The 121,776-nt window shown below is 31.8% G+C and overlaps 4 protein-coding genes across 30 annotated transcripts; 3 read left to right on the top strand and 1 right to left on the bottom strand.

The window, feature by feature from the left end:
• Positions 1-22,134: 22,134 nt before the first annotated feature.
• LOC134681418 (prostaglandin E2 receptor EP4 subtype-like) lies at positions 22,135-50,045 on the top strand. Of its 5 annotated transcripts, none has more exons than XM_063541058.1 (3): positions 22,135-22,251; positions 42,769-43,629; positions 49,414-50,045. In XM_063541058.1, the coding sequence occupies exons 2-3, from the start codon at positions 42,796-42,798 to the stop codon at positions 49,972-49,974; spliced, it is 1,395 nt and encodes a 464-aa protein (XP_063397128.1). In that variant the 5' UTR covers positions 22,135-22,251; positions 42,769-42,795; the 3' UTR covers positions 49,975-50,045. The 5 variants fall into 5 exon arrangements, with proteins under 5 accessions (XP_063397128.1, XP_063397136.1, XP_063397119.1 ...); XM_063541066.1 differs by lacking the exon at positions 22,135-22,251 and adding an exon at positions 26,021-26,374; XM_063541049.1 differs by lacking the exon at positions 22,135-22,251 and adding an exon at positions 27,884-28,068.
• An 8,320-nt stretch (positions 50,046-58,365) lies between these two features.
• LOC134686625 (keratin-associated protein 4-7-like) lies at positions 58,366-58,737 on the top strand. The gene has a single exon (XM_063546331.1). It carries the CDS (start codon positions 58,366-58,368, stop codon positions 58,735-58,737), a length of 372 nt encoding a protein of 123 aa, XP_063402401.1.
• Positions 58,738-65,019: 6,282 nt separating this feature from the next.
• Positions 65,020-90,092, bottom strand: LOC134681478 (serine/arginine-rich splicing factor 11-like). Of its 23 annotated transcripts, XM_063541117.1 has the most exons (21): positions 89,846-90,092; positions 88,723-88,865; positions 87,905-88,005; positions 85,018-85,173; positions 84,153-84,328; positions 83,604-83,737; positions 82,898-83,093; positions 82,557-82,619; positions 82,032-82,073; positions 81,400-81,435; positions 79,343-79,390; positions 77,312-77,476; positions 76,721-76,756; positions 76,042-76,080; positions 75,343-75,384; positions 73,624-73,749; positions 72,141-72,182; positions 70,555-70,596; positions 69,467-69,508; positions 66,867-66,935; positions 65,020-66,049 (listed from the first exon to the last, which is right to left on the bottom strand). In XM_063541117.1, exons 1-21 carry the CDS (start codon positions 89,983-89,985, stop codon positions 65,794-65,796), a joined length of 2,094 nt encoding a protein of 697 aa, XP_063397187.1. In that variant the 5' UTR covers positions 89,986-90,092; the 3' UTR covers positions 65,020-65,793. The 23 variants fall into 23 exon arrangements, with proteins under 23 accessions (XP_063397187.1, XP_063397195.1, XP_063397224.1 ...); XM_063541125.1 differs by lacking the exon at positions 76,721-76,756; XM_063541154.1 differs by lacking the exon at positions 75,343-75,384.
• Positions 90,093-90,302: 210 nt separating this feature from the next.
• On the top strand, positions 90,303-115,858 carry LOC134681627 (small glutamine-rich tetratricopeptide repeat-containing protein beta-like). The gene is made up of 12 exons (XM_063541282.1): positions 90,303-90,381; positions 104,720-104,829; positions 105,313-105,431; positions 105,987-106,068; positions 106,617-106,716; positions 108,067-108,171; positions 108,750-108,888; positions 109,982-110,062; positions 110,751-110,788; positions 111,506-111,625; positions 112,623-112,726; positions 114,455-115,858. Exons 2-12 carry the CDS (start codon positions 104,730-104,732, stop codon positions 114,487-114,489), a joined length of 1,023 nt encoding a protein of 340 aa, XP_063397352.1. The 5' UTR covers positions 90,303-90,381; positions 104,720-104,729; the 3' UTR covers positions 114,490-115,858.
• The last annotated feature ends 5,918 nt before the right edge of the window (positions 115,859-121,776 follow it).

Below are 121,776 nucleotides of genomic sequence, written 5' to 3' on the forward strand. Positions count from 1 at the left end.
GATATGAATTATCCTTGATATTGTTATATTTATAAATTAACTGTTTACAAAATTTAGAATTTTTTGAAATACTAAAGCTTTTCTACCTCAGGCATAGATTACATTAGCTGTATTTGGCAACACTTTTAGGAATTTTGGATCTCAATCAATGCTCTTCAACTTCGTACTTTATTTGGCTTTTCTCAACTTTTTTTTGGATTCGAGCTTCACTGATGAGTCTTTTGAAGACGAAACGCGCGTCTGGCGTATATATAAAATGCAGTCCTGGTATCTATGATGAGTTTATGGTTACGTACTTACGGTTAGATATTCAATTACTTTAAGGTGCACAAAACGATACATAAAGTGACGGTTAGATATTCTGTTCAACAAATACCCAAATTATCAGGATGCAATTAACGAAAAGTAAAATGAAAAGTAAAAGATATCATCAAGACAAAAGAAAAAAAATCAAACTGTATCCACAAAAAATTTATAAACGGGAAACTAAAGACTGAATAGCTCGAGTGTTCCTGATCCATTAATAGCACTTCCTGTATTCGATGAGTCATACACCCTGGCAGCAGGTACTTAGTGTATAATCAACGACGTAGTGTATGGAACATATATTGTTCATCTGTGACAAACATTGTTCTACCACCTTATGATATCGTTCGTAAAACAGTTTTTTGGAATATTTGTTCCATGACCAAGATATCTTATTAATCAACAAGCATGTAAACAGCCATTTTCTATAGAATAACTGCTACTTATGAGAGAAAGACTTTGAATAATTGTACACATGTATCAACTGCATGGAAGATTGTGTTTCTTGAACGAAAAGTTTAAAAATGAAAATAATGGTAGAGTCTTCCCGATATCGTTTTTGCGATCATTTTTTTTTAATCTATTATCATTCTCCGTGTACTTGTGAAGTAAAATTATGAAAATCCCTATATTTCATCAATCAATTTTCGATATCGGAAATCTATTCAATAATTAGCCAAAAATATCATCTATGAAAACCCATAGACACGAAAGAGACAGTTAAAATAGTTAATATCATTGTTTTCTGGTTCAGAGTATTTCTCATATAAAACTCCTTGTTCTTTATTTCTATGATTTAGTGTTAATTGTCATACCAAACAGTTTCTCACATAATCTGTACACTAAAGATCAAACATATCAGAAGCGCCGTTCACACAAAAAATAAAACCGAGTTTTTTTCAGGTTTATACATTCACTACAAAAGTCTTAAAGTCTGAAAAGACAAATTGTTGTCTTAATTTTCATGTTTTTTTACTCGACATTATCCAACAGTATGACTTTTGTCTTATATTTTTTTACCAAATTTCAAGATGAATCAAGATGGGAACAAATTCTTTGAACTTAACGACACATATTTTTACAAATTCAAATATGGCAATGAAGTATTAACAATACAAATGTGGGTATCTTGATATAAATAGTTTAATATGGGTTTTTAAATAATTACAAATATTATCCCTAAATCTTATAAATAATTACTAAATGATTGAAACCAATCATATATACTGTCGACATATTTAATTCTAAATTCATAATATTCAATGTTGATATGGTAAATAATTATTCTACCAAAATGTGTTTTTTATAAATAGCAAAGTATGATGGTATCCTTATTCTTGATTTAACAAAAGAAAATTTGTGTAATGCCATCTGTTGGAATATATATTAAGTATTACACGTGAACAGGATGTTTCTCATAAAATTAAGGTATTCCGCACCCAGGGTACACTCACATGTCAGATGGAAAATTACTGCTTTACCTGTAATCAGCCATACAACTTATCAGTTGACCGACCATGCCACTACAATTTAAAACGTTTGTTGAAAGATGAAAATGAAAATCATCATTCAATTAAAAAGAATTAAAATGGATTGTCTTTATCAAAATTATGAAGTAAATCATTTTCACTCACCAGAGACATATATGTCTCTATTTTCACATAAAACAATTAAATAATTACCCAAAGATTAAAATAAAATTATTATCTAGGAACAATAAAAAAAAATAATGTATTTTTAATGGGACCCATCAATGATTTCTATAGAAATCTTTGGTCTTTCGAAATGAATCTCAAACAGACATGCATAATATAGATCTGACAATTTTTTCTTTTCAGGAGGGAGTTATCACAAATATTAATTTTGATAAAAATAATGAAATTCAAGACTCAATTTTGAATAAAAAATGTTTTTGGTTGTGATAAGAAAGGAAAAGGGATTTTGAGTGGCGTGAATCAAGATGGGAACAAATTCTTTGAACTAAACGAACCCCACCCCACTGTTTAGCCAACCAAAAGCAAAAGATGAATTATGGGGTCCAAAAGAGATACATGGTCACATTTTAAAACTGCCACAAGTCACCTTTTTAAGCAAAGCAAAATTGACTGGAAGTTTTGCGAATGGCTGTCAAGATTGTGTCGAGATATATTTAGACAGCTTTAACACTGTTAAGACTGTAAAGAATATGTCAAGACATATTCAAACATTATTAACAATGTCAAGAATATGAAAAGACTGATTGAGACAAGTTTAAGAAAGTCAAGAATTGGTCGAGACTAATCAAGACTTATCAGATGATACAGAAAGTGTCGAGAAATTTTTAGACAATCTTCATATTGTCAAGACACTTGTCAAGAAAAATCAAGTACCTTTTTAGACAAAATCATACTATGTTAAGAATTTTTTTTAATTATTCAGACAAATAAAGAATTGAGATAATAGAATACAGAAAGGGCTTCAGTTTGTAAATAAATATGTAAGTTATTTAAGCTATTCGGGTGATGTCACTGCTGGTAGACGTTTTTTTTTCCCGATGGTATCACCAGAAATGGTCAGCACCTTTTCTGTTGTCATAATTGATATGCTCATTTTCTCTGGATTAACTGCCAATAAACTGTCGAAATATTCAAAACACTAAGTTTTTCTATCACAAGGAATAAATTGCCTTAGTTGTTTCTGCAAAAATTTCAAAGATTTTGGTATTAATGCTCTTCAACACCGTATTCAATTAGGTTTCTCAAACTCTTTGATTTGAGCACCACTGATGAGGTTGATGTAAACAAAACGTGCGTCTGGCATACCAAAACGTAGATGTCTGGTGTCTTTTATGAGATTTTATCCGATTTTTTAGAATTCCTGTGTTGACCAAGACAGCAACTTATTTACAAATACCAATTACTTTTACTACTGATTACTAAAGAAACAAAAATCTATTACTTTTGTATGCACAAATGGATATTTATTTTGAACAAGTATTTGCAGTCGTGACAACACAGCTATGATTTATTAATTGTAAATATGTTTCCAGGAGGTTAATACTAAAATCATTTAGTGGCAGACGTTTCATGATGACAATAACGAGTTACAGTGATTTAGTATATATTTCTTTGCACTCATTGCATCTATTGGTGATTAGAGGTAGAATAATTCATAAGAGGACTGTTATATTATACTATCGCCAGCGAAAAGCTACTATATTTTGAAACTGCACCAATATATATGCCTCAAGTGGCACTTTGATTGAACTCATATTTTCGTGCGACAGATATATGTCAGTAGTGCCACAATCAAAAATACACAGTGGTAGAAAATGTTAGAGTACATTTTATACGTGGTGTCTCCCTCGTTCAAAGTTGTAATTTTTATAAAATTGTTTGCTTTATTTTCGAATCTTTCTGGGTATCACGTTAACGTCTGTTTTAGGCTTTGAACATTCAAATATTTTTACAAAAGAGTGAGTGTCTGAACTATGGTGATTTTCTAGTTCATTTGAACTATTATTACCTGGCATATGTGGCATTAGACGATAATGTTAATTTTTTTGGGTCAATTTTGTTGATATAAATACCCATGTACTAATAGTTATGTATATATGTGCCTCTCTAAATGTTTGGCTCTGAGTATCAAGATAAATCAAGAAACGTAGATACACAAATTTAATTACATAGTAAAAAGTTTTCTATTATTTCACCATTGACAGAATACCATATATATTTTTATAAATTATGGATTTGTTTTTCTCAATCGATATATGACTTTTGAACAGCGGTATACTATTTTTGCCATATTTCACATCACAAAAAACGGAGTTTATAACATCTCTGACACATTCTTTGTATGTTTTATGTAACTTTTGAATATATTTCGCCAAGACATTATGAGTTTCTCATCGTCAAATGAGTTTGAATGTCCAATTGATACATTCTGCCTCTTGTTAATGTAGACGACACACGCATTTGTCGTCTGCTTAATAATAATTCAGTATATTTGATGTGTTTTCTTATAACAGCTTTTATTACAAAAGATCTAAATACGAGATTCATTTACGAAATCTATCAATGGATCCCCTTTGTTATTTTTTTTCCTTAAGCAATAACATTAAAATGTCATTCTCACAACCTTTGTGTGTTTCGCATCATACCTTATGTCAGAAGAAGAAAATTAAATGGTCATTTTTCTTTTAATTTCGAGCAAGTGTTTGAGATAACTATTTTACTTTTAAAGACAAAAGCGCTTCTGACTTATGTCGCTGACATCGCTTCAATTTGCACCAAGAGAGTATTTGTTTCAATTCAATCATATATTACTCTATATATAAAATGATGCATTTTAGGAAATACGTAAGGTACTTGAGTCGCATGCTAATGTGACTTTGTATGACAGTTGTTGTCTTATTCCGTTGTTTGATATAGTAGAGCACTTGGTTTTGTCAGTTTATATAGAACTGTCCTTTGTAAATTTATCTTGGAGGTATTTTTGTTATGGCATTTTTTCTCTTTTTCAAAATATTGTCTGGATCAATTCTGATTAAATACCGCCGAGGAGGTATTTTTGTTATGACATTTTTCTCTGATTGTGCTTATTTTTATAACTTGAATACATTCGTCTGATGACGTAAGCCCAGCAGAAACTGTTGACGTATAATACTTTCATCTTTTGGAAATCCGTACTGTTATACTGAAGATCTAGTGCATATCTTGCCCTTAATGAACTATTATATTGATTACATTCTATTACTTCGTATGCATTTCATTTTCCTTTTTGACATCAAATTAATAAAACAATACATTGCAAATAAATAAAACCGTTCAATCCCCAAGGGTGAATGAAGAAGCACAGGTGTGTAAGATAATTGTTATTAATAACATTAAAGATACCAATTTGTCTGCACCAGATGCACATTTCGACAATTTAAATCTCTTCACATACCCCACGTCCCCAAATTGGCATTGGAGAAATTAAATAAGTGTAAAAAAAATATGTATAAGAAAAAATAATGACTAATAATTTCTAGTCAATATGCACATCACACACATCTACACAGTATTGTCATGAAATTCTGTTGTGTGCATGGTTTGAGAGGAGTTGCGATGAAAAACTGTTGCTGTAGTACATTAAAGTAAATGAGTTCAAAGAGGCGTAACTCCTTGAAAAAGAAATTGAATCGCAATTTTTCGTCGATATGGACAACTACATAGTATGTCCTTATTATCTGAAAAGGTTTCGTGAAATTCTCTGTTGTGTGGTTTGAGAGGAGTTGCGATGACAAACTGTTGCAGTAGTACATTAAAGTAAATAAGTTCAAAGAGGCGTAACTCCTAGAAAAAGAAATTGAATCGCAATTTCCCGCCGATATGCACAACTACATAGTATGTCCTTATTATCTGAAAAGGTTTCGTGAAATTTTGTTGTGTGGTTTGAGAGGAGTTGCGATGACAAACTGTTGCAGTAGTACATTAAAGTAAATAAGTTCAAAGAGCGTAACTCCTAGAAAACAAAAAAATTAATCGCAATTTCCCGTCGATATGCACAACTACATAGTATGTCCTTATTATCTGAAAAGGTTTCGTGAAATTCTGTTGTGTGGTTTGAGAGGAGTTGTGATGGCAAACTGTTGCAGTGGTACATTAAAGTAAATAAGTTCAAAGGGGCGTAACTCCTAGAAAAAAAATTGAATCGCAATTTTCCGTCGATATGCACAATTACATAGTATGTCCTTATTATCTGAAAAGGTTTCGTAAACTTCTGTTGTGTGGTTTGAGAGGAGTTGCGATGACAAGAAACAGGACTGACGGACTGACGGACGGTCGGACGGGTCAAAAACATTATACCCTCCGCAACCCGTTGCGTGGGGTATAATTAATTAAACATTTTGTTTGTGTGCATAAAACTCTTGTATTTGTAGTTGGTTGGTAAAAAAATTTAAATATTAGAAATGAAAAGCATGTTTTACAGTCAATTTGATAGTAACGAGTATGACAATATAATGTTTTAATGGTCACAATGTGTAAGGCTTTCCCCTGACTTTCGGTATGAACGTTAGTAATAACAGCTAACAATTTGCAACACTAGTATACCGCTGTTCATAAATTGATTAACTGAAAACAAATCCAGGTCACAAAACCAGACATCCAAATATCCTTTGAAACTTAATAAAACAATCTTAAATAGATTCTCTGTGAATCTATGTCCCTTTCAGTTGAACATTCAATATCTTCAGCCATCGCCTTTCTTTAAATACCTCAAAATTGTTGTCTTTGAACGTTTCAAATCCTTTATCCAGAAACGTGCTCAACACAATTTAATACAATATTGTATGTGCTAATTTCACTTAAGGTGCACCAGAGGGCAGTGATGGTGATACAATCATAATTTAATTGTACAACCAATACGATACAAGAATGCAATATATAATACCGGTGTGATAATACCAATACAATAAAACATAATTTTAAATGTCTATATATCTGCCATACGGATATTTGCGGCAACGCGACCAAAAGGGATACCGCATTGGACGGCGCTAAATTTGGAGTTTAGTATGGCGTTCATTATCACTGAACTAAACGATTTTCTATCCAGATATGTTGGTAAGCCGTTCACCTATGGACATTTTTTTCTTATTTTTTTCTGTAGACTTAGTTTGGTATTTTTAATAAGACATTTTTTCCACTGATTATTCATGTATGTCTGATGACGTAAGCCGACTAGAAATTGTTGACACATCTTATTTACATCTTTTGGAAACCCGTACAGTTATACAGAAGATCTAAAGCATACATTACTCCTAATGAACTATTATATAAACTACACTCTATTACTTCTGTTAGATATCATTTTCATTTTCAACATCAAATTAAAGAAATAACACATTGCGAATAAGTAAAACAGTTTAATCCCCAAGAGTGAACGAGGAAGCACATGTGTGTGAAATAATTGTTATTAAAAACGTTAAAGATACCACTCTTAATGCACCAGATGCACATTTCGACAATTAAAATCTCTTCCGTGATCCTCCAACCTAAAATATATGATAATCCTAAAATTATATAAAAAAAATGAATAAAAACGAAAAAAAGAACAATACGCAGAGCCAAAGCCAGGTAAGGAACAAAGAAACCAGAGCTTTTGCATGAGGGAGATACATCCCTTGATTTAAAATTATTTCCAACATGTGTTAACAGCAAATAATAATGGAACACTATTATCATAATTTCATGCAATTACCACAGTACTGGCTAATGTGAAGTGATACCCCCGGGGACTATCAGTCCACCAGCACAGATGTTGACCACTGGCTAATGTGAAGTGATACCCCCGGGGACTATCAGTCCACCAGCACAGATGTTGACCACGTTGCAATAGTAACACTATCAATATAATTTGTTTGCAACAAATGCACATGTTGGTGAAAAGTTGTGTAAAGGACCAACAGAAATGAATAAAAAAACAATTGCGGATTTTGTTTAGGTCTGCATAAAACTCTACCATTTGTAGACGAATGATAAAGTTTTGAAAGCTCATAACCTACGTAAATGAGAAGACTGTAGTACAATCAATTAAATAGTAACGAATGTTTCATGTTAGATTATTAACATGCATCTACCAACAATAGACCGATAAAAAGATGTAAGAATATGTGGTATGAGTGCCAATGAAACAACTCTCGATCCAAGTATTTTGAGTTGATGTTGTTTCTACATCAGTTTAACTGATTTGAACTGTCTTTGGGTTGTTTTTGATGACTGTTTGATTATACAGCTCCTTATATATTTTTTTAAATATTGTCTTGATCAATTTTGATTAAAATACCGTCGCAAATTCAGTACGACACACCTTGATTTACTGCTAAGATGGAACATTAAATGTATATTTGTATATAGCAGTATGAATAAATTTACTTTACGATCACGAATACAATATAAAAAAAAAACAGAAACAAAGAGGACAACACATTGAGCACATGTATAAAAGAACAAATGTTATTGTAAGATTACATTATGACCTTGAGTTGTTACAAAATTACTTTTGTAGGAGTATTTTTAAATACTTCTCGTATAACTATGAAGTTCTGCAAAAAGTGTTTCATTAATATAGTATTTTTTTTTTAGAAATTATTGTACTATATCAGCATTATATTCTCACAATATTGGATTTGTTTAAAGTTGAATTCGACAGTTTCACATGTGTGATATATGTAAGATGATTGAACTTTCTTGTATCAGTCCAGTTCTTTTAAATTATTCCACTTCCAATAAATGCTTTTCTTATTTATTAAACTACTAAAGAAGTACTATAATTTTTTTGTACATTTGTAGAACAACACAATGGGACCTTCGCATTCGTAGTACAATTCTTCTAGTGCTATAAAATTAGATAATACAACAGTACCAACGCTTGGAAGTACTGTATTCCGACTTTAATGGTCAGCTTATTTTCTGTGCTATGATTAAGCTCATCATAAATAATAGGATTAAAACTGTGTACACGTCTAGTAAAGGCTCATCAGCGACGTCCAAAACAAAGATTCTAGTAATATAAACTTATATTACTAAAAAATGTACATTTGCAAAAGAATCAATTGAGATAGAAAACATTTAAAGTGGAATTTGTTGCAGATGCGCCTGTTTTTCTTGATCTGGTCTTGTTGGTGTTTTTTTTTGTCGAATGTTTTTATTGTCAATCTGATAACGACTTGTGCTTCTATCTACAAACAGTATTCAACGCATATCAACCATCGACGTTATGAAATTTTAACATCTGCATTGAAGAGTTGACTTGAAGTACCTGTGATAATGTGGTTACTAAACAAATCATATTATGTAATATCGAATTCAGTTAAATGATTAATTAGTTTTTGACATGGAATTGCAATTTTAACAGACAGGTTCCTTTACAACTGTTAATTAAATTGTGTTGCTACCTTTGTTCGTGGTTAAAGGAGAAAGCTAAGGTATGCCGCACCTGTTGTTCAAACCTTTTCATATTCTAATGGATAAAATATGTTTAAAACAAAATCTCATTCTTTATTTTACTGAAAAAATCTGATGAATTTATCAAAATTCAGAAATGTACCAGGAAAATTCATGTTAAAAACTCTTTCGATAATACAGCAGAAAAACAGAATCCTTCCTTGGTGTTTCACCAACATAAAGCATAAACTTGACTGTATAAAAATCTTATTTTTCATATCCCATTTAATTATGTATGTTTCAAAAGCAAGTACTGCACGAATGAGTAATACAAAAACTTATTTCATGTGTACAGGTCTAAATGCTTTTATCTATTTGACCTTTTCTAAGTTTCGGTTCTGATTGATGCTGATGAACAACAATCAAAAAATTAACAATTGGCGCAGCAATTTTTTTTTAATCGATTTATTCTGACACAAAGCGCTTCAGAATCGATTGTTTAAAAAAGACTTTACTTACTTTATTGTCCTATAAGAGTACGCATGTATTGCAGTAGCTTGTGAAAAATATAAATCTTAAACTCTAAAAACTGACCAAATCATACGCTACCAACAGAACAAGTGAACTCTTGACTTGATATAGGAAATAAATATATACTAGCAAAAGCAACCAATAATATCCTGTTCTCAGCTCCAAAGATTGTTTTATAAAGAAAACTGTTTCCACTTACAAAAATTTGATTTAGCAAAACCTTTAAATTTATCAGTGTTGCCGACACTTTTAAACTTTTAAATGCAGAATTATCTAAGTAATATTACTGAAAGTTTTTGCTGTTTTGACAGTAAAGTGAAATGTGTTTTTCGTAATCTGTGGTTTCAATGGTTATTATTTGGTATCATGATAACCGAGATATATATTGGTTCTTTTCTATGAGTTAGTTCTATAATCGCTTCGATATGTTGATTATTACCACAATTTTTTTTTTCAAAATGTTGTTCTTCATTAATTTAAATGCTTTAATGATGAGTTTACTTAAAAAGAAAGACTTGTTATTTTCGCTTAAAATCTTGTTTTCTTTCCATCTGCTCTGAATAGAATTTAATTTAAATATTCTTCGGGTTTTTTTTAATTGTGCTGAATTTGGGATAAATACGAATCATGGCTAAATTCATTGAAGTTCAGTTATTATATTTGTTAACTAATGGGTTAATGTTTACAGTTTTAATTGTATTGAATCTGCTAGAAATAGAATTGAGTGCATTTGCTCATATATTTCTGTTTAACACTGTATGAAATATCTGTATTATATGTAAACATTTACTCATAAAAAGATGCTAAAAATACCAAACGGAGTTTTAAACACATAATGCGAACACAAACGACAAAGAGATACCAAGAGATTACATGATACAATTACAGGGAATTTGCTTTAAATGTTGTATGCCATTTTTTTTAACATGCGAGACTATCTATGTGGGCAACTTAATTCTTGAACATGGCGCATTCGCTTCGGAAGTTCGTTTATTTAATATGATAGTGTCAAAAATTTAATTCTGAACCGTCACATTCATTACTTTACAAATATATATGTTATTTTTTGTAGTATATTGCTGGATAATCATAGAATATTTTTTTTATATATTTTATTTACATAACAGTCAATTGACAAAATTATTCTGGAAATCAAATTTGATTTCAATAAATACAGTAAGGCCATCGGCGTACAAACTATTTTGTCGATATCATAATTTTTCCGTTACCATTTTTTCGCTTCTTATATCAGGATTTCTATTACAAATACTTTCAACTATCAATTATGGTGGCTCCGGTGTTCTGAACCAAAGGATTTAAATGATAAATCATTTCTTCTAGTTTTATGAACACAATTTTGATTTAAATGTATCATAATTGAATATTTCTGTCGCATATGGTATCGAATAGCGATATGTTTTTGCCGCCATATTCATAACCTCATCAACCGAATGAAGTGGTCTCCATCATGCAAGTTGACTCTTCGATTCAAGTTGCATCCAAGAGAAAACTTGTTTAAATCATATACATTACTCTATATATCATACTGATGAATTTCACCGAGGATCCTTTTGTACCGAAATTATCACTATCGGAAATAAGTTAGGTACTTGAGTTTCATTCTTATGTGACTGTATATGCTAGTTGTTGTCCAATTCCGTTGTTTGATATGTGTTTGGTTTTGTCCGTTTATACAGAATTGCCCTAAATTAGAGGTATTATTGTTTTATCCTTTTTTCTCTAAGTATGCTTACTTTTATAACTTAAATACATACGCCTGATGACGTAAGCCAAGCAGAAACTGTTGACGTATCTGATTTGCATCTTTTGGAAATCCGTACTGTTATACTGAAAATCTATTGCATGTTGTGGACGTAATGAACTTTTATATGAATTTCACTATTACTACTTTGCGATTCCGTGTTCCTTTTTAACATCAAATTATGGAAATAACACATTGCAAATAAATTTTGAAAAGGGAAATCACTAAAGGTGGATGAGGAAGCACAGGTGTGTAAGATAATTGTTATTAATAACATTAACGATACCATTTTTTAGCACCAGATGCACATTTCAACAAGTAATTTCTCTTCAGTAATGCTCAAAATTAAAATATTGAAAATCCAAAATAATTTTCCAAAAATAGCAAATATACCAAAAAGGACAAAACGCATATCAAAAACCGGGAAAGGAATTACAGTTTTGCATAAGGAAGATATATATTCCTCAAACTGAAAAACTTTCCAAAATGTTGTAACAGAAAATTTAGATAACACAATATCCCCATTTTCATGCGAGTACTGCTGTAATAGCTACAGGAATAGTAATACCTTCGGAGACACCCACAATCTACCAGCGCAGGTATTGACCCAATGAAACTTTTAACATTAACGGTACCAATATTTCTGCACCAGATGCAAATTTTGACAAAAGTTATTTAAAGAACCATTAATAATGGATTAAATTAATGCAGATTTTGTTTGTTTGTGTATAAAACTGTAGTGTTTGTATTTCTTTAATAACTTTTGATAGTAACGAAAAAAAAATCAATCATTGGTTTAATGGTCACAATGTGTAAGGCTTTCCAAACTTTCGATTTCACGTTAGTGATAACGGCTAAATATTACTAGTATGCAACAATAGTATACCGCAGTTCATAAAGCCGAGGTGTAGTATTTAGCCTATCGGACTATTAACACAAAGGTTCCTGGTTCGATCCTCGTTCCGGGGACTGCATTTCTAGCTCTCCCTTGAAACAATTTGCGAGTATGGTCTTGAGAAACGATGATAGTCCGTCGACAGGGGACACGATAAATAGTTGAGCCGTGCTAAGAGCAAGCAATACGTCTTGTGCGTTAAAGACATTCTTGTTTATTATTTGTCTGTTTGTCTTTCTATTTTTAGCCATGGCGTTGTCAGTTTATTTTCTATCAATGAGTTTGGCTCTCCCTCTGATATCCTTAGTCCATCTTTTGTTTCACAATCCACTATAAATAAATATGTTTAAACTAAATCGATTATACGAAAGCAAATCCAGGTCACAAACCAGACATTAAAATATTTTTTGAAACTGAATCAAATGGTCGTTTTATAAATTTCCTGTTGTCAAAACTTAATTTTTTTTCTTCGAAAAACTAAAGATTTAATTATCCCAGGAATTGATTACCTTAGACGTATTTGACGCAACTTTTTCGAATTTTGGGTCCTCAATGCTCTTCAACTTTGTACTTGTTTGACTTTACAACAATTTTGATGTGAGCGTCACTGCTGAGTTTTCTGTCGAAGAAACGCACGTCTGGCGTATTAAATTATAATCCTAGTTCCTATGATAACTATTTACACCACTGGGTCGATGCCACTGCTGGTGGACGTTTCGTCCCCGAGGGTATCACCAGCCTAGTAGTCAGCACTTCGGTGTTGACATGAATGTCAATTATATGGTCATTTCAATAACTTTTCTGTTGTCAAAACTTTAATTTTTTTTTAAAACTAAGGAATTTTGTATCACAGAAATAGATTACCTAGGTCGTATTTGGTACAACTTTCTGGAATTTTGGTCCTCAATGCTCTTCAACCTTGTACTTGTTTGGCTTTACAGCTATTTGATCTGAGCGTCACTGATGAGTCTTATGTAGAAGAAACGCGCGTCTGGCGTATTAAATCATAATACTGGTACCTTTGATAACTATCTAAATGTCTACAGCCTATATTTTCAACCAGTAGTGGGTTCCGATACTGAACTTGAATTTGTTTATCAGTCAAGCTTATTGTAAAAGTCTGTGGTAGTCTGTTCATGACTGTTTGGGTTTTACAACTCCCGTGTATTAACTAACTGTCAAGAATATTGACTTGGTCATTTCTGACAAAAGTAATGACGCAAGTTCGGTAATTACACCTTGATTAACTACTAAGATAAAATAGTAAGGGTTTTTTGTAAATATCTGATTTATGAGTTTGTTTGCGACGACAATCCCACCGGCACAAAACAGACGCACATAGGGAAACACATAAAACAAATGAATTAAAATTCATCAATTCACTGCAAGATTGCATTGTTTCTTTAGTAGATACAAAGATTCTTTCTAGTATTACTTGCATAACTATGAAGTTCTCCAAAAGTTATCTCAATAATATAGTACATTTTCCCTACTTCGAGGTTAGGGTGTATTTAACAGTTTTACACCTAAAACGTGTAGTCAATTTAAGATAATTAACTGTTTTGTACCAGTCCAATGCTTTAGAATTATTGCGCTTTCAATAAAATAAATCATCTGATCAAACTATAGAAAAACTATAACTTTAGTGTACCTATGTAGTACTACACAATGAATCTTTCAAATTTATTGTACAATATTAATTTAGTGTACTACAACTATAAAACAGTGGTTTGGAATTACCTTATCAATACATAAATATTCAATTATTTAGGGAAATGTTTAGTTCTATATACTTATATATTAAAAATGTACATGTGAAAAAGTAGCCGTGCATAGATTTATAACTGATTTAATTAACTATGTATGCAGTGTTTTGTCTTGAGTTGTTATATGGACGGGTTGTTGTCTCTTTTCTCCATTTCCATTCTCAATTTTATTGGTCTTAATGTTACTACGAAATTTTGAACATCTGCATTGCGGCTTTGACTTGAAGTATGTGTGGTTATGTGGTTACTAATTGAATCAGATTTAAGAATTGAATGCTTCTTTTTGTAAATTTATTGGGGTGTAAAAGCGTGGACCGAAGTACATTTTGTAAGAAGCGCGGAAGCGCTTCATACTAAAAATGTGCGCACGGTCAACGCTTTTACACCCCTATAAAGTTACAAAAAGAAGCATTCAATACTTATAATTACATTTTTTAGCTATGATCATGAAAACACGAGTTTTATAAATTTTGTATATTATTCACCCGTGCACTTTATTGTGGGACCACGTGCTATCATGAAAGAAAAGTTTTATTGAGTGATGCAATTGCTTACGGAATAACAAGTGATGTGCCGTTAGCCAATCAAATTAAAGTATTATAATGAAACATACATCTAATGTAATTATTTAATAATAATGAAATTCAGTTTGAGGAAACAAATATGACATGCCAAATTAAAAAGACCGGATATAGTTGATATTCTTGTACACGTAATATTGCATAAGTGAGCTTTCATATGCTTTGTATGTTGCTCAGTTCTTTGAAACAAAACCTCAAAAGATTAATTCTGTTAGGCTGTCCAAGCTTTTAAATCTTTTTGACTAAGCAATCTGGATGAAAGTCAATTTAAAAATGCCAGCAATGTACGTAGGACTTGTGAAAAACATTTAAGTTAACTTTGATTGACTATAAATAGTTATCAAAAGTACCAGGATTATAATTTTATACGCCAGACGCGCGTTTCGTCTACTTAAGACTCATCAGTGACGCTCAGATCAAAATAGTTAAAAAGCCAAACAAATACAAAGTTGAAGAGCATTGATGACCCAAAATTCCAAAAAGTTGTGCCAAATACGGCTAAGGTAATCTACTCTTGGGGTAAGAAAATCCTTAGTTTTTCGAAAAAGTCAAAGTTTTATAAACAGAAAATCTATAATGTGACCATATAATTGATATTCATGTCAACACCGAAGTGCTGACTACTGGGCTGGTGATACCCTCGGGGACGAAACGTCCACCAGCAGTGGCATCGACCCAGTGGTGTAAATAGTTATCAAAAGTACCAGGATTATAATTTTATACGCCAGACGCGCGTTTCGTCTACTTAAGACTCATCAGTGACGCTCAGATCAAAATAGTTAAAAAGCCAAACAAATACAAAGTTGAAGAGCATTGATGACCCAAAATTCCAAAAAGTTGTGCCAAATACGGCTAAGGTAATCTACTCTTGGGGTAAGAAAATCCTTAGTTTTTCGAAAAAGTCAAAGTTTTATAAACAGAAAATCTATAATGTGACCATATAATTGATATTCATGTCAACACCGAAGTGCTGACTACTGGGCTGGTGATACCCTCGGGGACGAAACGTAAAACGATATAAAAAAAACCAGTAGAACTTAAACTTTTTCTTTTGTTTCATCCACAGGGTAGTTATGTAAAATTGTTTTAAAATCTTTCTGTTAACGACTACTTCAAACAGTTTTTTTATAGTCTGATAAAACCCAATTTATAAATCTCAAACTCGCTTCGATTTATTAGGCTTTCTCAACGTTACTTGATGACGTCCATTCTATAAAAGCATGATACATGTCAGTTTCATATGTTATAGGAAACAGATTTAAAAATATTTCGTTAGCCTATTAAGAGTGTACCGCTCTTTATAATTCTTACTATTTGATCTTTCTCAAATTTAGATTGTGATTGTTTCTGATGAATTTTGCGCAGCACAGCGTTTTCTGTAAAATTGTTCAATATACTTTGTCTTTCTTCAGAGTCAGTTAAGAGCACGCATCATTTATTATAGAAGTTTTTGACAAATATAAATCTTAAACACTTTAAATGATGAAAAGATAAAAACTGACAATAGCATACGCTAATAATAGCGTATGTGAATTCTTGTTATGGTAAAGGACATAAATATATATTAGCAAATATAAAAAAAAAACGTGTGTCCTGCTCTCAGCTCGAAAGACTGTGTAATAAGAAAAACTGATTTCACTTGATAAAGATTTGATTTAGAAAGACTTATAAATTGATCAGTATAACTGAGACTTAAAAAACAGAATTATCCTTAGTAATATTAATGAAAGATTTATCCGTAAGAAGTTTTTGCTTTTTTGACAGAATAGTGAAACGTGTTTTTCATAACCGTTGATTTCAACGGTTGTGCACATACTTTGGTATCATGATAACCGAGATACTAGTATATTGATTTATAATCATTTTGATATGCGGAATTTTTATCCATGAACAGATTTCAAAGTAATGTTCTTGATTAAATGAAATGCTTTTATAAAGATAAAACTTGTTATTTTCATTTAAATTTTTGTTTTATTTTCAATCTATTCTAAATAGAAGTTACTTAAAAAATATTCTTCGTTTTTTTGTAACTGGGATAAATATGAATCATAGTTGAATTCATTCGAGTTCAGTAACTTCGTATTATATTTTAAAGTAATGAGTTAATGTTTTTAGTTTTAAACTATTGGATTTGCTAGAAATAGGATTGAATTTATTTAGTCATATTTTCTGTTTAACAATTAATGGCATTTCTGTATTAAATGTAAATATTTATGTAGCAAAGAGGCTGAGATTACCGAAAGGATATTCGAACTCATAATAGAAAAAAATCTGACATCAGGAAACTAATAGAAAACAGGATAAATGTACAGGGAAATTGCCTTCAAAAGATCCATGCCATTTTATTAACATGTGAGACTTTCTATGTGAGTTTTGAGGGGGGGGGGACTAAATTCTTGAAATTGACGCTCTTGCTTCGGAAGTTATATCATTTAATATTATGGTGTCAAAAATGCTAATCTGAATCGTCACGTTCATTTACCATACAAATAAATGTTTTCATTATTTGTAGTATTTTGCTGGAAGATCATAGAATTTTTAAAATTTGTTTTAATTTTTTAAAACATAAATGCCAATTGACAAAAGTATTCTGGAGATAATATTTGATTTCAATTAATACAGTAAGGCCATCGGCATACCAACTATTTCGATAACATAATTTGTTCGTAAACATTTTTTTCTTCTTATTAAACCAGGATTTCTATGACAAATGCTTTCAACTAACAATAAAAGGTAGTTACTGAACCAAATGCTTTTAATGATAAGTCATTTCTTCGAGTTTTATGAACACAATTTTGATTGAAATGTAACCTAATGGAATATTTGTGTCGCATATAATATCGGATAGCAATCATGTTATACAACCATATTCATAACCATATTTAACAACTGAAATTGAGTCTCAATCAGTCATGTTGATTCTTCTGATTCTTTTATTGTTGTAATAACTATTGTTTAGGATGATCATTGTTTCATGAGCAAATACCTGGTTTATGGATCTAAATAAAATATTGTGTTATGAACACCATATAAAGTCCCCAAGAAGGCTTAGAATGCAGGATTTTGTACCATTTTTGTCAGCTTATGTTGGTCTAGTCGGACGCAGGTCACCTCTAACCAATTGCCATGGCTACGCCAAACAATATCAAATTGCATATGAAAAATATACATATCAAGAACTTATATAAATTACTGGCTTTACACAGCTGCCCATTTATATCTTGCTGGCGTACTAAATTATGAGCCTGGTACCTTAGATAACTAAATTCACCATTGGGTACTGCCACTGCTGGTATACGTTTCGTCCCCGAGGGTATCACCAACCCAGTAGTCAACACTAATATCAATTATGTGGTCATTTTTATACATTTCCTGTTTACAAAACTTTGATTTTTTTTATGCCAGGCATTTATAACCTTAGCCGTATTTGGCACAACTTTTTGGAATTTTGGATCCTCAATGCTCTTCAACTTTGAACTTGTTTGGTAATATGAATATTTTGATACCAGCGTCACTGCTGAGTCTTGTGAAGACGAAACGCGCGTGTGGCGTACTAAATTATAAGCCTGATACCTTTGATAACTAATTTCAAAACTGTTAAAGATGATTGTTATTGATGAAATTGCCGCCGCATATTCGGTACGTATCACTTTGATTAACTACAAGGTCAAGGACGCAAGTCAAAGTTTATTTGTTTTTACAGTAAGCCGATTTATGTGAAGATTACGTAGTGATGACGGATACAAAACAGAAGTAAAAAAATAAATCCAAAGTAAAAAACATCTGCCTTAAAGTACAAAATCCTTCTGCATGATAATGAATGTCTTTACTTGATTAGTTCGATTGATAATTTTCTATATATACCCATCACCAATGTAGCTTATCGGGTATACTTTATTTATAATATTCTATAAATTTATTCATGTCTGTTGCTTTTTTATTGCAACTTATTTTTAATTTGTTTGTTGTGTTTTGTCTGCTTGATTTCAAATATATGGACCCATAAATGGAACTACAAATATTAACACTTGACACTGAAATATGCTAAAAATTATAAAACTATATATATATATAAATATATACCAGCCATCGGATTTACACTGATATCTTGAGCAACCAATTGCCATGTTGGAGGGACGATCCGAGTATCCGTGCATACAATCAGGTAATATAACATTGAATTCACTCAAATTAGAACGTTCATATATTGCAAATGAAACAAACAGATGGTTTTAATTAATGAATGCATTTCTAACAGCTTTCGAATTTGTACTTTAAGTACATCTGGAATTCTGTTGTAACAAGTAGCTGTTTATGTCGAACTACTGAGAGAATGCTACGAATGCTTCCTTTCAATGTTTATTTGTTAAATAGTTTAAAGAGTTACTTCAAAGACAAAAAAAAGATGCAATCGGTGACATATAACTTTTTAGTATTTTGTTTACTAAAATGTGTCACAATCTGCTTATATAAAGAAATAATTATATAAAGTATAATAGAATCATCTTTTAAACTAATTTTCCTAATGCCATTTTTTGAATATCGAATATTTGTGGGTTTAACAATTGATTACCCATTTGTTTAGATTTTTTATGCTAAAAGGTAAAAAAAAAAAGGGGGGGACTAACAGACCAACATTTAACTTTTTGAATACAATTTAGCTAATCCAGTTATTTAAAGAATTATGAATTAACTTGAAAAAGATAACTAAAAGTTTTATACATTTTTAAGGGAGATATGTTTTTCTCCACATTTAAAATCTGAATATTTCCTTGCAGTCTATTACATTTGTAGTTTCGATATAAACACATAAAACATGGTAAAAAGTTATTTTAAATGTTATCGTTGGTCAATATTTACGTCTGACATATAAAATATTAAGCCAGGTATATATGATGAGTTTATTTACAGCCACTGGGTCGATACCACTGCAGCCATGTTATCGTAAAGTGGTTTTACTCAAACTAAAATTGAGAATGGAAATGGGGAATGTGTCAAAGAGACAACAACCCGACCAAAGAAAAAAACAAACAGCAGAAGGTCACCAACAGGTCTTCAATGTAGCGAGAAATTCCCGCAACCGGAGGCGTCCTTCAGTTGGGCCCTAAACAAATATATACTAGTTCAGTGATAATGAACGCCATACTAATTTCCAAATTGTACACAAGAAACCAAAATTAAAATAATACAAGACTAACAAAGGCCAGAGGCTTCTTACTTGGGACAGGCGCAAAAATGCGGCGGGGTTAAACATGTTTGTGAGATCTCAACCCTCCCCCTATACCTCTAGCCAATGTAGAAAAGAAAACGCATAACAATAAGTACATTAAAATTCAGTTCAAGAGAATTCTAAGTCTGATGTCAGAAGATGTAACCAAAGAAAATAAACAAAATGACAACAATACATAAATAACAACAGACTACTAGCAGTTTTAACTGACATGCCAGCTCCAGACTTCAATAAAACTGACTGAAAGATTATGGTTTCATCATATGAACATCAGGCACAATCCTTCCCGGTAGGGGTTAAGTATCATACCATCATAGCATATATGAGAAGAACATAAACCGTGTCATGCCAACAACTGTTTTTTTTAATAAATGTGTTTAGTTCCGATGAAAAGACCTTATAAGTGAATCAATATTAACGCCAAAATATGCAATCTTTAATGACCTGACTGCATGTAATAACAAAGACGTCTAAACTGTATGAATTTGTATTGATGACTGAAGTACAAGATAACGTCATAAGTATGCAACGTTGAATATACAATAATTCCGCGTTACGATAACGTTCTCTTCTGTGCGTGATTTCCAACATTTTCCGGCCCACGAAAAGTGAAAATTTAAAACTTGCAAAATAATTAAAGTCTCTCTGTTAAAGTAATAAAATGAAATTAACTTTAAATTCCATCATTAAAATTAAAACTTTTACCACAGTTCATAATATAATGTCACTTTGAATTAACGTTCAATTTTCGCTTCAAGTTCTCCCTGAAGTCCAAGTCCTGGTTTTTGTCCAAAAACAAGCTCTTTTATAATAGCTAGTTGCCAATTAATCCTGGGAGTTTCATCGTATATTTGAACAATGTCACCAACTTTGATATCCTGGTCACGGCACCAATATCGTAAAGTGGTTTTACTAAAACTGCATGCAATAACAAAGACGTCTAAAATGTATGAATTTGTATTGATGACTGAAGTACAAGATAACGTCACAAGTACACAACGTTGGATATACAATAATGCCGCGTTACGTTAACGTTCTCTTCTGTACGTGATTTCTAACACATGTAGTAAGCATATCTGTTTTGTTATGAAATGAATAATCAATGAAATTGTAAGAGTTTTAAATTACTTTTTACATAAACCAAACATACCTCTTTGTCTTGGTTACACAATTTAAGTCTGGTTTATATGATGACTTTACAGATGGATGATTCAAGGGAACCATAAGTCAAATATATGTAAAATTTGTTAGAAATTGGAAACTTGTAGGAAAACAAAATACTGAGACATCTATAAGAGGGCAAAGCCAAAGAAGTTATAAAACAAATACTAACATGTCGGAATTATGTTATCGTTGGAGACATTGTAGTTACTTTAAGGCATGGACATTTCCTCGTACTTAATTGATATTTGATTGTCTTTCATTTTCATTTGTTTTGTCTGTGTGTCATTTTGTGTTTTTTATCGCATATTTCGTGACTCTGCATTAATACATCTCGTCATTGTTTTATTGTTGTATGTTAATTTTTTTTTCTTTCTTGTCTTTCATTCTATAAATATGCCTTATCTATATGACTTTGTTGCGTTTCTTTGTAACATATTTGTTTGTTTTTATAGTGATTAAGATTACAACACTATATTGACTGATATTTCCCAATTGTATGACATTTTTACCTATAATGTCTATTTGTTTTTGTTCACACATCGTTGTCAATATAATGAAATTCAATATGTGACTTTCATACAATTCAGAGGTTTGGCTAGCTATAAAACCAGGTTAAATCCACCATTTTCTACATAAGAAAATACCTGTACCAAATTAGGAATATGACAGTTGTTATACATTTGTTTGATGTGTTTGAGGTTTTGTTTTTGCAAATTGATTAGAGACTTTCCGAATTGAATTTTCCACGAAGTTCGGTATGTTTGTGATTTTACTTTTTGAAATAGGGTCGTTACCCATGCATCCACCTTTTCAAGTCATATTACAGATTTCCATGTATATAACTAGAATACTCTACTCTATTTTCGACGATGTTTACTTAATTTTATTTAGTTCATTTCCTTGACTTGGTTAAAATTATAATTTTAAAAATGTTTGAACTTAACTTCAATGCATTTATCAAATAACAATAAGTTTCATCAGGAAAGACTATAATGGAGTACAGGAAAACGACTTTTGATAAAAATAAAAATAAATTTGAGGCATGAATAATCAATATCATCAAAATGGAGGAGATAGGCACATTAAACGCGTATTGGATTATAGGTAAGTAACATTATATAACAGGGTTGCCAAATGAAATTGTACCCCAAAAGATTTATTCCACTAAGCTTTTGTAATTGGCTTTGTCTTTTCAGATTTATCATTACAATTGACCGAAATTGTTTTCTAAGTCAATTTGAAGTTTGTATGAAGTAAATGTAGAGTAGCAAAATCATGTTCACTATCCAAACCTGGGGATTATCAAAGAACGTTGGAACAAATAGTTTGACTTGGGTACCATGCATTTGGACAAAACGTGCAAAAAGTTGGACAAGATTGTTTTAAATAAAAAATACATTCACAAAAAGCATAACAAACGCTAATTTAAATATTGGAATATGACAGTTGTTATAAATTCGTTTAATGTGTTTAAGCTTTTGATTTTGCCGTTTGATTAGTGACCTACCGTTTTGAATTTTCTTCCTCGATTTTGTTATTTTTATAAGTATTTGCAAATCAATTACCAGTTGTTGTTGGTAATTGAAATTTTACAGCCTTTTAACCTTTTGTACATTTGAAAGTGTTTCGGTACTAACATAATTTTTGACATATAAGTATTTGAAATTCCCTATCTATAAAAGAAGAAATAACTTAGAAAATAGGTACCTACGCTCTCAGACAAATTTTACAACCTTTTCGGTGATATTGCTTCCCACGACTTAGCATATTAACGCATCCAAAGCTGGATTTCAAATGTTTAGCGTTTAACGTTCCCGTTGAATGTTAACCAATAACATCACAGAAAGACATGATCAGACATTTGATACATCGTAACTATAAAAATATGATATACAATTGAGAAGTTTAGCTAGCTATAAAACCAGATTTAATACTCCTTTTCTAATTTTCACCTAAAAGTATACAGTTCGTTTGACCATCATAAGGAACAACTGTATTAAGTTTAAAGAAATTTTGACGAGTCGTTCTCAAGTTATACGGTGCGATATGTTTACGCCGTACAGACGGACAGACGGACGCCGGACATTTGTATACCATAATAAAAACTAGTTAACGATTGGCATTATGTATGTGCCTTTACAAAACAGAAACCTGTATTTCGATGATTGTCTTTGGTCTGTCATGTGTGTTCGTATATCATTTGGTTCAACCGTTCTTTTTCTCAATTGAGTTGTTTCATATCTTTCATGTCGGGGCCTTTTATAGCAGACTATACGACGTACGATTGCCTTTATTTTATTTTTATATCCACTTAATTAGTCTTTGGTAGATATATGGATGTCTCATTGGCGATCATACCACATCTTCTTATATCTATATAAACATAATACATGAATAGCATAGCATTATTAGGAAATAATAACTCATTGAAAAATGTTTATCGTTTAAGACAAATAACAAATAACGGCTGTGGCTAATGCGATATTTTGTCATACTATATAGATGCATCAACAATATTTCTAAAATAAAGGTCATTTTTAAAAGAATATCAATTGAATTTATTATCATAGGAGACATGTCCATCATGATGGTCCCTCAAACTTGAATAAATCAAGAATGAATCAATAACACAGATGTTATTTACATTTAAGTTGTTTACAACACAAACGATAAAAAGTAAAATCCTAGTAATAGCACTTATATGTTGTATGTTTAAAGCAATTCATCTATAATTTCGTCTTTACATAATCTAATTAAAACATAAATTTAAGTAAACCATACTCAGTCATAGAAATGTTGTACAGGAAACGCATTTAACCGGGTTTTTTGGCAGGCATTAATGGAGATATCCTTATTATTTCCTAAAATAATTTGTACAAATTGATCGAAGAAAAACGTTCATAATGGACATCATCGTGTTCAATAAAAGTAGGGAATGTCTTTTCTGACGTCTTTTTTACAGTTTGGTTTTTTAAGTTAGAAGGAGAAAATAAATTCTCATATATTTTTTTTATTTGCTTTAATGGTTTTGTTAATTAGGTAATATTCATGCTTGTGTTAAGTTATGCTTCATGTTAAACAAAACAAGAGAGGATAAGCAACATTACTTAGCAACTTTGCTCAAGTAGTACGTGATAAAAAAAGAAGAAAAAAAGAAAAAAAGTGGCATAATTTTGTTTACTAGCAAATGAGTTGTTTAATCGTTATTTGATGCTCAGATTGTTGTCTTTTTATTATTCAGTACATTTGTTTATTTGCCGGATTTCTTAAATGTTTCATTTGAACCGTTATCGGTAAATTTGATCGCAATTCAAATACTTGCAACATTTGTAGTATCTGATAACAGTAATACATACTATATATCAATTAAATATGACACTTTAAGAAAATGCAAATAGTGTCATTACAGTAAAAGTTTGTAAACAAGAGGTAATCAAGGACCACAAGAAAATTCACACACACATACAATAAATGTGTATTGCGGGACTTCCAAAAATGGTCTTTTTGATGTCATATTTATGTGAATTTGCAGTTGAAAACAACGCTTTATAAGTTTCGTGCGTTCGAAGCGCTAATCTGGATTGACATTGAATTTCATATTAGGAACCCTTTTGTCTTTTGGATCATTCAGCAAGCACTTCAAATATGCTTGGACAATATCACAACTGATCTGTTAAGTTATAATAAATATATACCATGCTCTCTGATCGCAAACACTCATTACAGTTTGGAGGGGAATGTTTTGCTGAGAAGGGTGTGTTATTACGTAGTAACGTTCGAATTGATCGGAACCATACCGAGCTCTGCGGAAAATTGAAAACGAAAAGTCCCTAATCAGATGGCAAGACGAAAAGCTGAAACATATAAAACGAATGGATAACAACTGCCATATACCTGGTTTAGAGCTAGTGTAACCTCCCACTTGTATGACAGTCGTGAAAAGCCATTGCAGCTCCTCTTCATCGTGATGGGGGAAATTTTGGCTGAGAAGGATTTATCAATACGTAGTCACGTCCAAACTGATAATAAACTGTTGAACATGTCATGCTCTTTTGACACACAAAGCCGTAGCAGTTTCACTTTAAGAGGGAAATATTTTAGGAAGAGTAGGGTGTATAAATACGTAGCGACGTTTGAACTGATTGAAGTGATCTGAACCATGTCATGATCTTTTTACGTTAAAACTGTTGCAGCTTCTCTGGATGAGAGAAGGATGTATAAAAACGTATCCACATCCGAACTGATTAGATGTATGAGTATACCATACTATAATGAAGCACAAAACCATTCACGATTTTCTTTGTGTCAGAGTGACGTCACTTCAAGGTGTAAAAATACACTATCACGTACGAAATGAATAAATGAGTTATTTCAACAAGTTGGTGAATGTGGTAGGATCTTTTAATGCACAAATCCATTTCAGCTTCTCTTGATTGGAGGTCAGTTTGACTATATGGGATAGTAGAAATTTGCGGTATCATCAAGATTCGGACGTGTAAAACTGTAAATATGCGAGGCGTAAAGCTTCTCTTGGTAAAATATATCAATTTGATTGTGTTGGGTGTATAATAACACAATCATGTCTTATTGTGGTTATTGGATCCAAGGTGCATACCGCTAATTGATAATTGAAACTGAAGCAATGTCATTTAAGTAGGAGGTTAGGCGCTGGAAACAAAACTGGTTGAATCACCACCTTTATTCGACTTGCTTATCTCTAGTCATGACTATGTCAGCCAATCGCCAATTCTTTTGGAGGGATTTTTCCAAAATTATCCAGAACAACATAGTCATGACAGTGGGAAACACCTTGAAATTTCACATTTATTATTTCCTATCCTTGTCACCCTTAGGCTGTATAACTCTGTCCACTGTATAAATTTTAACATGCATTTCATTATCATCATTTACCTGTGTTTAAAATACGAACAGGTTTATAAAATCAATTAACAAGGATGTTACTCTTTAATTTACTATTGTTTACACAAGTTAATAAGCTCATAAGATGTACAGTTAGTTGGAATTTTATCTTTGTGAAATGGATCAGAATTAACACTGAAGTTAACCATCTGTTGCGTCTGTTGATAACTAACACTTTTCTATGATAATGACGATGATGCCCTGTAAAGTGACAAATCTTTCTAACGGATCCAGGAGATATTATGGGTTGTGTCGATACGAGAACATGGCAATATGAAAACCGTTATGACTGTAGTCATGATTAAAAGTAAGTAATTTTGAACTACCTGTTCAGATTAAAGTGGGTCTGGTACATGAAACATATCTATTCAGAAAACTCTCAAATTTCGTTTGCGCTCATCATGACGTTTCCGTTTATCTTGTTTATAGTCCGTTACTTTAGTAGTATCAAGTCCGTTGGTAGTAACTATATTTTATGAGGAAATTTAAAAAGAAATGTTATAAATATAGAAAAGAAGGTGTGACAAACATCCACGATAGTCAATTCGACGAACATGCAAGCCACTGCAAGTTACCGTAAGGCCTTCAACAATGATCAAATTTAAAACTCAATCGTATAAAAAAATATGAAAGGTCCCGATGTAACAAAATGTGAACAATTTAAACGAGAAGGCCAACAGCATGTCAAAACCATTCAAGATTAAATCTTAATGGAAAGCAACGACAGCCACTGAATTAAGACTATTAGCTATGGACATACACATAAGAAATGTGGCGGGATTTAACGTGTTTGTGAATGTTGAAACCATTTTCTACCTTGTACAGTGGTGTACAATTCCTAGATTAGATCTAAGCACAAAAACAACTAACAAACAAAAGATAAGAGACACAAAGTACTGATCGAGCTAAGAGTACTCGCTGTAACTATAAGCTGGTTAAAAGCCAAATACAAATGTACAACTAATATATATAGACGATGTTCTCCCTCAAGACTAAAGCAGGTCTATAACATCCATTTCCTTATTAAATTGATGACGGACATGAAAGCAAGAAGATGCCAATCTTGAATGTTGATATACTTTCTACTTTAGAAAAAGTAGGACAAATAAATATGATTTTATGGAATGAAATTGCCCCTTTTGAATTTGTAAAAACTGGAATTTCTGTAATGCTTTAGATGTGTAGTTAGTTATGATTTTGCAGGACTTATAGTTGATTAATATAGTTAACCTTCATATACTTATTAATGCTATAAGTAGACTAGTATGAAGGATAGTTATCTTTTAAAATCTCTTTTTCGATAAAAATGCTCTTTACGAAAAAAACAATTTACTCAGTAAACGGACCAATCTCCCATGTGACCACATGTGTTTTACATACGAACCGGTTTATAAAATCGATTTACAAACTTCATATATCGTTTGACCGGTGTGATACGGGCAACATTTGCGATGCCAATCGTTGAAGACCTTTGGGATAGGTCACAGTGAACTTATAAATGACAGCATATATAAGTTTCTGAAAAAATCGAATAACTCCAGCACTTAAGCAACTGCTTACGTTGGGGGAAAGAAAACTGTTTGATCTACCCGATCATGATCAATAATGTGAAGCATACAAAGAAATGGAGTTCTATTTTATACTTGACTATATTCAACGTTGTTTTTGTTTTCAAATGAAAGATCAAATATTTGTAGTTTGGATTAACAAACACATTACCTAACTGACGTGGAATGGGGATTATAATTGAGATTTGATTATGTTAAATGTGAGAGATAAATAAACTGATTTGATAATTTAATACAAACAATCCCAATCCTACTGTCAATTTGTCAACTACACTTGTCAGGTCTTCATGTCAAGATGTATTCCTCGACGTGTGTTTTTAAGGAGTTTAACATCTAGAACAAGTTTTTAAAAACTTAGAGATATTACAATGCACCGGTCATGTTCTAACTGCACCCTGCAATAACATAACAACCATGCATACCATATTGGCAGGTAAGTTTTTGAATAGTTTTAATGTTGAAAAAATTCCTTTGTACTGCTTTACATGCATGTTGGTTATCTTGTTCGAATGATATTACAAGAGTCATTTCTGGGGCCCTTCATAGCTTGCTGTCCGGTGGGAACCAATGCTCCGTGTTGAAAACCGTACTTTTATCTATAATGGTTTACTCTTATAAATTGTGACTTCGATGAAGAGTTGTCTCATTGTCACTCATACCACATCGTCTTATATCTATGCAAAGAAGTTTCAATTCTATAGTCTTAATGTTTGGTTAACATGTGTTGTTGGTTTGCTGTCTCACTCTTACTTAACATTACGTCCCTTGAGTGTATTTGTAGTAATGAATTAGTGTATTCTAACACTTAAATTAACGAAATCCTCGGTGAATTTTGTTCAAGGAAGCTAGTATAATATCATGTAGAAGTCAAAGTGGCATGTTTTGGTTACAGGTCACTTCATTCTATTAACACAACGAAAGGTAAAACAAATGTGGGATATATACGTCACCGAGACAACAACGTCACTCAATTCTAAAGGAAATACAAAACAATCAAAAAAAGATGTAAAGTTGAACGTACGGTAAACAATGATAAGACAAATGTCTTAACAATATGATAAGCTGTGAATCACCATTCGTCTATAAAGGTCTCCAGAAATGTAACAGATATCTCAAATTGAGAAAAGAAATAAGGAGAGTTTCAAGGAGACAACAACCCGAAAAAAAGAGCAAAAGACAGCCCAAGGCTATAATGGGTACCATTGGTCTTCAACACAGCGAAAAAAATCCGCACCAGGATACAGGCTTTATCTGGTCCCTCAACAAAAATGTTCTAGTTGAGTGAAAACGGACTTCACACTAAAATCCGACACAAATAAAGGAACTATTAAAAAAAAACATACAAATCTAACAAAGGCCAGAGGCTCCCGACTTGGGACAGACGCAAACAAAACTCATCTAGACTATCAAAGATATTACAAACATGAACCGGAATATTTGTTCAAAATCACTATCCTTCCACTTCTGCATAAATCTCGTTATTACTGCTATAACCATTAAAACAGTAGACACTATACATATAACTATTATATAATACTTTTATGAGGTAAATGTGCGGTTTAAACTAATATTTACATGTGGTCAACGAAACAAGAGACATTCATTGTTTTAATCCTTATTCCGACAGTAAAAATCCATTAACATAAATGACAATTATCAACCAAAACCCAATTGTACCACAATAATAGTACTTTTAAAAGCACGTCATGTTTAGGGCGGCGAATATCATTTTTGTTAAGGTGAATATGCTGTTTTGTTTAACCAATATGAAATTAAACAATCTATTATTCATGTTTTGTCATGGCTTTGTCAATTTGACTTATATATTTGAATGTCTTTATGGTATTGTTCACCTCTCTTTATTTTGCTTTTCGGGATCTGTCACATGTGATATGATGCCTCAATAACAATTAAAGTATTCATTTATATACTGTTGTCTGGCACTATTACGTGTAGCCATTATTATTCAAAATTGTCTTATCTTTTTACAATTTAAATAAATCGACATGATAATGGCGGACCTCTGAGAGAACCCCAAAATTACCATGTACGTTATGATCAGTGTCGTTCGTTCAAGATTAGAACAGGAAAACAGGAGACCTTTTTCTGTACAAGTTCCCAAAAAAATGTGTTCAGTTTATACCTGTTATTTGTACAATAGTTTGTAGAAAAAACGTACATAAGCCTTTTATGATTTCGTGTTTGACCCATTTTCTAAATCTTATGGTTGGTTGACTTGTAACTGTTAAACGTTACTCTTAGTCGCGAGGAAGACGGAGTGTCCGGATAGGCTTCGACAGGAAAACTGAAAATCTTTGAGTCGAGCGCTTCAAAACTGTATATCATTCTTACTCGACTAAACTTAAAATCGATGCTTTGTAAGTAAAGTCTTGGAATTGTAAAAAAAAAAAAAAGGGCTGAGGATGATATATATCATATGCAACTATTACAGTCATAATCATGTTCGATAACTCTGCATGTGACTGGTTCAATTAGGATTTTAATACTGGTTACCTGATGAATTATTTAAAGAAAATTGAAAAATATATTTAGTTCACCTCGGTTTATATCCATTCGATGTCTTCTTTTATGAATATAAAATAATATTGCAAAGAATTTCATTGATAATCGGACAACATTAACCGGCATAGATATTGTCAAAACATGCATCTACATGGGTATTGTCAAAACTTACATCGTGATTAGGTGCCATGTTTGTTTTCTTTGATCACGTTGATGTTATGACTTAATTAATATCTTCTAATCTTGCTATGGCTATTCTTATAGTTACAACAACGTGTCATATTTAATTGCAATATAAACAGAGAAAATAAATTGAATTATGTGCATTAACAAAACAAGTGTCGAACATCCTCTATGTTTGAAAAATATTTGTTCGCCATTTTTCAAAATTTTATAAAAATAACAACAGCATGTTTAAGCTTGATTAAAAGGAACTAATGTTCGATTACGTGCTGCTTTAAGGTAAGACAATGAATGAAAACGCGAGCATCCAACAGTTATTTAATTTTCATAGTAAAAATCGTACAAATAATATTTTTACCATGTCGCCCCACGCTGTCAATCTGGTCGCCATCTTGAAAAATAATAGCAGATTTTCTGAAAATAGCTTATTTTCAAATCAATTTGGAAGGGACATAATAGAAAATTAAACTATTCTATATACGATATTTCAAATATTTATGAATATAATAATAAGCACAAAGACCCACAATTATTCCATCTGTTTTGTTTAAATCGCAATTTAAGGTTAAAGACGACAGAAAATCCAATATTTATCGTAGTTGTATGATTTAACAGTGTGAACTATCGAGGCAACAAGACAAATTTTCAAAAGCATTTGGAAGGGAGAAGATCAAAATTTAAACTATTCCAAAAGGAAAATTTATATTTCTAAATGTATGAGGAATTACTACAAAGACCCACACTTTTAGTATCATGAACTTAAAGTTATGTATTTCATCGATTCCAGAAAGCCCCTATGCATTTCTATACAATTTACTTGGGCTTGATACGGGTGATGTGTGACGTCACAAAAGTCACGTGATGACTGCTATAGTTGGATATGCCAATTCAATTGAAAAGTCTACGATGTTTTCGTGTTTCAGATTTAAATAATTGTTGTATTTTGTCACAGAAATAAACAATTTATTGTTGTAATGGGATTCTACTCGCAGGAGTATAATTTTAAGAATAGGCATTTCCCATACAGCTTCCAGTGGTATTGAAACATCGAAAAAATCAACATAACCTTAATTTTTCAATAGATGTGAAAGTTTTTTTCCCAACGAGCAGGGGCGATAAATGCTGTTTTCTGTTAAAACAAGATTGTATAGGATAGGCCCGGCGTTTTGCATTTGCGCCGATCTGCATTTCATTTGCGCCGATTTTTTCTTTCATTTGCGCCGATTTTTTTCTTCATTTGCGCCGATTTATTTACAGGTAAATAACAGGTAAATTGCAGGTGAAATGATATTTGAAGATGTGGTATGAGTGCCAATGAGACAACTCTCCATCCCAGTATTGTTATTTTTATCTATCATTCAAGACCTCTTCCGTTAGCCAATTGTACATATGTTATGAATTGTCAATCATAACATGTATATAACTGTTGTCTCCTGCTTAAAATCAAGAAGTAAAAAACCTAGGATAAAAGCACTTTGTTTATACTAACATGACGAATTGAAAATTATGTACAGCATTCAAATCCATAAAAACGAAATACATTCAAATCATAAAACTGTTCTTGCCGAGTAATTATAGGCAACACATCTAATAATATATTCCTTTCTTATGATTTCGTCTCTTCTATATTTGGCGTAATTGTCGATAACGAAGGCCAACTTTTCTTTGTCCGGCATACGCGTACTGGTCGGGGCATTTCTAGAGTTCGTATTTGCTCACAAGGAAGCTATTAAACCAAGAGTTCCAAATGGTGAAGTTGAAATCATCCCTTTGTTAATTGTATGGACGCCATCACGAATTGGTTGACCGTTATGGAATGTGTTCTTGTACGTTGTCTAAGAATGTATGACATTTGTTATCATAAGGAGCGTCAGACAATGTCAAACGTGAAGCAGTCATCGATTTCATTTAGGGAAAGGAATTAATGGTAACCCGAAACATTGGGATAGCCATTTACCAACTGCAATGTAACTTGATTTGTCTTTATACTCTGTTCTCAGCCAATGTAAAAGTAAGAACTTACCTGTAACTTACCTGTAAATCCAATTAGGAGAAAATATAAAATCGGCGCAAATGAAAAAATGAAATCGGCGCAAATGAAAGAATGAAAATTTTCAAAATCGGCGCAAATGTCATACGCCCTGTATAGGCCATCCTGTGTGAAAACAATCATATTTTATGATTCCGCTCCGGGCTACTCCATTGCATTTCACTGGATGACTCGTTTATATACACTAATGGGATAAGCTGCATGTGATTTATAACATGCACTTTTGTTATTAATAAAAATCTGCTGCTACCAAACCAGATGATTATTATTTACAAAAATGTCATGAATAGAAATACATTCTATAAACATTTATATCTTTTTCCCCCGTAGCTCCTGAAGAGGTTTTTAGCTCACCTGGCCCAAAGGGCCAAGTGAGCTTTTCTCATCACTTGGCGTCCGGCGTCCGTCGTCGTCCGTCGTCGTCCGTCGTCGTCCGTCGTCGTCCGTCGTCGTCGTCGTCGTCCGTCGTCGTTAACTTTTACAAAAATCTTCTCCTCTGAAACTACTGGGCCAAATCAAACCAAACTTGGCCACAATCATCATTGGGGTATCTAGTTTAAAAAATGTGTGGCGTGACCCAGTCAACCAACCAAGATGGCCGCCACGGCTAAAAATAGAACATAGGGGTAAAATGCAGTTTTTGGCTTATAACTCAAAAACCAAAGCATTTAGAGCAAATCTGACATGGGGTAAAAATGTTTATCAGGTCAAGATCTATCTGCCATGAAATTTTCAGATGAATCGGTCAATCGGTTGTTGGGTTGCTGCCCCTGAATTGGTAATTTTGAAGAAATTTTGCTGTTTTTGGTTATTATCTTGAATATTATTATAGTTAGAGATAAACTGTAACAGCAATAATGTTCAGCAAAGTAAGATCTACAAATAAGTCAACATGACCAAAATGGTCAGTTGACCCGTTTAGGAGTTATTGCCCTTTATAGTCAATTTTTAACCATTTTTCGTTAATTAAAGTAATCTTTTACAAAAATCTTCTCCTCTGAAACTACTTGGCCAAATTAATCCAAACTTGGCCACAATCACTTTTAGGGTATCTAGTTTAAAAAATGTGTGGCGTGACCTGGTCAACCAACCAAGATGGCCGCCACGGCTAAAAATAGAACAAAGGGGTAAAATGCAGTTTTTGGCTTATAACTCAAAAACCAAAGCATTTTGAGGAAATCTGACATGAATAAAAATGTTTATCAGGTCAAGATCTATCTGCCCTGAAATTTTCAGATGAATCGGTCAATCGGTTGTTGGGTTGCTGCCCCTGAATTGGTAATTTTGAGGAAATTTTGCTGTTTTTGGTTATTTATCTTGAATATTATTATAGATAGAGATAAACTGTAAACAGCAATAATGTTCAGCAAAGTAAGATCTACAAATAAGTCAACATGACCAAAATGGTCAGTTGACCCGTTTAGGAGTTATTGCCCTTTATAGTCAATTTTTAACCATTTTTCGTAAATTAAAGTTATCTTTTACAAAAATCTTCCCCTCTGAAACTACTTGGCCAAATTAATCCAAACTTGGCCACAATCATCTTTGGGGTATCTAGTTTAAAAAATGTGTGGCGTGACCTGGTCAACCAACCAAGATGGCCGCCACCGCTAAAAATAGAACATAGGGGTAAAATGCAGTTTTTGGCTTATAACTCAAAAACCAAAGCATTTTGAGGAAATCTGACATGGGATAAAAATGTTTATCAGGTCAAGAACTATCTGCCCTGAAATTTTCAGATGAATTGGTCAATTGGTTGTTGGGTTGCTGCCCCTGAATTGGTAATTTTGAGGAAATTTTGCTGTTTTTGGTTATTATCTTGAATATTATTATAGATAAAGATAAATTGTAAACAGCAATAATGTTCAGCAAAGTAAGATCTACAAATAAGTCAACATGACCAAAATGGTCAGTTGACCCCTTTAGGAGTTATTGCCCTTTATAGTCAATCTTTAACCATTTTTCATAAATCTAAGTAATCTTTTACAAAATCTCCACTGAAACTACTAGGCCACAATCATCTTTGGGGTATCTAGTTTGAAAAATGTGTCCGATGACCTGGCCATTCAACCAAGATGGCCGCCACGGCTAAAAATAGAACAAAGGGGTAAAATGCAGTTTTTTGCTTATAACTATGAAACCAAAGCATCTAGAGCAAATCTGACAAGAAGTTAAATTGTTAATCAAGTCAATATCTATCTGCCCTGAATTTTTCAGATGAATTGGACAACTGGTTGTTGGGTTGCTGCCCTCCAATTGGTAATTTTTAAAGAAATTTTGCCGTTTTTGGTTATCTTGAATACTATTATAGATAGCGATAAACTGTAAACAGCAATAATGTTCAGCAAAGTAAGATCTACAAATAAGTCAACATGACCTAAATGGTCAATTGACCCCTTAAGGAGTTATTGCCTTTTATAGTCAATTTTTAACAATTTTCATTAATTTGGTAAATTTATGTAAATTTTTACCAAATATAGTTCTCTGTTACTAATGGGCAAAGTTCATGATAGATATAATTGTAAGAAGCAAAATCGTTCAGTAAAGTAAGAACTTCAAACACATCACCATCACCAAAATATAATTTTGTCATGAATCCATTTGTGTCCTTTGTTTAATATGCACATAGACCAAGGTGAGCGACACAGGCTCTTTAGAGCCTCTAGTTTTATGTGGCTACATTGCGTTAATAGTTTTACTATAATTACAATAACACTTCAATCTAGACCCATCAAAAAACATATTAACGAGAAATCATCATTGTTCAGATATTTCATTATATCCCAGATGCATTGTACAGTTTATCAATATTCATTGCTAATAAATTCAATATAACAGATTTATAATGTTGAAACGCGGAGGAATTTTAAGTTTGAATTACTCCTTTTGTCTTTACTAGTCACGAAGCCTAAAAAGTTAAAATGTTTCTGGTAACAACGGTTCGGTTTTGTTTAAAAAGTCGGTTGATTTTAATAAAAAAAACTGTTAGTTATGTCATGAACGTATTTATTTTATGTCCATGGTTATATCATGGGACTGATATAGACACTTCCTTGGTTCTATTATAGCATATCTTTTCAATGTTATCATTAACTCTGTTGATTATACAGTAAACCGAACGTAAAATAAATGCGCTGGTACTTGCTTTATTTCTGTTATTTGTAATGAAAGCTTCCCAATATTAATCTCTTTCTTACGGAGAAAAAACATGCAACATATGCATCTGTGGTTCTGTGGTTGCATCGGCCTTGTTGAGAAAAGATTAGCTGTATCTGTAACTGTCAGTCTAAATTACACGATCTCTGTCAAAACTTTGCTTTTAAAGCTTGGGAAAAGTTAAGGATCAATAGTGGTTACATCACTTAATATTTTAGTGGTTCTATAATCAGCTATTCAATGCTAACTAATTTCTACAGTTTTTGTTTTAACCTTGATATGTATCTTTTTAATGGATTTAGGAGATTTTGAACATCGGTAATTGCAGTTGCTTCGAATTTGATTACTCCATGTGCGTGCGTTATTTGAGAGAAATACATAATTTAGAAAAAAATCCTTTTGGACTTGTTTTTCGTTGATATCTTTTCTCATGGAATGAAACATGCAAGCTTTTCATCTGGGGTTGCGTCGGCCTTGTTCAGAAAAAATAGCCAGATCTGTATCTGTCAGCCTAATTTACACAATTTCTGTCAAAAGTTTGTTTCTAATGCTTGAGGAAAGTTAAGGATCAGTAAAGGTTAAATCGCTTAATCTTTTAGTGGTTCTCTAATCTGCTGTTCGATGCTAAACTAATTTTCGCAGAAAAAATATGTTTTATCCTTGATATGTATCTTCTTAATGGATTTAGGAGATCTTGAACATCGGTATATTTCAGTTGCTTCGAATTTGATTACTGTTTGTTCGTTACATGAGAGAAATAAATAATGTAGAAAAATCTTATTGGACTTGTTTTCGTTGATGTGCTTACCTTGGAAATCGTTACTTCCTATAAATGATTACAGATAAAATCTGACAAACATTTATAATTTATAGAATAAGTGCAGAAAATTGAATCTATATGGATTCTACATCTGAATCTCGTGCAATAAGATAGCCCTCCACTTCAGACAGTTTCATTTAAGTATTTAAAACTCGCCTCGCGTTTCAACGTTAAAAATTTAACCGTCTCGAGTGGAGAAATATCGTATCACACTCAACACAGTGGTAGAATCTATATACAATTTTCTGCACTTATGGTCTTTAAATTATAAATATTTTTCTTTTTCAGTAATTTGTTATTGCTTCAAGCTTACACTTAAAATTTGACTTCCCAATGAGCCGTGGTTTAATAAAATGTTAACGTCGTCTCAACCAATACAGAGCTAGCATTTCAAAGTGAAGCATACAAATCTATGTTATTTTAAAACTCCTAACTCTTACATTTAAAGGTAGTACAAAATAAATGTTACAACGACAATCACCATTAACAATTGAAATTCTATCGATTTACGAGCTCTATAACCTCATTTATTCAAAGGTTTAGTACAAACAAACCATTAAACCAAATGCAGAGTACTAGGTTCCGAAACATTAAGTTACTTAAGAGATTATTAACTAGAGGCTCCAAGGAGCCTGTAATGCTCACCTGGGTTTGGTTGTTATAGTAAAATTATTGTGAATTGCCAAAACACAATGATGAATATTTTTTTATGTGGACCAAATTTTGTTTAATTGATCATTAAAAACCCAAACATGGGTAAAAGTAGTCACTGAAGGTTATAACTCATATATGGAGTCAAATAACAATTTGGACATGCTGACTTCTTTGAAGAGCTGTTCTTACCTAACATTTTTACTGTTCAAAGTTTCAGTCTTCTTATGGCAGTTTTCAAGATTATGTTTAAAAAATAATTGGATAAAATCGCAATGTAAGGATAATAATTCATATGGGAAGTAATTTAACGATTTCTGTCATTTTATTGAACATCTTATGTTAAAAAAAATCCTAATACTTTTTCTCCAAAAAACAAATTATGAGTAGAAGTCGTCAAAAAAAAAGGTGTAATAACTGAAATATTTTAGGACTCGACGTAAACGATTCATGTTTATTTCATAGTTTTTAAAATTATAGCTAAAAATACCAAAATGGTTAAAAATCGCCATTTAATTTCGAATACTATATTAGTCCTATGGTGAGTGAGTTTTCATTTTCATTTTTTTTTTATATATATTATAGATCTTTTCTAGCTGATCATTTTTGCTTAAAAAGTTTCTCTCTATGACTATTATAGTGTTCAATATAAAAGTTAAAAGAAAAAATTGGTGAAAGTCCTCAAATTAAATTTCAAGACATAGGACAATACTTGCATGTTACCCCTAATATTAGATTTGCAGCCATGGCGGCCATCTTTGGACGTTTAACAACTACGACGCACGGCGGACGGCGGACGACGGATGAGGGACGACACACTTCAAGTGTGAAAAAAAACATCACTTTAGCTTTTGAAAGATTCGTACATCAAAGCTGTGCTTACGGTTACTGACTGCGAGCTTAAACACTTATTCGGAATGTCAAAAGACATGATTAATGTCTGTTATCACGATATATTCAGACCGTATGTTGTCCAAGTTGATATCAGTTTGGCATGCAATCTAAAATTTACGGTCTTTGTGGCCTACAAAACATATAAAATATAAAAAGTGATAAAAGACAAATGTAAAAAAAATGAAATTACAAATAAAAGAATATTCCAATATTCCGAAGCAACCAGAATATTAATGTTAGACAGCTAAAAAAAAGTCATATGTATTTTTTTAACATTTGATGATGGTGATTATCCATGATAAATGACATCATGCATCGAAAGCTAGACGTTATCATAATAATCTGAGAGAAAACACTCTCTAATTAAACCATAGGGGAACTGCATAAACTAAATTTTGACTATATATACAAGTGCAGCCATTTTGGCACCAAGAATAAGAAAATTAGCCATTGAATATAGACAATGAACTATTGGATATGAAAAGTAATCTCTTGTCACATATCGATATCAGGAAGTAATTCGCCGCCCTTTTCAGTAGGATTTAAGTACAAGTGTTCTTGTGTTCGCTTGTACTTTTTAAGTGTTTAATTTAACTTGTGAGAAGATCAAATATATATATATTCATTTTCATTTCTATACGCGTTTCAGTGTTTCTTGGTCATAATTGGTGTACGTTTTTATTTTGTAATAGAAGCTAGCTGCATAGCTGTGTGCATTACTTTCTGTCTTCTTCAAATTACTGTACGCGTTAATACAATTAAATTTATTTAAATGATCATATGATGGATCTTATTTGATTCAATTATTATATAATACACATAAATTAAATAGTTTGAATGTATTTAATGATTATATAACGGATCTAATTTACTTCAATGAGATTTATTGCAACAGAAGACAAGTTATGTCAGAACAGAGATACTTTCGAATTGTGAACTGCCTTTAGTTTCTAACAGTGGTTTTATTAATTGCGACTGGTCATTCCATTACAGTGAGGGGATTATAAATTCATGCATTCCATCGTATACCAGCATTCTTGATTTTTTTTGGGCAAAATGATGAGTTTGGATGCGATTTGTAATCGAAGTCAAATCCCATCATAATTGATAGACAAATATAAGTTTAATTTAATCATCAATGTAAAAAGAAATAAATCATATGACCTATTACAAGTTTAAAAAGCGTAGTGATAGTTGTGTAGCTACTTTGATAACACGGAAATTTGTGGTTAATTTGTAATTTATGTATTAAGTACTGTAGTCGTTCAAACTAAGTGTGTAGAAGTTTCCATCAAAAGCTTTTTACAGATGTTTGTTCGAGGGGGAATATAAACAGAAAACTTTCGATGTTATGGAAAATCAATTTCAGTCAACATAACATCATATGGTAATCGCGTAGATCGTCAAATTTGATAGGCAAATAACATAACGATAAAAAGTTAATTTGTAACGGAGTTATTTTTGTTGGATTTACTCAAGCAAGGTACGTTGAAATACTTTTACTAAAACTATCAATAAACGCCTTTTTGTCAGAGTTTTAATAGTTACGCAAAAATGATGACCAAAGTGTGTTCTTGAAGGATACATGGAATATAGAAAATGTTTCTTATAGTTGAAAAATTGGAGCACACCGATAGGTAAAGTAAGATTTATTCAAATTTTACAATTTATTTGCGTCTTTGTTTATTTTTTAATCCATTAAAATGCTATGAACATTTATTTCAAATTGCTACAGTGTACACGCTCTGTTTAAGACGATACACGTTTTAAATCTTGTCGAATAGTTCTCGACAATTTAATCATAAGAGAGTGTAGCATTTTTTGTATTGCCATTAGAATGCATTGATAGTTTCTTAATGATAAAACAAACTATCTAGCCTAGGTAAACAACGATCATTCTTTATGACTTCACTGGATAATGGTTTCTGTCTGGGGAGCGGGGTGTCCTTTATTACAATCGGGTGAGGTGTTACTGTCAATGGCTGGCGCGATCCTTGGGTAACAAATTTAGCGACAGCTATTGAAAAAGAACAAACCTTATCTACTAAACGACTTATGTGGTATGTATCCCACAAAAACGAACGTCGTATTTTATTTTATTTTTACCTCGCATGCATATAAGAATCTGGGGTATCGAATATGTTGTGATAAAAAAACCTTTCCTAGTTCCTTACTTAACATAAGAACCCATAAGGACAAAAAATAAACAAGTAATTTCGGTTAACCGCACATTAATTTCCGTGGGTTCCAATTAATTTTTTTATGTTTGATTTAGGGGTTTCGCTAAAGTCTGCATATAAGTTCAGGGAAATTTATAATTCGTTTAATAGCCTTTAACCACGATATCCACGAAAATTAACAATCCACGAATAATAATATGAAGCCACAGTAGATATTTGTAAGTCCACTATGAAATTACCTACTAGTAATGTATATATGTGTGAGATAAAGTTCAAATTTATGATTAGAGTAGTTTCCATACTTGCCAGTTTATGATAAATGAGAAATTCAAACCCCCCGGAGAGAAATTAGATGAAAAAAATATTTATGTTGGGTTTGTATTTTTTAATCTTCAGAGATATTTCTTTAGTAGCGTATTAAACTTTCAGTAACTATGAGTACCCTTTAATCGGTTCTTTGTATGTTATTTGTTTTTGTGCTTACATTATCGGTCTACTGATCCAACTGATATTTAGATTTTGTATGTTGTTTTCTGCATCATTGTCTCGGATTAAGAGGAGGTTGAGCTCACACACAAACACGTTGAACTCCACAACATTTTTAACATGTGCCCGTCCCTATAATCCAATGTTTGCCGTAGATCGCTATTTGCTATAATTGATTTTCGATTTTTGTTTTTGTAAAACCCAGGCTTTTGGTTTTCTCTTTTGAAGTATTTTACATTTTGGTACCCGAGGCTTTGTAAAACTTATATACTTTACGGTATGTATTTTGCTCATAATGCAATATGTTTCTTTTTGGGAATAATCCGCCTTTCTTTGTTTTTATAATACTGAATTTTACATTCGTGCGACATATTATTAGTCAACAGATATTCGATATTTTTGTCATATTTTTTATGTGACAAGCTTTTCCTGTAATGCAAACGACGAACTCTACTGACAAGTTCTTAATCAGCGAGAACCAGTAAATAATTCACCGGATAAAATTTACAAATCATCTTTATAACGAGGAGTCTCAATTTCCACTATGAATGCATTAAGTAATGATTTTTCAATTATCAAAATTGTCAGATTATCATATGATAACCTTTAATAATGGATTTAAGTTCATTTAGGGCATTTATATTATTATTAAGCCTTTGATTCAACCAGTTATAGTTTAATAATGCATATGTACATTACAGTAGCAACTACTTCTGATTACACAGGCACTTGTCTCAGACCCCCTCCCCCTTTTGTACCTTAGTTTAAACAATATTTATTCAGATAATTCATCATGATACGATATTATACAAAGGAAATAATATTCAGGATTCAGAACAAGCAATTTGCTTTTACAAATCTGACTCCTTAACAATACCTTAACAAATATAACTATAAAGTTATATAATTGTATTAAGATATATAGGAAAAAAATGTCCGAGACAAGTGCCTGCGTTTGATTGCTTAAGATGTACGCTGTCAAAATTGAGATTATCAATGGACTGCTTAGGATGGACCAATAATCAAAAGACACTGAATTACTAATCAAGGTCGCGGTGACTTTTATAAAAAATATTTCAAATAATTTGGCCAGATGTCGCTGTTAGGGTCCATTTCTGATTATATTGTCCTTATCTGTAAATATATAGGAGTCTTTGTTGGTCTCTCGAGTGACCAGAGATTGCCTGGACAATGTCAGTAAATAAAATTTCCAATTTAATACAAACTCTCTTATTTCTCATGTCAAGTATTTGATTATTTTGATTAATGACAAATCGTGTTATAATAATGTTTGAATTGCCGTTAGGTTTGGAGAGGAATGGTGTACTACACATTGTTATTATACTTTTCTGTAACATTTCTGACGTCAATCATGGAAAAAATGTACAGTTTATTGTCCTTTTTAATTTGAAAAAAATGTGTTGGTGTGATAGTCAGATCGTTGTTATGTACAGAAATGGATTATGAGTTATAATTAGAAAGTTAAGCATTAGTGTCAGTACTTCCTACTTAATAATTTGAATATGCACATAAACGTAGATACTGTAAGCATTTTTATATGAAAACATATGTATACTTTCTGACATGTCTAAGCTTTAAAATAGCATGGAATCTCAATTTAAGATGAAACGGCATCCTCTTCGTCTAATGGAACATATTATTAAGTTAAACTTATAAATAATGTAGAACAAAGTGGTCGATTAAGCCAGAAAAAAGACCGAGAAAACGGATGAAGTTCAGCTAAGTGTAAAAGTTTGACTGAAAAATATATGACCTTCGAACGTATCGCACTGCCTTTAAAATTTATGCGTAATTTATAGCTGTATTTTTGTGTTTATTTATTATTTGCCTTTTATCTATACGTAGTATGATTCATTTCATGTATTCGTCTGAAAATTACAAAAAAATCAAATACATGACTTTCCATTTAACGTTTTCAACTTGAACAGTTGATCTGTATGCAAATAAATAGGCCTAACTTAAATTAAAATAATCGTTCGATCTGTATTTTCATTTCTATAATGCGACGAGAAAAGACATAGTGCTTGTTTTAATTATTTGTTTCTTCCTTCGTTTTTTAAAATCTAGTTGATTTTATTGATAAAGGTATTTAACTGTTAAAGTGACCTGTCAGTCATTTTTGTAAAAACTTAACATGAATCGAATTCATTTATACATTTTGAATTTTAGGTCCAGTCATCAAAGACGATTTGAAAGATGGCGCTTCTAAATTTGACAACAATTATTAACATGACAGATCGAACAGATTTAGGAACGTTATGTGCAAACTGTACCACAAATAAGAATCTGTCTATTCTTACACCTACTCTAATGATGACAACAGGAATTGTGGGAAATATTCTAGCACTTGTGGTCTTATACACGTCATCAAATGAAGCTAAGAAGACTGTGTTTTATACCCTTTTGGCGGGACTAGCATGTACGGATTTAATTGGCATATGCTTAACTAGTCCTATAGCAATTTTAGTGTATGCTAATAATTTAAAATGGGTAGGAGGCAAGCCTTTATGCTTCTACCATGCTTTTGTGATGATATTCTTTGGAGTTGTGACGCCTTTATTAGTTTGTACCATGTCCTTAGAGCGCGTGTTGGCTTTACGATTTACATATTTCTACAAAAGAACAGTGACAAAGAAGAAAGCTGCGTTCGTAGTTGGTGGACTGTGGTTGTTTGTTATATGTTTTTGTACATTGCCGTTATTAGGCTTTGGGAGTTACGAGAAACAATTTCCAGGATCTTGGTGTTTTCTGAATTACCATCGGGAGAGTACTAATGATATAGGATATGCTTATACATTCGCAATTTTTAATATTCTTGTGATTATAATAAACTTGTGTTGTAATATCGTTGTGGTGGTGACACTGCTTCAAATGAGACAAAAAAGACTAGTCCAAAATTCACCGTCCATTGACAGACGGCACGGAGCCAGACGATCTAAAACTTCCATTAAAAGAGAGATTGAACATAGCTTAGTGATCTTTTTGTGTGCTATAACTGCTGTGTTTACTGTTTGTTGGCTTCCTATTAATGTAAGTATAAGCGTAGGCGTAGACTGAAAAGGGGGCCACTTCTTAAAAGTGTGAAAGTAGCAAGCAAAATAAAAAAGCAACTTTTAACAACTTAATATTAATTAAATAATCATAATTTAATCATTTGCTTTAGAAAACAAATCAAATGGGGGGGGGGGGGGGGGGGGGTACCTCAAAACAAGTACTCCAGTGCGATAAGATCTCGATAATATTGATAGATTGGTTGTTAGTGTTAACGCTATTTTCAGCACACATAGCTATTTCATGGCACCCATCTCGTGGTAATTGGTGTAGAATGCTGGAATACGTAGACATTCGACAGGAAAACTATACGTCTAATAAGATCCGAGTCTACCTTGCATGAGCGGAGTTTTAGCTCTCAACTTTTGTTTTGACAGCATAGTCAAAGTCAAAGATTTTAAAGATATATTATCTAAAATCCGGATGGACAACTTGATTACACATTTTAAGTTGATTGAAAAGGACGTCTAATGATTTGAATTATGTTTTTTTAAAGAGACGTGAAATTGTGGCCTTCTGAATTCTGTGTTTCGAGAATTGCTCAGCCACTTTAAATTACATAATCTGTAAAAGAGAGATCTCCGTAGTGCTGTACTTGCCGACTATATGACCGCTAACAGAAAAAAACACTGTTCAAATATTTATTGCGAAGCTTGTAAAAAGCAAATTAAAGACCGAGCTTTTAATCATTCTTTGCATTGATCAAATTAAGTAGCCAAAGTCAATTCAAAATATTTGGGGACACAGGCTTATGTTGGGTAAATCATGCATTGCTGCAGAATATGTTGGGTAAATCATGCATTGCTGCAGCATATGTTGTCTTTTATAGATTTTTAGTACTTATTTGCGTTGTGTTTCCACATTTTATGGTGCTTGTTAATATCTTGGTTCCTGATACTTATTTCTTATTCAAATTAGTATTCTCTCGGTGAAAATTATCACTAAAGAAAACTCATCAGTACTGGAAAATATATTTGGATATCAACTTAGTCATTTTTATATAAAGTTTGCATTCTGTATGTAATTGACCATAGTCAGGAGCCTTTAGTTCAGTGGTTGTCGTTGTGTCATATCTTATATTTTGATTTTCGTAAATTGTATTGTTTACGAATTAGGCCGAAAGTTTTCTCAATTGAAATGTTTCACATTCTTCATATAAGGTTGCCTTTATTTGATTACATCATCAGTGGTACTTCATTGGAACTTGGGTGAATCATTGGCAATCATACCACATATCATTCTTTTTTATATATATTTGGTTCCCATTTAGAAGAGTAAATAATCATCCCTGTCTCTATAGTAACCCTCACTTTAAAATCCAGCTTGTACCAAGGTTCAATACTATTCGACTTCAACATTTGTTTTATGATAACCAATCTCCAATTCATACGCAACACGAGAATCAATTAATATTAATGAAATTAATCGAACAAGATGTCCAGAAATCCATTACATATTTTTGCTGAGCTGACGGTGCGAAACCATAAAATTTGATATTGTAGGAAACATTTTGTAAACGTCAATAAACATAATTAAATATCTATGTAATACTAGCCTTAGCAGTACACTGCTAAATAATAAACAGCGTACTAGTATTCAAATTCAAACAGAGATGTAGGCGATAAAAGAGATTTTATTCCGATAAGTAAAAAACAAAAATAAGATAAAGTTATTTTCAACTTGTTAAAACAGCCAGTGTTTGTTAAGGGTAATGTCATCGAATAAAAAGTTGTCGGGTTGGTCTAGTTAACCGTACACACATGTATTAAACTTAAGGACATTTTGAATAGCAAACATCACATTATTCGGGTCAAAGAGATGGAAAAATTATGTTTTATAAATGTAACAGTGAAAAAACGAATATCATATATTTGGGTTTAGCTTTGTTATAATGCATTAACTGTACTTTTTTCCTCGTCCGAGGTCAGGGACGGACCCGTATTATACCAACTCATGCAGCACCCGTGACATTGGGTTGTAAAAGACGAACGAACATCGGTTAACTCAAATAACTTCCACATTTTTTATTAAATTGATTGATTATTGAGTGCTTTACGTCCAGTGGCAATTATTTCACGCATTTCAAGGTCAAATTGACCCATTAGATAATACAATGAGTAGGTTCTGACATAGAAGGGACGAACATTTGGAGGGTCCGAGGTTAGAGACGACACGAATTATTCACAAACTACTGCGACATTCGTGGCATTGGGTGGTAGAGGCGCGAACACCAGTGGACCGGTGTGTTGAAACTTAACACAGCTGAATTCCCATATTTCTAATGTATTGATTGATTGTTGTTTACTAAATACGTTCAGTGGCAATTATTTCATACATTCTCAGATCAAATTATCAGATAATACAATAAGTTCAGGTTCTGACAGGTAAGACTGGGATGAGGGGCGACGAGAAATTTGGATCGACACTGAGAATTGGGTTTGTTGATTATGGGTTGAAATTGAGATTGAAGGTACTGCAAGTTCTAGTGTGACATTGAAGGTACTGCAAGTTCTAGTGTGACATTGAAGGTACTGCAAGTTCTAGTGTGACATTGAAGGTACTGTAAGTTCTAGTGTGACATTGAAGGTACTGTAAGTTCTAGTGTGACATTGAAGGTACTGCAAGTTCTAGTGTGACATTGAAGGTACTGCAAGTTCTAGTGTGACATTGAAGGTACTGCAAGTTCTAGTGTGACATTGAAGGTACTGCAAGTTCTTGTGTGACATTGAAGGTACTGCAAGTTCTAGTGTGACATTGAAGGTACTGCAAGTTCTAGTGTGACATTGAAGGTACTGCAAGTTCTAGTGTGACATTGAAGGTACTGCAAGTTCTTGTGTGACATTGAAGGCATTCAACCGACAGGTTGGATCATATTTAAATTTCTCATTTGATTGGACAAATGTTGCACTAAAACGTACATTTAATTTTTGCAACGACTAGACTGCTGGACATGAGAAGATTCCAGGGATGACCTTTTTTCTGTACCCCAGTCAACCGTTTTGGGTTCACATTTTCGAAAGTAAAAAAGGGTCGAAGGATGTTTGCGTTAGTTTGATGTAACACCAAATTAAATTCAAGCATATCTTCGCAACTATACTTTTTATGTCAGTGATGAGTTCATATTTTTCCGTGGTAGTTAAACGAAAGAAGTTTTTTTAGAAATATTTGTTAAGTGAAAAGGATTTACTGAAAATGTGCCATTAAAAAAAAAGTGTTATTTCCCCTTAAGGAATTAGTTTTATTGCATTCAAATCGGACCAACCATTGCAACTGAGATAGAACAAAATAGAAGAACGCCAAATAAAACTCATATGAGAAAATGCAATAGTATTGGCATTGTAGGTAATGCTAGTAAAACATTTAAAAGTTTATCAAACAAACAAAAAAAGTCGTTTGTGTCAAAAAATTATTAAAGAACATCTTAAATTACTTGGTCTACTATTATAGGGAGAAAAACGTCGTATAAATATCAGCATGCATGTTGAAAATTACTTTCAAGTGTTGTTTTGTTGGATCACCATCGGAGTGCAAGTCACTAAACGAATATTTTATCTACCGAATGATCATGTATATTTTTAAACAAAAACAAATGACTTTTCGGCATTTATCATGAAGTGTTTACAAAAAAACTAAATTGTGTTGGTTTTTTTTTGCTGCTATATCAATCATAAAATCAATACTTAACTTTAAGACATGAAGGACGCACTCATGTTCAGTTATTATAATGAATAGTTTTTTCTACCATGATCAGATTTAAATACAAATTCTAATCTAATTTGAATACATCTGTCGTACTTGACTTTCAGACTATGTCATATGGACTTAAGTTGGGTGGTATAAACAATAAAATCCAACTTGAATAACAACTATTTATTCAAACAGAATCTCGTGGCAACTAGCATGTATATAATAGTAAAAATCACATAAATAACTGATCATAGTTCCAATCTGATTTAAAAACAAATCCTATATCCACACTTTCTATATACAAACGGAGGTTGAACAGCAGGTCCGAGGAAACAGTTATCGTCCTTTGATTTTCGTTGTCTTTACCTTATCGTCCTTTGGTTTTGTCTACAAATAACGTCCCAAGTGAAAAAGACCCATTAGTTGCCTTCGGCTGTTGTTTGCTCTATGGTCGGGTGGTTGTCGCTTTGACATATTCACCATTTCCTTTCTCAATTTTATAATTTGGGCTTTTAATTTGGTACACTTTCCCAATTTATTTCTTGATATTTAGTGCATGAAATATTAAGAAAGGGGGTGAAATTGCATGTTTAAAACATTCTTCATGTAAATTAGTGATTTGGTCCAGTTCAAAAAGGGCAAATTTTATTACGTCTGAAGCTGTCAAACTTAATTTTAGACCCACTCAACACAGAATTGTCAATTTTTTGAGTTAAAGGTGGTACAAGTTTCTATAATTTTGATATTTTTGTCCTACTGGTAGTACAACACACTGTCAAAATCTTTTTGAGATAGAGCAGGCGCGATTTTTTATTAAAGTTGAATTTATTGTCTAAAAGAAATGCACTTCGAAATAACTGTGTTCTCGGGCCAGCAATAGGTGTGCAACTCCTACTTAATTGAAAAACCAGTTATTAAAAAAAATGTATGGTAAGATAATTATGATAGTTTTGTATAGTCGTATAGAGAGTAGAAAAATCATAACTGTCAAAGGAGAGAAACTGATTATAAGAGAAACGGGGTTTATCCAAAACTTCCAGATATTTTTAACACTGAAAAATATTTAAAACTAGGACTATTTACACGAATTCATTTGAAAATATCAACACTACATACACAACAATAATTGTAGTTGGACATTTACTGAAAGCCAATTCATCTGTGCAACGTTTTATGTATTACAATTAATGAATATGCAGGGTATACTGTGAATAAAATTAGTCAGCGAATAGCAATTGAAATCTGTGGTCTTTGCAACTGTCTATAGATATGGGAGAAAGCGAACAGCCTACATATGTAAAAATCTAAAATAAATTGGATTCCTTCGAAAATAAGGCTACAAGAACACTTTAATATCCTAGAATTTAGGTTCGTATACAACTGCTTTATTTTTTTTCCATTTTAAAACAAAATAAACATATAAAAATTTTCATTGGATGTATGCAAGTGATACATTCTTATCGCAAAAAAAGAAGTCTGCTATTCGACAATATTCCTCCGAGAAAGCAAAAAGATGAGAAACAGTAACTGTCAAAAAGAAATAAGAACATGTGGTATGAGTGCAAAAATGAGACGACTCTCCGTCCAACTCACAAGTGTAAAAAATAAACACTTTTAGGTTAAAGTACGAGCTTAACAGAACAGCTTGTAAAAAGGGCTACTATTCAAACAGGAAAACCGACGATATAATCTATACAAAAAACGAGAAACACTTATGAACCACACCAACTAACGGCAACCACTGAACAACTGGTTCCTGACTTGGGGCAGGTGCAAACAAATGCAATGGGTTAAACATTTTATCCGGCACCAACCTTCACCCTAACCTGAAGCAGTAGTGTTTCATTACAACAATAAAAGACATGCTAATGTTTGATTTGTAGTTCTGGTATAAAATTTGGAAAAACACTTTCATTAAATTATTAATGTATTTTCTTATAAAATTGTCAACACGTGGGATGTTTAATTTATCGTTTCCGTTTTTATTTTACTTTAAGCTTCCTGTATTCTTTTCCTGAATAAAAAAATATCGACCATTGTTTATTAATTGTTTATTTTTGTTATTTTTAATTTCAGATAAATGTTTTGGTAAACCAGATAGTCCCACGTAGAAATAACACCATTGACTTGTTTGGTGTTTTGATGGCAGGTATAAATCAGATTTTGGATCCTTGGTTATATATTCTGCTCCGACATTCAAGTTTAATGAAAATATTAAGACATATAAAAAGATTTTTGTGCAAAGAAAACATCACGGAACATATTCCACCGTACGTTATTAGTAAGAAAAATGACTGTAATACGTCACAATTTGACGGTTCTTTAGAAATTCGAGTCGTTTGTGATCTCCCAATCAATGACAATGTTAGTGAAAGCGATGACAGTATGACAAGTACGTCAAAATTAATTCAGGATAATCTTGAACCCCATCCACCGTTTTTGAGATCATTATCAGTGGGTAATGAAACTCCAGAAGAAACTCGAAATGATCAACATTCCAATGTTAAAGAAATAAGTGATCGTAATATGAATGGCATCTTTCAATCAGATATATGTCAAAATGGAAAGAATATTCAGTTGAGGAGGATGAAGCGCTTAAATAGTTCGCCAGCCGTCTTCTCTCAGACATTTTTATGAATCAGTCTTGTAGGCAGCACTTGACAATCTACTTCTCATATGAATCAATCAAAATAAATGTTATGTTTTCATTACAAGTCTTTTCATAAGCCATATATTATGTTTGAAATTTGATGGGTTTGATAAAAATTGTTATACATGTAGTAAACGGTCTGTTGGAACACCTACTGGTCATCTATATGAACGGTGTGGTGTTAATTTTTGCAATACATTTTCATGTTTTATATAGTTTTATTAAATGATATGAGCAAATAAGCCCTAATACGGATAAATCAGCATGTGCAATACTCAAAACGTCCCACTGTCGATATAAATCAAGATTTAATATTGCTCTTCGAACAGGGCCAATACGGAAAAAAACAGGGCCAATACAAAACAAAAGCGGGGAAAAAGCCGTATTAGCCCTAGGGCTCATACAGGACGTTCACTTCCGGTTTTCAATTTTCCTACGCCATTACTTAAGTTTGGAAGTTTCGTTATGCATAAAAACATTTGTATAATATTTTTAAAATCAAAGTCATAAAATAAACAGGTTAAATGATGTGCAATGTTTTGTAACGTCTTAAAAAGTTTAGAAACGGAAAAAACAGGGCCAATACAGAAAAAGCGGGGAAAAAGCTGTATTGGCCCATGGGCTAATACTTCACTTCCGGTTTTTATACGACCGCAAATTTTGAAAAAATTTTCGTCGTATATTGCTATCACGTTGGCGTCGTCGTCGTCGTCGTCGTCCGAATACTTTTAGTTTTCGCACTCTAACTTTAGTAAAAGTGAATAGAAATCTATGAAATTTTAACACAAGGTTTATGACCATAAAAGGAAGGTTGGTATTGATTTTGGGAGTTTTGGTCCCAACATTTTAGGAATTAGGGGCCAAAAAGGGCCCAAATAAGCATTTTCTTGGTTTTCGCACTATAACTTTAGTTTAAGTTAATAGAAATCTATGAAATTTTGACACAAGGTTGATGACCACAAAAGAAAGGTTGGGATTGATTTTGGGAGTTTTGGTTTCAACAGTTTAGGAATTAGGGGCCAAAAAAGGGCCCAAATAAGCATTATTCTGGGTTTTCGCACAATAACTTTAGTTTAAGTACATAGAAATCAATGACATTTAAACATAATGTTTATGACCACAAAAGGAAGATTGGTATTGATTTTGGGAGTTTAGGTCCCAACAGTTTAGGAATTAGGGGCCAAAAAGGGACCCAAATAAGCATTTTTCTTGGTTTTGGCACCATAACGTTAGTATAAGTAAATAGAAATCTATGAAATTTAAACACAAGGTTAATGACCATAAAAGGAAAGTTGGTATTGATTTTGGGAGTTTTGGTCCCAACAGTTTAGGAAAAAGGGGCCCAAAGGGTCCAAAATTAAACTTTGTTTGATTTCATCAAAATTGAATAATTGGGGTTCTTTGATATGCCGAATCTAACTGTGTATGTAGATTCTTAACTTTTGGTCCCGTTTTCAAATTGGTCTACATTAAGGTCCAAAGGGTCCAAAATTAAACTTAGTTTGATTTTAACAAAAATTGAATCCTTGGGGTTCTTTGATATGCTGAATCTAAAAATGAACTTAGATTTTTTATTATTGGCCCAGTTTTCAAGTTGGCCCAAATCGGGGTCCAAAATTAAACCTTTTTTGATTTCATCAAAAATTGAATAAATGGGGTTCTTTGATATGCCAAATCTAACTGTGTATGTAGATTCTTCATTTTTGGTCCCGTTTTCAAATTGGCCTACATTAAGGTCCAAAGAGTCCAAAATTAAACTAAGTTTGATTTTAACAAAAATAAAATTCTTGGGCCTCTTTGATATGCTGAATCTAAACATGTACTTAGATTTTTGATTATGGGCCCAGTTTTCAAGTTGGTCCAAATCAGGATCTAAAATTATTATATTAAGTATTGTGGAATAGCAAGTCTTTTCAATTGCACAGTATTGCGCAATGGCAAGAAATAACTAATTTCACAATATTGTGAAATAGCAAATTTTTTTTTAATTAGAGTTATCTTTCTTTGTCCAAAATAGTAAGCAAGAAATATCTTGTTGCAAGAATTTTTTTTAATTGGAGTTATCTTTCTTTGTCCAGAATCAACTTAAATCTTTGTTATATACAATATACAATGTATATTCACTTTTTACTACCAACTGATAAATTTAAATAATCTTTACCATTCAGTGATAACAAGCAGTTTTTTTACATCTTAATATTTTATGATGTATTTAAATGAGTAGTTATTGTTGCAAACTCCATTAGAATATTTTAATTGAGATTAGTTTTGGAATAAGGGAAAGGGGGATGTGATTAAAAAATTGGGTTCAATTTTTCTCATTTGAAATTTCATAAATAAATAGAAAATTTCTTCAAACATTTTTTTGAGAGGATTAATATTGAACAGCATAGTGAATTGCTCTAAGAGAAAACAAAAATTTTAAGTTCATTAGAACACATTCATTCTGTGTCAGAAACCTATGCTGTGTCAACTATTTAATCACAATCCAAATTTAGAGCTGAATCCAGCTTGAATGTTGTGTCCATACTTGCCCCAACCGTTCAGGGTTCAACCTCTGCGGTCGTATAAAGCTACGCCCTGCGAAGCATCTGGTTAATTCTCTTATAATCATTTAATAAAAGTGTTATGAACTGGCTGTTTCTGTATTGGCACTGGTATAGATTATCGGTCAGCTGTATTGGCCCTCGACCCTACGGGTCTCGAGGCCAATACAGGTCGAAAATATAAATAATTAAGTATTCTTCAATATTAGACAACAACCCATCGCAAAATAAACTCCTCTTTTACTTTTAAACATTGGTTAAATTCTTACATTATCTACAAAAATAATTAATTATAGTATAACTAATCGCCGTATTTGAATATAAAAAATAAGACAACGCGTGACCGAACGACGCATGGATAAAACGAGTGCGCAGCACGAGTTTAATCCATAGCGGCGTTCGGTCACAAGTTGTCTTATTTTTGATATTCAAATACGGCGATTAGTTATACTTTTTATTACATTGTCAAATTGTTTTTTTTTATGAAATTAATGTAGAAAATGTAAGGAACTATATGGTTTTCCTACGCATGTTTTGTTTCGCGTTATCGACGTCTTGACAACGCCTTTTGTTGTATGACGTCCCAAAATGTCTTCAATCATCTGTAAAAGTAATACGAAGCAAATTTAGAGCTGACGCGCGAATTTCGTATTTCTATTTTCAGTCATAGAAGTGTAAATGATCAGATTGGCATTTGCGTCATGCTTGGTATATACTTCATTGTAATACTTTGCAAAGCAAACACAATAAGTACAGAAAGGAAATTAGTATGCGAGGGACCGCCGTTAAATTACTTTTTTGTGTTATTAAAAAAATAGTCTGCACAAAACATCCAACTTGAACCATTCAGAAACAGACATCCTTCATATAAAATTTACATACAACCATCTGAAATTGTCGCCTACACAAATGATAATTAACAACTATAGGTCACCGTACGGCCTTCAACAATGAGCAAAGCCCATACCGCATAGTCAGCTTTAAAGGGCCCGATAAGACAATGTAAAACAATTCAAACTAGAAAACTAACGGCCTTATGTATGTAGAAAAATGAACGAAAAACAAATATGTTACACATAAACAAACGACAACCACTGAATTTGCAGGCTCCTGACTTGGGACAGGCACCTACATAAATAATGTGGCGGGGTTAAACATGTTAGCGGGATCCCAACCCTCCCCTAACCTGGGACAAAAACCATTTATACCAAAACATTGTCGAAAACACATTAAAATAATTGAAACCATCTGTCTGCTTGCGAAAACATCACGTACATTAAAGAACGACAGTGTTCATTGACGGAAACGTACTGCAACCGAACACTTGCACGAAAAGCCAACATCAACCAAACTGATATCGACAATTAACCTGCTGACATAAATGATTAATCCCAGGAATTTCCCAGTATCACTAATTTGCAAATATCCCTTTATGTTAGGTCGCCAAAGGACGTTTTTTTTATAAATCATTGGTGGAGCGAAACTATAATAAATGGAGCACATATTTCATGATGGCTGCGATACCGGGTCATTATCAAGTCAGTTGAGTTTATTGTGGTTGATTTACTGCAATACATCTCTACTTAAATAATGGGATCAAAGGATTTTCTGTATGTTATTTATGGCTTTTAATAAAAGTAGTATATTGGAAACGGATTAGGGTGGCTTAAAATGGAAATTTATCTTTCGATAAATGCAACTTCTGATGAAAAAAAATCTAGATAGCCATGTGAATTCCCAACAGTCGGGATAAAAACCAGGAAGGATCACTGTCACATTTCAAATCCTTCTCTATTAATATGATAAAATTACATGTGTTTCAAATAAACGTCTAAATTAATTTGATTCATGATTTTGATCAACTGTCAAATCATTACATCTAAAAAGTACAAGTAACTGGGTGGGGAACAAATATACACAATAAAATAGTGGGAGGAATTGAATTATAAATATTTTAAATGTTGTCATTTTATTTCTATTTATAATTTTATTTTATGTTTTTAATCGTTTAACTTAACATTTATAGTTTATTACATTTTTCAACCACAAAAAAAGTCATTACTTCGTCATCGTTGGTGTTACTTTGTGTCTTTTAACTAAACAAGAGAAGTTCTACACAAGGCATTACTATAACATGAGTATGATGATCATGCATACTCTTTTTAAGCCATTTAATTTCACAGGAATGTATAATATATTGTAAAGAGGTGCAAGAGATCTTTTTATGATCAGTTGTACTTAATAAAACTATGAATATATGGGCAGTACATCCTACCCAACCAGTGCAGGATATCGACATTTTTAACTTTATACTAAACATATATATTCACGTGAATACAAAAAATGGTAGGGTATATCTCAATGAGACAGCAACCCAACGACACTTAATGTTGGAAATCATCAACAGTCTTCATTCGTCAGGTCAAAACATAATTCTCGCAAGAAAAAAAACACATTATCAACCCCTCAAACGTTTCCTAATTTAGACAAGAGTATAAATGAAATGTGTGTTTGAGGTAAGGGAGCTACCTTCAAATGGTAGCTCCCTAAAGAAGCTTTCGATTGGACAATTTGAAGAAAAAAAATTGAAACCCTTAAAAAAATTGGACCCACTTCCAATCTTATTGAATCCCCCTTTGAGCAATTACCCCCACACTCAATCCGAGCCTTTCCTTTGTAGTATGAAACCTTGTAGTACAATTTCAGAGAGATTCATACTCTTAAACACAACTTATTGCCTGAAAACTAGAAAAATGCTTGTTTTTAGCCCTTTGTGGCCCCTTATTCCTGCATGAATTGGGCAATTACCCCCAAACTCAATCCCAGCCTTCCTTTTAAGATATGAAGCCTTGTTGAACAATGTCAGAGTGATCCATACACTTACACATAAGTTATTGGCCACACACTAACACAATGCTTGTGTTGACCCCTTTTGGTCCTTAATGTATAAACTGTTGGCAACATATTCCCAAAAATGAATACCAACCTTCTACTTGTGGAATTAAACATTGTGGTCTAATTTCAAAGCAATTGAAATACTTATACACAAGTTATCATCCTGAAAGTAGAAAAATGTTTGTTTTCGGCCCATGTTGGCCCCTAATTCTTAAACGGTTGAAACCATCATCCCCAAAACCAATCCCAACATTCCCTTTGTGGTATTGAACCATCTTATTAAATTTGATAGAAATCCGTTAACTAATAACAAAAGTTATTGTCCGGAAACCAAATGTGTCTTCGGAAGACGCAGACGACGACGACATCATACCATGTTATATACTATCCTAAAAAAAATTGCAGTCGAATAATAAAAATCAAAATAAAGTAATCATTATGATTTTTATCAATGATTGAAATATTTTGTTGAAAATAACCAATGCGAAATACATTTAGCGGAAACCAACGACATATTATCACATATACCAGATGAAATCACAAACCTGACAAATGTGAATTCATTTATTTTCGTGGATATTTGATTATAGATAATGTGTTGACCATCAAATTTGTGGTTCACATGAAACCACGAAATCAACGAAAGTTGGTATCCAACGAATAATGCTGAATTAAAAGATTATAAAAAAAAGACATTGCAAGAAGAAAGAATACAACCAAGTGCACTTGAATTCAACAATAAACAAATGTAAATCAAGAGATGACTGCGCAAAAAAATCCTTCATTTGCGCCAAAAATAAAACCTTTCATTTGCGCAAATTTATAGGTAATTGCAGGTAAAGACTTTTAATAAAAAGACATCTTTTGTTTGCATAATGAAACATCTTCCTCAGAAACCAGTCATCATTAGAAAAGACAAGTACTGTAAAAACTTGACAGTTCTGTTATAATTTTAAATCAACGTTAAAATCTGATGGATACCTTATTTCAGGGGTTATATATGTTTTCTTAGCATAGTCAGCATACTTTATGCATCTGCATTGTCCTTAAAATTGCTTGTTTCTGAATCCTTAATAGTATTTCAAATTGAATAATATCGATTAATGTTGATTTATCTAAATAAATATTGTTGAAACTAAGACGAAATCTACAAAAATCGATCTTCAATCCCGGCAATATTCGCAAAATCACATTAGGCATATCTTGTTCAAAGTATATATGAAATTATAGAGCGTGACTCTCTCTAGTCACAAAACTATAAAATAAAGTTTCAACTGTTTGTGTAGCAAATTTTACTTTTTCCTTGACGCAATTCATATACCGCCGTGGCACATAGTTTCCATTATATCCACAAATACATCTTGCGTATTATAAGAAAGACATTCGAGATTAGCTATACAGTAAAAATGATAATTCAACTTTGAACATCATCTATCAATAAATAATATGGATATCTAACTTTTCCGTTATATATTACCTACATTACCTGTAAGAGGGCGCAAATGAAGTTTTTATTTTTTTTTGGCGCAAATGAAATATTACCTTGTGGCCCAAATGAAAGATTGGATTTAAAAAAAAATGCGCAATACAATGCGCCCGACTGCAGCATCACAAATATGATGAACAAATGGGCCAACCAAAGATAATAGGAAACAACAGGGGCTGATATTATTCAACAGAGTTTCTGAGAGTCAGATATTTTGTTTTATATATATACATATACCACTTTTAAATCACTAGAACAATCCTTATTACATAAATTAAAATTGAAAATATTAATGTTCAGTTGATATTTCTACAGTTGAGCGATTACTACGATTACCAGTGAACTGATTTGACATACATTGTGCAATCTGTTAATTAGCGTATATTTGTTACGTTATATATTGACAATGACTTAAGGATTGTCACAGTTAGCACCCTTTATTTCATCTCATCAAATATTTTTTTGTGCATACAAAATATAAGGTTTTTTTTTAGCTAACTGGACATAAAAAGGATCAAGACTATTGAAACAGTGATATGCAAATGAAAACACAAAAAAATGGTTCTTCATACAGGTATATATTGCAAACAGTAAAATTTTAAAAGACCGTTGAAGTATGACAATTTCATTGCAATAAACAGCATATATTTTCTTTTATAGTGTTGTACTCTTACCTAATGAAGGTTATCTGAAGGGACGAGTACCATCCATTTCCATAAAATGGTAGACAGTGGAGTTGTCCCCGATGGACTGTAATATTCACAGCCCTGAAGGAGTAGAACTCCTGTATTGTCATAGCCATTTTTGAATATCTATCGTAATGATATTTTCATGCGGATGGGAATCATTCGTACACAGAGTAATCGCTGGGATAGGGATAGGATTTGGGGTCATATAAAGGAGTAAGGATTAAGTGTCGTGAAGGGTAGGAGAAATGACGGGTATATTTTATGGTAGGGGTGGTTAGGGTTATGTATGGTTTGGGGTAGGCATAGATAGGGGTAGGTATAGATAGGAATAGGTATAGATAGGAATAGGTATAGATAGGAATAGGTATAGATAGGAGTAGGTATAGATGGGAGTAGGCATAGATAGGTGTAGGTAAGCATATTTACGGGGATGTAAGCACAGTTACTGGTAGCAGTGTGTGTGTGTGAGAGAAGAGCGTGTGAGAAGTGTGTGTATGCGAGAGGAGAGTATGTGAGAGAAGAGCGTGTGAGGAGTGTGTGTGTGTGTGTGTGTGTGAGAGGAGAGTGTGTGAGAGGAGAGTGTGTGAGGAGAGTGTGTGAGAGGAGAGTGTGTGAGAGGAGAGTGTGTGAGAGAAGATTGTGTGAGGAGTGCGTGTATGAGAGGAGAGTGTGTGAGAGCAGATCCGTGTGAGAGAAGATTGTGTGAGGAGTGCGTGTGTGAGAGGAGAGTGTGTGAGAGAAGATCGTGTGAGGAGTGCGTGTATGAGAGGAGAGTGTGTGAGAGAAGATCGTGTGAGAGAAGATTGTGTGAGGAGTGCGTGTATGAGAGGAGAGTGTGTGAGAGGAGAGTGTGTGAGAGAAGATCCGTGTGAGAGAAGATTGTGTGAGGAGTGCGTGTGTGAGAGGAGAGTGTGTGAGAGAAGATTGTGTGAGGAGTGCGTGTATGAGAGGAGAGTGTGTGAGAGAAGATCGTGTGAGAGAAGATTGTGTGAGGAGTGTGTGTGTGTGCGAGAAGAGCGTGTGAGGAGTGTGTGTGTGAGAGAAGATTGTGTGAGACGTGTGTGTGTGTGTGTGTGTGTGTGCGAGAGGAGAGTGTGTGCGAGAAGAGCGTGGATAAGTGTGAGAGGAGTATGAGTGTGTGAGAGAGGTGACAGTTTGAGAGAGCAAGAATGTGAGAGGAGAGAGTGTGTGTGTGTGCGACAGGTTTTTTTTCTGTGGGTGAAGGGGCTTGTGCAGTTGTGTATGAGAGAGAGAGTTTTTTTTGTGGGAATGAAAGTCAGAGTATGAAGGGTTTGAGTGGAAAGAGAGCAGTTGCGGGAACGGAAAGACGGAGGATAGGAGAGAGGAGGATTAGAATTTTGTAAGAACTCTTTTTTTATGAAATAATTGATTCACACTTGTTCTTTAAAAAAAACCAATACAGCAATGGACCAGAAATTTAGTAGTAATAATTATGTAAGACCATTAAATGCTGCTGGTGCTGCTTCAAATTAGGCGAAATACATCGGTGTTCATAGTATTATTTCTTCAAGTTCTTCTATAACGATGGCATTATGCAGTACTTAAGGATGTTCTTCGTATTCAAAATCCGATGTATCTCAATTTCCAAATGGAAGTCTCATTTTGATTCTGACTTATTTACTGTAATCATTTCCTGTATATTTCAATCTGATTAGATGAAACTGTTGGAATTTCCATGCTATAACTTATATTTAAAATTAAAAGCATTTATGATTCCGAATTCCAATGAAATCCTTCCTTCTGTATTTAACTCAGATTTGATGAATCTGTTGGTATTTCAATGCTTTATCTTAATTAGGTTTTAAATTTGAAACCATCACCTTCCAATGTACAAAAATCGTTATTTAGTAATCTTTCCATGGAAACAATGCCATGTGAAGTTGGCGGATTCTGCTTTCTCCTACATATGAAATATGTGGTAAATTTAAGTAAACAGGAAAGTTAATGTGCATTCGAATAGTAGTCATTTTATAAATTTTGTTGTAACTTTCTGTACAATCAATACTTTAATAAATGTGTCAATTCCTTTATTTTTTGGGAGAATCTTTTTTTATCAAATAAAACTTATCACCGGGTTTGAACTTACATGCGCAAAATTGAGAATGGAAATGGTGAATGTGTCCGAGACAACAACACGACCAAGAGAAGAAAACAACACAAGGCCCCTACTCGGTCTTCCAAACAGTAAGAAAAGCCCGCGCCTGGAGACATACTTCAACAGGTCGCCAAACAAAAATGTGTACAAGTTCAATGAAAATTGACATCCCATCAAACTTTAAAACAAATGAATGATGGTTGCAACATGGGGAGCTGAATCTGCTTACCCTTCAGGAGCACCGCAGATGAACCAGGATGTTTGTTGGGGTACGTGTTGGCTAGTCTTTGTTTTTATCTATTGTGTTTTGGAAAAAAAATGTCTTTTGTTTGTTTTTCAGTTTTTGAAATGACATTTAAATTATTTTTTGTGAGTTTGAATATCACTTCACCTCTCTCTCATAACATAAACACAAAATTCTTACTGAGAAGTTGATCCCTCAAGTTAATGACACTTTTTGGATATTTTGTGTATCCCTATTTTTAAGGGTCTACACTATGTCAATACTAGACTGAAGATGCCATTTGTTCAAGATATGACTGTTTCCTTAACAGCTAATAATAAAATGCTTGACATGGCGCAGCTTGATATGACTGCAGAGGTTGAAGTCTGAACAATTGGGGCCAGTATGGACACAACATTCAGGGTTGATACATCCCTGAATTTGGATTGTGATTAAATATTTGACACAGCATATGTTTCTGACACAGAATGAATGTGGTATAATGGACTTAAAAAATTAATATTTACACTATTATGGTCCAATATCTAAAATCTAAATACATGGATTGATTCAGCATATCAAAGAATCTAATAATTCAATTTTTGATGAAATCAAACAAAGTTTAATTTTGGACCCTTTTGACCTCAATTTGAACCAATTTGATTACAGCACCAAAAAATCAAAAATCTAAATACATATACTGAGCCAAAAAAGTTTAGCAACAAAAATGCGAAATTTTATTTTATTACAAAATCATAACAACATATAAATTTAATAATACAAAAATGGAATCATGATATGTCAGAAGCAACATGAATCTTTATCACTCACATTCAGTAGGATTTTGTTTGTATGGAGCGTGGGAGGGTCAACATGCGTAAATGAGTATAGTGTTTCTCAAAATCAATTTCTCAGCCATGCCCTAAGTGCACCAATGAAGGATTGGCAGGCACAACAGCAGCTTCCCTTAGTTAATGCACAACTTTTTTCGCCGGAAAAAACTTGTCACGCGTTGACGTAAAGCGAAGGAAGCCCTCCTCCCTTGATGATAGTTTTTTTTGTCTATGAGATATCGACCTTTCCTGTGCAGTTGTAATTTGTCGATATCTGTTTGTTAGTCTCTAAACTGGTGCCTTGCGCACATTAAATTGAGCCATGATGTCAGCAACCCTCATTCCGGCATCAACCATTTCAATACCTTTCTGACTGTCATTTTCCGGGAGGCCTGGATTATGTCCCATGCAATTTTGTCAAAGATGTTTGTGTTTTTCTTACCAATGATGTGTTTCTGAACGTTAGTGAAAAAGAAATTTTTAATATCATTTCAAAAGTACAGGTACAGAAGGTAAAACATCAATTACACCTGTAGAGCTGAAATGGCGCGAAATCAATCTGCAGGAAAAAAGTATTACTGTTTTAAATTACAGGTAAAACTAAGGATTGTATCAATGATATTTAAATATTTTTTTCCAGAAACAAAAAAACAAAACATTAATGAAAAAAAAGTGTTGCTAAACTTTTTTGGCTCAGTATAGTTAGATTAAGGATATCAAATAACCCCATACATTCAATTTTGGTTGAAATCAAAGTTTAATTTTGGACCCAAATTTGGACCAACATGAAAATTGATCTGAATATGTTTAGCAAAGAACCCCAATAATTCAATTTTGTTCAAATCATATAAAATTTAATGAACCTTTTCGACCTTAATGTAGACTTAATTTAAAAACGGGACCAAAAAAATAAATAAATCTAAATATACCACAAGAATCGAAATATCAAAGAACCTCAATAATTCAATTTTTGATGAAATCAAACAAAGTTTAATTTTGAATCCTTTGGACCTCATGTGGAGCAATTTAAAAACGGGGACCAAATTCCAAAAACTTAATATACGGTTAGATTCAGCATATTAAAGAACCCAAGAATTCAAAAATAAAACCCCATTGAAACTGGTCAAGAAATAAGCAATTTATACAAGGTATTAGAAAAGTATTGTTTTTGGCCACTAATATTAAAAAGTTTGGGCCATAGCCCCCATATTCAATCCCAACTATTCTTTTTTTGGTATGGAACCAATTTGTTTAAATTTTTTAGAGATCCATTCACTTAAACTAAAGTTATTGTCCAGAAACTAAGTGTTTTCAGACGACGATGACATGATACCAATATACAAACATTTTTTTTACAAGCAAAACAATAATACTGCATTAAAGAAAGCTCACAGTTATTGAAAGCAAAGGTCAAAGGTTAATGACTTACAGATGCAATCCTATACCCTCTATCAGTGGCTGTATTTTTGAGTAAATTTTTGTAGACAGTAAATTAAATGTCAAGAGGACAAGATCTTGTACAAAGATAGTAATAAATTACTACAGAAACCAGCTTATTGTGTGGGGATTTTGGGCAAACAGCCTTGTAGGGAAGATTGGGCAACACATTTGTGTAATCATCTGATAGAGAATTCAAGCCAGTTCCTTGAAACTTCTCAGGACTCATGCACATATTTTGCAGTTGCACACCTGCTATTATGTCATTGTTTTCAGGAATTTATTTTTCTTAATTTTCTAGACATTGGAACTTTTTTCTTTTTCCAGCAAGATTTAGTCACAGATATTGCAACCTGGCCATTTGAGATCTCAAATTTGTTCATCAATAGATTTCCAAGCATAGTTGCTTTGAAATTTTTTTTCAGTCAACAGTTCCAACAACATAAAAGATGGCAGACAAACAAACAAAAAAGAACTACGAATAACCACCATAATCACTGTACATCATTGCTTCACTCAGATTAGAAATAACCAGATGCTCTGAGGGCATAGCTTTATACGACCGCAGAGGTTGAACCCGGAACGGTTGGGGCAAGTATGGACACAACATTCAAGCTGGATTCAGCTCTAAATTTGGATTGTGATTAAATAGTTGACACAGCATAGGTTTCTGACACAGAATGAATGTGTTCTAATGAACTTAAAATTTTTGTTTTCTCTTAGAGCAATTCACTATGCTGTTGAATATTAATCCTCTCAAAAAAATGTTTGAAGAAATTTTCTTTTTATTTATGAAATTTCAAATGAGAAAAATTGAACCCAATTTTTTAATCACATCCCCCTTTCCCTTATTCCAAAACTAATCTCAATTAAAATATTCTAATGGAGTTTGCAACAATAACTACTCATTTAAATACATCATAAAATATTAAGATGTAAAAAAACTGCTTGTAATCACTAAATGGTAAAGATTATTTAAATTTATCAGTTGGTAGTAAAAAGTGAATATACATTGTATATTGTATATAACAAAGATTTAAGTTGATTCTGGACAAAGAAAGATAACTCCAATTAAAAAAAAATCTTGCTATTGCACAATAATGTGCAACAAGATATTTCTTGCTTACTATTCTGGACAAAGAAAGATAACTCTAATTATTATTCTTTTGCTATTTCACAATATTGTGAAATTAGATATTTCTTGCCATTGCACAATACTGTGCAATTGAAAAGACTTGCTATTGCACAATACTGTGCAATTGAAAAGACTTGCTATTGCACAATACTTAATATAATAATTTTAGATCCTGATTTGGACCAACTTGAAAACTGGGCCCATGATCAAAAATCTAAGTACATGTTTAGATTCAGCATATCAAAGAGGCCCAAGAATTTAATTTTTGTTAAAATCAACCTTAGTTTAATTTTGGACCCTTTGAACCTTAATGCAGGCCAATTTGGGACCAAAAATGAAGAATCTACTTACACAGTTAGATTTGGCATATCAAAGAACCCCAATTATTCAATTTTGATGAAATCAAACAAAGTTTAATTTTGGACCCTTTGGGCCACTTTTTCCTAAACTGTTGGGACCAAAACTCCCAAAATCAATACCAACCTTCCTTTTATGGTCATAAACCTTGTGTTTAAATTTCATAGATTTCTATTTACTTATACTAACGTTATGGTGCGAAAACCAAGAAAAATGCTTATTTGGGTCCCTTTTTGGCCCCTAATTCCTAAACTGTTGGGACCTAAACTCTCAAAATCAATACCAATCTTCCTTTTGTGGTCATAAACATTGTGTTTAAATTTCATTGATTTCTATTTACTTAAACTAAAGTTATTGTGCGAAAACCAAGAATAACGCTTATTTGGGCCCTTTTTTGGCCCCTAATTCCTAAACTGTTGAAACCAAAACTCCCAAAATCAATCCCAACCTTTCTTTTGTGGTCATAAACCTTGTGTCAAAATTTCATAGATTTCTATCAACTTAAACTAAAGTTATAGAGCGAAAACCAAGAAAATGCTTATTTGGGCCCTTTTTGGACCCTTATTCCTAAAATGTTGGGACCAAAACTCCCAAAATCAATACCAACCTTCCTTTTATGGTCATAAACCTTGTGTTAAAATTTCATAGATTTCTATTCACTTTAACTAAAGTTAGAGTGCGAAAACTAAAAGTATTCGGACGCCGACGACGACGCCGCAGCCAACGTGATAGCAATATACGACGAAAATTTTTTCAAAATTTGTGGTCGTATAAAAACTAAACAAAGATCAATGAACCATGAAATTTGTATTAAACTATCTTTTAGAGGACAGTTCATATTTGAAGTAGAAAGTAATGGCTGAATCAACTAGTATCCCAAACCACAATTTCACATCTTTTTCTTACATAATTAATTAGAGGTAGTCCTAAGTAATGTCAAAACAATTTGTGTTCCCTGATTGATGTTAATGTTATTAATTTCAGGTTTTTACACTTGAATGATTATAAGATGTTCATTTCGCCTCATCTTTTATGATTTTCTTTGATTTTTTTTTTTCATTATCTAACTGAATTTCCATTCCTATTGGCATAGCCTCTTAAGGGCTGTTCATGTTTTACACACTCTGGTCAATTGATGAATATCAAATGAGGAACTCTGGATGTCTTGTTATTGTGTTGTTCAATTGCTGTCTCCTTGGCATACATATACCTCCTGTTTTATTTTTCTAAAATAGGAAGGATTCAAATCAAATTGTTTTTGCCCTTTTGACACCAAACTGGAGTAGACATCACATAGTAAAAATTTAAGACAGAATTAGTTTGTACTTGTTTATTTCTAGTGTTCACTTTACAACATATAAAATGTTGTCCACTGAAAAAGCTTAATGATCAGAATCGATTACATTAACTGCTTCAGCTTATGCCAATTGAAACATTTCCCAAAATTATCATATGATCCATGGTTTGAGAAAAGGGGGTGAAAATGTGTTGTTAAAACAAAAAGATTCATTACATATATGATTGTTTTTAAATAAAAGAAATGACCTATTACCCCTTCCTCGAATCCACTATTGTGCAAAACTCTTAAACATAGTTAAATATTACGTAATTAAGATGATTTTCCTCAAATGTTGAAATTAAACTGTGTGTTCCTTTTGTGCTCATTGTTTTTATTGAAAAATAGTAAAAATAAATTTTACTTTTTTATGAGCAATATATAATATAATGAGTTTTTTTACTCAGATTACTTATTAAATTTTTCATGAAATTACTCATACTTAATTCTTAAAACTACTGCAAAATTGTAAGACAAAACAAAATGGCAATATGCATAGCAAAGCTACAATTACCATATTAACATCACCTCCATTTGATTTTTTAACATAATCTAACCAGAAGTTTTAAGAAATACAGCATATGTAAAGAGTCATTCCTTCAAAATTACATTGAGCTGAACATCAAATATATAAAATATTGAAAATTATTACGCCCTAATAGGCACAATTTAAAACTTGACTCCTATCTTTCAGAATCAATGTGAAGCAAATGTGCAGCATGATAGAACAGATATGAATTAAAAATCAACTTGTCAATCACTCATGTCCATGTCAACTGATTGGAGATTAATATCATCAGGAGGGAGTGAAGTTTCCGCCTGCCGAGATGAATCATTTTCGCTGTTATCATCTTCTTGTAACTTTTCTTCTTCATCATAATTCCTTTTAACTTTTGTTTCTTTTGTTTTCTCTTCTCTTTCTCTGCTGGATCTGTCTCGATGTTTCTTCTTCTTTTCACGATCTCTGTCCCTACTTCTATCCCTTTTCTTGTCTCTCTCCCTTCTGCCCCTGTGAAATAATAAATAACAGAAATTGTAGAGGTAGGTGTATTTTACTTCTTTGGCAGACTTTAATTAAAAAAGAAATATTGCTGTCATAAATAAACAACTAATTCCCTTGCCCTCTTGATTGCTAATCAAACTAAAAAATAATAGAACAATTTATGATGTATGTACACTAAATCCATTGGATGTGTACTGATTATGTTTTTAGTCAGTGAAAGTAAAAACACAAAAATACTAAACTCCGAGGAAAATCAAAAATCAAAAGGCAAAATCAAAAGTCCAAACACATCAAACGAATGGATAACAACTGTCATATTCCTGACTTGGTACAGGCATTTTCTAATGTAGCAAAATGGTGGATTGAACCTGGTTTTATAGCTAGCTAAACCTCTCACTTTAATGACAGTCGCATCAAATTCCATTACATTGTCAACGATGAATGAACAAAACAAACATACTCAAAGAGTAAAAATGTCAAAAATAGGGGTACAGCAGTCAATAATATGATTTATCTATTAGATTTGAATTAGCCCTTAGTATCTGCAAGTAATCTTAGATTGGTAATTTGTCCACAGTCAGTGGTGGTCCCTGGTTGCTGTCTACCATATTTGTTATACTTTTGTTTCTTCATTCATATTGATTAAACCATGACAAGTTAATCTTAATACTATAGTTTTGTTTTTGGCATTTGTGTATTGAATGCTTTGCCTTTTGCAACTGTTTGACATTTTATTCTTTAGAATTAGTTGTGGAAAGTTCAGTATCTTTTTCAACCACAGATCTTCATTGCTTAAACATAACTTGCTAAGATCAAAACGTACTTGCTACGAGATCGTGACCTCTTCTTTGACCTACTCCTGCTTCTTCTGGATTTTTTGTAACTCCGTCTACTGAAAACACAGAAAAAAACAATTTGAATGAAAATGTCTGGGATTTTTACATCAATTTTTACTCGATCTTTATAGTATATCTATGAAAAGGCCAAAAACAATAAACTGCAATAGACTCTCACAATTTGTATATATTCAATTTCACTGTTTACGTTTCCGGCATATTCTAAATAAACATCATTTTTTTTTTTAACAAACTTGCCAGTTTTGAGAAATATAATTGTGCTGTTTGGTATCATAATACTTTGTTTTAATTCCAATTTGAGTAGAAAAAAATGCCTTAAGTCATGTTAGTTGAAATCTGAGGATCTATGGAACATGTCATGCACACTTGACTGGTTTTTTTTTTATACAATCAGCTCAAACACATATATTTTCAAAAATTTGCCAAAATTAATGAACATTAAATTGTGACCACCACATTGGAATTAAGACTGGCATCAAAATGACAAAAGTGAGAAATTGTTTTTTCAACATTCCATTATAGTGTGTACTTTTTTTATATGCAGATGCTCATTAAATGTATTTGTATCTGTTACTGTTCTAAATTAAATCCTATTCCTAGTTGATCGTGTTGGATTTGTAATCAACACTAAAAAAAACCACATAAGATAAATTGGTTTTCGAATTTATTGTTGGTATGCTACTTCAACCTCACTATTAAAATGAAAAAGGATTACAATAGCTTATATGGCTATTTGTGTCAGCTTCTTTAAAACTGATTTCAGTATCATTTTAACCAGTTAGTATGTTTATTTAAATAACTATCAAGACCTAAACACTGTACATGCGCAAATATTGTTTTTTGATAAACAAACTCATTATTTTTAAATTTGTGAGAAATGTAAGCTTGATTTAAATTGAAGAATATCCAAGTACACCTATGATCTGAAACAGATAGAAATGACACCAATGAGTGACACCACTATCTTAAATTACAGATTTTACAGCACACATCAATATTATCTTTAATCCACATTTACAATAAGTTTACAGTACAAAATTACCTTTAAACTTAACCCCCGAACCACAAATGTAATTAGGTTGCCATTTGTGGCATTTCTGAATCAATTTTTTTTAATGATAAATTAATCTTGATAATATAATACATGTACTTGATTTTCTGTGAACAGAACTTACCAACCCTTACCATAGTTTAGTAGTCTATGGATTCTAAAGTCCTATTAACTGCTGACATATTTGTCAGGCACAATTTTCTGCCTTTATATATTTATTGTTTACTAAATCTATCAACGTAAGATAACAGTTCACATTAGATTTATGAACTCCTGTCCTGTCAAAGATTTGTAATGACAATTTTTTTTTTTAACAAGAATGTGTCCACAGTACACAGATGCCAAACTCGCACTATCATTTTCTATGTTCAGTGGACCGTGCAATTGGGATCAACCTCTAATTTGGCATTAAATTGAGAAAGATCATATCATAGGGAACATTTGTACTAAGTTTCAAGTTGATTGGCCTTCAATTTCATCAAAAACTACCTCAATCAAAAACTTTAACCTGTAGCAGGACAGATGAACGAACAAACAGACGGATGCACGAACAGAGAAATAGACCAGAAAACATAATGCCCCTCTGCTATTATAGGTGGGGCATAAAAATTGGTCATAATACATAGCGTAACAATATTCATGTACATCTTGATATGGTAAACTACCAATGTATGAAATTTATCCAGGGTGGAAAAAATGTCTTTGAAATTTATAACCCTCTACATTTTTAGGATGGCACTTTAAGACCACTATTGACAGGATTATCTTTTTTTTTTTTATATATATCATTTATTCTGGTATCACCTAAGTTATCAAAATAGTATTGCGCAATTTCATCAAAATACATCAAAACCAATTTAGAAGATGTAGAAAGGTTTATGTATGGAGAAAATCATTTGAAGCTGTCACAGTTCTTTATTGAGCTCTAGTATCCCTCTTAGGACACATGGTCACTTTTATAAGTTGCTTAAGGTCACCAGGATTTGTTTAAGCAAATTTAATGGGGTTTGTGTTGTTTATTTTTTGGTTTTCTATGTTGTGTCATGTGTAATATTGTTTGTCTGTTTCATTTTTAGCCATGGCGTTGTCAGTTTGTTTTAGATTTATGAGTTTGACTGTCCCTTTGGAATCTTTCGTCCCTCTCTTAAAAGTAACCACAATCAACAAAATAAATAATAAAACATTTCAAAATTTCAATGAGAAGTCAGGTGCCAGATCCCCTCAGGTCAAAGTTCAGAGATTTACACTTGATGAAGCCACACCATTGATAACATCTTAACTCCTCAGGAACTTAAAACATGAAACTAAAGTATTTAGCTGAAAACTGGATCCTACTTTAAAAAAAATCCATTTTAGACGTCAAACATCTTTTCTTTTCAAATCAATAAGCAGAAGTCAAATCAATAAACAGAAGTCAAATCAATAAACAGAAGTGGTGGGGTAAAGCAAAAGAAGACTATCACCAACCAAATACTGCAAGCAGGGTAACAGAACTTAAAGTTCTAAGTAAGTTACCTTTCTGCTGACCTATCACTTTTGTGTTTGTCTTTTGGTACACTACAGTAAAAAATAGCAGTAGATAAAAACATGTAAAAAAATATGCTCATATGAGTATAGATATATTTATAAAAAGTGCATCACAAAAATTTGGTTTCATTATAAAGTTAAATAAAGGTTGGAAGCTTGGGATACAAAAAAGCTTACTCATTAGCAATGATAATCGGAGTTTTTTCCTATCAATTTTCAAATAAGACATATTTAATACAGTTCATTTTCAAAAGTAATAAACAAAGAAACATAAAAAATCAAAAAGAATAACAAAATTAAGTATTTTTTTCTATCAGTAATTCAAAATTAAGGCCTGTCTGTTGCTTTAAATAGATATGATTATTTTGGAATGAACCAATGTGTGATTTTATAAGAGGAAAACATTGACTTTCAAAATATTTTCCAACAATAAAATAAAAAGAAAATAAAGTGATCTTGCACTGAAAATACTCCGAAGTTATCCTTAAAGTATGACAACAACACGGAATTTCTGACAATGGTTATGACACAAGTTTGCACAATGAAAAACAAATAACAGATTTGCTAAAATCAAACTGAAGACCAAATGATTTTATTCACATCCAAAATAAACTGGATTTAGGTGATCAGTTCCCCATGCATGGGAAATCTCCCAAATGCATGGGAAAACAAGAATGTGTTCCAATTACACAGATGCCCCCATCCACATTATCATTTTCTATGTTCAATGGACCGTGAAAATGGGATAAAATCTAATTTGGCATTAAATTCAGAAAGATCATATCATAGAGAACATGTTTAATGAGTTTCAGGTTGATTGGACTTTAACTTCACCAAAAACTCTAACCTGAAGTGGGACAGATGGACAAACAGACGGACGAACTGATGCAGACCAGAAAAGATAATGCCCATAAATGGGGCATAAAAAAATGAAATCTGAAACAAATGTATCTGGTGCTGAAACATGGTTAAAACTCTAAACCTATCCTTGATGTTGGATAAAACTGAAGAAAGCTACTATCACCAATGAAAAACAATAAGCAGGGTAACAGAACTTATAGTTCTAAGTAAGTTACCTTTCTGCTGACCTATCACTTTTGTGTTTGTCTTTTGGTACACTACAGTAAAAAATAGTAGTACTTAGACACAAGGTTACAGTTTAAAATAATATAGGTATACATTTGTATGACATGTTAAGTTTAATTGAGCCAAATTAGGTAGAAAAAAAACTAACAAAATTTGTTTATTTAAAAAAAGTAAAATTCTGTAAACAGATAAAATGATAAATGTATAATTTTTATTATCATTTTGTAAATTTGGTCTATTTTAATTTGGCTCAGGTTATGAAAACTGCAATAAATCAAAACAAACATGGTTATTAATTCACCTTTTCAGAATCTAAAGGACTATGTGTAATCTCATTGTTTGAATACTAACATGAAAATAAGCTATGTCATTGGTTGAATTTTCATTGTGTAGAATGTTTTAAACCAATCACAACGTTTTGGTGTACACTTTTGAAAATATTACCCAGGATGAATTAGATTATGAAACAGCAAACTATGAATGACCAAATCAATATTTTTTTTATTTGAAATTAGGGCCTTCCTGTTAAATGTCCAAGAGGATTTTTTAATGGAAAAAGATAAGAATCAGAAGGTTTTACCAAACCCATATCAGTTCTAATGTGATCTGGCAAAACAAATTATTCTCTCTTACATTTTGTGGGAGTAAAACAAGATAATCACATTGTAGCAAAATTTATGAAATTAAAGGCTCATAACTCTTGAATGATAAATAGAAGATCTGCCAAAAACAAACGCAAGATGAAAAGATCTTTCCAAACAGAAATCAAACTAGAATAAGGTAGTCAGTTCCATATAGCAAATCTCAAAATTTTGTGTTTGTGCTAAGTCAGGCTATCGTGACCATGTGTTGCTCATAATGTTTGTCTCTTTGTGAACATCATTTGTTTTGGAAGAATTTTGATGGTGGTGATTTGTGTGGATGTGATCTACCCAATGTGTTTGGTAGTTCCTTCTGTGGATCCATTTATTTTCTATATTTGTGGGTATATGATTTCATGATTTTGCCAATCTGTATATAAAGCCTTTAGAAAATGTGTAATTCATTGAAGATTTGAATTGGTGGTTTTTTACCTGTACCCATGAATACCACAAATATTGGTATCCAACGAATTATAACGAATAACTCCACAGTATTATCCTTTAATAAAATGATTAAGAGATCAAAATCAATCTCTACCACTTACTACACAAAAGGAAAACACTGATAGACAAAGGTCATAACTCCTCTGCAATATTTGTCCAATTTGCCAAAACCAGAATCAAGATTGTATTTGTTTCTAGTATTGAACATGTATAAAGTCTTATGAGGGGACATTTTCTCATTGTTGAAGGATGTACAATGGCCTATACCAGCTCATTTCCATTTCAATTAACTCTGGTGAATAGTTGTCTCATTTGCAACTACACCACATCTTCTATTTTTTGTATATAACTCTAAACGGATCCCTGATGAAATCAAACATCTTTGAACTCTTACAAACCAATAAACTGATATGGAACAAAACTGCAGAAAGTTATAACCAATTATAAAACTATAAGCAGGGTAACAGAACTTAAAGTTCTAAGTAAGTTACCTTTCTGCTGACCTATCACTTTTGTGTTTGTCTTTTGGTCCACTACAGTAAAATAAAATGGCAGAACATAAAAAAGTGAAATAAAATATGTTCATATGAGCTTAACCTGATAAAAATTATAATTAAAAATTCATGTTTGGGTTTTTTTTCTCTCACAAGAAAGTAAAAATTTGTTGGAATAAAGTTAAAACTTACTTACAAACACCACTTATATCAGTAAATTAAGGTGGTACAAGGAGATAACTCTGTAAAATCAGCAGAACGTTTTAATGACATTGTGTTCATAAGGGAATATTAAGCTTCTCAGTGATCAAAATAAGTGTTTGTCAAACTACTATATAACCAGTGTAATTTTTCTGATTTTTTGAAATTTTTATATTTTTGTCAAAGGGTCAAAGTAAATACTTCGTCAAAATTTTAAGAAAATTAAACAAGCCAAATTAATTTTAGTTAAAGTGTTAGGTACCACCTTAAGGTATCATTTTAAAATTTTGATGTACTTCTATTAGATATAGCTCATGTTTTGTTTTTTTAAAACTACAATAAATCAAAACAAACTTTGAAAGTTAAAGTAAACAAAGGATAACAAAATGAATCAGTTTCCTTTTGGCTTAAAATTTTCTGTTATTTAAACATACATGTGGTGATTTTTAATAAAGCAAAGTTTGAAAATTTAAAGAGAAAAATTTTGAGTTTAAAAGGTATTTCCAACTCTATAATAGAACTGGATGATCTACTTATCAGATAATCTTCTAACACAGTTATCCTCAGACACCAACATCATTACAAAAGAATTTTTGAAAATAAAATGGATTAGCTAGTTTTAAGATAAATGATGAAACTATCACCAAAGATGCATCACATGTAAGTTTTATTATGTTAGTTTTCAAAGTCACAAAAAAATCATGTTAAACTTGGAGATATTCTTTTAAAATTAATGTGGAAGGGTATGAAAGGATGTATTTATTTAGTCTTGAATCTTTTCTGTATGCAATTACTAAAAATATGTTGAATATGTTCAGATTTAAGAAGTCCTTTCCCAATCTCCCACATAAATCTTAATGAATAGTACATATATTGGGCGTAAGTTCACTATGGTTATTGTGTGTGGGTTTTTTTTTTTTTTTTAAATGAGACAAAAGATGAAACCCTTTCAAAGCAATACTCAACCTATATTTCTTTTGTCCATAGTGAACTTACGATACATATGAATACTGTGGATTCATTTATTTTGTATGTATTATTTTTTCATGGCTTGTTGAAAAATTGTATTTAAAAAAAAAATCTTTTTTTATGCTTTTAAAAAAATTATGCATATAAACTTATAAAAAATTTGATTTTTGTTAAACACTTTAAGCTGTGATAAATTATTACTGAATTAATCCCCCAAAATAAGTATCTAAATGCTGGTGGTCAATAAATGAATCTACAGTATATAATGGTCGACATTTTTAGGACACATTCTATAAATAGATATACTAACTCTCTGCTCCTACTTCTGGATCTCCTGCTGGAAGATCTTTTCGGAGATCGGCTTCTTGACTTTCTTCTCTTTGGAGGACTGGAGCGTTTCCTTGGAGGGGTTTTGCTCCGACTTCTGCTTACAGACCTGAAATACAAATCTCAATTTTATCACAGAAATAAAAATCAAATACAAGTATCTCCCTCTAAGCATCAGTTAAACAATAATTATTTCACACCAAGTATCAGTTATACACTAATTATTTCAATCAAAGTGGTCAGTATGATTTTTTAATACCAATATATGACAGATACTAAATAGTCCCAATAAAAGAGCTGAAGTTCAATTTAAGGAAGCTTGCTGATCATGTTTTGGAATTTTGTTCAGATTTTTCTGGTTTTATCCATTTGAGTGCCTAAGCAAAATTTGCCCGGTGACCCCCCATTTTTCTTTTCATAATTCTCTTACATGTATAATGATAAGCTGTCTGTTAAAGTCTTATAAATTTGTAATTACTTTTTAATAGTTTTTGAGGACTTAAACTTGTCAATAATAAAGCTATGAAAAATCAAGAGAAATCATTTCCCGCCAAAATTTCAAGGGCTAATATCTCGAAAACAAGCACGGTGACCTAAATATATTTTTGCTCTTTAGATTCCTTTACTAATCCCCTATCAATATATGCTAGTGTTTCGAAAAAGTTAATCACTTTGAAACTGAGAAGCCAGCTCTCTTTAGTAATTTGATAAGTTTCATATAGGTTGTCTTCTAGTGGATTTCTTAAATAGTAAGATATCTTGAACTTCAGGTAGTTCAAATAGTTGAATGTATTTCTTTTTGTTTCAGATAAGTAAGATATAATAAATGTTTTAGGTGAATTTGAAACTGATGCTCAATATTGATTGACGATATAAAAACAACTATATTTTCTCATGGTAACCATTTTGTAGATCCAAAGGAATTTTGTAGTATAATTTCTAGAGTTAATAATTATTTTTTAAATTGTACTCCAAATCAAGTTATTTTTTTCTCACAAAGTATCGGGTATGCTTGTAATAAAAAAAAGAAATGTTTGAGGTAACTACTGCCATTAGAAAAGAGTTCATTATTTGATGATTAATCTACAGCACCAAGTTATTTATAATAATTAATTTATATTTAACAATATATATTCAAGGTTATTCCTTATAAGAACCCCTATGTTTGATTTTTTTTTTTGTTCTTTAATAAACCTTAGTGCTAATCCCGGCAGAATCGGCCGCTTGAACTTTAGAAGCTTACAACAATCACTTTTCTAATGTGGCGTCAGATATTTTGTTTAATGACGTCAAAATTTTACGGGAACCTGTATGATATCCAGTAATGGCTGACAAATAGCGATAAGGTGTATTGACAACACATCTCTTGTGAATGTGTTATTTTCTGGATGTATTTGAATTAAGTAATGTTTTATTCACAGGATATTTCTTAGTTTGTCATCTTAAATCAGTCCAATGATAGAAATGATATATGGATTTTAAATAAAAAAATTTACCAGAATAATTTAAGAAATAAAGTTCTCATTATCTTCATAACGCAATATACATGTTTTACAAATATCTGTATACTAAAATTTTCATTGGAAATGAAATTTTATCATTCTTTTACATATACATTTTGTTTTTTTAGCATATTGTCATAAGGAAAAACGGTAGTTATAAGGGAGATAAACAGAGATAAGTGTGTGTTGATCATTGTTACCTTTTTCTGGGTGCAGTGGTTTCTACAGGTTCTTTGGACTGACTATATAACAAATAGAACAAAGAAAAAAACATTGGTAGTAACTTAAGGGAATATTTCAGAGCATGCTTCATATTGTTTGGAGATTTGCTAACAATTCTGTAGCACACAAGGCCACCCATGGTTTTTGGTGGGTTTCCTGTTGCTCAGTCTTTAGTTTTCTATGTTGTGTTTTGTGAACTGCTGTTTGCTTTTTCATTGTTTTTCCTTTTTTTTTTTGCCATGGCCTAGTCAGTTTCTTTTGCCTCTCTCTTTTTTTTTTTGCCATGGCCTATAGCTAGTTAGTTTGTTTTGACTTTCTTAGTCTGGGTATTCCTTTGGTTTTTTTTTACTCTCTTTTTTTATAATTTTTTTTTTTTAAATATATTCGAGTTAGTATAATCTTGAAATCCCTTTTTTGTTCAGAATTAAGCTTGACAAGAGCTAGAAATCTCAAGTGATGCGACAAGAATAAACCTGATCAGTCAATCACTTGTATAGAGTTCTTACACATGAATTATCATTTCAATAATTTTCCAGTGACTGTTGCACCTATGACATAAGATCATAAAAAATATATGTGAAAAATTGTTAGTGTATAAAGGTGATGAAACATATGATAGAAAAAAAGTATAAAAAAATGATACAGAAAGCAGACGACACAAGGATATATACTATTACCTTTCATATTCCTGTTTTATCATGGCAGGAGGACCATCACTAGTAAAACAAAAAACTTATTGTAAAACAATTATACATCAGGTTTAAAAATAAAAAAGTGATTTCTATCCATTTTGTACATAAAATATCTACGGGAGAGGAAAAAATCATGAGAAAAAATTAAAAAGGTATATTACTTCTGAAAATTTAATAAAATAAAATATTTCTATTATTTATCAATTCAAACATGAAGACATATAGATCATTTATACTTAGATTGGTTGAATGAATGGTGTTTGCTTTACACTGTCTCAGCACAAAAAGGCTAAATCACAAGTTTTTTATGGAATTTTAAAAATAAATTGCACGTGAATATGGATAAAAAGAACGGAATTTAATTAAAATGGAAGAAAATGTTATCAAAATTTCAGCTAAAGATACAGAGGAAAAAGTTAAAAAGAAAAATAATTTATGAAAAATTTAAACCATTAAAATTATAATTATAATAATCAAAACCAAAATCCCAGACCTTAATAAAATATGAGTTACAAGCAAGTATATGAAGATCATATGATTCTAATTCCAATGAACAACACATTTATCTAAAAGATCGTTAGACTATCTGGATGATTAATGATAATGAATATGATAAAATAAAGAAAAACCTCTCCCATCAAAAAGCTGTATCAATACGTTTTACCTTGAAATAGATGCCGGTTCTGGTTGGTTAACTTCTCTATAGAAACAATAGAAATGGACCAGAAATAGAACCACAGCAAACGTGTGTATAGACAAGCAGTGAGTGTTAGCAATTAAACATGTGTTGTAAAATTTGAGTATATTGGTATTAGAGACTGTTCATGACTTAATTAACAATTTTTTATAGCCAGTTATTAATATTTTATTAGACGGTGACGCCAATTTTTTTTAATGCAATATATATAATTATTTATAATCCAAAATTGAGTTTTAAGTTTAAAAAGCTATAAACACAAATCCCATATACTGTAGATTCATATATATATTCATCAGTACCAAATTCTGTAAGTTTCGTTCAACATGTACAAATTTTCAACAGCCTTCTATGCAGTGTTTTGTAAAACAACAAAATCATACATCCACGAAAATATGATTCCACAATCTGTGAAAATTGGTACATACGAAAATAAATGAATCTACATTATCTACATAAATTATTAGCTATAAAATCATAGTGAAACACTACACACATACACTCTCACTGTCAAAATATCAACAACAACCAGAACTTATGTGTGTACAAATGTTATACCTGCTTGGAGATCCTCCCTCTTTTTCTAATGGTGATGTTTCCCTTTCTAACTTAGGAGGTGATAAAGACTTATGATGAGATTTGCTTCTAGAACGTTTCTTTTCTGGAGTCTTAGATCTTTTTTTAGGAGGTGGAGATTTGCTTTTCCTTTTAGCAGTAGGACTCCTGTAATCAAAATTTGTGACACTTATTTACAGTGGCGTAGCTAGGTCATTTTCAAGTGTACGCCGGAACCTCGGTCAGGGCCTTAAGGCCCTATTGGATCCAGGCCAATGTAGATGAGCGGGTGCTAAGCCTCCCGAAGTTTTAAAGTTATCGAGAATGACATACTATTCCTGTCATTGAAAACTCATATCAATAACAAAAATTAACATTCTTTAGATTCAAAATGGTTACTTTTTTTATGTTTAATCTATTCATTGTTTATTTAGAATCGTAAATGAACATGCAATAATTTTCTGAGTTGTTCAGGTGCAATATTAAGGTGTGTAATAGAACCCTGGTTCTCGCCTGAAATTTCTCCCCGCGAAAAGTTTATTCATTTATCAGTCCATTACAGGATTTAAACAAAAGAAATATTTTCATTTAATTTCTGCACAAGTTTCATGACAATATATGGAGGTTTATAAATTTATCAAGTAAATTAACTCGACATCATAGATACCAGGATGGAAATTTATTCTTGCTCTATACGCGTTTTCCTCCAAAAAAGTTTCATTAACTTTGACCCCGGTTTTACAAATAATTTGTTTGTACTGAATTTTAAACCTCAGAAGGTATATACTTCAAGAAATTCCTTTTAAAATTCCATGAAATACGGGAAAATTCATCATATATAATTTCGTCATGATGCGCTGGATATACTCTTTTGACCATAAACTGTTTTTGTTCAGATATCGTAAAATCATACGATGGTTTGACAAAGTTATTGATACATTTAAACTTCAACCACATACTGAACCTACATCTTCACAGTTATAATTTAAAAAAAAATTGCAAACCACATTTCGAATCTAAGTACATAAGGAATTGCTTTAAAAAAGGAAAGCGAGCATAGAAATCACGGTAGACTTAGACTTTGACAGAAAATGAACAGATATATAAATATGACATTTCTTTTGTCATTTTTATTCCAAATTACAAACAATTGAAGACAGACTTAGAAGGTTGATGTACTGTTAACCAATTCTTTTAATAATATCTAGATGAAAATATTTTATTTTACCAAGTTCAAGTGTACGCCCGGGTGTTTTAGCGTAAACATAGCTACGCGCATGATTTATTTAATTTTTTATTTCATTTATAAAGTGAAAATGTGGAAATATGAGGTAAGATGATAAGGTCATTAAACACTAACAAGTTCTAACATGAATGAACAATAAAAAGAAAATTTTTGTCTATATTCCAAATGCTGTCATTTTCTTTACTAAAATAATTGTTCACAACTAAAACTAATACTACCAGTTTCTAACATTCATTTAACTTAATAATTTTTTTATTTCTTAGTTACTATAACAAATACCAAACTTTCTCAATATATTATATCTTTACTCCACAAATTGATTTACACTGCAGTCCTTGACACATCAAATTTACTGACTACCTTTTCAAAGTTTGTCAATTGCTGACAGTAATTGCAAAAGTTTCAGAAGACCAATGATGCCAATAACAGTTGTGAACAGTAAGTATGGGACAGAAAATGACTGTAACCAATAGAGACAAGATTTTGTGTGGTACATGAATGTTTTATTGCATATTGTATATGTACAGCATCAAGGTATGGGAAAGTATACCTCTTCAACAGATTAGAGTATTGCAGCAAATGTATAAGGTAAACAACATCTCACAACAGTCAAAACCCTCACATCTGCATCCATTTATGAATATAACAAACTCTATCTTCCTTCATACAGAATATTCAAACTTCATAAAAGGGTTGAATATGCCACTTCTTGCAGGACATCTTGAAGATTAAGCGAAATCATGAATCATAATATCAGTAACATAAATCTGCAACATCTGCTTTCTTACCTTGACCTTGATCGTCTACTGTAAGCTCTTGGTGTCCTTGACCTCCTCCTGAAAAAAGATGATATAATTTTTATCAATTGCATTTTTGTTTACAATATCTCTCTTTAATAAAACTAAAACTAAAACTGAATTTACAGATAACGAATACTGCACATGCACATGCTAGCGGCATGTCAAAAATGGTGCAGTTTCGTTCAATAAGGTTATTACATTAAAACACAACCAATACCAAAATAATTTCTAAGTTTTATATTTACAATGAATATTTACAATTTGAAGACCCCATCAAATATCTACTGCAGAAGTTGTTGAAATTACCACTACACGCAATACAAACAGTACATTTTGAGATTATAGAATCCAACTAAGCTTACATAATTTTTTGGAACATTTACAGATGAAAATTCTTTCAAATTAAATATGTAGATGACTGACATTACCCAATCAATTTCTTCAATTTTCGTGTAAGATGAAACTTGTGTAAATCAAACAATTTTATACGACAAACAGTGACTATTTTTTTTTAGCAGTAAAAGCTATGCAAACTGAACATCTTTTTATAAATGATATTTCATCTCAAATGGGTTAAAGTAGTACATTTATAATTATAAAAAAAAAAGTTATTTCACTGCTAGAATCTCATATCAGATTTAATGACACTTTTTACATATAGTATACAAAGGTTAATAGGAAAAACTTAACAAGGTATAATTTGGAACCATAAGAAAAGGCACAAATATAATAGGGGAAATATTTTACCTGAAATCATGTAATTGGAAGGATAAAAATATGACATTTCACCATTAAAGACAGCTAGTTGCAAGTTTTCTAATTAGAAAATTCAATGCTTGCCAGGCACTTTAAATATTTGATAAACTATTGAGTACTCATACTTCTCATAATACAGCCATAGAATTTAATACAATTTGTTTCTCTAAATGTTTGCATATGTTAGTTAATTTGTCAGACATTGCCATTCCTGCCTGGAGTTCAATAAAAATGTTTTTTTTTTGTATGATGTCATTTTTTTATGTCATCATGCTAAAGAAACTCATGATAATGAAAAATATGATGTCATAACTGAATTTCAACTCAAAAGAATCAGAAACAGATACACCGCTTAATAAAAAGTATTTCATGCAAAGATTTCTTTTTAATTCAAAGAAAATTGATTAATTGATTAGTAATTGTTTAGCACTGTCTATAGTTCTATCAATAAATAAATATAAGTACAATAAATATGAAATATGCATCATTTATAGAAAATAATGAGACAACAAATTTGTGAGGAGTAAATCTTTTCAGCATAATACATTTATAATAATGAAATAACAGATATTCTCAATACAACTGATTGTACTAAACATCAAAAATACATTCAAAGCACAACTAATAAAAATATCTTGCTTTGTAAACCTGCATACTGCAATATATATATAAAGATTTGCTTTTAAATATTTCTCTGTAGAGAATCTAAGATTTCTTCTCATGTGGTTCTTTTCTGTTACAAATTTGTTGCACAAAGAGATGATTGTGAGATGATTAAAGTGATAAAAAATGTTTATTCGACAGGCTTCAGCATCATGAAATGATATTGCAACATTTTCATTGGCTTATTTGTTAGGTCATTTATGACTTTCAAAAGTTCTGATGATGATGTACATTTTCTCTATTGAAACATAGATATGTCTTGTCTTCAACAATATAAAAAAACTTTTACCTTTTTTCACCTAGTAATCTTCTTTTTGTTAAATTTTATCACATTCTTTTTTTTTACAGGATATATGAATTCATGCTAATATGCACAAAGTACTAGTTCAGTGATTTGTGCAATTTTAGATTTTACACAAGTTGAATGTTCACCATTAGAGAAATATATAAGATGACATGTAAGAATTTGACATCACTTGATATCAACTAACGTTATTTGAATACTTTTGGAAATTGAATGAAGTGATATTAAAAATTCTCACTAGTTATGAAACCTGTGAACAATTCATTCCTTATAATAAATCTTTTCTGAAAATATGTGTCTACTTAAGTAAATCATTTATTACCTGACTGGGAAGATGATTTGGCCCCTCAGCGGCCCCCTTCAATAGGAAACAAACCAAGTATTAGATTATTGGATACTATGTATGCTAGTGTCTGGTTCTAACAGAATATTTAAGAAAATAATGAATGCTAATTCTACATAATTATTTTTTTTTAATCTGTCACTGCAAACCTTATAAGAAAATACAAATTTTCCTTCACAGATTACTTATTCAAATGGAATAGGGAGCTTTATGTAGAAATGATAAGTGGTGGAAATCACAATTTCTTAAACTGAACTAAATTTTCTTAAAAGTAAACAATTTCAATTAAGCTTATTCTAGTGACATGAAGAACATTTTTTTGTGGAAGGGGAAGCAGGAGATGAAGTTAACTTGGAAAAAATCTTTTAATAAAATATATCATTCAGAAATTCAATAGATTTTCCTGTTTTCAATTTCCCCTTAAATATAAATCTAAAATGGGGATTTAAAATCAAAGTAACTTTATTGGTAAATCTATTAGAACCAGGAATATTTATAGAAATTACAAAACACAAGATTAGTTTTCTGTAGTCAGTTTTATTCTGATCATCAAAATTTTTTTTTTTTTTAAATTTCAAGGAAAAGTCAAAAGAAGGGGGAAATATGTTTACCTTGTAGGGAAATGGTTTGATCCCTGCGTTGGTCTCTCTTCCCTACACAGCAACAGAAAGGATAAATCATTGCACAATAGCATCTATATCCTAGCTCATAATGTGTTTTAAAAACATACTTTTACATATAAATATTATTATTAAATCTTATAAACTAAGCATACAATAATTCAAAAATACATCTGTAGAATTATGCATGAAGAACTTAGATTTTCATCTCTGTTTTTTTAGCAATGTTTTTTTTAAACACCAACTTTTCTGTAATTGATCATGTCTTACCATTTTACCATGGATATAAAATACATTTGATTATGAGATACTTTAACCCTTTTATATTATATCAACATTAGAAATATTTTTTTCAATAATTGAACTTTAGCACAATTTTATTTATTTGTATGTAACTGCACTTCAATGACATAAGATTTCAAAGAATGATTTATATTTGCAGTTCAAAATAGTAAGGCATGGTCTGTATTATAAATATACACATATAACTATATTTAATCTTGAAATAATACAAACTTTGGTGCTCTGCCCTTTGATTTTGATCTTGATCTGTGCTTTGACCTTGACCTCTTTCTTGATCTAAATATCCAAATGGAGACATTTTTAATAATAATATGTTGATTTGCATCATTTAGGTATATATAGATAATTTTAGCTACCTACCTTATTTTTCCTGCCAAGGAGGCTGGATACAATTAACTAATTTTTTTTCACTGTGCGACAGCATCATAAAACTTGACAAGGACAGAAAAAAAAATTCTTGACCATAAATGAAAAGAGTGTTTAGAAATTATGAATGAAATATAACTTGATAAAAATATTACTGTCTTTGATTATACAAATAGTGTCCAGCATACCTAGACCTTTTCCTACGTGAACGAGACCCTGAACGTTTTCTGGACCTTGACCTTTTTCTTGATCTGGATCTTTTTCTAGACCTTGATCGTCTGGATGATCTTCTTCTAGATCTTGAGCGTTTTCTTGACCTTGATCTGGAGCCCCTTCTTGACCTAGATCTTCGTCTAGATCTAGATCTGCTACGCGATCTGTCATCTGTAATATAAAATTTTCAGCCAATACAATACTTTTGCCATTAATTCAGAGAATGTCCATGACATTATCTGATCTCACAACATATTAAATTATTGAATTTGCGTCATTGATGCTTTAAACCATCGCATAATTATCAAGGCTTCTGACTGAATATGAAAGTTTCAAATGTTTTATGAATTGGTGATTTAAAAAAGCTTAAATCAACAAGATTGTATCTATGCTTAATGAAAAGTAAGACAATCTCAAGCACACTTAATTCTATTTAGTCTCTAATATGGAGAAGGATTTCCCTAACCTTCCAGGCCACCTGTTATCAGAGTGAGGTTCGTGCTGCTCTGTCTTTAGTTTTTTTGTGTACTTTATCTTTTGGTTGTTTTTCAATTTTTGCCATGACATTGTCAGTTTGTTTGACTTAAAATTTAGTATCTTTTTGGTATCTTTCGTCTTTTTAAGTCAGTCATCTTTTTTTTGGTTTTTAATTTTCAATATTTTTCATTCCGTTATACTTACATGGATCATCTACAGCAGCTGATATGAGGGACTGGGCTTCTTTGACTTTCTTCATTGCTTCTTCTATGTCCCTCTGTTGAGCCTCTTGAGACTTTGTTAAGGGCTTGATGATACATGTATTAGAATGTGTTACACTGAAAAATAAAAGTAAATATAAAATTAATAAGGTGTATATTACAATTTCTTACAGTATTTTATTTTACTGATATTAAATAAACTTACATGCATAAAATTTAGAAATTTTAATTTTGCAAATGATGAACAATTGACAATGATTGGCAGTGTGATTTATTGAGTATTAACTGGAAAATAGAAAAAGAGTTAAGATGAACAGCAATGATACTTCCTAGTACATAAACAAGGTAGGTGTGTCTCACCGTATAAGAGAAGGGTAAGCAGTAATGATACCTCAAAGTTAGAAAGAAGTAGATGAATTGAAATGGTATCTTTTAATATCTCAGAAGATAGTGGACTGCTATTACATCATGGTGTAAAAGAAAACAATTAGCTGCACTGATACCTCTGACATGGTATGAAAAAAGTACTCACGTGATAGGTTTATTCTGGAACATAACACTATTGTAAGTTAGAGCAGTGGCCACAGATCTCTGGTCAGTAAATTCTACATAACCAGATACTACAGAAGTGCTTGGATCTCCAGCCATCCTCACATACTTCACTTCTCCTACTTGGGAAAAGAATTGCAACAGTTGATCTGTAGATGTCTGAAATATAAAATCATATCTTTACCTATATATTACTGTACTACTTTTCTTGATTTCTTGTTTTCAATACAATTTTATTCTGTATTCCATTTTCTAACTTTTTTTAATCCCCATATGAAATCATGCTGATTTTATAATGATAATATAACTTAATTGTTTCTAAAAAGCTACAGATTCTTTTCAATTTAAACCTTCAACTCAAAATTGGCCCCACAACAGAAAATTTGATTTATAGGTAAAAACTATTTTATAGCAGTACATTTGCATTTGGAACTCACTGATTAAAGCAAGAAAATCAAAATTCTCACTTTTTGTACACTTACAGAGAATAAAAACAGGGTCTTATATTTTTTGTAATTGCTAATAATTAGTCTTCACAATGCTGTCTTTAAGAACCAAATGTAATGGTTTGGCAAAGGTTGGCACCTGTTTAAACCCCCTGCATTTGTTGGCACCTGTCCTAAGTCAGGAACCTGTTGTTCAGTGGTTATTTTTTGTTGATGTGTTTCATAATGGTTTCTTGTTTCTTATTATATTATTTACAAATAAGACAGTTGTTTTTCCTGTTTGAATCGTTTTACTCCAAGTCATTTTTGGGATCTCCATAGCTTGCTGTTCTGTGTGAGCCAAGGGTCTGTGTTGAAAGCCATAGAGGTTGAAACATAAATCAATTCTGACTATCAACTTACTGTAGGATCCATATTAGAAACATAAACTGTTCTTCTTATTTCCTCTATCTTTGACCCATCTGTTGTCCCAGGTAGAGCTGGATATTGTGGCAGACCTAAGGCTGTTAGACGTGGGTCATGTGTTGTTATTACTTGTGCTGAACCAACACCACTCATCTAAAAAGATATAAATAAGGGTAACTAGAGGCTCTAAAGAGCCTGTGTCACTCACCTTGGCATATGTGAATTAAACAAAGGAAGCAGACAGTTCATGACAAAATTGTGTTTAGGTGATTGTGATGTGTTTGTACATCTTCTTTTACTGAACATTCTTGCTGCTTACAATTATCTCTATCTATAATGAACTAGTCAGTGTAGTTTCAGTGGAAAATGTCAGTAAAAGTTTACAAATTTTATGAAAATTGTCAAAAATTGATCATAAAGGACAATAACTTCTTAGGGGGTCAATTGACCATTTTGGTCATTTTGACTTATTTTTAAGTCTTAAATTGCTGACCATTTTGGTCATTTTGACTTATTTTTTAGTCTTAAATTGCTGACCATTTTGGTCCTGTTGACTTATTTGTAAATCTTAAATTGCTGAACATTTTTGCTGTTTACAGTTTATCTCTATCCACAGTGATCGGGAAGGAAGTGCGCCCTGCGCCAATAGCGCATATTCACCAGAAATGGCGCATAGAGTGACAAATGTAAGCGCCCATGTGGCGCACGATATTTTTCACATCGTTTCGAAACGTTAAGATATTGTCAAATAGTTTCCGATTGTGTTCTGTGCCGCCATGTGTGTGTACAACTGTATAATGTTCCTCCAATCATAGGAGCACCTATATATTTTTAGGACGGCTCGGGTGTTTTCCTATGGTAATAGAACCATGCTGTTTAAGGCGTCGGGTGTTTTCCTATGGTAATAATAGAACAATGCGGTTTAACTGATAACCCAAAAACGTAATTAACCATCATTCATGATATAATTTTTTATAAACAACTTTACATTTGTGAAATTTGGCTATTAGAGACTGAGACGAGATTTAACTCTAATAATAATCTTTTAATTTAGTTTAGCTTGCTATTATTTCGATTGAAAACCCCTGAAGCCTTTTTATGAATATAGTTTTTGTCTCCATAAAAGGCGCTCAACTAATTATTGTTTTGTTGTATCAATTAATGGTACTCTCTACTCTTATTCTTGTCATCGTGATGAAGTAATAATAATAATACAAGAGGTGCAGAGGACGTTCCTAAAACGTCTGGAATGAGTATGGTATCGACGAAGACCCAAATTTAATGTTAAAAAAAACATGAACATGAACAAGCCAAGGCAACAGTAACAGTTTAAACATTGTAAATATAGGTTAACTTTAATATTGTCCGTTTTGGAAGAAGTAATGGTATATTCATTGAACTTACAGAATCACAGGAACAATGTCCATGATATTATTTAAAATCATAAAGGTAAGTACCAACACCTCTTTTCCAAAACATGAAAAAATAATGATACTTTTTATTTTTTTACAGAAGTAAATTCAAATGGCCCACTCATTTGACAACATGGCCCATTATTTTTTGAAATGGCCCATTGAATTTATTTTTGAGGGGCCCTGGGCCCATAGTGAAAAAAGCCTTCCAGATCACTGTATCCATAATAATATCCAAAAACAGCAAAATTTTCTTAAAATTACCAATTCAGGGGCAGCAACCCAACAATGGGTTGTCCCATTCATCTTAAAATTTCAGGGCAGATAGATCTTGACCAGATAAACAATTTTACCCCTTGTCAAATTTGCTCTAAATGCTTTGGTTTTTGAGTAATAACCAAAAACTGCATTTAACCTCCATGTTCTATTTTTAGCCGTGGCGGCCATCTTGGTTGGTTGGCCTGGTCAAAAAAAACAATTTTTAAACTAGATACATAAATGATGATTGTGGCCAGGTTTGGATTAATTTGGCCCGGTAGTTTCAGAGAAGAAGATTTGTGTAAAAGATCATGGAGATTTATGAAAAATGGTTAAAAATTGACTATAAAGGACAATAACTCCTTAAGGGGTCAACTGACCATTTTGGTCTTGTTGACTTATTTGTAAATCTTACTTTGCTGAACATTATTGCTGTTTACAGTTTATCTCCATCTATAATAATATTCAAGATAATAACCAAAAACAGTAAAATTTCCTTAAAATTACCAATTTAGGGGCAGCAACCCATCAATGAAATGTCTGATTCATCTAAATTTCTGGGCAGATATTTCTTGACCTGATATCAATTTTAACCCATGTCAGATTTACTCTAAATGCTTTGGTTTTTGAGTTATAAGCCAAAAACTGCATTTTACCCCTATGGTCTATTTTTAGCCATGGCGGCCATCTTGGTTGGTTGGCCGGGTCAAAAAACACAAATTTTAAACTAGATACATCAATGATTATTGTGGCCAAGTTTGGTTAAATTTGGCCCAGTAGTTTCAGAGAAGAAGATTTTTGTAAATGTTAACGCCGGACGACGGACGCCAAGTGATGAGAAAAGCTCACTTTGCCCTACGGTGGTGAGCTAAAAATTTAACCAGATTTTTTTCTTTTGCTTTAAAAGAATATATGAGCTTCACAAGTACACATACACCAAAAAATCTGTGTTTTGACATGGAAAAAAAATCAAAACTGCTTTCACTCAGGTTAAATTTGAAGTTTTTAATCATGTTAATAACATAAACAATGATATTTCATAAATGTTGAAAATATAGATCTTATATCAGGTTTTCATAAGTAGTTGCAATTTTGTGGTCTTTACCTTAAATGTCCTAATATAAATGGCACTGAATATATTCAGAGTCAAATTGAAAATAAAACACTTATTTATGAAATCAACTCCTCTTTTAACAAATATTCCAGTAATTTACCTGACTAATAACATTGCTAGGCCATGTAGGTTGACCAGGCATCAATCCTGCCATGGCTGATGGGGCTAGCTGTAATGCTGTCTGTTCATCTGGAATTTTACCTGAAGAGAAAAATAATATTACATACCACATGTACAATGGTAATTCTACTGCCACACAACATTCATTTTGTCTTTATCAATTTAATTCTCATGTTATTTTGTTTCTTTTCTTATTATGAATTTTGCCCATTTTTTCACTGTTCTTTGTTTTTTGTCTATTTTTCTTTTTCATTATGTCTTGCACATTTGTCTGTAGTATCAACCTATCATTGTCTATTATAGTCCATCTTTGTGTTAACCCCATCCAGACCCTCAAGTGTCTATACTCTGTCTAGAACCTCATGATCATCATTGGTTGTCTTATATTATATCTTTTTGTGTATTTCTTTTTCTATTTTGAGAATTAAATGTTGATAACAAATGTTTTTATTGTTTGTTAATTTATTCACTCTATTTGACTCATTAAGACTTAGGTCTAGTGTTGAAAACTGTATTTTTGACCTCTAGATATTGTTTGGTTTTTGTACATGTATTTTGACCTCTAGATATTGTTTGGTTTTTGTACATGTATTATAATGATTTCTTCATAATAATTAATCATAGAGAGAATGGGTTGACAAGTTTGTACCTCATTGACATTACCAAAAATTTCCATTTTCCATAATATGCATGAAATTTAATTTTCTACCAATATTTTTCAGTTTATAAAACACATGTACAAGTCATGCAAGTATGTAAAAACAAAAAAAAAACATGTTTTGTAATCTAACAACATACCATCCATGACAGGCACAATTATCATGGCTTTATCAATAAAGACTGTGTTGTTTAGATGTAATGCAACACCTGTGCTCTGAGAATCTTCAAACTTGACATACACAATCTTTGTTACAGGTGCTGATACTGCTCCCTCAGGAGAGCTGAAATACAAAGTTAATGAATTATTATCACATTAAGTTTTTATTATCATAAACATAAACAAAAGGCTCACCTAAGTCTAGTTTTTAAGCTTAAACCTACAGGCCCACTAACCTAGGCTTATAAATTAATGATCTGGCCGGAAGACTTCCTAATACAGGCTATTTGAAAATATACATGTACAAAATAGTCCTAAATTTCAGTGATGGACCTGTAGCTATGAAAGTTTGAAGTGGGCCTGTAGGCTTAAGCATAAAGTAGGAACTACAATCCTGTTTCCTTTTCAAATATGTGACACAGCAAAGTAGGCTATATACCGGGTTTGTAATAATATGAGCAACATGACAGGTGCCACATGTGGAGCAGGATCTGCTTACCCTTCCAGAGTACCTGAGATCACCCCTGGTGGGGTTTGTGTTGCTTAGTCTTTAGTTTACTATATTGTGTCTTGTGTACTATTATTTGTGAGTTTGCTTTTTAGCCATGGCATCGTCAGTTTATTTTTTATCCATGAGTTTGAATGTCATGAATGTCCCTCTGGTATCAATCACCCCCTCCCTAAAGTTGATGTCATGCTTTGGCCTAGCAGTCAGTATGACAATTTCAATTTGGCTAATTAATGAAGAAATTTGGGTTCATGGACCTCTTAAATTATATATTTATAAGGAGAACAGGAAAAATATCTTTCTCAAATTCGAAATTGTGTTGAGCTGAAACTATCAATTACACAGTCACATTCACTTGTTTCTATCAATACACCTTATCGCTTATCCCGGCTGACCCAGCCGCTTGAACTTTTGACGCATACAACAATCACTTTTCCATTGTGACGTCAAAATTTTACGGGAACCTGTGTGATATCCTGTAATGGCGGACAAATAGCGATAAGGTGTATGGTAAGAATCACTATCCCCCAAATGATAGAAACAAGTACCTGTGTTACAAAGGATATATACATGTATGTTAATATTATTATTCTTACTCAATGGTGGGATACATTTTAAGATCGTCTATTCGTCCGATGTATGCAAATAATGTCTTCATTTGATCTTTTGATGCGTTCTGGGCAATGTTAGCGACCTGGATAACCTTCGTGGTTATCCGGTCGTCTTTCCCCGCCATCGTCACAGTTTTTTTCAACAGAATAGTTTCAGGTGAAGTAGAAAACGTTTCCCAAATTGATAAAAATGGACGCCTAATCTGGTTTGGTATGTTTAGTAAAATTTTGTATTGCGAGCTAGGAAAAACAGTAATGGTACCAGACCTTCCTTTAATGTCGTAAATGGTATTTTGACGTAATTGTGAATTATCCTGCTTTTATATATGTGGTATGAAATTAAACAATAAAAAAATCAAAATCCTTAAAATGAAACACAAATGCTGCATTTATAAGTTTTATGAAAGAATGTCGTTTTAACGTGTTCTTTTACGGCATTTGTTAAAATTGCTTCCGGCGACGTCGAAAGGCAAGGAACATCGAACTTTTTCATTCTTTGCATTTCACACGGTCAGGAAAAGGTTAATGTCAATTTTAATTGTGTATATTTAAAGTATTATTAGTTGTAGGGGCTTAAAATTTCCGTTTTTTGTCGCCCAAATTCATTAAAACATAAAAAAGACGGGTGTCGTTGAAAATAAGACAAAAAATAAAAATCTGACCAAAATTCTTTCGAGGCGTTTCGTCCACACAACCAGTTCGATCACAGCCCCCACGTTTTAACATGGTTCATTGTTTACTTTTTATAACATGAGGCAGGCATTTTCTGTGATAGGGGACGAAGTTTGTATGCATTTTTTTTTTTGTAACTTCAAAATCCATGTCAGATGATGAAATCTGTTAAAAAAGAACGAAAATTATACCGTAATGTTTCTCATTTTGTTACTGATATTGAGTTCATTAGTCCTTATAGGGCAGGGTTTTATAATTTGTTGGTTTACAGATTTTGTCCATGGAAAAGTCTGGCCTGTCGGTCGGGGATTTTTTTTAGAAAAAACATCTTTCAAGACAGAAAAATACGCAAAATAAATATATATTTCACCTTTTCTAATAAAATGTTTCGGTTATGCTATTGTGTCATCATTTCTTAAATTTTAGTTAGATGAAATATTATTGCTCAGCTGTCATAAACAGCATCATGCCATGACATTGTTTAATAATTTCCCGTAAAAAAGAGTCGGGGTGTGCACGGTCAAAGACGAAATTGAATTGTTATTTCATATACAAGAAAAACAGATTCAGGTAGCTCTTAATCAATTCCAGAAAACTTGGTGAATAATGAACCTCAAGCACCAAAACTGATAATGAAAAAAATTTGTAAAAAGGTCGTACTAAAATAAGTTACAACACACGTATCAAAAACATAATAAACTCGTCCACTGGAAAAAAGAGAATATTGGGTTAATCTGTTGTCATGTATTCCTGTATTTTATCCAAATGGACGATATTTTTTTATTATCCAAGAAAAACAAGAAAATTCCAAATGTCGATTTGTTAATATTCAGTACTTTAAAATAACTAGATGTCTTCCACCTGTCCACATTTTGACAAGTCTATTTCTATGAGATGATCTTACTGACTGATGACAAATAAGGGAAACGAACTAATTGTGTAATACACAGGTTTTGTTCCACTACATTATTTGCGCAAACAACATTTAAGGTCAGTTATAATCGATTTGTCTATTTTTAGAAACGTAAACTGGAAGTTTAATTTTTCACAACAGAAAGTGTTATTAATTTTGTTAGTGCTTAATGCATTTCATTTCATAAAAAGAATACTTAAATTATTTTTCAGGGATAATGCATTTGTTAGGGTCAGCGGTAATAAAAAAGCATGGAAAGTCAATTCTATTTTTATTCTGGAAATCGGCAAAATTGGGTCGGCGGATCCATTAACCATCAAAATCCTGGCCTTAGTACAATAAAAAAATTATGAAGCCATGTACATATAATTTCTAGTCAGGTAACTTCCCCTTTATTGCAATGAGGTGGTCTGTAGCAGAGGTGAATCAAGAGGGGGGGGGGTGGAACCCCCGTTTTTTTGGGACAATCAATGCACTTGAATGGGAACATGTTCATGTAGTTGGGACCCTTTTTGACTTCACAGAAAACACTGTGACACTGCCAGTTGGGACAAAGTCATTTTGTCCATGATTTTTATTTTTTTTATAAAGTGAGGACAATAAATAATTTCTAGAAACAGATGTCCGAGACAAATGGATTTTTTTTTTTAATCATTCATTTATCTCCTTGGATACAACAATATTATTATACAAATCCTTGGATACAAACATGTGTCTCAGTTTATGAATGTGGCAAAGTGATAGGTTTTAGACCAGTTTTAAATTCCTGTTTGTTTTACCTCTCATCATAATTTTCTGTTTTCTGATAAACATTTCAAGGAAATGGTATGCTTATTTTGGGGAAATTTGATAAAAATTTGCTGGAAAACACATGTTTCTAAATAATTTTGCTTTTATATATTTTTATACAACCGCAAAAATTAAATAAAATTATGGTCATACATTGTATATTGGTATCATGTCATCTTCGTATTCCGAAGACTTATTGTTTTGGGATAATAACTTTTGAATAAGTGAAGAGAAATCAATAAAATTTTAATACTATGTTTATAACCACAAAAGGAAGCTTCAGATTGATTTTGGGGGTTATGGTCCCAAAGGTTTAGAAATTAGGGGCCCAAAGGGCCGAAAAACAGCATTTATCTAGTTTCAGGACAAAAAGTTGTGTATTAGTATTTCAATTATCATTTGAATTGTTCTGAAATTGTACCACAATGTTTAATACCATTTATAAGTAACAGGTTGGGATTTATTTAAAGGGGTTTTTAGGCAAATAGTCTAGGAATTAAGGGCCAAAAAGGGACCAAAACAAGCATTTTTCTAGTTTCAAGTCAATAACTTGTTTGTAACTGTATGGATCTCTCTGACATTGTACCACAAGTTTCCATATGATACAGGGAAGGCTTGGATTCAGTTAAGGGTTAATTTTTAGGCAGTTAAGCTGCCTTATGCGAGCACCCTGGATTTGTGTTCTACCCAATAAATGCTGAAATATGTGCCATTGTTATTGTCTAGCTGGATTTTATGTTATTTATAACTTATTGGACAGTATTTTCATACTTTTCATTCTGGATTACAAAAAATATGACCAGAAAAAACTTAAATGATCGTCGATTTTCCCAAAAGTTTTGAAGTTGCACATAGGAAGTAGAGCACACGAGGAATCCTAATGTATTTTATTATCCCCTGAGCTTTTAGCTAAGATGTCAAAGAACAAACGTATAAAATATATAATCACCGAAAATCTCTAAAGACAAGTAGTTTAGATTTCCCAAATTGCAAAACTCGTAGGAATATTGTTTGTCTTTATTACGTAGTCAACTAAAATGTACGTCAGTAGTTTATTAAAATAATTTCAACTGATCACGCTGTTGGCGGCAATTTCGAATTAAAAGACGAAATTTTCGTATCTTTTCAATTTGGACGAAGGGGTTAAAATTAGCGGTGGTCCAAGGTCTGGGACCCTTCCACTTTTGCAGTCGGACTTTCTACTCGGTTACTAGCTACGCCCGACATGCCCAATGGATCATTGAAGAAAATAAAAAAAATAACTTTCCTAACATTTTTACCAAAGTTTCCTAATAAATGATCTCCAACTTATTTTCATCATTACTATTCATGACAGTGATGTTCAATTTGATCAACTGCTAGCTTTATACAGAAAATCGCCGACAAACAATGTGTAAATCCGAGTAAAATCGTATCTCACTATCTGTCAAACAACATTGAAAAAGATGGCTGCCGTTTTTGGCTATAATGTAAAAAAATCCAGACAGGTGAAAAAATACATCTATGCATGGAAAATAAATATAAACACTAAAATTTAAAACCCAAAGATATATATATATTTATGTCATGTATGTAAAAGAAAGAAAAAGCAGAAAAAATTTTGTACACAAATTTTAATGTCAAAATCCAATACAATGTGACAGCTGGGAACAGTTTATATAATAATATATATGTTCCTGGTAACAGTATAAATTTTCTTTATCAGTGGTAAATGTTGGTAATGTTAGATGCTTTTAAAGTTAAACATATTACTGCAATTTCAAGGGGAATTTTTTTCTTCTCAATTTTGATGGGTCAGTTAAAATAGCTGGAAGTTTCTTATATAAGAAAAAAAGATGTGGTATGATTGCCAATAGGACAACTGTCCACAAGAGACCAAAATGACACAGAACTATAGCTCATTGTACAGCCTTCAACAATGAGCAAAGCCCATACCACACAGTCAGCTATAAAAGGCCCTGATAAGACAATGTAAAACAATGTAAAACGAGAAAACTAATAGCCATATTTATATAAGATAGATAACTAAAAACAAATATGTAACACATAAACAAATGTCAACCACTGAATTACAGGCTCCTGACTTGGGACAGGCACAAATATCATACCTGAATGTAAGCAAATCTTATGATCTATAGGTGGAGTCCATTTGGGCCACAATACCCCCTCCTGTTTGATAACTTTGAAACGGATGAGATCCCCACACCTCGACCATAAACATTTATGTATGAGTCTAAATAACTAATCAAATGAAACATAGGGGAAGTCTCTAGGGTCACCCCGCCCACTATAACTTTAGTTTAAGCGAATATAAATGTATGAAATTTTGACACAAGGTTTATGACCACAAAAGAAAGGTTTGGATTGATTTTGGGAGTTTTGGTTTCAACAGTTTAGGAATAAGGGGCCCAAAGAGTCTAAAATTAAACTTTGTTTGCAGGGCCGTCACTACCTATGAGGAAGGGAAGGCGCCTCCCCTGAATTTTCTACACCATTTTTTTTTTAAGTAATAAAACGAAATATTGACAATATGTACACGAATTTATATTATAATCAAAAACAAGTTTACAGTTTTAACAGTGTAATCAAATGTCTGTCATTTTTCTGATTTTTGATAGAAAGTGAACCGTTTCAGTATTTTTTTTTTCGTGTGGCCGTCCGTCTGTTATTCATTATTAAGGGGGTCAGTATTTGTACGAGAACACATATGAAACTTTGCTTTCGATAATCTGAATAAAACTTCACTATTCACATTTATTTGGGGGGCTCAATTAAGCAGAGGAAGTTCCTAAGATTTGTATTGTGAATCTTTTAAGATATCGGAAATTCGTTAACATCTGAATCAGCTGTTGGATCTTTTTTTTAAAGTACGAGAACATTATGGTCAATGTCTTAGTAGGTAAACACTCCCATTCGTTGTAGCAGGGACTTTCTATACTAAGTATATACTAGACTAGTATAGAAAGTCCCTGGTTGTAGTTGTATACATATCTGTTCAGCTTTCAACAACATTAAATTCAAAATCCTCAAAAAAAAATATCTTGCTTTCTATAAAATCTTGCTTTATATGTTTTTTGAACTTAACAGTTTCTAAAAAAAAATATCTTTAAATACAGATAATAATTGTTTGCATGAAAATTGCTCCAAGGATCCAGCAAAATTGATCTTTCTTAGAATAAGGAAATTGAAGGAAAACGGGTAATTTTTAGCCATATCAATTGAGAAAAAAATCCACAGTCACAATGTATTTAATGTTAATAATTATAGGTCAAAGTACGGCCTTCAAGATGGAGCCTTGGCTCATCCCGAACAGCAATCTCAGCTTGTTTTTGCATAAAAGCATAAAAGTTGCTTCCAGGTTCGATCAAAACTAATGTTTCTTAAAGTAAGGAAATCGAAGGGAAGCGGGTCATTTTTAGCCAATGACTGAGAGAAAAAAATCAGCGGGGGGGGGGGGGGGGTCTATGCCCCCAACCCCCTATCTTCGGGGGCCTCAATCGACGGCCCCACATCCCTGCATCCCCTGCATTCGAACCCTTGTTACGGCCCTGGTTTGATTTCATAAAAAAATGAATTATTGGGGTACTTTGATATGCCGAATCTAACTGTGTATGTAGATTCTTATTTTTGGTCCCATTTTCAAATTGGTCGACAATAAAGTCCAAAGGGTCCAATATTAAACTTAGTTCGATTTTAACAAAAATTGAATCCTTGGGGTTCTTTGATATGCTGAATCTAAAAATGTGCTTAAATTTTTTTTATTATTGTCCCGTTTTTCAAGTTGGTCCAAATCAGGGTCCAAAATTTAACTTTGTTTGAATTCATCAGAAATTGAATAATTGGGGTTCTTTGATATGCCAAATCTAACTGTGTATGTAGATTCTTAATTTTTGGTCTCGTTTTCAAATTGGACTACATTTAAGTCCAAAGGGACCATAATTAAACTAAGTTTGATTTTAACAGAAATTGAATTCTAGGGCTTCCTTGGTATGCTGAATCTAAACAAGTAATTAGATTTTTGAAAATGGGCCCAGTTTTCAAGTTGGTCCAAATCAGGATCCAAAATTATTAAATTAAGAAATTTTCAATTGCACAGTATTCAGCAATAGCAATAAATCTTCAATTGCACAGTATTGTGTAATAGCAAGAAATCTTCAATTGTGCATTAGCAAATATTTTCAATTGCACAGTATTGCGCAATAGCAAGAAATATCTAATTGACTCAGAGCTCCAGATAAGAATTCATAAATTGGGGTTTATACCCACCATTTTCTTATATAATTGAGTGATAACGTTTTTTAATTGCATTATCAATTCTAATTCACCCCTCAGGCATTCAGGTTAATATCTAATTGTTTTTTTCACCACCAAGCTCCTAAATGTATTGGGCTTTTTCATCGACACAATATTGAATATTTAGGCAATATCAACCCCAATTTTTGTCCATCTTAAATTAATATGTTTCTGTCTTTGTTTGGGTCTTTTATTTGGTTTAGGGTTATGCATGTTATGGTTAGGGTTATTTGCTAGCAGTTTTATTTGGTTTATTCACTGAGGAGCAATTGTAGGTTTAATTTGTGTCCCGTTTCAAACCTTTTGCCAGTTTTGTATTTTCTCAGGAAAAAGGATATGTGTATTCACATGCACTCGTCTTATAACTTTATATAATAAATTCTAAGACCAGTGCCTGATCAGTGGCTGTGTGCATGGTGTGTGTATTCATTAATTAACCGTAAAATGAATAAAAAATAGTATACATGTATAAACTAATTATACTTGAATGATTTTCTTTTATTCAATTTACATAAATCTGGGTTTAGTTGTCTTTGATTAGAACTTTTGATTTCTGATGCTTTATCGTTTCATAATTGATTGGGCCTTTCACTTATTCCAACTGAATTCGTTTTTGATGAAACGCCGTGTTTATTAGCAATGTTTTCGTTATGGTACGCACACACGCCCGTGCGCTTCCTAAAGACACTGGCTGAGTCTTGTTATCATTATAACTTTCCCTCAGTCTTCCAAAATAAGCCGAAAATATGCTTCTACTCAATATTTTAACCGGACATTCACTTTCGTTTTAATTCGATATATGTTATGAAAAATCCCGAGCAATGCGAAAAAAATATGACTACATGACACACACTAATTGGAAAAACACAGAGAAGTTCTAAATATTTACAAAAACATGTGTACCTATTGAGCAACGGAAACTCAAACAGGGACCCATTTCAGCTACTTGATGCAGGGATCTATTTTTAGAACCACAGGAAATTTCCAATTATAAATATTATAAAAAATAGTTTATGCGACGACTGTAAACAGATAAGGGTAAATAACACAAACGGTAGCCAATAAAAGGGTTGAGAACTCATGGTTTTGGCATATAATTGGGTTTTCCGTAGAATTAATTGGGTTGTTGAACCCTTCAATGGACAATTGCATTGGGTTTTCTATTATTTGTATTGCGTGATCACGCAAATACGCAGCTTATCTGGAGCTCTGAATTGTACAATATTACGCAATAGCAATAATTTTCCATTGGATTTATATTTCTTTGTCCAGAATAGTAGTTGAATCAACTTAAATCATTGTTTTATACAACATACAATGTACATTCACTTTTACTACCAACTGTTAAATTAAAACAATCTTTACCATTCAGTGATAACAAGCACTTTGTTTACATTTTAATATTTTATGATGTATTTCATGTATTTAAATGAGTAGTTATTGTTGCAAACTCCATTAGAAATTTGAATTGAGATCAGTTTTGAAATAAGGGAAAGGGGAATGTGAAAAAAAAATTGGGGGGAGGGGGGGTTCAATTTTTCTCATTTCAGATTTCATAAATAAAAAGAAAATTTCTTCAAACATGTTTTTGAGAGGATTAATAATCAACAGTCAAGTGAATTGCTCAAAGGCAAAACAATTTTTTTAAGTTTATCAGACCACATTCATTCTGTGTCAGAAACTTATGCTGTATCAGCTATTTATAAATCCAGCATGAATGTTGTTTCCATACTTGCCCCAAGGCTTCCAAAACGGTCATATATTCCGGACAATTGTATAATGTCCGGTAAAAGTCCGGCTGGGAAAAGCATGAAACGGTCTTTTACTTTTTAGATATTAAGGCTTTTTCGGTCATTTATACATAATTCACGATCTTTTTGACCCAATATTTTGCCTTTAACAGCCACACATTTCCGGTCATAAAAGTGACATGATGATTAATTACTATCAAAACAACCCCTACTTCAATACTTTCTAATTTTAATCAAGGCTAATTAGTTGTTGGACAGCTGAAATCGGTGAACCCTGAAATCTACCTGTTCAGGTGACAGGTAAACTGTTTTCAGTACCGGACATCATATAAATTGATCGGTCTATTTACAATTATTTTTTAACATTTCAGCGGTTTGTATCTAATTGATTTAGTCAAAAAGATTAAAATTATAAGAAATACATTTATAAACATGATTTGATAAAAAATTTAAAAAGGTTTTAAATGAAAAATCGTCAGAACTACGTAGTATGAACTAGAACACATGTGCGCATGTGCATAGGTGGGAAGTTTAATTATGCATCCTACATTTCTTCAAAAATGCTAAAATTATCATTGAAACCTGTATCTAAAGTTCATTTGAAGTATTTTGTTGAAGAAATAAAGTGGAAAGAGCTTCTTCAATCAGTCGTGCTTTGTAAACATACACGGATTTTACGTATCCGTATATGGTCCATGTTTTACCATTGTCATGTCAACATCCGGTTTAAAAACGAACGTAAAGTTTTTGACAACATCATTTTGCACAAATAAAGAGTATAATGCAGATATGAGCACGCTGATGTGCACACTTTGAATGATGCACTGTCAATTTAACAGTTTACATCAGAACATCAAAGTAAAGTTAATAATGTTTTTCTTAATCTAATGTCAATCATTGGGATGGCCATCTGATTACTATAATTTATTTAAATTGCCTTTTGTGACTTAGTCTTAGGGATTAAAATCGGGATCAGATATAAAAAATCCGGCTGGCTCAAATATTTTTTGGAAGCCCTGACTTGCCCCAACCGTTCAGGGTTCAACCTCTGCAGTCGTATAAAGCTGTGCCCTGGGGAGCATCTGGTTATAATTATGCCTTGGTTTTTAATTAACTGCCTACAGCCTTACAGTGCTTTGATTCTGAATATGTAGGAATAAAGGACCAAAAAGAAGCATTTTTATACGACCGCAAAATTTGAAAAAAATTTCGTCTATATTGCTATCACGTTGGCGTCGTCGTCGTCCGAATACTTTTAGTTTTCGCACTCTAACTTTAGTAAAAGTGAATATTAATCTATAAAATTTTGACACAAGGTTTATGACCACAAAAGGAAGGTTGGTATTGATTTTGGGAGTTTTGGTCCCAACATTTTAGGAATTAGGGGCCAAAAAGGGCCCAAATAAGCATTTTCTTGGTTTTCCCACTATAACTTTAGTTTAAGTTAATAGAAATCTATGAAATTTTGACACAAGGTTTATGACCACAAAAGAAAGGTTGGGATTGATTTTGGGAGTTTTGGTTTCAACAGTTTAGGAATTAGGGGCCACAAAAGGGCCCAAATAAGCATTATTCTTGGTTTTCGCACAATAACTTTAGTTTAAGTAAATAGAAAATAATGAAATTTAAACACAATGTTTATGACCATAAAAGGAAGGTTTGTATTGATTTTGGGAGTTAAGGTCCCAACAGTTTAGGAATTAGGGGCCAAAAAGTGACCCAAATAAGCATTTTTCTTGATTTTCGCACCAAACCTTTAGTATATTAAGTTAATAGAAATCTTTGAAATTTAAACACAAGGTTTATGACCATATAAAAAGGAAGGCTGGTATTGATTTTTGGAGTTTTGGTCCCAACAGTTTAGGAATAAGGGGCCCAAAGGGTCCAAAATTAAACTTTGTTTGATTTCATCAAAATTGAGTAATTGGGGTTCTTTGATATGCCGAATCTAACTGTGTATGTAGATTTTTATTTTTTGGTCCCGTTTTCAAATTGGTCTACATTAAGGTCCAAAGGGTCCAAAATTAAACTTCGTTTGATTTTGACAAAAAATTAATCGGTTGGGTTCTTTGATATGCTGAATCTAAAAATGTACTTAGAATCTTGATTATTGGCCCAGTTTTCAAGTTAGTCCAAATAGGGGTCCAAAATTAAACTTTGTTTGATTTCATCAAAAATTGAATAAATGAGGTTCTTTGATATGCCAAATCTAACTGTGTATGTAGATTCCTCATTTTTGGTCTTGTTTTCAAATTGGTCTACATTAAAGTCCAAAGGGTCCAAAATTAAACTTAGTTTGATTTTAACAGAAATTGAAATCTTGGGGTTTTTTGATATGCTGAATCCAAACATGTACTTAAATTTTTGATTATGGGCCCAGTTATCAAGTTGGTCCAAATCAGGATCTAAAATTATTATATTAAGTATTGTGCAATAGCAAGTCTTTTCAATTGCACAGTATTGCACAATGGCAAGAAATATCTTATTGCACAATATTGTGAAATAGCAATTTTTTTTTTAATTAGAGTTATCTTTCTTTGTCCAGAATAGTAAGCAAGAAATATCTAATTACAATTATAAGAATTTTTTTTATTTGGAGTTATCTTTCTTTGTCCAGAATCAACTTAAATCTTTGTTATATACAATATACAATGTATATTCACTTTTTACTACCAACTGATAAATTGTAAAATAATCTTTACCATTCAGTGATAACAAGCAGTTTTTTTACATCTTAATATTTTATGATGTATTTAAATGAGTAGTTATTGTTGCAAACTCCATGAGAAATTTTAATTGAGATTAGTTTTGAAATAAGGGAAAGGGGATGTGATTAAAAAAATTGGGTTCAATTTTCTCATTTGAAATTTCATAAATAAAAAGAAAATTTCTTCAAACATTTTTTTGAGAGGATTAATATTCAACAGCATAGTGAATTGCTCAAAGAGAAAACAAAAAAATTAAGTTCATTAGAACACATTCATTCTGTGTCAGAAACCTATGCTGTGTCAACTATTTAATCACAATCCAAATTTAGAGCTGAATCCAGCTTGAATGTTGTGTCCATACTTGCCCCAACCGTTCAGGGTTCAACATCTGCGGTCGTATAAAGCTACGCCCTGCGGAGCATCTGGTTCTAGTTTACAGACAACAACTTGTGTTTTAGTGCATGGATCTCTACAATTTATTTACTGGAAGGTTCAATACCACTTAAGGAAAGTGTGGATTGATTTTGGGGGTTATTGTCCCAAGAGTTTAGGAATTAGGGGGCCAAAAAGGGGGTCCAACATAATAATTTTTGTAGTTTTCAAACAATATTTTATGTTTATGTGTATGAATCTCTCTGAAATTAAACCACAAGTTTCCATACCATGAAGGGATGGTTAGTATTGATTGTGGGGGGTTATGGCTCAAAATGTTACAGAATAAGGGGCAAAAAAGGGGATAACTAGGTATTTCTGGTAAATGGACAATTAAGACAATTTAAAAATTAAAGCAGGGTAAGTAAGGTAATTCTAAAACATTTAACATACAACATTGGGTATGTTCTAATTTACTTCTTTTTCACTTTTTATACGACCGCAAATTTTGAAAAAATTTTCGTCTTATATTGCTATCACGTTGGCGTCGTCGTCGTCGTCGTCGTCGTCCGAATACTTTTAGTTTTCGCACTCTAACTTTAGTAAAAGTGAATAGAAATCTATGAAATTTTAACACAAGGTTTATGACCATAAAAGGAAGGCTGGTATTGATTTTGGGAGTTTTGGTCCCAACATTTTAGGAATTAGGGGCCAAAAAGGGCCCAAATAAGCATTTTCTTGGTTTTCGCACTATAACTTTAGTTTAAGTTAATAGAAATCTATGAAATTTTGACACAAGGTTTATGACCACAAAAGAAAGGTTGGGATTGATTTTGGGAGTTTTGGTTTCAACAGTTTAGGAATTAGGGGCCAAAAAAGGGCCCAAATAAGCATTATTCTTGGTTTTCGCACATTAACTTTAGTTAAAGTAAATATAAATCAATGAAATTTAAACACAATGTTTATGACCACAAAAGGAAGGTTGGTATTGATTTTGGGAGTTTCAGTCCCAACAGTTTAGGAATTAGGGGCCAAAAAGGGACCCAAATAAGCATTTTTCTTGGTTTTCGCACCATAGCGTTAGTATAAGTAAATAGAAATCTATGAAATTTAAACACAAGGTTTATGACTATAAAAGGAAGGTTGGTATTGATTTTGGGAGTTTTGGTCCCAACAGTTAAGGAAAAAGGGGCCCAAAGGGTCCAAAATAAAACTTTGTTTGATTTCATCAAAATTGAATAATTGAGGTTCTTTAATATGCCGAATCTAACTGTGTATGTAGATTCTTAATTTTTGGTCCCGTTTTCAAATTGGTCTACATTAAGGTCCAAAGGGTCCAAAATTAAACTTAGTTTGATTTTAACAAAAATTGAAACCTTGGGGTTCTTTGATATGCTGAATCTAAAAATGTACTTAGATTTTTGATTATGGGCCCAGTTTTCAAGTTGGTCCAAATCAGGATCTAAAATTATTATATTAAGTATTGTGCAATAGATAGTCTTTTCAATTGCACAGTATTGTGCAATGGCAAGAAATATCTAATTTCACAATATTGTGAAATACCAATTTTTTTTTTAATTAAGAGTTATCTTTCTTTGTCCAGTATAGTAAGCAAGAAATATCTGCAAGAATTTTTTTAATTGGAGTTATCTTTCTTTGTCCAGAATCAACTTAAATCTTTGTTATATACAATATACAATATATATTCACTTTTTACTACCAACTGATAAATTTAAATAATATTTACCATTCAGTGATAACAAGCAGTTTTTTTTACATCTTAATATTTTATGATGTATTTAAATGAGTAGTAATTGTTGCAAACTCCATTAGAATATTTTAATTGAAATTAGTTTTTGAATAAGGGAAAGGGGGATGTGAATAAAAAAATGGGGTCAATTTTTCTCATTTGAAATTTCATAAATAAAAAGAAAATTTCTTCAAACATTTTTTTGAGAGGATTAATATTCAACAGCATAGTGAATTGCTCTAAGAGAAAACAAAAATTTTAAGTTCATTTGAATACATTAATTCTGTGTCAGAAACCTATGCTGTGTCAACTATTTAATCACAATCCAAATTTAGAGCGGAATCCAGCTTGAATGTTGTGTCCATACTTGCCCCAACCGTTCAGGGTTCAACCTCTGCGGTCGTATAAAGCTACGCCCTGCGGAGCATCTGGTTGTATATTATGTATATAGAAATATCAAGTTTTGGACTAATTGCAAAAAAGGGGTTGGTAGACTAGTTTTCATTTTTTTCTTCTTCAAATTTCTCAATTCCAAATTTTTGAAAAGTTTAAAGAAGAAATCTTTAATTGCACAATATTGTTCAATACATTGTAGATTTGTAAGATCTTGACTTTTGCTTTGTGTTTGAAACTCATATTATGTCAAAATTTAATCGCAATCCAAATTCAGAGGTGTATCAAGCTTGAATGTTGTGTCAATACTTGCCCCAACTGTTCAGGGATTGACTTCTGTGGTCGTTTAAAGCTGCGCCCTACAGAGCACCTGGTTTTTAATAAGAAGATAAGATTCATGTTTGTTTAAATTGTCATCATACATTTTGTCATAATATGGGTAATCTCATTCAAATTTGAAGGAAATCATATGCTTCTTTTTGATATAATTATATTCAAATTTGAAAGAAATGATAAGCTGCTAAAATTTATGATATTTTACGAAAAACCCTGAAAAACAATTCTAAAATCGTATAGAAGATTTCCTCCTTTTAATAAAAATCCAAAAGAGGAAAAAAGGTTTCCTTCTTTTATTCAGCATCAATCTAATTCAACCCATTTATACTTCCTTGAGGATATTAAATATGATGGGTTTTTGAAATGTTTCTGAATGTCGTTAATGTAAAGAAAAAAGATAAAATTGTGGAAAAGTCTGAATGAAGTTGTTTCTATTTTGTAAATGTAAATCCAAAGATAAAATTGTGGAAAAAAACATGGTTTTTAAAATTGAATAATTAGTCTCAAGCTGTTTGGCTTCATTTATATTTTCAGTAGCCTATGGTTTTTATTCACATTTAATTAGCATTGAATACATTATTACAATGTACTAAGCTTTTGATTGGAACTTTCAGTATAGATATTGCTATTTTACCTCTATGATTTTTTTAATGACGAGTATTTGACAGTTTAACTTCCTACTCCTATTGCCCAGTATTACCCACTAAAACCCAGTAAAACCAGGGTTTTCCCAGTATTTCCCACTGGGCTGTGCAATACTCATAAAACCCGGGCTTTTGCCAACCCTGTCCTATGGTCATATTACATGTACATTATTCAAGAGAGTAAACAGAAACAAGACTGTTGAGTACAATAATGTAATGTTGTAATTTCTATTTTTAGAAAAAGTGATATGGCGGATGTTAATAGATTGGTGTTCTCTATAATACGTTTTCTAGAGGATCAGAAAACAGCTGCAAATCTTAGTGATGAAGGAGTAGAAGGATTAGAAGGTCAGTTTATTTCTCCAAAAACTATCATTAGAATATGGCCATTATTATTAATATTAATGGAAAGAAATGTGAGGTAAACTACGACCACACAGCTACCTTACAACACAAAACAAAAAGTAAAATACATTTTAAGGTCATATATACATTCAGTGTCTTCCAGAGTATGGTTTAAAAGAATGTTCACAGTTACCATGGTTACTTATATAAACAAGTTTAAGTTGATATATACATTCTATCCTACATTACCTCTGAGTAGATTTCATGCAGCAAGGTTATTTTACTATAAGAGATATTTTATGCAAAATATATAATATGTGTTTCCCAGTTTTGAATCGAAAAAAAAATGCCTTTCTGGTCAAAATTAATTGTTTTATACATTTTTATAAACTATTCCCATTTTTTTCATACATGATGATGTAGAACATTGTCATGAAATTATTCTTAACTGATAAATTGAATTCATTAATTCATCAATTATTGCAGTTGCTATTCAGTGTTTAGAGTCTACATATTCTGTCAGCACACAAGATCCACAACAGGTGAAGAAGCTGTCTGTACCTAAAAATCTACTCGACATCTTTAATTCACAATTATCTAGTGAGGTACGAATATATGAAGAAAAAAAATCTGTGTTTTATAGTTTTATATGGATCTTTTGGTTCCTCATTTGTGCTGACCATGGTATAATATTGACCAATTTACAGTTATTTTAAATATTTTGAAATGAATATAAGTAAAATATATTCCTGTTTGCCAATACTTTGATTTTTTAAACTTCTAAATGTTCTAGATGTCTTATATTTTACAATATTTATATAGCGCATTATCTAATTAAAAATTACTCTAAGCGCTTAACATAAAACAATCAATGCAGTTAAATTTTTTTTTTTTTAAATGACACAGGGTGGTATGCTTAGCATTGCATCTGTTATTACTGTATAATAAGTTTTCGGGTCACTACATAATAGGAAAAAAGAGGTTTACATTTCTATTTTCAAATTTTATAATAAAATTAAATAATGACTTAACTTTATAGATAAAATGTGGAAGCTTGTTGGAACTCAACAGTTCAGAAAATGAGAGCTCATTGACTCTTAGTTAGAACTTTCTGATAGTTAGAATAATGATTCGGAAAATGTTTATTATTTTTTTTGCAGCCAGAAGCAGAGTTTGATTCTTTGTCAATACATGAACCAACACCAGAAGAGAAAGAAGAGGCAGAGTGTTTGAAAAATAAAGGTATTTAATTTCTATTTTTGTTTCAAAATGTTGTTATTCATTACATGAAGCTGTGGAAAAATTATATAAGAACCCTTATTGGGGTCACATGAATTGTTTTCTAGCTACAAATAAAACAGGATAGCCACCAACACATTCCTTTATAGATAATTTCATCATCAGAGTTATCTCCCCTTATAATGCAAAGTGATAAAAAAATTGAATCAAGCTTGAAATATTCTCTTGTTTAAAAAAAAAAGTCTTAAAAATAAGATCAAACACATCATTTGTTTTTATAAAGATGAAAAGTCTCAGACATAAATTGCATTTCTTTCTCAAAATTTGAGTATTTAAAAGCAATTGTATCATCATTATTTGGTGTATTCAATTCTGTATTAACCAAATGTTTTAGATATCAACAAGAATATGACATTATCAGGGCAAAAGTAGGTCACTATTAACAAAAAAGTCATCATATTGCAATGTTTATATGAAGTATAATCATAATTAATTATGTTGTATAGAATTTTCTCAGGTGTAATATAAAGTTCTTTTTTTTTCTTCTTCAGGAAATGAGTTCATGAAGGCAGAGAAATTTTCAGATGCTTTGGAATGTTATACTCAAGCTTTGAAATTAGATAGTCATAATTCAGTATTTTTCTGTAATAGGTAAACTATTATTTGTTATACATGTAAATCATTTTAAGACAAATTTCAAGATAAAATAACAAACTAAAGTCCATTGATTTAGCCCCATAAGAGGGCTTGTTACCTGAATATCATTCTAAATAAAAAGTACCTGAAAAATAATCTTAGTTCACCAAGCAAATCAGTCACGTCTCAGTCATTACAGCTGAAAGGACATTCTGGGTTAGCTGCTCTTTACCCACTATCTACGATGTAATTTTACTGATAGATGGATCAACGACTTACTACTTTTGATGGCAGAAACCAATCCAACGCTGTACAGTCTACATTGTTATCTATGTAATTGTGTTATGCTGACTAATATCCGAGGGCCTGTATCCTAGGTGTTAGATAATGGACTGTCATTTTACTGTGTCACGACATTGGTCCTGATAATGCTTCCTGTCATTGTTATTACTATGTTCAAGTCTCATTGAAACAGTTCTCCATCAAAGTGGTGAGCGGACTGCACAGCTGACCAACCTGGCCCTGAAAGCAGTTGTTGTGAAGAAAGTAGAAGATATTCAACAAACAAAAAGATCATACCAAAACCAAAATGGCAGCCGTCCTTATCATATTCCAGCATTTTGATATATGTCACAAAATTATTTCAACATTCACCAAAGACTTCAGGCACTGTGCTGACCCTCTGAGGGCTTAACAGTCAGTCAATGTTGTTAAAAAATCAACTTGATAGATAGAAGCAAACAAGCACACACAACTTTAGATTTATGTTCTTGCAGTACACAATCAATTAGTTCAGATCAAATACGTAATGTTTGATCTCAAAACTTGTTTATCAGAAAAGAAAGGATTTTTGATCGATTTTTAAAATACTAAAACATAAATGATACTTTCTGATATTCATTAATAATCATCTCATGTGTCTATGAATAACCAATAATATAAAAATGGTGAGGTATCCATAAATATTTATGATTTGTTGCACAATAACCTTATGCTAACAAACATAAAATCACATGTCAAGTCAATTTAAAATTGTTTTGTCTTTGAATTGAATGGAAGTAACTCCATGTAAATATTATATATAAATATATATATGCATGTCTATATTTCTTTACAAAAAAATATGATAGATAACTATTAATGTTGCTATTAAAATTTAAAAATATACATTGTAGTTTGTTGTAAACAATATGAAATTATCTCCCTTTGAACAGACAATTGAAAATACAGAAATGTACCATAAATGAATCTTCTTTATGCAACACTTGTAATTTGTAAAATGACAGTACATTTTATCATAATTATTAATTACTATTTGCTGCTAATGACAGTACATTTATCAAAATTATTAATTACTATTTGCAGAGCAGCAGCATATAGTAAATTGAACAAACATGTAAAAGCTATAGAAGATTGTGAAAAGGCATTAACAATAGATCCACAGTATAGCAAGGCATACGGTAGGATGGGGTAGGTATTGAAATGGTAGAATTCAGTTATTTACTTATTTGAGTCTTATCCATTTGGTTTTGCCTGGTGATTGAAACAAGTCGATTTAAAGTTGATTTATAGTGTATCACTGAAAAATTTAAGTGGAAAGTTTTTATTTTGATATCGTTCAGATGCATACTTATATTTGAAGATTGTTTGCTTATTTCTGGATGTCTATTTGTTTTTATGGGTTGTTCTATTGCTATCTATTTAGGGGACTCCATATCTCGATTTCTGAATATAAAGTATAGCTTGTTCATGGACTTGGTATTTAAGATACTGATGAGGTTAAGATTGGGAAACAGGACTTGGACTAAACATATAAAATCTGTCACAACTCAGAATGACCAATGATAAATGAAGACAGCATTCAAGCAATACATACAACACATAATTTATTTTAAGTACATTAAATTCATATTCTTAACATGCAGTTATTTTAATCATATTTAGTCTTTTTCAAGTGAATTATAATTTATGGTATTGTTAAGGAAATGAAGGAACAGGTGAAATCTATTCTTTAATTTTAACAAAGATGTTTGATTTATAATTTTCAGTATAGCATACACAGCATTAAATGACCATGAAAGTGCACTAGAATGTTACAGAAAAGCTTTAGAATTAGATCCTACTAACCAGTCATATCAAAATAATTTAGAAATAGCAGAACAAAAATTAAAAGAAGAAGCTGCTAAGGTAATTATTTCTGTTCTAATGCACAAATCTTTAAAAGTGACTTTAATAGTATTGATGTTTACCATTCAAATATATGAATACTGTGGATTCATTATTTTTCGTTGGATACTAATTTTTGTGGATTTCGTGGGTACAGGTGTACCCCGTATTAAAATGATCAACGAATTACAAATTTTCCATAGACTTGCATGTATACTTTGGCAGAACCACGAAATTAAATGTCCATAAAGTCAAAGTTTTGTTCAATCCACGAAAAATTGGTACCCACGAAAATAAATGAATCCACTGTATATGATATATAAAAAATGCATCCCATTATTTCTCACTGTCTACTACTAGATTACATGAATTGAAAATATTTCAAAAAGTTCTTGTCGGTAACAATTGTTAAACTTTAAATAAGTCCAGATTTAGAAGTACTTGGAAAATGATGATATCACTTATATATAAAAAGTAAACTCACAAAAATACTGAACTTAGAGGAAAATCAATTCAGAAAGTCCATAATCACATGTCAAAATCAAATAACAAAACGCATTAAAAACGAATGGACAAGAACTGTCATATTCCTGACTTGGTACAGGCATTTTCAAATGTAGGAAATGGTGGATTGAACCTGGTTCTATAGCGCTAACCCTCTCACTTAAATGACAGTCTCATCAAATTCATCAAAAAATATAGAAGTAAGAAGATGTGGTATGATTGCCAGTGAGCTAACTATCCACCTAAGTTCAAATGAAGTAGATGGAAAGTCTTATAGCCAACCGCACGGCCTTCAATAATGAAAAAAAATAAAAAATGTATGGTTAGCTATAATTTGTCCTGACATGGAAAATATGAAACAATTCAAATGAGAAAACTACTTGCCTGACTTATAACAAAACAATATTAAAAAAAATATTTTGACAGACATGAACCAACAACAACCATGAACTCCTGATTTTGGACAGGCACATAAAGAATGTGGCGGGGTTAAACCTGATTGTAAGCACTCAACCCTCCCCAACCCTAATTTATATGAAGGTCACAACTTTTCTATCACAATATATATAATATCCCTTTGTAACATTTTTGTTTTGTTTATAAATTGCAGGCAGGCTTTGGTTTAGGATCCGGAGGTGGTATGCCTATGGATTTTAGTCAGATATTAAATAACCCACATGTTATGGATATGGTGAGTTTTTATATAAATTTTTAAATGGTTAAAAGATGTTATAAATGTTGGATGTAATTTTAGAAATTACTACCTGATTTAATAAATACTTATATTAAACAACAGACCAACATTTAAGGTATTTTAAGAATTTGCTATTTCATGAGAATAAAAGGAGACTTGGGGTTTATCTTCAAGGAGGGGCAACCATAAGACAGAAAGAGACTATCTATAGATAAAGGTGAGGGGGGATAGGACCTTTATCGGGACTCGGGATCAGGTGTTTTTAATTTTAAGTTCGGGATTGATCCTTTCGAAATCCGGGAATTCTTTTTTTGAATTTGGGACCTCAGGATTTCGGGATTTCGTGTTTTTAAGCTTGGTTTTTTCGGAACCAGGACCCCTCCTACCCTTCCTCAAAGGTGTATCCTTAAAAATAGACAAGTATCTATACCATATGTCAAATCTAAATATGTGTAGAAAAGTTGTAAATGAATTTAATAGTGACTATTGAAGATCCACCATTAACAAAATCATATTCCAAAATGAACGAAAATAAAGATTACTTTTGATAGAACATTATAGACAACATCTTCTTTTAAAATAATGATAAATACACAACATCTTCTTTTAAAATAATGATAAATACACTAATTTTGAAAGGAACACATTTAAGAAAAATAGTTAACAATGAATTATTTTTTTACAGGCAACACAAATGATGGGTAATCCACAAATGCAGCAAATGTAAGAACTTTTTATACAGTTTTATTTATATTCATAACATTGTTCATTTCTTGTTTAGACAAATGTTGGATACATCAGTATTCTTTGTAAAAAAATAAACGAAAGTGCATGTAATAATATTGTGAAGATTATGGTGGTTTCTTGAATATTCTCAAGATTGAAGAATTGTTTGATTCTACCTAAATTAAGGAAACCTAATTAAGGAATGACTGTAATATTTTTCTGTCTATGAAGAAATAACATAAAAAATGTGGTGCACTCTGAATAACCTGCAGAGCGGGTTATTTAAAGTGTGCACCAAATCTTTTATTGTTATTTCGAATAGGCAGAATAAATATTAATGTCATTTCTTATAATTTCTTAAATTCTTAAATTCATTTTAAACCGGAGTAAATCATGAAAAAACGTTGAGCCTGGACGGCGAAAGCGAGAAAGGCAATCTAGTGGAGATGATCAATGATAATCTGTTTATCGCTATTTTACCTAAGTAAATTGTCAATTTCGTTAGCAATGCTTTGTGTCTAATTAGTTTCTAGCGATAATTTTCCATCTCAAGTGAGTAGCATGATATGAAAAATTATCACAAAAAAAGATCAAAGGAAAATTGCCCAAAATAGCGATAAAGGTCTTTATAGTACCTTTGTATATGTTTCTTGTAAATAAGTAGTTATCCTGTTACATATGTGAACAGTAGATAATAAACTTGATATATTACAGGATGTCAAACATGATGTCAGGGTTTGGTGGAGCACCTGGGGCAGGAGGAGGTAATCCAGAGGAAGCAGTAGAAGGGGGTGCACCAGGAGTACCGGGAGGAATCGGTAATATATTACAAATGTAAGTTTTTAAAAAAACTCTTCACTCTAAACCTCTGTATTACATGCTTGTGAGTGTTTATTTCACATGAACAATTTTGTTAGTACTTAATGTTGACCTGAAGTTCTGACAGAAGACAGAAATATCACTCGTGTTATGTTATAAAAATTGGAAGAAATATAAGTGGTTATAAAAAAGAACTAAGGATTTTTCTCAGACAAATAAATTTACCACTTTAGGACTAATTTGTATTCAAATAGACAATAATATCATCCCTGTAAGCTTTAAGAGGGTAATGATAAAACAACAACAACCAGTGAGGCAGCAACCCAGTGACACAAACAACCAAGATATGTTAAGGACAACATATATATAGATTCCACAACTGCAACAAGTGTGTTACGATATTTTTCCACTCAAGACAGTTAAATTTTAATATTTAAAGCGCGAGGCTTTGAAGAGCTTTTTAAATAGTTAAAATTTAACTGTCGAGAGTGGACAAATATCATAATACACGAGTTATAGTGGTGGAATCTGTTTCTCTAATGATTTTTATCCTTCTTTTTAAAGATTTGAAGAAAGTTGTGTACTTTTTATGTGAGGTCATCAGGCATGGTCACCTTTTTTCATGTCGTCATAATAGAAAAATTCAGAAGAATCGAAGAAAATTTAACGTCACAATAAAATTTCAACCAATTATTTGCTGAGAACAAATTTTTCATTAGAGATTAGAAATATTTTTCTCACACCGGCCAGGAAATGTGAAAATAGCATGAAAATTAGAGAAAGTGAGATTAAGTTGGATTGGTTTAATAACAGAACATAATAATGGTTTATAAAATCTGAAAAGATCAACAAAATAAATAAGGAAAACTAAAACTTTGGAAATCGAGTGATCCATGTGATTTGTCAACTTTTAAAAATAAATTTACAGCAATTTATTAGGCAAAGAAGAATGTCTGACAATTTATTAACATTTATAAATTTCATCTTAACATTTTAATAATGGTTGTTTCAGTGGCCAGCAAATGGCTTCACAGATGCAAGAAAGTAATCCTGAGCTTGTAGCACAATTACGACAACAGATGGGTAGACCACCAAATAATCCAGATGGAAGTAACGGTAAGCACTACATTGATTTTACAGGCCCATAGCCAGAAATTTCCAAAGGGACTCACAAACTCGACTTTAACAGTCACAATTCGAACAGAACTTTGACTTTAACAGTGCTTATTTGTTTTCAAGGGGGGTTAGGGTATGGTTTTATATACTACATCTAGCAGATGAAATATGCAAATAACTATATGATGATAAAATAGAATCATTAGTCCTTTTACCTCACTGTTAGATGAAATGATTGATTGGTTAAAATTAAAATTAAAATGATATTGATATGTGAATACAAAACTGGTCTAAATTAATTAATGTGATTTTACTACTGTAAATTCAGAAATTAATGCGAGGTTTTTATTATTGCGAAAAATGCGACTGAGTTGTAAACGCAATAATTTAAACTCGCATTTTAAAATATTTTATATGAATTTAACAGGATTTTTCTCAAAATCGTAAAAATTAAAATCGCATTTAAGTCTAAAATAACAAAATCGCAATAATAAATTCACGCAATAATTTCTGAATTTACAGTATGTCAATTTAGATAAGCAATATTTTAAAAATAATAATGCCGACCCTAAAAAACACCTTGTTGCAATTAAAAAACAGGAAACAGAATTCCGAAAATGAGCAATAAAGATGTTTAATTTGTCAAGGAAATTGAAAAAAGTCAAAATTAATAGGATCTCATTGAGAGCTATTCCATTTAAAACATAACACACATTTTAGAAAGTTTCACCGGATCATTCTTTTTGCTACTTTTGAAAACTCTTTATTTGACCGCAACAAAAACTACCTCATTTTTGTCAACTTTTGGATTCAGTTTCACCACAGATTTTTATATAAAGATTGTATATCACTTTAATGTTAGATTACTTCCAAAATTGTTTACTTTCCATGGGTATAAATCATATTCATAATTGTTCATAAACATAATCATATTTCACTATAAAACAGACAAGCCAATTCTATCTGTCTTTATATCACAAGATATTAAAATTTTCTGTAGCCGAAGGGCCATGTAGTGTTATTATGTCCATATGTATGTACATCTCAAAACTAGTTTCCATTCTCTAACTTAAGTTTGCCTCAACCAAACTTTTATTAATATTGACTCTGTTCAATTGAAACAAGGAAAAGGGACATATCTCTTTGAATTAATCACGTTTTTTTATTTTGAAGATTTTGTTAATATTCGTGGATTGTGTGATAACTGCACTTCACAACTACATTAATAATATTCTTGAGTAAAGGTTCTTCTTTCTTTGGTATTTGTATGCAAACATATAAATATAGATTCCACAACTGCAACAAGTGTGTTACTATATTTCTCCACTCCAGACAGTTAAATTTTAATATTTAAAGCGTGAGGTTTTGCTAAGCTTTCTAAATAGTTAAAAATTTTACTGTCGCAAGCGGAGAATTATCATAATACACAACTTTTAGTGGTGGAATCTGTTTCTCTAATGATTTTTATCCTTCTTTTTCAAAGATTTGAAGAAAGTTGTGTACTTTTTATGTGATGTCATCAGGCATGGTCGCCTTTTTTTATGACGTCACAATAGGAAAATTCAGAAGAAACAAAGAAAATTTAACATCACAATAATATTTCGACCAATCATTTGCTGAGAACAAATTTTTCACTAGAGATTAGAAATACAATTTTCTCACACCAGTCAGGAAATGTGAAAATAGCATGAAAATTAGAGAAGATTCATTTTAAATTGTTTGTTGTAGATGCTGACAGCAACCCTGGTTCCCAACAACAATGATGTGATTAACTGTTAATTGATGTTTATTTTGTCGTGATGGAATCTGTAGACTGATAAAAGACGTGAAGGAAGGAAGAAATTTGTATAAAATCGATCATTCAACTCTGGGAACCAGAAATTTTGTCTTTGTATCTGCCTACACGAATATATAATGACATTAATTTTTTTAACCACTATGTATGTTAATTTTTTTTTTTGGCATTCAGATAAATTATGAAAAAATTATGTATGGAAAGCTAAGATATAAAAATCAGCTCTTGAACAAATTTCATAAAACATTATGGTTATACTTTAGATTGTTTTTTAAAAATAGTGTTCGTATCAGCTGAGAATCATAATGTTAAAAAAAGAGAAATAACAACTTCTCTCTTATTTAAGAAAATGGTTACCAGTTTAATATCAAGTGTATATTCTTGCGTCATTTGAATATTACAAATAAATTACAATTGTATGTGAGAAGCTCAATGAATTTAGATTTGCCTGTTTGATAATTAAGTGATCCAAATTGAATGATATTTAAACAACCATCTGCAGATTACTCCAAATTAGCAGCCTCATATGGTTTGAAAAGGAAGGCAACAGAACCAGTTTTCACAAGTAGCTGTCATAATAACCTTAGCATTTCATGAATACAAAGTTCACTTTAAAAAGCAGAGAATTTATTGAGTCTTTAACACACACTGATGTAATTTAGCTGTAAAATTGTATAATGATCAGGACTGATACGTGAATTGGTAATTAGTACATACAGTTTCATAGATGAATATTTGTATTCAGTGTTAAATATATTTATTAATGAGTTGTTTATTTTATTTGTATATTAAATTCATATTTATCATTTATAGTTCTACTCATTACTTTAGGATGAAGTTCTGCATACAGATATGCAAATGTATATTCGGATACTTCTTGAGCTTTGATTGACTTTCATTACAAAAGAATAATGTCTTTTAGATTAAAAATAGGCTGGGAACTTTTAAAGCAACAAGATTGTTCACGTCTATGATGTTATATTTCATTAATATAATGTTGGAACTAAGTTTCTTTTAAATTCTATCTTTCACCATTTAATTAAAAGATGACAAAGTGGTTGATTTCATGATTTTATTTCAATGTTTTTATGATGAAACTTCTGTTTACCTTCATAAATATTTATTACAACAGTATGTTAAGATTTAAACTTAAATTATATTGTTATTACATAGCCTGCAGTTACATGGAGAATGAGACCAATTTGTCTTGCCAATATAGTATACATTTATGCCATTTATGTCAAGTACTATATGGAAATGTTAATTAAAAAAGTAATTATCATAAAATCAATGCTTTCTTGTTGAATCAGATAGAAATAAAAGATTTCATTGTCAAACATTTTTGTTCTGCTCAAAGTTTCCATTCCTTCTTCATTCACAGTCAAATGCATTGCAATGCTGAGATATTGCTAGACTATTATATTAAGTTCATCCAACATAGTAAGTTCGGAAAATTTGGGATGGCAAATATCTGTCGTTATGACTTGAAACCATACCGTAGCTAGGGGGTTTGTCCAAACCCCTCTTGAAAACAAATAAGCACTGTTAAAGTCAATGTTCTGTTCAAATTGTGACTGTTAAAGTTGAGTTTGTGAGCCCTTGGAAAATCCTGGCTACGGGCCTTGAAACCATGCTTCATTCACTTTATGGCAACACCACCTGCACCCTAGATCACTCGCCCTATGAGGCTAAACAAAATGTAGCTTTGGTTGGGCTACATATAGATATAAAATAGGTATAGAACATTTGTGAATTACATGTATATTAATTGAACTGATTAAAAAGCAAACATTTAAGTATTTATAAATTAATCTTTCATAATTTATTTATGAATGAGGACTTTTCTGAAATTAGAAATAAAAGGAGGCATTTATTAAATGGATATTATTTTTAACTGGCTGTTCCTGTTGTAACACCTCTAGTGATAAATGTCCGTCCACATTATTAATAAATGTTGTCACATTACTGATTTTGGCAAGTCCTTAATCTAACTAATACAAATATTTAACACTTTAGTTGATGTTGATGTTAAAAATTTAGAATCCCCCATTTGCTTTGTCCTTCCCTCTTAAATTTATTTTTGCACACATTTTGTCAATTATTTTCGATAATACAAGAAAGCCCAAGAAAAGGTGTGGAAATTTTTTTTGTGAAAAATATTTTTTTCAGTCAGCCATAATAGTGCTAACATACATAGTAATATCATTTCTTTTATTTGTTTTAATCCCACCAATAATGAGAATAAATGGAGAAGTTTTTATTTTGTGATGGTGGTAACAAGGATGCGACAAATTCATAGATTAAATTGTATACTTGTACCTGATTGAATAAATTCATGCTAAGAAATGAGATACGTTTTTAAAAAAAGAAATAACTTTTTATTGTACATTTTTGAACTATTTTGATCTAATTCTAAAATAAAATATAGTTTGCATATATGAACAGCATGCAATGAATGACATAGAATATATTATAACTAACAGTTTTAATAATGTTCAAGTGTAAAGATTTTGATTTTCAGTAATTATCGCTAATTTTAATTCAGTAATTGAATATATGCATGAATTAAGGTTAACCTCTAACGGCCAAAAGTGATGTGTTCAAAGTTTATCCTATAATGGGTATACTACTGATGTAATTTTTTTAACCAAAAAGATAGGATTCATTTATTGCATTGATAGTATAGCTTAACTAGCATCCACAGATCCATATGTTTTGTTTGCATGAGTAACTATCAGAGATTTTTGTCATAGCCTCCCCATTCTGTTATCACATTACCTGTCTGTAATATGATAAGTTTATGCTCCATTAAAACATTGTTATTGATATCAATAAACTTGTGAGATTTAGAAACAAATGTTTTATTTTTTTGTCACATCTGCGACACAGAGCAAGAAATAAAGAATACAATCCTGATGCATCAGTGTAAACTATTTGTATTTATATTTCAAAGGTTATAATACATTGAGGTTTAATACCTTACAAACTCTTACATACAGATATCTAATGTTATGAAGATCACATCGGTTTTATGTCTCTCGTCCTTTATTGATTTCATGGTTAAGTGAATGCTTTTTCTTTTAGTAAAAAAAGTATGAGAAATAGGATAACTTTATTTGATAAATGAGTTCTTTTTAAGGTCTAAATGTCTTGTCAGACAGGGCTCACCTGTCCTAGACCTAATTTCATGGATTAGTGATCAAGGTTCAAGTTGTGTGATCATAGGTCAATTTTTAAGATACTGTAAGCAGCAGGTCAACTATATTTAGTGAATGGAAGATTGTCAGGTCAACATGCTAGTCTGACAGGTTTCATCTGACCTTGACCTTATTTTTACAATTTATTGGTCAATGTTAATATTTGTAGTTTTGGTAGTTTTTTCAAATGTTTCAAACAAACTATATTTAATATAGGGAATGAGATGTATATATATCTAGCAGTGCTCATATGACCTTGACTTCACGGTTCATTGGTTGATATAAAGTTTTCATGGTTTGGTTTCTTTCTTGCTAACTTAAAAACAAAGGTCAATTTTATTACGTATATTGAATTATTGTAAGTTGTACATGTCTGTCTGGCTTGGTTTTCCTGACCATGACCCCATTTACCAGAATTACTGAATTTTACATGTATGTTCTGCTAATAGTTAAACTTTATCGTTATTTGGCACATTATAAGTTGACAAGAGTGCACACGCTGAAATGTCTTGCCTTCTTTATTAATCATTGATATTATGTTGATAGTCCTTAATATTTATAGATTATCATTGATTATCTCAACGAGATTGATTTTCTCGCTTGAGCTGGAACAGCGAATGTGAGAAAAGCAATCGAGTTGAGATGACCAATGATAATCTGTTTATCGCTATTTTCCCTATGATGACATTGTTAATTTCAATGTCAATTTCGTTAGCAAAGCCACGTGGCCTCCTTAGTTTCTAGCAATAATTTTCCATCTCAAGCAAGAAGCATGATATGAAAATTATCACAAAAAAAGATCAAAGGAAACATGCACAAAACAGCGATAAAAAGCTTTATCACAACTGTCACATAAACTTAACATTAAACAAGATAACTAAAAATTGACCAATGAACCATGAAAATTGAGGTCAAGGTCAGATGAACCATGCCAGGCAGACATGTACAGCTAACAATTCTTCCATACAACAAATATAGTTGAACTACAGTTTATAGTTTAAAGAAAAACAGACTAAAACACAAAAACTTAACACAATGAACAGTGAAAATGAGGTCAAGGTCAAATAAAATCTGCGTGACTGACATACAGATCATTAAATATTTCCATACACCAAATATAGTTGACCTATGGTAATAGTATCAGATAAAAAGACCAAAACTTAACTTTGACCACTGAACCATGAAAATGACGTCAAGGTCAGATGACATCTGTCCGCTCGTTTGAATTGTTTTACATTGTCTTATTGGGGCCTTTTATAGCTGACTATGCGGTATGGGCTTTGCTCATTGTTGAAGGCCATACGGTGACCTATAGTTGTTAATGTTTGTGTCATTTTGGTCTTTTGTGGATAGTTGTCTCATTGGCAATCATACCACATCTTCTTTTTTTATATGTACACCTTACAATCATTCCACACAACAAATATAGGATGAGAAAAACAGACCAAAACACAAAAATTCAACTATAACCACTGAACCATGAAAATGAGGTCAAGGTAAAAAAACCAACTGCCAGTTGGACATGTACACCTTACAGTCCTTCCATACACTGAATATACTAGACCTATTGCTTATAGTATCTAAGATATGGACTTGACCACCAAAACTTAACCTTATCCTCTGATCTATGAAATGAGGTCGAGGTCAAGTGAAAACTGTCTGACGGGCATGAGGACCTTGCAAGGTATGCACATACCAAATATAGTTATCCTATTACTTATAATAAGAGAAAATTTAACATAACAAAAAATCTTAACTTTTTTTTCAAGTGGTTAGTGAACCATGAAAATAAGGTCAAGGACCAAAACTCTGTAACATGAAGCACCTATATACAAAGTATGAATCATCCTGGTCTCCCACCTTCTAAAATATAAAGTTATGTAACATACAGATAGAGCACAGAATGGAAAATATGATGCTCTTTATATTTGGTAGGCAGAACAGTTGATATATAATATTAGGCTTTGAATTCCACAAATAATGTTGGGATTTATAAAAAAACTTCTTTGTCGAGCCTTTGACTTTTGTGGAAAAATCAAGATAATAGCAATCCTACATTCAGTTGTCTGTGGCGGCGTCCACAAATATTCACTGTGGTTAAATTAAGTTTTTGAAATTTTAATACCTTTCTTAGCTATCCTGGATGTGTACTGAACTTGGACATAAGCTTGTTTATGATCCTTAGATAGTATCCAGAAGTAAATCTAGTTAAAAAAATCAACTTTTTCAATATTTTACTTATAAATGGACTACCAGGAAACATAACATTCACTCTGTGGTTAAAGTTTTTAAAATTTTAATAACTTTCTTAAACTATCCTGGATTTGTACCAAACTTGGACATAAGCTTGTTTATGATCCTTAGAAAGTATCCAGAAGTAAATTTAGTTAAAAAAAATCAACTTTTTCAATATTTTACTTATAAATGGACTACCAGGAAATATAACATTCACTCTGTGGTTAAAGTTTTTAAAATTTTAATAACTTTCTTAAACTATCCTGGATTTTTACCAAACTTGGACAGAAGCATCTTACAATCAAAAGATAGTTTCAATAGGAATATTTCATTTTTTTTCTTATTTTCATTGAGCCTGCGATTAACAACAAAAGTAGGCAAGACACGGTTCCATGGAACCCTTACAAATATTTTTACAGATGTGCAGAATTGACGATAAAAAATACTATTTAATATCTGTGTAGTTTCAATCATACTGCAAAATAGCAAAACACAGACCATGTAGCAATTAGGCACATGTTGCATTATTTGTTTCAATATTTTATTTTGATTTGATTTTCTTACACAATGACTAGTAAGTCTGTACTTGTAGAGGATATCAGTGTGATATATATAGTTCCCATAAAACACTGAAATAAACATATAGGTAATCTATTGACTTCAAGTCAGCCAATATTCAAAATACAAGAACACCTTTTACACAAAAGATTAAAAAATGTGTTTGTTAATATTTGTTGTTTTTTAATTGTAAATCATTTATAAATTACGAGGGTGATAAAACAACACAAAAGAAATTTTAAAAAACATTGTTGTAGAGGGGAAATAAATCGACATAACATAGGTTATTGTTTGCTTACTTTTTTTCAATTTGAAAAGCATTAATGATTAAAGAAATGGATTATATCATATTCTATGTCCTGCAATAATGTGAATGACATGATTATCAATTAAAATTATCTGCTAGGTGCAGATTCAAAGGACTGTAGAAGTTGAACCCTGAACAGTTGAGCTACATTCAAGCTAGATACATAAAGCCCTGAATTTGGATTGTAATTAAATATTTGAAAATCAAAAATCTGAATACACAGTTAGTACCCCATGAATTCAATATTTGTTGAAATAAAAAATAGTTGCATTTTGGACCCTATGAACCTTAATATGGTGTTAATATGTAGATTTATTTGATAACATGTCCCAAAATAAAAAATCTAAATACACATTAGATTCACCATATAAAAGAACTCTAATAATGTTTTTTTTTTTAATGAAATCAAACAAACTTAAACAATTTAAAAATAGGGCTCAAAATCCTAAATTTAAATACTTGTTTGATTCAGCATATTAAAAAACCCCAAGAATTCAAACCAAAGAATTAAAAGCCATTGAAATTGGTCAAAAATAAGCAATTTTTACAAAGCATTAGAAAAGTATTGTTTTTAATCCCTTTTTCCTAAACATTTAGGACCATTATCTCAACTTGATCTGAGTTTAGTAGAAATTAGCATTGTTTTAAAGGTTTATAACAGTTTGTTTAGTCAAATTAATGATAAAATACAAATTTAACAATTAATATATTTTTAAAGGGACATAACTCAAAGAACAGTGAAAGTGATGCCACCCATAATTCAAAACTTGTTTTGTGTACTGTGATATTAGGTGTTTGGTATAAGATTCATGACATTTAGTTGAGGCAATCTGAAGTTAAAGAATGAACACCTATTTTGGGACAGACATTTGACCAATAAAGGTAAAACTCAATGCCCCCTTAGCCAGAGAGCAGGCATGTTAGTCTGCGTGAGCAATACAGACAGCTGGTATGGAAT

This window comes from Mytilus trossulus, chromosome 1 (genome assembly GCF_036588685.1).
Source record: "Mytilus trossulus isolate FHL-02 chromosome 1, PNRI_Mtr1.1.1.hap1, whole genome shotgun sequence".
Taxonomy (NCBI): domain Eukaryota; kingdom Metazoa; phylum Mollusca; class Bivalvia; order Mytilida; family Mytilidae; genus Mytilus; species Mytilus trossulus.

What these genes read in the sequence shown, in the direction of transcription:
- LOC134681418 (XM_063541058.1), top strand. Translation starts at nt 42,796, where the DNA reads ATGGCGCTTCTAAATTTGACAACAATTATTAACATGACAGATCGAACA. An exon ending in TTTGTTGGCTTCCTATTAAT is followed by an intron (nt 43,630 to 49,413) that starts GTAAGTATAAGC and finishes TTTTAATTTCAG; the next exon opens with ATAAATGTTTTGGTAAACCA.
- LOC134686625 (XM_063546331.1), top strand. Translation starts at nt 58,366, where the DNA reads ATGAGAGGAGAGTGTGTGAGAGAAGATCGTGTGAGAGAAGATTGTGTG.
- LOC134681478 (XM_063541117.1), bottom strand. Translation starts at nt 89,985, where the DNA reads ATGGCGGGGAAAGACGACCGGATAACCACGAAGGTTATCCAGGTCGCT. An exon ending in TTCCAGAATAAACCTATCAC is followed by an intron (nt 83,738 to 84,152) that starts GTGAGTACTTTT and finishes TTTATTTTTCAG; the next exon opens with TGTAACACATTCTAATACAT. An exon ending in AGCTGCTGTAGATGATCCAT is followed by an intron (nt 83,094 to 83,603) that starts GTAAGTATAACG and finishes TTTATATTACAG; the next exon opens with ATGACAGATCGCGTAGCAGA.
- LOC134681627 (XM_063541282.1), top strand. Translation starts at nt 104,730, where the DNA reads ATGGCGGATGTTAATAGATTGGTGTTCTCTATAATACGTTTTCTAGAG. An exon ending in TCAGTATTTTTCTGTAATAG is followed by an intron (nt 106,717 to 108,066) that starts GTAAACTATTAT and finishes TACTATTTGCAG; the next exon opens with AGCAGCAGCATATAGTAAAT. An exon ending in TAATCCAGATGGAAGTAACG is followed by an intron (nt 112,727 to 114,454) that starts GTAAGCACTACA and finishes TGTTTGTTGTAG; the next exon opens with ATGCTGACAGCAACCCTGGT.